This window comes from Syzygium oleosum, unplaced genomic scaffold (genome assembly GCF_021117445.2).
Source record: "Syzygium oleosum isolate NSW1041296 unplaced genomic scaffold, Sole_v2.1 Sole_v2.05, whole genome shotgun sequence".
Lineage (NCBI taxonomy): Eukaryota > Viridiplantae > Streptophyta > Magnoliopsida > Myrtales > Myrtaceae > Syzygium > Syzygium oleosum.
Window position 1 is genome coordinate 12,043,424 of NW_026607489.1, and position 106,996 is coordinate 12,150,419.

The following is a 106,996-nucleotide window of genomic DNA, read 5'->3' on the forward strand; positions in this document are numbered from 1 at the left end:
GTGTAGCGTGGATGAAGAAAAGAATACAAAGCCATTCTTCTTTGCTTCAAGAAATACTCTTCTTTTTCCTTTTTCTGGCTATGCTTTGTGGGGATCATCTCAGGTTCAGGCAGCCAAGAATTTTAAGAAGTGCGATGGAGAATTCACATCTTCGGCTGCTTGTTTAGTCCTCAATGTTCAAAACACAGATCCTACTCTTTAACAGTTTAAAGTGAATTATTCATCATACCTTGGTCCCAAGGAACAACCCAAAACAGCATATCCTTTACTTTGTCTTACTTGAACATACATACTCTTATCATATCATATCGGGAAAATACCACCAAAAATCTCAAATTATACTACTTGTGATAAATTTACCTTGAACTTCTTTTTGTAGCACAAAAAATTTCAAATTATGCCACTTGTGAGAAATTTATTTTGAACTTTTTTTTGTGACACAAAAAATCCTAAACTATGCTACCTGTAACACATTTACTCCACAATACTTTGGCCCATAGGCATTTTCGTCTTTTTCCTTTTTCTGTTTTTTTTTAATCTTTTTTTTCTCTCTTCCCTTTGTCGTGGTCGGTGGAGGGAAGCCGGCGAGGGCTGCCTTCGCCGAATCCGGCGAGGGCGACTCTTGCCTGGGCGGGCGAGGGCAGTCTCTCCCGACGCCGGCGAGGGTCACCGGATCCGGCAAAGGCAGCCCTCGCCGGGGAAAAGAGAAAAAAAAAGAAGAAAAAAAAACAGAAAAAGGAAAAAGACAAAAAATGTCCATAGGCCAAAGTATTGTGGGGTAAATGTGTCACAGGTGGTATAATTTGGGGTTTTTCGTGTAAAAAAAAAAGTTAAGGGTAAATTTGTCACAAGTGGCAAAGTTTGGGGTTTTTCGTATCACTAAAAAAAATTCAGGGTAAATTTATCACAATTTTTGTAGTATTTTCCCTTTCATATCTTGCCTTTCTACGAATCTTCTTGCTTTCCTGCCAAGGTCATTTTCAACGTATCGCCTTCCTCCTTGAATTCTTGTTTCAGCTGGAAGAAGCCCTTGTCATCTCCTCAACCATGTAATCAATATCAAACGCATGAGCGGAATGGCTTGCCCTTTTCGAAACATCGAGTTCGGCCATGTTGGGCCAACATGAATTTACCCCAACATAATTGATAAGGCAGAGTTCCACTGTTGAAAGCTGTTGGGTGTTCTATCTTGAATTTGATTGTACTGTCAAATTGAGCATATGCAAAGGTCACACCCAGCACAAGCCCAAGGCCACAAATCATGATCAGCAAAATGCAATTCATCCAAGGAATCCGCTAAAGAAATACACCCAGAAGCGAGCATGAATGAATGCACTTTCTTTTGCTCCTCATCAAAGTGAATGTATTTGAAAACCCTCTGCCACTATACTAAATTAGTGGATATACTGTCACATGATTATTAGCGCTCTCTGAATGAACTGTGTACAATCAAGGGAATGAGAATAGACATCGTCCGGTTTTAGAAGTTTACTTCGTTCTCAAGCAATGGAAGATAACCTCTGTTAATTTTAGGTACATGTGCTGTTTTAGGTACATCCGCTCCACTTTTCTCCTTCCTCTCATCCCCATCTGCTCCCTCACTGATGGGTTCTCGAGTAAAAACCGGAGGTTAAGGGCGAGAGCTTTAGCTCCTCGCCGACCAGGAGGGTGAAGAAGTCCCGTTTCATTATGCTCAACGATCTCCTTTGTCCCTCCCGCATCAGTTCCGAGCACCTGCACCATTCCAATTACGTGATGACAAAAAGTTGTACCCATTTTGATCTCTCAGACGGATGCAAAGTGGATATACGAGGGGCGCGGGGTGTATCTCTAGGGAGTGACACAGAAACTACTAAAAGTTGGCAATACGGTTAAAGAGAAAGTAGCTATTCATGGATCAGAATCATCCTATCAATATTAACAGGGAAGGGATTTAGAGATGCTACGCTTATGCAGACAAATGAAAGAGAAACCTAGCAAGAGAAAACTAATTTTCCAACTCAGAAACAAGAAACGCTAAAGAACTCACGTAGAAACGAAATAATCACTGATATGATGTTCAACGAATATCCTTGACTGAGAAAATTGTTCTTACCGGAAGCCCAAATGCCATTGCTTCTACTGTTACTCTCCCAAATGTTTCTCCTATCCCCTGCCAGCCATTCAAAAAGTCAAAAAATCAACTATTGACCAGAAAAAGAGAAAACGAGACATGATCCCTGAATATCGAGATTTGAAATTGTTTGGTTTAACGGTTCTGATAAGCATAATCTCCACTTTTTGATAGCTTTTCTACATTCCACTACAGAATTCTAATCCTTCCATATCCAAAATTAGCTGTATGGAAGCAGTTTGAGGCTAGCAGAAGACACAGTGATAACCAAGACTGAGTGCAATCATAGAGCTACAAGCGTATAGAAAGACTCGAAGGATACATTAATCACACTGCCATGTTTTCAACTAGAAGCAAGCAATGAGTGAAAAAAAAAAAGGCCTTGTGTGGTTGTTCAAATACTCAAGCAGATTCAATGCATATTCAAGTATATGCAGGATTGACTGGCCTCAATGTCGAAACTGTCCAAAATGAAATCGAAAGTTTCTCCCTCTCCGTTCGTTTGAACAAAGAGAGGTACTTCTGAAGGTTCCTCACCTGGGAGTTCATGACGTAAGCATCAGCAGCTGAGTAAAGTGGAGCAACATGTGTAGTTGCTGGAGTCCATAGCACTGACTTTGAGAAGTTTGAACGCAGGGATAAGAATCTCGACATTTCTTTGACATAAGGCAGTTTATTGCTTTTCGATCCCACTGAACCTATAAGTATCTTCAATGTGTTGCTGTTCATTCTTTCGTTCTCTGACAGTTCTTTTCTACCCCTTATTCGGCGACCGCTCTCAATCGGCACAGCAGTCTTGTCAGTCAGTGCAGTTGATAAACCAGACAACCTTAAGTTTTTCCTCTCTCTCTCGTTGGTAGGATCAGTGGGGATAGATTGTTCATTTGGCAATCCAATATTATTTGACTCCTCGAACAATGACCTTGAGTGGTTCCCAGTTATCAAATTAAAATCTCGTCGTAGTCTAATTGATTCTTGTGAGAAGTAATTTTCCATGACCAGACGTGCCGATTCAAGAAGCAAGAGCTGTCCTTTTCCCGGATTTATGCTACTCAAAGTTATCACAAGCATGTCTTCATCTGTCAGTCCCATACCCTTTCTAACAAAATTTCTCAGTTTCTGCCTTTTCTCCATCATCCTTTCGGGGGTGAAGGATGGTGTATTTAGAGAACAGGCCATCCCAGCTACAAAAGCTAGTTCATCATTAACTGATAATGGTACTATTGCTGGTGCTGATCTCAGTTTAATGTTCTCTTCTTCGCACCAGGTTAGCCATTGTCTAGACTGTGACTTGGAAAGAAAAACCAACACTTTCGCTCTGTTTAGCACCATTCTTGACCGATCAAAGTACTCACGTCGATTTTCCATGATCCACCAAACAATTTGACTCCAATTAGCGGGGTATCGATCAGTATATTGCTCTGAAAGTAAATTCACCATTAAACTGACCTTGTCTAAAGAGAAAGCACGGCAAATGATAAGCGTTCAAAGATATGCTATATGAAATTATGCCTCAGCTCCTATCTAAACTGTGCCTAGATAAGCGCCGAAAGGGAAAAAATAGTGCACCCAAAGATAAGGAAATTGTGCCTAGATCATCACCGACTCTATCATTTGCTAATGCTACAAGTTAGGTTGCATAATTCGGTGCCTCGAATGCTTAAAATTGAATGGAGTGAACATATTGAAAGCGAAAGAAAGGAAGAAAACTAAAATGTAGTCAACCATGATAATTTTCTCAATTTTGATGGGCCACATTGCTAAGAACTGCTTACCAATCCATGATGCACATACTGCCGATCCTGCAATGACAAGGTCGGCCTGGAGGGCAGCTTTGAAGCTGAGTTCCGCTCGGTCTTCAAGCACTCTGATCCTTCTCTGAGTGAGTTCCCGCAGCAAACCGCCCTTCTTGCTGAGGACCACTACTGACACAGTCGCCCGGCAGCTCAGAAGCTCAGTTGCCAACTCCATCATGGACAGTGGAGCACCCGTCATTGAGAGTTCATGAAATATCAACACGAATTTCCTCGACTTCACGGCCCGTCCGAAATCCCCCTTCAAGTCACATGTTCCTGATTGTTTCTTCGCAATGCTTCTGCGTAATTTATCCTCTATTGAGCTGAATGGACCGACAATCAAACCATACGAGGCATTCTTCATAGGAACCATTTCCTTCTCCTCTAAGTTGTGGCTTTTCATTGCCGCCATGGCCTTCTTTTTCCTCTCCACTCTGCTACGCGAATGTCGGACAGTTCTCATATACCTCTTCCTTAATAGATTTGGTGATCTACCATTCGCTCTCTGCCTGCTGGCAGTGCTCTCATGTTTAGCTGTCACAAAACTCTCATGTTTAACGGTCAAGAAACTCTCATTTATAAAGTGGCTTGGTTCATCTACAGAACCCATGACATCATCCTTCTTGCCACCATGAGCCCACCTGGGTTGCGCATAGAGCCGCAGACAAGACCACAAAGCGATCACTAGCAACCAATACAGCAACCTTTGGCTTCGGAACCACGCAAAACTACCTATGCCGGTTCTAGTAGCTCTTCCAGGATTGCGACTGGAATGCAGTCCCTCGGACGTTGGAGCATCGATAGGCATCGAAACTCCTGATAAGGTGGAGGAGGTATAAATATGACTGCTAGACTGCCTCAAGGAAGGCTGTCCGACTAATTTTACGCGTGAATATCACTCCCTTCATATCCTCCCCAGTTGCTTGTAGCTTTTCCGGCTTCTGTTATGCTTCCATATCGCATGTTTACCTGAATCGACACTGCACTGGCGCATGTTGCAGAAGAAATTTTCACGGAAACATCAGAGTTGACTATTTGAAAGCGGCATGGTCGACTCTCAAACGGGTCTCCATTTCCATAGTTACTCGACGAGAAGACTCCTAAGGAAGCGTTAAGCTTGCAGGTACACATATCGGTTCAAAAAGGGAGAAGAACGTGAAAGATTCTGCAAGCAGAAGATGAGCTATACAGCCAAAAAGGTAGAAAGAAAACTGCATAACTACTAGAAGAAGAATCGTTGAGTTTGACCAATCAACAATGAGGTTGGTGTGTGGGTGTGTGTGATAGAGAGAGATAGGGTGAGAGAGGTGGCATTTGACATGAACATGGACACGGAAGGTCGAGTTGTGACGACTTGGCTTTGAATATTTAAGAAAGAAAGATGGTGAGGAAGAGAGAGACGTTGCAGTTGGTAATGACAGATCATAAACTTGTTTTCTTTCCCCTTTTCCTTTCGGATAATATGTTGGGTAACCTACACCTTGTCAATATATTATTGTTGGGTGTTGTATATGGCCCTTAATGCGATTTTTATTTTTGTTTTTTGTTTCTTTTCGGACAAGAAAAAATTTAAGAGAAGGGGATGTACCCCGGCCCACTTCAAGGTAAAGGATGTGCCATTGGCCTGCAGTGAATATTTAGGTGGACTTACGGATCGTTTATCAAATGAGGGATCGTTGGTACCGGGAATCGAATCTGGGGACGGTCAATATGGAGTGTGCGATCCTTACCAACCGGCTCTCATGCGACTAAGAGAGATACTCCACGTACTTGTTTTACATGTAGCGAGCAATACTGCGTGCGGGACTATTCTAGTCTTTCCTTCAATTTTTTTTGCTGGAGGATTTTTTATGGAAGTTCATACTAAAAATCAGATCACAGCTCGTTCAAGGCAGATTGTTATTAATGCTTTAGGCTGATTTTTTTCGGTCACAAACTTAATTTGACAAAAAATCCGACCAAAAAAAAAATTTGAAGAAAAAAATCCACAAATCTTAGATGTGGAATTTTCGTTTGTGCGAGGCAAAATTACATGGGCTCGTTGTCCGAATTATGGGCATTATGTCATTGAGTGGTGATTTTCAAATGCTTATCAAAACGTGCAAAAATAATAATGTTCAGTAAACAGTAGTAAATTTTCAAATATATCAATAATTTGGTATTAGTAACACTATCGCGCGAGTTAAGTATATTCTAATTTCATGATATGGGCAGAATCCGCGCAGTCCTCACTTAGCCGATCGCCGCAAGTTAAGCTCCGGTAGAGGCGTCGCAAGGGTCTCCATCCTCGCACTAGGTAATTCCGCACCGAACATACTTGGAGGATTTTTTAGTTGCTGGTTTAGAAAAGGGAGAAAATACATTGCTGAAACAAGCTAGTGAATGTTAAAAACATTGCTGGTTTTTACATTGCTGGTCTAGAAAAGGGGGAATAGACGTTGCTGGTTTTGGAAGTTTTCGGTTGGCTTTCCAAATGCAGATAAGTACAGATTTTCGCTAACCATCTGCTGATTTATATGCTAGCGAATGTTAAAAACTATAAGCAACTCTTACGAGACCCTTGAAAAAGCTAAAACAAGCTTCAAAGATTTTGATCATCGTCTATTATTTTATGGTAGGGTTTTCTGTTTGACCCATCGACTTAGTTGTCCCGCACAAAAAAAAATATAATCACGTTTTATCTAAGTCAACCCACATTTTCTATAGAGTGATTCCAGCAGATACTAACAACAATAAAAGAAAATTTTGTCAAATAGCTCTTGGATAGTGATGAGAACGTGCCGTGACACCAATTATTGAGCTTCCAGAACATCCTAACTGAACCTTGGGATGACAGACGAACTCGGCTATTCATAATTTCAATCCACCCAATCCCCGCTCGAAACCTAATCCGCAAGCATGCCGCGAGTTTCCTCTATTTTACAAAAGAGGAGTACAATGATAAGACAGGAACTGGCTCAGCATGGAGAAGAACATGGCCCGCACAAGAACTTCCATTCTCATCAAAATTCCATTAACCCATAGAAAAAGAGCTAGAAAGATTCAAGTATTTTCTGGGTAGATTTAAAGGACGACAGACACTAACCTCTAAGGAGAAATTATGTGCAATACTGTTGCCTTGTGTGTGCGTGAGACCACAAATATAAACAGTAGGTATAGGTATAACAGACATGCTTCCAATAACTATTAAAGTTTGAAAGTAGATGATACAGATGGTTTATGGAAAAGAATCATTGACCCACTCAATTAAGTCATAATACTTGGATCATGGCACTAGAGCCAAGTCATGTCCCGGAAGAATGTTCTCGAGAATATAAGTGAAAACCATGCATTAACCAAACCGGAAAACCGGGCATCAGAAAGATGCAAATGTCGCGGACACAGAACGTAACCACACGATACTATCAACTTCATGTCTCATAACAGCTGCTGCTGCACATTGATTCTTCTTTTTTCATTTTCTTATTAGCTCTCTGAAAAAGCCTGTCACCATATCTCTCTCACAAGCTTCTTTTAGAAACCAAACCACAGGTAAATCCGACGAGTAACAGAACACCTAGCAGACAGATTAAGGGCAAAAAATCACTTTCCATCCACTTCTGCAGAAGAAAATTAAGGTTTAAAAAAGAGAGAAGCATCCAGGTCAATTCCCATACCTTACATTAAACAAGAAACTACCACCCGTCAAGCTACAGTACGGTTCTCAACTTGACTGCAGCATGACCAGGTATTTGCCACTTAACCTACAACACACAGAGTTTAACAAAAACCATAAGACAATTTAATTCAATCCAAGCCCATGAGAATGCATAGTAACTACTCAATAAACCTGACTGTGACACCACTCCGCTCAAGTTACACCATCTGATCATATCCTCACGTCTTTAATCGAACTATTTGGTCAACTAGCACAAAGCTTCCAGTACGATGATCAAAAACCAACTTTTAACATACATCTTAAAAAGTGTAGGCGCGAGAACATGGCTCAGGTTTAAATCATACTTTAAGTAATCTAGTATTCCGTATGCACCCATCAGACTCGGTATAACAGAACCCCCAAACAACCGGCCAATCCATATTTGTTGACACTTTTATTTTTTGAATGATAAAAATATTTCATCAAGAAAGTACCAAGGTAAAGCTCCTATGTAAAATGGCTTCATGTTGAAGCCACCCATATACAAAATTATGAAAAAAAGACTAATTCTAAGATTTCCCACGAACTATATGTATGAAATTGAACTTTCCTGCACATTTTTGCTGAGACTCAATGGATAATCCACAAAATTTTTAGCAATAACAAAATAATTTATAAAATAATAGTCTCATATACACATGCAAGCAAGGAAAAAAGAAAAAAGAAAAAAAAAAAAAGGCCATACCTAACCTATCTTGGAACATATGTTGGCCCAAAGTGCACCAGACCAAGAGCTGGAAATCACAAGGGCCTAAGAGGCGGCCTGCAGGAGCAGACAATCATTGTTCAGATTCATAGAGCACACCAATCAGCCAAAAAAACAATTGGGAAAATCTCGACCTTAAACTTGCTAATTCAGTCTCCACGATATTGAAGCTTCACTGGCCGAAATTCATCTCTGAGTATCTGCACATGCAAAGATATCATCTGGATTGAGGCATATTGTGTGTGCATGGATAGAGAGAGACAGGGAGAGAGAGAGAGAGAGAGAGAGAGATTTAAAAAATTGCTTCATGGTCTAAATAAATAGAGATTTGCAGCAGAAACTGAGCAACTTGCCTACGAGGTTTATTTTGTCGCTGTCCATGTTCCTCACTAACAAGTTCTGCACACAAAATTCGGTATTTTCAATTTCATATCCTAAAAGGTAATAGTTTACAAACTTCAATTTCAACCAAGCTCAAGCCAACATAGACAGAGTGCAACTGCAAATGTGTATGCTCATCTCTTACCAGGTTTCTGAGAGGGCTTCCATTCAGAGTTTGGTTTGTTTGACTGACCTTCCTTGCTGCATATGAAAACACAGAGGCCAATAAGTCTCAGCGTCAAATTTTCCCAGCACTCCCACAATATATAAAAAGAATGGATAGATACTTTCCAACATCATGTCAAATAACATGATCGTATATATGACTGTAAAATAAGCCAGCCAGGACTTCAACATGTAAAATTGTAAAAGTCAACTTTTGTTGATGTACTTGATAGACTCCATTTTCCTTTTGGATATGCATTTGGAACAAACCAGCAATGATATATGAGCAGTATTTTTGTTTACAATGAAGTGGACTACCTTCTTATAGCGATTTTCCTCTAAAATCCCATTTAATCTGTTTCTTGTTTTCATAACCCTATTCGACCCTATTGTGATACGAATCTTGACTTCAGTCAAGTTTCTGGAAGATAGCAGTCAAAGTCAAACCATAGAAAGAATAACCACTAATTTCAATGTTTAGACAGGCACATAAGTTCTCTCAAGAGTAAACTCTAATACGTCTACTCCATCTTTCCACTTGCGAATCAAAATACCACATCTTCAAGCATGGTTAACAAAAATGTAGCTGAAACAAGTCGTAAATACCTAATGAACATCACAACAAATTCTAAAACCACCTTAGCTATCCCTAGGAGAAAAACTAACCTTGACGTGCCCATTGAAGTTGTCTGCCCCGAAGGAGCATGATAAGCACCATCAACAGCAATGTATGGTGAACAATATGTAGCCCCTAAAGCTCCTGCGGCACCCGCGAGTACAGGTAACCTGATGACAATGAAAATGATTTCCTACTTGAGTATTTCTGTAATTACAGAGCGCATCGGTCTTGGACTAAGCACTATTTACGGAAAAAAGTAAAAGTAAACACTCTGCATAAACACAATAAGGTGCTCAATGTATTCTAACATCCTCTGACCGAGTCAATGACTTTGCATTTGTGTGCTCGAGCAAGACACTTAATAAGGTGCTCAATCTAGCATAAACTTCAGAAAACAGCTCAACGCAAGCCAGCTAATCAGTCTAACTCCACACATACAGCTTTAGAAAAATGAGAAAGCGAATGGACAGAAACAGGGCAATATAAGACAAATTACCATACCATGTCATCTCAGAATTTCCCCCGAGACCAAGTTGAGGCTGGGCAACATATCCTGGAAATGCCATGCCGACAGCCGGGACTCCAGGATGCTGACCACTAAATTGCATAACTGCAGGCCATTCATCAGCATGACAAGACAAAATTTTGTAAGCTAAAAGGAATAAGGAACCAAATCTGCAAATGCATATGCTTCGTGTTAACCAACAATTCATAATTAGAATGGTCCTTGCAATAAGTCCCTAAACTAAGATGAAATTCTTACTCTAATAAAGGTTGCTGCTACAGAAACACTCTGACTATCGTAACTTTACAAATCAAACAAAAGGAAAAAAGAGTAATCACAGAAGATGAAAACTCTGTGGAGTGCTGACTGCTGATTGGATCAGATATTTCACCGAACTTCAAAATAACACAGAAATAGAAAGATGCAAGAAATTTACCAGGTAAAAATGCTGGAGTACCAGGGAAGTTTTGATCGCCATGACCAACACCCATATTCCCACCAGCCCCCACAACATGAGCACCACTATAAACAAAAGAGCCCCTCCCACCTCCTTGAACACTGCCTTTTCCCTTTCCAACCAAAGCTCCAGCTGACTTGCTTGATTCAGAAGCAGATTCCATCTCTGCAGTTTCATATGAATTTACGGAAGCAGCTGTTTTAGGAGGAGAGGAAGCTTGAGATCCACTACCAGGACGCTGTCCTGGTACTTGTGGGGAAGTTTGAACTCTATTTGGGGCAGCACTTCTCTGACCAGCATGGACCTGCACTTGTGGCGATAATCTGTTGCTTTGGCCCTGGGAAGGGTTATTTTGGTAAGGCATCTGTCCCGCAGGGGGAGCCATCGCCCTTCCTTGAGCCCTAGTCTGAAAAGACTGAGAAGTATTGACAGATGAACCACGCAAAGTGGCCAAAGGTTTCGCAGCAGAAGTAATGACAGAATCATTGATGGAGAGCTTATCTATGCCAACTGAATTAGCTATGTTCTTTCCTCGCAACAATGCATTAGGAGGAGGCCCAGAAAAATTGTCATCCACCACAGAAGCACGATTGTTCCTATTAAGATTTCCAACTTGCACACCCTTTTTCTGTGTTGATGCAATATCCTTACTAGAAGAGCTGGAAGGATAAAAAGGTGGAGAAGCAGAATTCAAACTCGATGCAAATGTTTGTTTTTTTGCAGGAGCTGGATCAGCTTCTGTATTCAAATTGGATATAAACACTTGCCCCGAGTTATCTTGCGAAGCTTCTTCAAGAGGCTTCTTGGATCTGACATTTTGGGCGACCAGAAACATATTGGAGTATTAGCTTTAGCACGAAGAAATGACTAATTAACGCATAAACATACAAAGCAGTACTCACTGTTTGTTATGATTTGGTGGTGCATGACTGCTCTTCTTGAGAGAACTTTCATATCTTCTAGGCCCTCTCCCTCTCACACCTCTAGGTACTTGGTTCTGATTGCTACTATTATTACCTGTGTCAACTGGACTATTGTTATCAAAAGCTCTTGCTCTGTTCCCTCTAACATATCCACGGTCAACACCCCGGTTTCTACCACGACCTCGATAATTACCTCTGGAAGTCCTCCTTCTCTAGATGTCATGACAATAAAGCAAAAGGTAAGCATCAGTTCACCTAAAAAAAACATGCACTTGACAACAAAGCACCACTCCTGAGCATTTATCCACCTCATCATAGCGTCTTTCTTGCATCGTCATCTCTTCAAACTTGTCATGGCCCCACTTCCTTTCATCCTTTGATTCCCACAGCTTCCTACCACCAAAAGTTCGCCTAAACAAAAAAAATGCATGGAAAAAAAATGAGAGGTCTTTTCCTGAATCTTAAAACCTATAAGACACAGAGAAACATATAATGCAGGATAGTAAAACTCATAAAAAGTGATGCCCAAAGAGATTACAAAGGGAAAACACTCATGCCTCACTACATGCACCGGCTAAACGAGCAGAAAGAACACAGGTCACTAACTTGCTCTCAACAACATCATTCTAGACCAGAAGAATGATAGTATCGGTGTAGAATCATCTTCAAAAATGCCAGCTAGAAAAATATAGTGGGGTCCATAAAGAATGATATTAGGTAAAAGATTTGCTTGTTAAGAACAAAAACAAAATGTACACAGTGAGAGGGTTCATGATGATCCAATATGTTCAATGCAATGACTTCAATCGGGTAAAAGACTGACAAACTGCTAGATGAATACATGTGGATGATCTGTTGCATAGACTACTCAGCGACATCAAACAAAATCTGCCAGCAAAGACCCACTATGTTTTCCGTACTTATCCGACAAAGTCTAGAGAACTTTAGCAGATCTGACCTTCTTTGGGGGACCATAGCAGACCCACCTGTTGAACATTGTCAAGTTACCAAAGCAAACACCACTTCACCCTTACAATGACGTGTTCTCCGTCCTCCAACAAATCGTAAAATCTTTATCCCAAAACCACACTACAAAGTCATTTAACCATAACTAATTTAACAAAATCAAATAATATCTAGAACAACAAATCTACCGCCGATGTAATAGTCTCTTCATATTTCCAACTTATCTAATGTCTACCATCATAAAGAGAAGAAATCATTCCTCCAAAGGTTCCCACATCCACGGCTGAAGTACTCATAGAGAAGAAATTAAGTCCTAGGACATCCCTCCTACTAACATTCGTACATAACCAACAAATGCACCCGGGAAAAAAACTGTCAAAGCCATAAACCTCCCTCATCCCACTAGCGTCTATCACACAGCCCATCAAATCCTACTCATGAAAGCCATAAAACCAAACATTGACGACACCCAAAAGTCCAACGGAACTCGCAACACCATTATCCCGAAAGAAATATTTAAGAGCAGTACCTGCTGCGGCCACCTACATTGTCCCGAAATCGATCATCGTGCATGTAAAAAGCCCCGGCAGTGGGCACCGCGTAAGGCTCATTCTCCTTCTTCTCCACCTGATCTTCTGCCTGATCCTCCCCCCACTCACCCAGAGACTCCTCCACGGCCATCTGACCCTCACCCTTGGCATCTCCAACCACCACCTCTTTCTCCTCCTCCTCCTCATCGTGCGCCGCGTTGACCCCGTCATTCCTCTCCACTTCCCCAGCCAGTCTCTCATTCACTCCTTCCTCGACAATCACTTCCTCCGCGTCCTCGTAATTGCCTTCCTCCTCCTCCTCCTCCTCTTCCCCATCCAGCCCTTCCTCCTCCTCCTCTAACTCGCCCTCCTCCTCCTCCTCGTAATCGGCAGCCCCGCCCTCGCTGTCGGACTCCTCGGAGCGAATCCGACCCATCAGAGATCCCTTCCCGCCTCCTCCTCCTCCTCCTCCTCCTCCCACCTCCGACGCCTCCTCTCCCTTCTCGCTCTCCTCATCGTCGCTCGCGGCCCTCCGCCTACGCATCGACAGCGACCGCTTCCCCTCCTCGGGATCGCTCTCGTAATCCACCTCATCCTCCCTCTCCGTAGCCATCAATCCGACACTTCAACCCGGAACGCCACGACTCGAACCGCCAACACCGCGACGACGAAAGGGAAGGGGAAGGAAGGAGAGCGCAAAGAAACGGACTTTCCTCGATAGATCGAACGTTTCCCCCCAGCGACCGCGCGCAGGCACGAGCCACAGTCGCCCCCCGAGAAGAGCCGAAACTTCCAGAAGACCAGAGAGGACGCAAGAGCACCGAAATGGCGGAATCTCGAACCCAATGGCGACGAACCCCTAGAGTTCGCGACGCCTGAGCGGCGAATCGCAATTGGGGGCTCCCGAATTGGGCGAATCGGGGAGGGGGTCGAGCTTGGCGCTGCAATCGGAGGAAGGAATCGCTCCGGCGAAAACCCTAGATTTCTAGAGAGAGAGAGAGAGAGGGAATTGGGGGAGGAGGGGAGAGATTTTTGTGGGTGCGCGTCATCAGATGAGCAGAGAGAGAGAGAGAGAGAGAGAGAGAGAGAGAGAAGGGGGTGTGATGGAAGTGTTCGGGATGGTTTTTGGTACTTTGGGGAGAGCCTGTCAAAAGTGTGCGAAATGTGATGTTGGGTGCGCTCCCATCCCAGGGGTGTTTTGGGGACTTCGCCCCCCCCTCTGCGTTTCCTGAGACGCTTTCTGGCCTGTTTCGCGGTTTGCTGATTGGGCTGTGCTGACACGTCGATCTAGAGTCTGTTTTTCCCCCCTTTTTTTATTTATTCTTTTTAAAAATTCTGATATTGCATTTTTATGCCGCGTCAAGATCTTTCAGTAAAAAAAAAAAAACAATTCGAAATAGCTATCTCAAAAGCAGTAAGTACATCTGAAGTTCATATGACGTAGTATTTCTTCTCGTCTCGTTTTTCTTTTTACAAATTATCAACATTTTTGTATTGCGTAAAAATCATTCGTTCGAAATAGCTATTCGAAAAGCTGTAAATACATGAAAATGCTTTTTTTTCCTTTTGGAGTTCATGCGACTCATTATCTCTTCGCATTCTATGGACTTCATTTTATGAGAACAAATCTTGACAAGAACTTTACCATTTTCATTAAAGTTCCGATACAAGACTCGAACTTCGCAGGACCCTATTGAGGCACATTTTTTTCCTCTCGTGACTTTTTAATTTTCATCCGTCGTCCGGTATAAAAAGAAATTCATGAATTCGTTAAAATCTCGCCGCTTGATATTTTTCATCTGCGCAGCGATCTTTCGAGTAAAAGTTACGTGTGCCAAAATCCACTTGAGATGGGGAACGCGAGATTACGACACTGAAGCATAAGCCTTTTTCGCCTCTGGGAAATAGCATTGAGAAGTCCATCCAACTCCAAGCAAGCGAAGTAATCCAATCACCGCTTAAGCGGGTTTAGACGATCCGGGTCAAACCGCCGACTAGGGAAACCGTTTCAGATGTCTGGTCGCATCTTGCCTGCTGCTGCTCGTCACTATTAGCACGTTGCTGGTTCTAACTTTCCAGCGTTAGCATGCGTAACAAAAGGAGCATAGGGCTTTGCGTGTTCCAAATTAGTCGCTAGATCCAAGCACCGGGACGAACACTTCCCAAATAAGCAAAGAGCTCGAAGAGTGTGTGATGTAAACGCATTTCGCCTGAAGGACCTTTCGCGGCTAAGCCGGAAACCTCGACAAAAGCTCGAATGGGAAAAAAAAATGATAATCGCGACAGAAAAGAATTTGGAACACCATTCTAAAGTGCAAGAGCTGATAGATTGGACAACTAATAACCACAATTCGGCCCTCGGAATCCGACCAATTCGCGGTGACTGGGAAAGCATTGATGAGGAAACTACTCCTCAAGCAATGTGACAAGAAAAAGAGACAGCAGCCGAAAATAAGAAACTCAACACGCCGTGCAATGCATAATTCGAGTCACTAAATTACCGTCATTGCCGGAATCTTACCAAATTTATTTCGAATTTTTTCAGTAGTAAAATCCAAGCGGAACACACTGCAGTTCCACTTCAAATTGAAGACTCACAAGCTTTGTACCCTAAGTAAGAATGCTCCAATTCCATTGCCAAGGTATGTATCTTGGGACAAACACGATCAAATAATCATCAAAATTACTCCTGATCAACATATTATACTCTACAACAAAATCCGCCACGTACACTTCCTACAAATGTATCCTGCCCTAGCTAAGCACGCTTTCCATAAATGAACTACCGCCAGAAAAAGCTCATGATTCTCAACTTCCACAGAAGAGGATTGAAATGCGCAGAGCATGTCCAAATCTCTCTTCCACCAACCCTCTCCCATCAGCCATTTGAAAGTACCTGTTCTCACCTTAAGGATAGTACGGCGGCAAGGAATTCTCTCGAAGATAGGGGAACTAATGATGTGGCGTGAGCACTGCCAAGAAAGGAAAAAGAAACATAAGAACCAACTCTAAAACCATTGATATCCACCTCACAAGGAAAAATAACCAGATGCTACAACATAAAATAGAGACAAAAAGTAACTAGATCCTGCTCTATGGTTAAAGGAAACACTAAATTCAAATAGAAAACGGAGCCACATTTTGCAAAGCAAAGCACGTCATGAACATCATAGGCAGTTGCATTAAAATGGCTCAAAGCTCAAAATTCACAAAACTACTTTAGCGACATTCACATGTATCATACCATCTAAAGTCTGAATGGCACTATATACGCCTCATACCACCAGACAGTAAACAAGTATGTTCTCCCAGATTAGTGAAAAAGGCCCGCAAAGCACATTGGTATCTCAATAGAATTAAAGCCATGCTACAGGGAATGACTGCACTCATAGTATATAGTTGATACGATGAAAATGTCTATTTATAAGACTAAGTTCCAGCTCTAATTGACCAAGATGCATCTCATGCGATAAAATAAGCCCTATTATCAAACTTCAGAGGTATCTTGAGATCCTAAGAGTTATCAGCCCCATGACGAACCGGTTCTTAAACCAGGGGTCAGTTGGGTAGTACGCAATTGCAAAAAACCTAAATTTTAGAAGAAAAAAAGAACAGAGATTCCAATCTTGAGTGAACAAAGAACAATACAGTGAGATGTTATGATTTCGTATAGCTCCTTTACCCATAGCGGGAAAGAAGAAAATGAGAATGTCTAATAATAGCCCAACTTCTTTTGCCATGAGCCCTTCATAAACAGCCTCTAAAGCATGTTCAGAATATTATAGAAGCAGAAATAGCACAAGCAGGACAAGTCCTCCATTAAAATCTACCATTATGATGAATTTCCTGGTTTCCATCTACTTAAGAATGTACCCTCTGAAATCTAAATAACGTCAAACAACTCAAAATGCAGAAATATCTTGTGTAAATGGGAGTTGGAAATGGCACTTTAGAATCAATTAATCACCAGGGACAAAATTTGGATTTTCACACTGGCCCAACCAATTGCTTTTAGGCCGACGGAGTTCCTTCATTATTCGTACCCCACTCTTCTTCAGCCTCGTTGCCATTAACGAGTACGGCACCGTCATTAGAATCGGCATCCACTACGACAGCCTCCTCTTGGCTCTCTTCTTCTGCATAATGTTCTTCAGCAATTTGTTCCTCTCCATCTACTTCAGTGACCTACACAAATCATAGATAAGTAGGCTCTTCTTCCCTCATCTTTTAACAGCTGAATCGAAAGATGTCATATTTAAGAGGAAAACAATTCACCCATGGATAATAACTTTCAACAAATGTATGTTAACTGCCATATTATAATAGAAACACAATATCCTGATCAATTTTAACCCAAATATCGGACAGGTGAATAAAAATACTCTAAAAAATAAAGGATTCTTTAATGTACCTCATGATTTGAGTCACCATTTTCGAGAGGTTCATTTTCCTCTTCCACTTGCATATTTCTGAAAGCCTCTACGAGAGTGCTGTGTGATCTATCAGAGTAATTAAGATATTCTTCCGCTGGAGGATGAACACCCCTGTTGAACAACACAAGGATAATCTTTAACCCAGAAACGAAGCATGTGACCAGAAACAACTAAATAGGTAAAATGTGTTGCCATATCATGCAAGAGAAAACGAGACAGCCAAAGAAACAGCTCAATTATAGGAGTCACATACTAAAAGGAGCTATAAAAATGGAAGTGCTTAGAGAGAAGAGGAAATAAGCAGGGTCCCAGTTAGACCTCAAAACTATAATGCATGAAGAGTATATTTGCACAAATGATAGATTCTTGGTACCTGGTCTCCGCGACTTTGGATTCAACCGAAAGTGCTACTTGCCAATCATCAAACATGTTGGGATACTCCTCAGGATCAGCCAAAGATTCAGCGGCTTTTGGATTAACCTGCCATTAGGTGTGTTGCGTATTTTAATACTAGCAACATATACTACCACAATAGCGAAAGACATTCACAATGACTCTTTGCTGAGTAAAAGAATAAATGACTTGTCAACAAGTAAGAATATAAGAGAACATCGGCTATACTATATATAAGTTATCAACTTAGTATATCTAAAACGGACAAGCAATTGAATTGGGACTCATACAAAAAACCTAGAAGGAAAGCATCTACTATTATGCTGCATCTAACAGGGCAAAATAACTATAACATGAGCAGAACTTCCACCAAATAGTCAAGATAGCTTGATAAGGGGGAGAAAACCTTAGAAAGTATCTATAGCAAACTTTGGATCTAAACATAACTCATTGAAACAGGCATTGGGGAAACTTAGGAAAAGCTTTGCTTGTTTAAGAGTAAACAGTACATGTCAAGGCAATCAATAACAAGCACCAGTTGCTGTACGATCAGGAAAAGAAAACAGAAATAAGTTACCTTATTGAGGTCTTTTCTCCAAATAGCAACTATGTCTGAAACTTTGCTAGGCAGATAAGATCGCGCCATCAGAGCAGCCTCAGGTATCCGATTGCTGCCCAAAAGAATGGTTTGATTGATATTTCGTGTTAAGTATGGCACTTGTGGCAGCACTTTTAAGTCAATAAAATAAGGATTACCTATCCACCAACAGCTGGAGGCAGTCTTCCAATTTACCCAACATAAACAGACATAAGAATGCAACATTGTTCTTTCCTTGCTCTTTAGCAAGGGATGAAAGTCTTAAAATTCCTTCCGCGTCACCCAAGGAAGAGTAGAGCAGTAGCAAACCACTCAAATCCATCGCATGATTCATACACTCTTCTGCCATATCCAACTGCGATAAATCATGACAATTAGAATAATGTAAACTTAGCCAAAATTATAAAAGCTGATAAAGGCCATATGTGTGTGTGAATCTCAGTGCAAATGTTTAGAGATAGAAAATGAAATAAATATTGAAGACTCTAATCACACATCTGAAAGACCAGCTCAGATCGAGACAGAATGTTTATTGAATCTCATCTACACATCACATTCTTTTCCTACGCAATCCTCACTACAATAAGATCACCTAATCAAACAAAAAGAAACAGCTTTAGTTCATGCAAAAACACACTTCTGTGCCCTAAAAATTATGGACAGCTTCAACAGAACTTGCAAATAAAAAAAACTCAGTTGCCAGAAATTAAACTTCCTAAAGCTCTCATCTACACATCACATTATTTTCCAATGCAATCCTCACTACAATAAAATCACCAGAATCAAGCAAAAAGAAAGAGCTTTAGCTTATGCAAAAACACACTTCTGAGCCCTAAAATTATGTACAGCTTCAACAGAACTTGCAAAAAAGAACCTCCGTTACCAGAAATTGAACTTCCTAAAGCTCTCGCCCCCCCCCCCCCCCCTCCTCCTTCCTCTTCATGTTTTCCAATTCACTAGTCTTTCACATTAACAAAAATTTCATTTACCATTTAAAGATTAGATTCATTTATAAATCCAGCTTTCAAGGCATCATCCGGATGGAATTTGATCATTCAAAAAGACTATGGGCAATATAGATCTCAAAACGGTTTTAAAAAACTTGCAGCGAATAAATCTAGAAAAAAATTGTGTTCAACATAAAAAGAACCTTTCCAGTAGACATGGCTAATTCTCCCAACTGTTTCCACTTCGACTCGCTCTGGACTTCCGCAGCAATTTCCTGTAACCAAGCAAATGAAATTGTTGTGACATAACAGCTAACACGGTAAAAGTAGGTCTTCTGTAGCAATTTCTCTGCTTTTACAACAAATTTTACTAATAAAATTCTAAGTTCTCTGGTGACACTTCAAATGACAAAAGACTTCACTCACCTTTGCAATCCCCAATCTGCCAAGTTGAATCGCCAGTTCAAATCTATAATCTGGGTCTGTGGCTACTTCAAGTGCATCTTCTACCATACCTCGTGATTCCAAGAAACGGGCCACACTGAAATGTGACATGAGTTCCAAATTGAAGTTAAAAGAGACAATGAAAATGCTTAAACCGTCATAATCAGTTTTAGAAATTGCATGTGTTCACATGAGGCCAAGGAAGGAGAGACTATTTCATTGCATTGAATTATGCATGGCCAAGGCAGCCATTAATAACGAAATGTCAATGGCATTGAATTATTATTTTTGAAATATTTACGGCGTCTTCACACAATTATACAGGGTGCAAAAAATGGTTTTCTCAATGTCAGTTATTGCTTTACCTGTTATGATGCTCTTTCGGAATGGAAGGTAAAATCTCATTTGCCCTCTCAAGATCTCCACGCATCACTAGAGTCTTGTACTCGATCAAGCTGAGAAGTAAAGTGTATCCCATGACACTGCACAAATAGTATAAGAATCCAACAAAAGCTTGGTGAGTGTTGGCCATGTGAAACTCACACTCAGAATTATGAAATACGTGCTCACTTAAATTCTTTGTCAATTAAATACACCCGGCTTTGACTTGCAAGATATCCTAGCAAGTACATGGGCCTATCCAGATGAAACATTGTCGTCACCTGACATAACAGACAGTTCAAGAAGATTATCAATCAATAATGTAATATCACGAAATGATAAGAAAGTTGCAAGGAGAGAAAGATAAGAGCAATATGGGGGAACAAGATGAATGCATTATACCTCGCCACCAACACAGTAATTAAGCCTCCAGGAAGAGTTATTGTAGATGAAGCAATCACCAACCCAAATACCAGTCCGGACACGTTCATTGGTTTCATGAAGAAGCTCAAAGGCATCTTCAACTCCTTGTTCGTCTACAGCTTTTCCACTGTCCAGAAAAGAAGAAACTACATCCCTCTGCAAAACAATATATAACCTAGATGTCAATAGACAATAAATTTAACGAATGAATAGTACAGTCTCCCAGAACTATTTAAGTATCCACGCAGAGATGATAGTGTAGAACATGAGATCCTTACATTGTACTTCAGGATATAGAAAGATGTATCACTGGCAATGGCCACCAAATCGCCACTGTCAGCCCAGTAGAGGTTCTGAAACAGCAGAGCAACATGTTAGGAAGGCAGAGAATTGTGGCTGAAACATGCATAGAAATGATAAAGGTATCTGGTGACATTACTTTCACGGTTACATCAATTCTTCTGATCAACCTGCATTCAGCCCAATCATAGAAACAGATGAAGTCATTGGAACACATTGCCAACAATGTTCCACCGTAAATATGTTCCGCTGAAAAGGTTGGCCGAACACTTCTTTTTTCCTGTAAATCGACCTCTGTTATATTCCATTGCCATCCTCCAATTCATGCAATAAATAGATAACACTAATCCATCTACAGAAAATCTCAGACAGGTACAGCACAATGAAGAGAGAAAAACAGGACATTAACTAATCAAAAATCATCCATAACCAGAAGAAACTCTGTTATATTCCATTGCCATCCTCCAATTCAAGCAATAAATAGATAGCACTAATCCATCCACAGAAAATCTCAGACAGGTTCGGCACAATGAAGAGAGAGAAGCAGGACATTAACTAATCAAAAATCACCCATAACCAGAAGAAACTTTGAGCTTTGGGAGTCATTTAATATGACACAAGTACAAACAATGGCAGACTTAGAAGCTAACAAAGAGAGAGAAAAGTTAAAGTAGAAACAGAGAAATTGGGAACTTTAAGTTTCAGCCATTGTGTTTACTAAAAGAAAAGAAAAGCTAGTAGAAAACAACTCAACGAGGACTTCCAGAATCTCCACCAATAAAGAACCATAAAAACACTATGATCTCTGACCTGGATATACAAACCTGGAAAGTTTTACTGAAAATTTTGATCTTTGAAGTACTTTCTCTAACAGCATATTCTCCATCAGATGACCAGGCAAACTCCAACGCAGAACCAAAGGACCTGTTTCTCCATGCCAATGCAGTATATATAATGTACTCCCCATCTCCACAAACAACGACAAACCTCCCATTGGGATTGTGCTTCAAGCTCTGAAAATAGCAAATATCTTTAAGATAGATGGAATGCATTACAAAACCTTGTTTGCTGTTCATACTTCAAAAATAAAGAAGCCATTTAGACAAATGATTTGACATGTTCTTGACAGTAAGCACACAACATTCTGGTAAATAGCCAATTCAAAATTCATTAATCTCTGCATTTCCCACATTGTCAGAATAGTTCCTACTTTGGAAAGTGAAACATAGTTCAAAACTTTGCCGAAAACTGCATGCCAGGCAATGCAATAATTAATCGCAAATCTTTCCAAAGGATAAAGTTCAAATGCTGCAGAAACGCGTTCCACTCACAGCTGAGTTAAAAACAGGACATGAAGGAATGAAAAGTCATGATGTTAAAAAAAATTCCAAAGTAACAGTTGAAAGAACTTCCATACGAATTATTTTCTCAATGAAAATACACTATGTTGCTATCAGAGCCCACATTTTTGAGAAGTGTGAGGGAACCCATGTCATAATGGAGTCTCTCTCTCATTGACAAAGTACCTTAGAGTATAGGAACTTACTTGAGGGTAAAGATCACAGGTTCCCAACTCTTTAACAGCCAAAGGCAGTCTTTCTCCATCAGTAATCTAAAAGGAAAAAAACTTGTGAAAATCTAATCAAAACACATCAACCACGACAATGCATTATTTTAGGTGCCTCAAACCTCATAATCTGCTCCCACAGTCTTAATATTCACTGTCTGAATTTCATTATGTTTTGCCCATATAATCTTCCCACTGTTGTCCATACTGGCAACAGGAACCTCCCGACCAAGTTTAACCATGATAGTTCCTTCGTCATAACCAATCACAACCCTGTAAGGAGAGCACTAGTTACTCTATTTGCATGCAACTTATTCAAAGCAATATAAAGATGAGAGACAGCATGCAATAACTTGAAAGAAAGTGACATGTGTACTACAGACAAAAGAATCTAAAATATGCTAAAACACTATGCGGGAGAATTACGGAGGTATGGCTGTTGACCTGTGCCTTTATATTGTTTTTGTATTCTCTAAGCAAATAGCAAAGTTAAAGACAATTCCAGATGAAATTGCAAATTCAACTGCCAAATCTTCCAAAAAGAAGTGAATGGCTTAGACAGCAAAAATACTACAGTGATCAAGCTAACTAAGTAGCAAATTCAATGTTAAAACTTACCGGCGCGATCCCTTCATGTACCCAATAGCCCAAACTCTTTCCAGACCATAATTCAATGTGTTTTCAAGCCTGCCAAAAAAAAGGTTGCGTAAAGTAGGATTGCGCGAACTCAATTCTTCACTACAAAACTTCAGATAGAAAAACATGAGAATGACAAGTGCTGATAATTACAGTCAAAAAAAAGAAGTGCAGATAATGGACATAGTTCCATGCCAATGTTGTTTAGCAGGATGAACAGAGAAAGGCTACATGAATCATGCATTGAAAATAATAGTTCTATACCAAAATTGACGGATTTCGCATTTACTAGAATTTGAGCACTTAAGCTCCATATTTCAAATTGTAAATTTGAGAATTCCACTACTTACAGCACACTATGAGAGACTTGTGTTCGGACCACATAGGATTCAAGCGATTGATAGTATGCTCATATTTTACGCATACATTGGGCTATGGACCACAAGCAGTCCAATACAGATAATGGGAAAAGGAAAAACAATTCAAATTTAACATGACATCTTATGCCCTCAAATGGACTCACCTATAAGTAGTTGAATGCCATATGCGAACTGTACCATCCTCAGAACCAGTAATTATTATAGGTAGGTCAGGGTGAAAACACACGGCTGAGACATTATGTGTATGGCCCTCCAGTGTCTGGACACAACTTTTGGTCTGATAATCCCAGACCTGCTCATTACAACCAAACAGTGAATAACAGCAGTATGGATGCAGAACTACTGCATAGCTCAGAGAGAGTATGTGCCACACCTTTGCAGTATGGTCATCAGAACCAGTAATAAGATACGGTTTATCACCGCCAGTAAAGTAATCCACACAATTGACTCCTTTCTGATGAGCATCTAGAGTAAAATTTGGGTCAGGTGAGCCAAGATTCCAGATCTGCAAAAGATAATATAGTAGAATCAGCATTACTACCAATAAAAGCAGAAACCACGAGCAGGAAATAATGAAAAGTCAAAGTTCTTACTTTTATTGTGCGATCAAGTGATGCACTAGCAAAAGTATTGGTGTCTTTTGGGTTAAATGTCACTTGCATGACATAATGGGAATGTCCTTCGAATATTTGAGTACACACCCATCCCTTCTCCCAGTCCCAAAGTTTAATCAGCATGTCATCAGATGATGAGAGCACATATGGGAGAGTGGGATGGACAGCCACACACCTAATGTAATCTGTGTGTGCCTCAAATACTTTCATCTTGTCCATGGTGTTGTAATTGTAAACGCGAATAAACATGTCATCAGCTCCGGCAACAACCCACTGCTTCCGTGCAATAAATTTGGCTGATCTAACTGTATACAAATGGTGAGGACTTCAGAAAGCATGGATAACAAAAATGCTGGTAACAGAATGTCCAATGCAACAGCAATCCCTCTCGGGAAAGTGCAAATGCAATTAAATCATGTACTAAGTACCTGGAAGCTCAGTGACTTCGAAAGACTTCACCATGGTCTAATAGCATTAAGAAAGTTTAAGTTAGCAAAATTGCTCATAAAACATCAAGATAAGCTAATATATTCCACATCATTGACGCATGTTTAAACTTCATTCAAAAGTACATTACCAATACATCTTAGCATCACTCCTCCAAGAAGAGCTTCTACATGAGTTTAACATATCGTCGAAAGCACGGATAAAAGATCAATGACAGTTTTTCAAAATATATAGAGTTTTCAGAGAAGTTGCGTAGAACATATTAAACAAAGAAGACAACTGAAAAATGCTAATCAAATGAAGATTTCTTAGTGACACACTGGCCATGATCAACAAATTCTATCCTATTTGTGGAGAGACTGCCAACTAACCAAATTTCTTGCATAAAAAACATGGATCAAACTTCAGGGGAAGTTTATATGCAGAAGCATAAAATATTGTCATCTCATCTTATGTTGGAGAAAAGTTCATGTTTCATACAGGTTAGCGTTAGTCATTAGGAGACATCAATTATAAAGGCCCGTGATATGAATAAAATAATGTGAGCTGTCTTTAATTATCTGCTGCTCTTATATTCCTTGAAGTCCTTGAAGTCCATTCGACTTGCTGGGACTCTATCAAGTTTAGTTTCGTTTAAGCCATGCTCAAGCAGCTTAGACAATTTTCTTCAAGTTGCTCATTAAAAGCAGACAAGGAACTTTTTAACTTGATTCAGTGTTTAAAATGCAAGAGCAAACTGAATTCACCATAAGAGTACCATAGGGAACTTACATGCTTACGTACATTCTAAATTCAAAAAGGCTTGAACATCAACTTGTTTCTAGTCATTTATTCATATCGAGTAAGTAGCCATCGCATTCAAGCCAAAAGAATTAACTTAAACCGAGAGTCTAATACAAGGATCTTGGATCGATTTAAGTATTCGTAATGTGCACACTCCGCACAATTTTATCTCAAGTGACTTTCTTTTACTGACTGAATAGATGGCAGAAATGCATCAAAAACCCCGACAAGAATGCTTTAAATTCGACCAATCATTTGACTTTTTCCTTCAACTGACAAGTGAACTCACAACTCTCTAAGCGCAAAAAGAATCATCTCTAAGAAAGGTAAACTTCAATTCCCTACCTGTGTCTGGTAGTTCCAGATACAAACAGTCCCCGAGTACAAACTCGCAAGGATCCTGCGATTGAAAATAATGCATCAGACACGATGGCGACATACATGTAACTATACTGTTCAAATAAATGCACACAGGGCACAACTAAATCTTCTTGGGGAAGAGAAAAAAGGGTACAAAAGCTCAAGTTCAGAGACTGCGCTATACCATGGTTCCGTAGGATGTAGATCGACAGACTTTACCCTCTCCGATCTTTGCGCGAGCTTCCTCTGATAACAGGCGATTGGAAGAAAAACTGTTACTCCCACATAAAAGAACAACGCATCGAGAACAACGAACACGAATCTTAGACAGCAGTACCTTGATTTCGAGTCTGAGAGGCTGTCGACACCAAAAACGAACACAAAAGGGAGAGAAACAATTAGTCCAAACAATCAATCAAACGAACACCCCACAAATCCAGTCCAACAACCCATCATCCCACCGGGGAAGGCCAAAAAGCGAAAGAAAAAAAACGGGAGAAAAACGCGAAAATTCGAATCGCACGCATTTCATGCCGACCGATGCATTCCCCAAAAACAAGAAACAGCAGCAGTCCACGTAGCATTCGATGGCATCAAACGCCAACGCGGTCGGCTCCGATCAACGCCGAGGATTGTCGAATCGCCCCGTTCGGGGCACGGCTTGCTACCGCACAAAACGGCCACTGATCCGCGCGCCAGCGCCCGGCCCGGGCCGTCCTGGGGCCCGACACCGGGACCGTTTCGCGCGGGGCGATCCGGGAACGCCGCATCGGAGCGGAATCCCGCCAGATCTAAGCGGTACCGATGGGGGCGAAAGGAGAGACCGAGGGATTCCGAGAGGGAGAGCTCACCATTGTCGATCGGGATCGCTAGGTCGATCTGGAATTTGGCGGAATCTGGAGATCCAGCTATCTCCCGGAGAGAGTGATCCAGAGAGAGAGAGAGAGGGAGGAGGCTTCGAAGTGCAGAGGGAAGGAGGGGCTCTCTCTGTCAATACGACGAAGAGAGAGCTTTTGCGTTTTTTTCTTCTCTTCCAATTTTGTGTTTTTTCTTTTTCCAGATCGATTGACGCTTTGAAGTGAAGGGAAGTGGAATTTGCGGGAGGATTTGACCGATTTGCCCCTCTCGGAGACTTTTGAGGGCTCTCTCTCTCTCTCTCTCTCTCTCTCTACAGTCGTGCGCAGCAGCGCAGTGCCGTTTCGTCCCCCCGGTTTTCGGTTTTGATTCGTCGAGCGTCGAAACGACAGCGGCCCGCAGATACGACGTTCGAGCCGAGGGAAGGAAGGATCAGGACCAGGCCCATGAAGAGTGGCCAAGTTCATCCCACTTCCCTACAAAACAATTGAAAAAGGAAATTGATTTTTTAAAAAAAATTCAAATTAATATCGTATCAAATACGACGACCGTTTGGAACGGAGATGAGATAAAACGCAGTTTCAAAATTATTTTTTGGGGGGTCGGAAGAAAACATCGTGGAGGTGAAGTTAAATAGAAAAACTAATTCTTGGTAATTGGAATCTTTCGAGTTGCATTGCTGATTTATAATGTATACTATTGTTCATTTAAATTTAGATTTATTGTGGTACAATATGATTCTGACAAAATTATAAGGAGTCAACTTAACGCTAAAATCGTCCATTCTCGATTTGAATGGACAAAGTTCCTTGTCATGCATATTCATAGTATTAGATTTTTTTTCCCTTTTCGATTGTAACAGTGATCGACAGAAGCAGAATCACGATAGCTTCCAAGCTCAAGAGAAGGCGCGACCAATGATCCCTCCAAGGAAGTCTTGATTCTACATGCCAAAAAGTTGGTTAGGGCTAACAACGACAACAAATGCGGAAGTTCGATAGAGAACATGAAAGAAATTCAAAAATTTACAATTGAATCGAAAACAAGATAATGCATACCACTTGTTTATCATCAAAACAATTTTTGCGAAGTAATCGATGTTGTGTTGATTGTAGCTCATGTAGGCGAATCCAGTTGGAATCACGATGGAAAAGTTGCACCAGTCAAAGGTGTTGGAGTCATTGGTCGGGATCAATCGGGCTCTACTTGATAATTTCATAAGCATTCATGCATGTTTCTTCTATGTTTAAAAATCAGACTTGAATTTGTTTGATGAATGTTGTCTTATTCATTGAGGACAAAAGAGGGTCCATTATTTTTCTGACCTTTACCTCCATTAATTCGAAAAACAAACGAAGGGAAAAGGAAGTAAACCATCACTCCAATGGGGTTTAACGAAAGCACTACCAAGTTCTGTAAGTAACCTTTATATATCTTTTTAGTGCAGTGACTTGCAAAGCGAGGACCGCATAGCGCAGTGGATTAGCGCGTTTGACTTCGGATCAAAAGGTCGTGGGTTCGACTCCCACTGTGGTCGGTGCGCGCTTACTGTTTTTCTCTTGCGCGAGCCTTTTCTTTTTTGTCGGTTTACACAATATAGTTAATTATATATTTAGTACTAAATGTTTTATATGTCATTTAATAGACTTTAGATATAAAGATGAGAAACGTGAAAATGGTGCGAACAATTTTTGCCTTTCAACTTTAAATTATGAAACTATCAAAAGCGGTAGAACAAATGTAATTAATATAATGTCGACCGTGCCCCTCAATTTTCACACTGTTTAGATTGCTTGCAGGAATATATTTGGAAAAAAAGGGTTAATATCACGAAAAACTCTAAATTGGTACACATGTGACAAATTTACCCAAAATTAATGTTTTTACCACAAAAAACTTCAAACTGATACACGTATGACAAAAATACCCAAAACTAATTTTTTAACTATCAAAAACCCCAAATTGGTACACCTGTGACAAATTTACCTTCCGTTAAGTTAAATTAATACCACGACAAATCACAAACCAGTAAATATGTGACAAACAAAGGAGTAAAACCCTAAACCGGTACACCCGTCAAATGACACGTGTAATCCAATTCAGCAATTTGTTAGTAAAATTTAACGGAAACTAACGGAGAGTAAATTTGTCGCAGATGTACCAGTTTTGGGTTTTTTGTAGTAAAAAAATTAATTTAAGGTAAATTTGCCATAAATGTACAAATTTGGAATTTTTCGTGATATAAATCTGGAAAAAAAATAGCCAGATATTTGGAAATGGTCTATAAACTTTCCTCAAGGCTACAGTTTAACCCTCTGATTAATAAGAGCTAGAAAGGATGGAGAAAACGGCTGAGCTTAGGCAGAATTCTGAGCCCAAAAAGAGCAATAGAGAAATGAGTCTCCAAGGACAATTTACATATTTACGAACTTACGATAAAGTGACATTCACAAAATGTACAGTGGAGTAGGGTAAAATTCCCACTGAAGGAAGGTGCGCATGCAACTATATTGCCCCCAGAAATATCAGCAAAACCATCGGAAAGAATCTTCAGCAAAATTAGTCTATCATCTGCCGTCGGTCCCATGATCTAATTGAGAAGCACCTCTTCTTCTCCTGACACTTCTCTTTGCACTAGCAGTGACTTTGCCCTCAGCTTCATCTTTCCTGGGTTGCTGATCGTTCACAACAACTTTCGTCGAATTCATTTCATTCCTCAACCGCAGTATCTCGCCCTTGGCCGATGCCAAATCTTCCTCGAGCTTCTTAGATCTCTTGTCCAAGCTCTCTCTCTCCTTTCCGAGCCTCATTACGAGGTTATGAGCATCTTCCAGGTTTTCCTGGGCCTCTTTGGATGCTTTCTTTTGTTCAGTTAGGGATCTGTACAGCACCTCCCTCTCATTCTCAAGCGTAGAAATCTGAGAATTGGCCGTGTTTAGATCCCCCGAGAGAGTTAATGCGTTTCGGTTCAGGTCATCGAGTGATTTTATGGCTTCCTCCAATTCAGTCTTGAGGGACTCCTGTGCTTCCTTGTCCTTCAGAAGTTGCTTCTCCAAAACTTGTAGTTCTTTCTTCAAAGATGCGACCGTCTTTTTTTCTTCTTTTAAATCATTTGCTGAAGATTCCGCCATTTTATAGGCATCGACCAATTCTTTCTTCAGGCCATTGTGATTTTCAACCAAAGACGCCAGTTCCTCAGACAGTGTTTGAAGCTCCGCCATTGATTGGCTCAAGCTTTCCTTTGCGGAAGCAAGCTCAGTCGATACCGCTTCTTTCCTTTGTTCGGTTTCATTGAGGCTCCTCTGCAGTGAATTTTTTTCCTCGGCATATTCAGCTTTAGTCCGAGATATTTCAGCCCGAAGTTCTGAAGATAAATTCTTTGAAGACTCTAGTTCATTCGACAAATTAGAAGCTTCTTTTCTCGACTTATCCAGCATATCCTGAACAGTACTGAGTTCATGTTTCAGATTCTCTACGGTGCTAACCTCTACATCCAGTTTTTTCTCCAGATCATTCCTTTCATTTGTCAAATTGGAAATCATCTTCTGCTTTTCAGTTACTTGACTGTGAGAAAGCTCAAGTTGTTCATTAAGCCGGTGAATTTCATTTTGTCTCTCTTCCAAAAGCTTAGCATCCACGGCTGACTTTTGTTCAGATGAAGACTTCAGATCATTGTGTTCCTCTTGTATCAAATCCAGCTTTCTCCCAAGATTATCCTTCTCCGATGCTATAGAATTTATTCTTGCATTCAGTTCGCCAATTGCAGAGTTCTTCGAATCTAGCTCTTTCTGATTCTCCAGAAGAGCGTCTTTCAACGCTTTGATCTCCAACTGTGCTTTGGCTAAATCATCCTTAGTTTTACTGGAAATAGAAGAAACATCTTCCAACTCTGATTCCTTTGCAGCAAGAGAGGACCTGAGACCTTGAAGGCGGTCTTCCTTTTCCTTCAGCTCTAAGCTCAGCGAGTTTATTCTTTCTTCTAAAAGTTTAATTGAGTCAAGCTTCTCTTTTAAACTTTCTTCAAGTGATCTTTTATCCTCCTCACTCTTTGAAAGCCTTGTCTGAAGACTATCTTTTTGAATGTTCAGATTTTCGATCAATCTTTTCTCACCCTTTAGCTCCTTTCCTAACCCTGCAATTGTTGAGTTCGCAGAGTTTAACTGATTCGTCAAAGACTGCTGTTCTTCCTTGACCTTTTTCATGGTGTTGGTCCGTTCTTCTCGTTCATTCATTAGCTTTGCTTCAAAGTTTTTCTCCAAGGAAACAATTGCAGCTTCTTTATCTCTCAACATGGTCCTCATCTGCAGTCAAATAGCCAGCCCATGTATTTATTACGACAGATTCCAATGGCTAAGCAAAAGATCAAAATGATAATAATTAAAAGAACAAAGACGAAAAGGCCAATATTTTGATTCTTCTGTTTACAGGGATAATGTTTCTATAGGATTGGTCAAGCAACTTTATGTTTATGATTTCTCATCGAAGGGTTACATTTCCCGCTTGCATAAACTCGTAGGAGGAGCTTAACTTTGTAAAATGCTAGCGGCTTACCGACTCTATTGTGGCATCAGCAGCCGCCTTATCTTTCCTAGCCAGTGCATAGAGAGAACCAAGCACGCCTGAACCGAATATTCCTACTCCATTCAGAAGAGAGAAAGGATTTGTTTCCTGGCCATGAGAACTGAATTAGAGAAGCTCATGCTTCATAATTTCAAATGGATAGTGCAACATCGACAAGGACAAAGGACGTGCAAATCAGGCATAAAATCCAACCTCTGCTTTCTGATTATCTGGAGTAGTCCTTACCTCGATTTTATCTGAAATAAAAAGAAAAGCTGACCACTTCAAAACAAGGAAAATTGATACAGAGAAAAGCCATTTTTAAGCATACAGAGCAGTTGTCTTCAATATTCAAGGCTAAAGTTTTGAAGCTAATTTAGAGATAGCCAAAGCTCCACCGATGCAACGACGATGACTGTCCCACCTTGTTCAATATCAGTCACGAAAGAACAACAGCAGCACAAATTTCATAATTTTAAGGTTGTGTGAGATATAAAATGTTTAATGGTTTAAGGGTTACAATAGGCCTTCTGACTAAAAGTCCTCACACTTAAACCAGTTTAAAATTGAACAGCGAAGCGTTGCCCCTAGGCTGACAAGTCACAATTCAGACAAGGTAAAAAGAATTTCACCAAGCTTCACATCAGATATTCATATAACAAATTGCAGCAATGTCTAACTGTTGGCTAAGCTACTCCATTACAGTGGCTATTTTGAAGTACTTGTTCAAAAGTCTACAGAAGAATTCAGAAGACAGCACTGGGCAAGTATCAACATGGAAATCAAATAAATGTTTTGGAACAACCTGAGGACAAAACAATAATAAACTAAGAAAAGGAAGAATCTTAGGATTACTTGTTCGCCTAGCCAAGGGAATAATCTTAAAAGGAAAAGGCTCGGTCATCCCCAAAAGAAAACAAGCCCAAAGGTCCAGAAACTCTATTCAGTCAGTCAGATACCTGAGGGAAACGGATTTTTCATCTATAAATTTGAAGTATATCATTCGCAAATGTTGAAGTTCAACAGAACGGGTGACGGTGCCACTCCCCCCCCCAAAAAAAAGATGATAACAATTAATACCCATTTTCACCTAATTAATCTACACTGCCAAATTTCTACTTCTGTATTAACATCAATGTCGAAGCCTATTCGGTGTGCAATGAAAGCAGATACGATCGGCCCAAACCAAATCCAGGACCGTTAAAACGAAACCGTATTCTCCCCTAATCTCGCCGATTCCTCGCACGTTCACACACCATATCCCACAGCAGCACGAAAACGAAAAAGAATTACCAAATCGCCACCTCACCGGTTTCCTCGGCTTCGACAGCCTTGGCGGCGCCCCGGCGCAGGAGCGGGAGCACCGAGATGCCGACCAAGAGGACCGCCCTCCGGCCGCGAGACGCGGCGTCCTCGCTCGGGCTCCCCTCGCGCGAGGAGCACCGCGTTGCCGCGCTCCCCCTCCCCCTCCACCTCCGCGTGCCGGGGTTCCTCGAGCACGAGAAGAGGGGCTGGCCACGGCGAGACGGGGAAGGGGCGAGGAACGGAGGCCGACGGAGAGAAGAATGCGGGGAGCACGAGCTCCCGATCGCCAAGCCCATGCCTGAGCTTCGCCTGCTTCTTCTTCTTCGCTCGATTGAGTTGGAGGATGAGATGAGAGGAGATGGTGAAGGAAGAAGATAAAGCGCTTTGCTTCAGCAGAATCAGACTCGGTACACTTTTTCTAGCTCGACTCGAGTTCGTTACCATAATATCCCCAGTCAAACAGTGTAAATTACGGAAAATGAGATTCACGGGCGCTTTTTTTATGGGGTCGTAGATTCAAGGGCACTTTGGCTGATGGGAAAATGGCACAAATAATTTTTATGTGATCTTTTGAACTTTTAATTTGTATAGTATGGTCCCTCAATTTTAATTTAATATGTAATATCGTTTCTAAATTTTTAATGTGTTTGGTGATCCATGAATTTTTTGTATATGTTCAATTTAGTCCATAAATTATATGAAAATATTTAACATTGTCCCTAAACTTGAGTGAATTAAAGGATGATATTGGACATTTTCATATAGTTTGAGAACTAGATTGAACAATTACCAAAAGTTCAGGAACAATATTGAACAAATCAAAAGTTTAAGGACCACATTTTACATTAGGTTAAAGTTCATGGACCGTATTGAATAAATTGAAAGTTCATGGATGACATTGAACATTGGGCCAAAGTTTATGGCCAATTTGTGTAATTATCCCTTAGTTTTTCGATGCTAAAATCGGGAAGTTAAAGCGACGGTATTGTAAAATGTTTTACACGAGCGATGTTATACACTCTTAATTTGAGAACATCGATTGTTATTATTTTTAAATTAATGGTTAATTAGTTCGCCGGTATCACATTTCCTATACATTGACGATACATGGTCTATTGTTCCACGGAGTAGATTGTATAATGTAGAGACTAAATTGAACTTGTTGATGTGATCAAGTTGAACGGTGGAAAAAAAGTTACGCGTGGCATCTAAATTTAGCATATAATAATTTACGTCATCAAATAAAAATAGACATGTTAACACCCTAATTATTATTATTTTTGTGACATCTCGAAATTTCGTATAACTGATTAGTGGTGTTATGTGAATTGAAATTGGTGATAGCCAATGTTTGATTATACAATTGTGGAGACATTTAAGGAATTTCGGTGATATACGCTCGGCATATATTTGATTTGAAAATTTTAGAGAATTCATTGAACAATTGAGGGGCCCTATTTCAATCATATGTAAATATTTATGGTGATTATTTAATGATGATCAAGGACAATGACCATTACTGTATGTCTTATGTGGACATTTTGTGCACTTGAAATAATCATTATAATACACAATTTGTGCCCCTATTACCCCACGTATGGCCGGCAATTTAGTTCCCATATTTACATGCATAATTAGAGAAATTAAGGCCAATTAATTATGAAGGGTTGCTTATGTCTACCAATGAAGCTTGCATGAGAAAATTAATAATGAAAGCTTGCACGAGAAGGATTAATGATGAAGCTTGTTGTGCAAGGTGGGAGGCTTGTTGTCCAAAATGAGAGGGGACATACCATCCCGGGGCTTATGATGAAGAATTATCCTTATACTCTCTCTACTTCTCTTTTCCCTTAACCCTCACGGCAGCTCACTCTCTCTTTCTTTCATTTGAACTCTCGGCAGCACCCTCTCCGTCACTCTTGTCTCCCTCTTTCTTAGCTGCTTCTCACCGTTAGACCACCTTCATACTAGGGGTGTCAAAAATCGAACCGAAACTGAAATCGAAACCGAACTGAATCGAATTGATCCGAAAATTCATGTATTTTCGATTCGGTTCGGATGTCAGTTCAGATAATAAGTAAAAAAATTCAGTTAGTTTATTATTCGGTTTGGTTCGGATCGGATCGAATTTCGATTTCTTTTTTATTTTCTTCCCTTCACATACACCCTCTCTCCTCACTCACTGTTCATGATTCTGAACCACAACTCTCTCTCCCTTTTCTCTCTCTTCCCACTCACTTTTCTCTCTTCGCGTCTCTTTCTGATAGCGACGCCACAGACCATCTCTCTCTCCCTCTACGATAATTCAGCATCCTAAGGAGAGAGAAAGAGCAAAACGCACTGTTTCGCTCTCTTCTTCTGCTGCAGCAAGCTTCTTGGCTTAGATCTTTTAAATAGATGTTTCGCCCCCATCGCTTCACATGATCCCTCCTATTTCTACCACCACGTCTCTGTGATCTCTCTCCTCAAACCCTTTAACTTGAAGAAGAAGGGTGGTCGGGAGCTTTAACGAGTGGTTGACCGAGTACGGCAAGAGGAAGTGCAGGAGCTTCTTGCAGAGAGCCAGAGCTGCGCTGAAGAAGAAGAAGAGGAGGAGCGTCGACTGTTATATTTATAATGTGATCCCACATTTAGGGATATAGTTTTTTGAAATAAAAACTTATCCATTGGGTTTGACCCATGTTTTCTCTTTTAAGTGGCGGTTATCCACATACAGTTTTTCCACGCTTCGTACCCCTTCGGTGACAACCACCCTCTTCGGTAACCGCCTTGATGGGAAGCGGTTTATAAAGACAAACGTTCATTCCATAAGGGCAGACACAAGGTCTAACGCAAACCCTCTCATTCGGTAATACATCATCAGTACGCGAGGGGATTGGGTTAATAGAGTGTGCCCGTAATCGCTGTCAAATTAACGTCGAACTACCGTGGATTTCCGACGAACGTAAAGTTGAACAATGGCTGGAGGTCAGTTTATTTTCGATCCTGTTTTTCCGCATTTGATTCTAATTGTGCCTAAAATTTGTTCTTCTACGCATGATTAGAATCCTTCAGTTTTAATCTTTTCATTTGGTATCAGAGCATGTTTAGTGCCTCTGCCTTGTTTTTGTTGAATTTTGGGTGCATTTTTCGGGGCTTTTGAGATGAACAGTAATTCGGCATTTTGGGGCTAAGAGGAAAATTGCCGATTCCAGCCAAATTCTGGCGACCCATCGCTCGACTTCGGACCGGCACGGTCGCACCGCCATGGAGAAGAATAGCCCTAAGTTAATCTGGCATATCGGTGATCGTCGGAGGCTGTTTGAACGGCGGAAGTTGCGGGTTAGGGTTTGTGCGTTTAGACGGAATTTTGCTTGATTCGAGTCAATTTCTTGGTTGTTTTCGCCGATTTTTGGGTCCATGTGGTCGCACCAACGTGGTCTCCGAAACCCATAAATTATTTTGGTGTGAGATGGGCTGCCGGAGGAGACCCATTCGGTCGAAAGCGCGGCGGAACGGCGAAAAATGGCGAGAAAAAGCTTCTGTTTGCGAGGAGGAAGAAGGCGCGTGGCCCCACGCGCGCACAACTGCTGGCGCGTGGTCGCCATGCGCGTGCGCAACCGCTGGGGCGTGGTCTCCACACGTACGCGTAACCGCAGGCGCGTGCGGCCCACGCGCACGGCAGTTGTAGGCGCGTGCGCCGCACGCGCCCGCGCGGTAAAGAAGGCTCGTGCGCGCCACGCGCCCGTGCATAGGGCAGGCACGTGCCGCTCACGCGCCCTGGAACCGGCATCCCTTCATTTTACTCTTTTGCCCCTGCTTTTGCCAGTAATTACCATTCTGCCCCTTGCCGAATTAAATTTATTGTTTTGTCCTTCATGCATTTTATGAATATTTTTATGCATGAAATTAAATGTCCAGCGATCTATATATTTTAATTAATTGAGGAGTAGCCACAGCATCTTTAATTAATTAAATTATATATTAAGAGCATTCGGATCACATTTGGAAATGGACATTAATTGTAATTAATCTTATTAATATGATAAATTTTATCCCACATGAATTTTCATTATTAATTTGATTAATTAGGTTGAAATATCATATTATTTTTCTTAATTTACCCACAGGGATTAAGGAAAGGGATATAATATGATAGTTTCTTCATGAAGTATTTATGAATCTATTTAAATTAAAAACTTAGCCCACGGGCAGTTTTTATGTTATGTGATTCATATTTTGTGACATGTCTTACATAAGTAGAACATGATATATGTTGATTTTGCCTCAAATTTTGTGACATAAGCATGATTATTTGATATGCAATTTTGCAATCTGTGAATTTCTCTGAATTTAAGAGTGATGTTCCCATACTGAATGGTGAAAACTATAAAGTTTGGAAGGAGTCAATTCTTCTTCAATTGGGGTGCATGGACATTGACTATGCTATAAGGAAAGACGAACCACCTGCTCCTACTGATACGAGCAATGCAGCTGAGATAGCCCTTTATGAACAGTGGGAGCGGTCCAACCGCCTTAGTGTGATGTTCATAAGGACTAAAGTATCTCCTAGTATCCGTGGTTCAGTCGCTCAGCATAGCAATGCTAAGACTTTATTGGAGGCCATTGATGCGCAGTTTGAGACTTCAGAAAAGGCACATGCCATGACCCTGATAATGAAGTTTTCATCTCTAAAGCTCACAAGTGTTAGAGGTGTGCGTGAGCACATCATGAAGATGAGGGACAGCAGGCTCATTGAAAAACCTTGAGGTTGAGATATCGAATCATTTCTTGTGTACTACATTCTGAACACTCTCCCACAACAGTATGCACCTTTCAAGATCTCCTACAACACACATAAGAATAAATGGTCAATTAATGAACTAATGACCATGTGTGTTCAAGAGGAAGAGAGGCTGATTATGAAATTGGGAGAAAGTGCTCATTTGGCAACACAAGAAAGGAATAAGGGTCACGGCAAGCAGAAGGGGAAAGGTAAAATACCTCCCCAAGCTGACATTAAGAAGGAATCCAAATGTTTCTTCTGTAGAAAGAAGGGCATATGAAGAAGGATTGCGTCAGATTTAAGGCCTGGCTCGAGAAGAAAGGTAATCCAACCTCTTGTGCTTGTTATGAATCTAATATGGCTGATGTGAGTCACAATACTTGGTGGATTGATTCTGGTTCTATAATCCATATTTCAAATTCCTTGCAGGGTTTTCAAAACCATAGGAAGTCAGTGGGAAGAACAAAGCATCTATTCGGGAAACAAGATGCGTTCGCATGTAGAAGCTATTGGGACATGTAGATTAGTTCTCAATAGTGGCTTTGTTTTGAATTTGGAAAGGACCTTTTACGTTCCAAGTTTCTCTAGAAACTTAATTTCAGTTTCAAGACTTGTACCTTTGGGTTACTCTTTTAACTTTTCAGATTCAAATTTCAGTTTATTGTTTAAATCTGAAATTGTTGGGAGTGGTATTTTGTCTGATGGTCTTTTTCGAATTAATTTACAAGACAATGCCTATTATAATGCGACGCATGTTCATGATAATGCTGGTATAAAACGGTGTGTTGTGAATAAAGATTCCTCTATGTTGTGGCACCGGAGATTGGGACATATCTCCATAGATAGAATTAAGCGATTAGTAAATGATGGAGTACTCGGTACTTTGGATTTTACTGATTATGATATTTGCGTGGACTGCATAAAGGGAAAGCAGACCAACAAGACAAAGAAAGGTGCCAAGAGGAGTACAGACATATTAGAAATCATACATACGGACATTTGTAGTCCTGATATGGACTCGTATGGTCAGAAATACTTCATCTCCTTCATTGATGATTACTCACGTTACATGTATCTCTACTTGCTTCATAATAAGCATGAGGTGTTGGATGCCTTTAAGGTTTTTAAGGCGGAAGTAGAGAAACAATGCGGCAAGCAAATTAAGATCGTGAGATCAGATAGAGGTGGAGAATTTTATGGTAGATACACTGAAGATGGACAAGCACCTGGTCCGTTTGCAAAGTTTCTTCAAGAGAATGGGATAGTTGCCCAATACACTATGCCAGGTTCTCCGGACCAAAATGGCGTAGCAGAAAGAAGAAACCGAACTTTATTGGACATGGTGCGAAGTATGCTTAGTAGCTCCAAACTTCCTAAGTCCTTGTGGACTGAAGCTCTTAAGACGGCAGTGTACATATTAAATCGAGTTCCAACCAAGGCTGTCCCAAAGACGCCTTTTGAGTTATTCAAAGGTTGGAAACCAAGTTTGCGACATTTACGCGTTTGGGGATGTCCGTCTGAAGTAAGAGTCTATAATCCACAGGAAAAGAAGTTGGACCCAAGGACTGTAAGTAGGTATTTTATTGGATATGCCGAAAAGTCCAAGGGATACATCTTTTATTGTCCATCTCACACTACTAGGATTGTGGAATCAAGAAATGCTAAGTTTCTTGAAAGTGACTTGATTAGTAGGAGTGATCGATTGAAGGACATTGTTCCTGAGAAATATCATTCAGATACTCAACCTTCCACTTCAAGTATTAGGTTGGTTGTTGTTCATAACGCCCCTTCAGTTCAGCCGACTATTGAACAACCAACTATTGAAGTTCCACAACTTGCTGATAATGATCCGGTAGATCCAGTTGTTCAACAATTACCAGAAGCTGTTGAACAACCAGTTGAACAACACGCTCCTCCAGAGAATGTTGATACAACATTAAGAAGATCTACTAGAATGAGGAAATCAAGCAATTCCTAGTGATTATATTGTGTATCTACAAGAGTCCGACTATAATATTGGAGCTGAGAATGATCCTGAAACGTTTTCACAAGCCATGAGTAGTGATGAATCCAATTTGTGGTACAATGCCATGAAGGATGAGATGAGTTCTATGGCATCAAACGAAGTCTGGGATTTGGTTGAGTTGCCTAATGGTGCAAAGGCCATTGGTTGTAAGTGAGTCTTCAAAATTAAGAAGGACTCATTGGGCAACATTGAGAGATATAAAGCTAGACTTGTTGCCAAAGGATTCACTCAAAAGGAAGGAATCGATTACACAGAGACCTTTTCTCCTGTATCTAAGAAAGATTCTCTTCGTATTGTTTTGGTCTTGGTTGCCCATTTTGATATGGAATTACATCAAATGGATGTGAAAACGGCGTTCCTCAATGGGGAACTAGAGGAAGAGGTTTACATGAAACAACCTGAAGGATTCTCCTCTAGTAAAGGTGAGCATTTGGTGTGCAAGCTTAAGAAATCTATATATGGCTTGAAACAAGCATCCCGCCAATGGTACTTAAGATTCCATGATGTCGTCTCTTCATTCGGCTTTGTAGAGAATATCATGGATCAATGCGTATACCAAAAGGTCAGTGGGAGCAAAATTTGTTTTCTTGTGCTATATGTGGATGATATTCTACTTGCAACCAATGATCAGGGGTTGTTGCATGAGGTGAAACAATTCCTCTCTAAGAGTTTTGACATGAAGGATATGGGTGACGCATCTTATGTCATTGGCATTAAGATCCATAGAGATAGAACTCGAGGAATTTTATGACTATCTCAAGAAACCTATATCAATAAGGTCTTGGAGAGATTTCGGATGAAAGATTGTTCACCAAGTATAGCACCTATTGTGAAGGGTGATAGGTTCAATTTGAACCAAGGCTCGAAGAACGATCTAGAAAGGGAACAAATGAAGAACATCCCATATGCTTCTGTGTCTAAGCTTGATGTATGCTCAGGTTTGCACTCGACCTGACATCGCTTTTGCTGTGGGAATGTTGGGAAGATATCAGAGTAATCCAGGGATAGACCACTGGAAGCTGCAAAGAAAGTGATGAGATATCTTCAAGGTACTAAAGGCTACATGCTTATGTATAGACGGACTGACAACTTGGAAGTAGTTGGTTATTCGGATGCGGATTACGCTGGTTGCGTTGATTCTCTAAAATCAACATCAGGATACATTTTTATGTTAGCTGGCGGAGCCGTGTCATGGAGGAGTGCAAAGCAAACTTTGACTGCTACTTCCACTATGGAGGCTGAGTTCGTTTCTTGTTTTGAGGCTACCTCGCATGGTGTATGGTTGAAGAGTTTCATTTCAGGGCTTAGAATTGTTGATTCTATTTCTAGGCCATTAAGAATATATTGTGACAATTCAGCTGCGGTTTTTACGGCTACAAATGCTAGAAGTGGCAGTCGAAGTAAGCACATCGACATTAAGTATTTAGCCATAAAGGAACATGTTAAGGAGAATAAAGTGGTCATTGAACACGTTCGCACTGAATTGATGATAGCTGATCCTTTAACTAAAGGCATGCCCTCAATGAAGTATAAGGATCATGTGGCTAGTATGGGAATAGTTCCCATAATGTGATTTATTGTCGTACGGACGACTTTTGTTGTTTGAAACTCTTATTCAATTGTAATGTTATTCTCAATTTCTGGTGTACACATTCAGTTGTTTATGAGAATAACAATTATCCTTGGTTTTGGAATAAACATAGGGTTTATTCATTAAGATGTGTTGTCACATATGGGCTAACATTAAAGGAATAAGATAGATTGTGATACATGGAAGATATTACTCGCTCTTAGAGGACATGTCGCCATGATTCATGTGTCTTGTTTCTTTTCTTAAGGCAAAAGTACACCACAAGTGCCATAACTTGTGTACAGCGATCACTTTGGTGCCCTAACTTTTTTTCGGATCACTTTGGTGCGAAGTCGGAGGAAAAGAGAACACTTTAGTGCCAATTTGGCCGGAAATCCAACGTGGCATTTTTTATTAATTTTTTACGCCGACGTGACTCGCCGGAGGCTGAGTCAGCGTGTACAGTCAGCATTTTTTTTATTTTAAATAATTTTTTTCAGCGTGTACAGTCAACATTTTTAATTTTAAATATTTTTTTTCCTTTTTTTTTTCTTCTTTCCTTTTTCTTTTCTTTTCTTTTTTTTCTTTTCTCCCCTCGCAGGCCGGTTGCCGGTGGCCGGCCGGCCACCGGCGAAGCCCGGGAAGGGCCGGGCGAGGGCGGCCTTGCCCATGGCCGGCGAGGGCGGCCGACCCTCGCCGGCGATTGGCGAGGCCGGCCCTCGCCGGCCCGGGCGAGGGTCGCCCACGCCGACTCGGGCGAGGGTGACCCTCGCCCGCCCGGGCGAGGCTTCCTCGCCGGCGTCGGGCGAGGGAAGCCCTCGCTCGGGCGGGCGAGGGTCGCCCTCGCTGAGTCGGGCGTGGCGACCTCGCCCTCGCCGGCGTCGGGCGATGGTCGCCCTCGCTCGAGTCGGGCGTGGGCGACCCACACCCGACGCCGGCGAGGGAAGCCCTCGCTGGGTGGGCGAGGGTCGCCCTCGCTCGGGTGGGCGAGGTCGCCCTCGCCGGATCTCGGCGAGGGCGACCCTCGCCGGCGTCGGCGAGGGTCGCCTACGCCCGACTCCCGAGGCGAGGCGACCTCGCCCGACGCCGGCGAGGGTTGCCCAACGCCGGCGAGGGTTGCCCAACGCCGGCGAGGGTCGCCTCGCGATCCGGCGACGGCAACCCTCGCCGGCGTTGTAACAGTTTGAATTTTCGATCCTTTTCCCGGGATTTATGAAATGAATATTATGACCAATGCACTTATAGTGAGATCTCACCCAGAACTGCGCATTCTCGGGATGCTAACCTTAGGGGTAAGGCCATTACGGGATTGAGTTCGCACGACCAAAGAACTCGACCTTGGTTCAACCTTCGACCATAATGATTAACGAGGGAATGTTTTGGGCCAACAGAGAGCGATCTATTTGATTGATCGTGTCTACAGGGAACTAGTGACAAACCTTCGCAGTTACATGACAATCGAGGTCGCATTGGTTCGAGCAAACTTAAACGTGATTTGACTTAGTGTCGGTCACGGGTCGAGAGCGTGTAATTCCAGTGAGCCACCTGTTAGCGAGAGATAAGCTAAAGTCGCAATTGTTCGATTTTAGTCATTTCTTGGAATTCGGGTCCGGGAATCGAGAATTTTGAAAGTGACAATTTTGAGCGGCCGATGACGGTTTTGGCTTGGCCAACCTTGGGGCCACCCATTTTTGCAAAAAAAAATGGATTTCGGTTCGGGACCGAAAAAATGACCATTTTGCCCCTGGGACCGCGAACGAATTTTTGAGAACTAGATTAAGTCGAGGGACTGAGTATGACCCTGTGTGGCCGAAAATAAGAGGACAGGAATGCCCCTCTCCCTTTTTGAGTAATTACCATTTCGCCCCTTGAATTATTGGATAAGGTTAATCGTGGGCCGTTGGATTCGGATAAGATTAAATCGTGGCCATTTGATCGGAGGGTAGTTAGAGGGGTGTTTTGGTAATTTTCGGGGTGCAATTATTGGGGGTTAGATTATTTATATTCTATTTCTTTCTCTCTCTCTCTCTTTCTCATTTTCACTCTCTCTTTCTCTCTCCTCACCCCCCACTGATCGGTTCTCTTTCTCCCTCTCCCCTTGCGCGTGAACCCCCCTTGGCCGGCCACCAGCTCGCCGCCGCTGGTCGCCGCCCAGCCCAGCCGTCCGCGCCGCCGCTTCTTCTCCTTCCGGCCGCCTTACCGTCCGTCCGCCTCTCTCTCTCTCTCCCTGTTTCGCTGTCCCGCTCGGCCTGGCCATCACCGAGCCACCCTTGGCCGTACTCCCCTGCCCTGTACGACCAGACCGCCACCCTCAGCCGCCCGTTCGCCGCCCTCCAGCCATCTGCCTAAGGCAGCTCAACCGCTCGCCTGCTGGCCGCCAGCGCTGCTGCTGCTGCTGTTCCGCCCGTTCCAGCCCCTTGTCTAGCTTGTTTGCCCCGCTTTTCTAGGGTAAGTGACTTCCCCAAACTCTCCCTAGGACCTCGGATATTGTAGGACGTATTTAGGGCTTGGTTTGGATAGTTTAGTGGCTGTTTTGGAATGCAAATTAAGGCTGGATATTTGGCCGTTATGGACTGATTTGGCGACGAAATTTCGAGGTTTAGGAGGCTTGGTTAGGGCTGTGATGTTGTGGATCGATCAGGATTAAATTGTGTGATTGATTGGAATTGTTATGGCTTGATTTGGCCTATTATGATAATTGTATTGTTTGTGATCGTTGGCTGGTTTGGAAATGCGTTTCGGACTGATTGTGGTTTGGCCGTATGCCATGTGTGTGTAGCCGTGAGGTGTGGTGGCGTGTTTGCGCATTGAGTTCGCGTGCTAAATATGTGTGATCGAGTAGTGTGTTCATGTGACGAGAACGTGTGTTTGTGAAGTGTATGTGAGGTGTGAGATTGTGTGTGACAGTGTGTTGTGTAGTGGTGTGGTACATGTGGAATGAGTGGAACGAAGGTACTGGAATGTAGGATTGGTTGGAAAAGATCTGTCCTGAGGCGTGTTCGTTTATGCGGGACGATGCCGTCCCTGACGAGGTGACGATGCCCGGCCCGACGGGGTGGCGATGCCTGACGAGGTTAGAAGACCGTTGGCCTGATACGTTTTACGCGGGCGCGGTAGAAGACAAGTTGAGCGTAGGATTCCGTCCTGAGGCGTGTTCGTTTATGCGGGACGATGCCGTCCCTGACGAGGTGACGATGCCCGGCCCAACGAGGTGACGATGCCTGACGAGGTCAGAAGACCGTTGGCCTGATGCGTTTTACGCGGGCGCGGTAGTGGTGAAAAGGTTGAGAATGAGTGGGATTTGGCAAGACGAGTGAGGATTGTGAAAGTTGACGCGTGGCGTGAGTTCGTGTGCGAGTGTGGTTGGTATCGTGTATTGTAGTGCTCAATTATGGGGTAAAATCTGCTAGGCATGGTATGGGACGTGCCCAAGTGGGTTTTGCATTATAATCGAGGTACACGCGAGACTGTGATGCATTGCTGTGGAATGTTGATTGTACTATGGTCTAACGTTTAGGTATGCGCATGATGAGTTCCAGGTAGGTTCGTATGTGTTTGTTAGTTTGGCTGATCGTTGTGTGTTATGCATGTTTCGTCTGGCGGTACGTGAGTGCCTACGTGGGTTTGGGGTTGTACACTTATTGAGATTCGTCTCATAGTTGTATAATCCACAATTTCAGACCCCCAGCCGTAAACCCGGGAAGTCCGCCTCCTCTTTTTGGAGTTTGAAGAGCTGTCCATGGTACCCCAGTGGAGTTGCAGGTGATCCTCCGGAGGCTCAAGCCAGAGATTTAGGAGCAGGTTGGAAGAGGGCGACTAGTAGGTTTCCCCTAGGGTATTTTAGAGGTTGCGTAGATTAGGTCTGACCAATCACCTTTTGTCAGTTAGGTCGACCTATAGTGAAGTTAAGTTAACTAAGCCATCTGAGCCTTTTGTTATGTCGATGATTTCAGAGGCTAGTCTGCTACGTACGTTTGTATTATGATGTTTGTATGCTGGATGCTTTGGCTTGGTATGTAAATGAATGTGGCTGTTCTTTGACTGTCCCGTTGAGCTACCCCATCGTCGTCTTTTTAGTCAAGGGTTTTTATATTCGTTTTCGCATGTGTTTCTGATGTTTGGGTTGGGTTGGCAACGTTCCTGAGACGTCGCAACTATTCGACCGCAGAGGGATGTCGCGTGTTCGATGGGGCTCGGGGCGTGACAGGCGTCGGGCGAGGGCAGCCCTCGCCTGGGCTGGCGAGGGCCGGCCTCGCCTGTCGCCGGCGAGGGTCGGCCGTCCCTCGCCGGCCATGAGCAAGGCCGCCCTCGCCCAGCCCTTCCCGGGCTTCGCCGGGCCGGCCATCGGCCGGTGAGGGGAGAAAAGAAAAAAAAGAAAAGAAAAGAAAAAGGAAAGAAGAAAAAAAATGAAAAAAATATTTAAAATTAAAAATGCTGACTGTACACGCTGAAAAAAATTATTTAAAATAAAAAATGCTGACTGTACACGCTGACTCAGCCTCCGGCGAGCCACGTCGGCGTAAAAAATTAATAAAAAATGCCACGTCGGATTTCCGGCCAAATTGGCACTAAAGTGATCTCTTTTCCTCCGACTTGGCACCAAAGTGATCCGAAAAAAAGTTATGGCACCAAAGTGATCGCCGTACATAAGTTATGGCACTTGTGGTGTACTTTTGCCCTTTTCTTAAGCATATGATTTTCGTGGATTTGGTTGGGTAATCTGTGTGATAAAAATGTTGGGATCAAGTGGGAGAATGTTATATTTATAATGTGATCCCACATTTAGGGATATAGTTTTTGAAATAAAAACTGATCCATTGGGTTTGACCCATGTTTTCTCTTTTAAGTGACGGTTATCCACATACGGTTTTTCCACGCTTCGTACCCCTTCGGTGACAACCGCCCTCTTCGGTAACCGCCTTGATGGGAAGCGATTTATAAAGACAAACGTTCATTCCATAAGGGTAGACACAAGGTCTAACGCAAACCCTCTCATTCAGTAATACACCATCAGTACGTGATGGGATTGGGTTAGTAGAGTGCTCCCGTAATCGCTATCAAATTAACGTCGAACTACCGTAGATTTCCGACGAACGTAAAGTTGAACAATGGCTGGAGGTCAGTTTATTTTCGATCCTATTTTTCCGCATTTGATTCTAATTGTGCCTAAAATTTGTTCTTCTATGCATGATTAGAATCCTTCAGTTTTAATCTTTTCATCGACAAGTCGCATCGAACTTCTCGGCCACCGTCGCCTCCTTGTACTCGGGGAAGCTCGCGGCTGCGGCGGAGTGCGACGGCGAGCTCGGGGACGACGTGGCCATGTCACCGAGCTGGGTCGGGAAGGGGAGGGTGCGAAGGGAAGCAGCGCAAAAAAAAAGAAAGGAAAACTGAACCGATCCGAATCGAAAAAAACCAAACTGAATCGCGTTTTCGGTTCGGATCATATCCGGTTCGTGCGGCCTTTTGGTTTGGAGCAAGCACACATCTAAACGGTTCGGTTCGATTTTCGTAAAAATCTGAACCGAACTGAACCATTGACACCACTACTTCATACTAGCTTGTTTCTTATGCTTTGGGCGTGATCAACAACCAAGGGAATGTGTTACCAGTCTTAGACAACCCAAGGCAAGGAGATGAGACTCATTTTTAAGCCTTCTAATCTTCTTATATCCTTGATTTTGCAAGAATTGAGTTGTAGATGCAATTCGGTGGCTTGCATGTGTGGTTCTCGATGTTTATTGTGCATGAATGGGTATGACCAGACCTGGAAATGAAGTGCATATGTGTTCTTGAGTTCTAAATAGGTGTTGCATGTCCATTCAAGTTACTGGGTATGAGTTTTGTTGAATCAAATTTGGTGATTTTCCATTCGGACTCAATTCTTGTTCTTGTTCTGGAAAACCCAGATTCAGGTCCTCTGTACCTCATCATTTTGTTATTTTTATGGAGAATTTTGTGGGCCGAATTTCTATAAATTTCCCTCTTCAAAGTTGTTCCAAATATCTTGAAGTTTAACATATTTTGATTTCAAAATTTTTGGACTTGATATGAGTAGTACGATAACCTAGTTTTCGGACCGGGTAAAACTGCCCAAATTTACCTAATTTCAAAGATGCACAAATCACATGAAACCTTGGGAATTTGGACTTGATATCTTCTAGAGACAAAATCTATACATTATGAGCTTTCTAATGAGATATGATTGACCTTGATGTGATGTCAAATGATGGGACAAATGTGATTATGCGTGAGAAATGGCAAATGATGAAATGTACGTGACGATTGTTATGCTATTATGAAATGTATGTGAATGATGCCACGTGATTAAGACTTTTGCCATGACCTATTCGTCACCGAGCGAATTCCTTGTATGAGTATATGGATGATACTCTGGAGTCAACCAGATGTTTTATTGTATAAAACAGTTCTATATAAGGTTGAGATGATATGAAATCCTATGATGACATGTTTCGTGTAGTCGTGGCATAACATGGCTCTTGTAGTCATGATATGATATGGCTTTGCCATGGTATAATGTTAAGAAATGACCATAATCACGCGAATGTATAGTGGTGTATTTATCCTTATTAATGAAGGGGACACCCGTGATGAATGGGCCGAGGCGTGGCAAAGGGTATGAATGATTCCGTCCCTCATGAGTTGGTGGTAACGATACCTCGTTAGTCAATATACCTCGTGAATCGAGATGGTCTTGGCCAGTGACGAATGTGAACTCATGTGTGTAAATGGATGAAATACAATGTGGTATTATGAGATAATATGCTATCTACTTGCATTTGAGTGAATGATCTTATTCAAAATTGCTTGATACTTATGGTGGTCAAATATGTTATTAATCATACTTGTTGCTTAAAATGCATATCACGTAGGTGTGTCCCAAGAATCGAGAGTCAGTAAGATTGGTCGGTTTATAAATTGATTTTATTTCTTGTTGAGCGTTAGCTCACTCCTATTGATTTACTTTTTTTTTTTTCAGATAACTAGAATGAATATCCCTTTGTTGGAAAATTGTTACGAAACTAGGATCGACCTTGCTTATTACTCACTTTTTGGTATGAGAGTAAGGCTAGGTGATTGGAGATTGGTGGGAAACCGTGAGTTTCACTTGGATGATATAGGGGAAGTAAGATACCTTTATGATCTCCCAGATGTTGTCTTTTGTTTAGTGATTGATGATAATGTAATCTAAATCATCCTTGTATACAAATAAAAAGTGGGAAATGAAGATGTGGTATTTTTGCATCGGATGTGTCCACTGAGCGAGAGATGTTTAATTTGATTATGTTTTGCCTTTCGCTTATGCTACAAGTGAAAAGACTAAGAACGCTTTAGTAAGTGGTAATTTTATGGCGTTACAATTTTTCCTTTTCTAAAATAGGTGGACAACTAGATGAACATGTTGACTTGTTATTTTTAAAAATCCAATTCGTAATATAATAATACACGTCACCTAATAACGTTTGATTTATTGTTTGAGCAAACAAAAGGACCATGTTGAACAATTACAAATAGTTTATAGATAACATTAAATAAATTAAAAATTAAGGAACCAAATTGGTTATTGGGCCAAAATTCAAGGATTATTTGTTCTTATTTTTCCTTTTCAAAACTTATTATAATTATGGACTTTGAAAAAGAGAAAATTTTATTTGTTGTATGTTTTGTTTCAACGTCTACACTTTCAAATGTTTAGTTATTGAGTTAAAAGTAACTTAAAAATGATCAGAAGTTAGCAATTTGAAAGAAGAGCCAGTAATTCAAATAAAAATCAGAAATTCATTAGATGAGATGGTAATTTGGAATTGATCAAATAGAACATTGACACGTGGCTTAGATAAGCATTGTTAACCTAAAATTAAATTGATAACTTCATTGGAGGAAAGTTGGTAACTTACTCCCATCAATGTTGGTAATTTTGTGTTGAAGTTATAAACTACGTCCATAAAAAGGTAATTTGTTAAAGTCATTGGTAATTTGTAAAAAATCTACTAAATGTTTTACCCAAATCTAACGCTAAAAATTCAGTAATCAACACATGTATGTGCAGAGAACTCAGATCGAAATCTCTCTCGTCTGAAGAGCCTCTCTCTATCACTTGGATAGCTTTGCACTAACTCCCCTTTTTCCTTCAAAACCCAAGAATCCATCTTCACATCACAGCAAATGCTTTCTCGTTTTCCACTTCCTTTACATCATCCCCAAACCCTCCCATAAACCGAAAATCGCTCACAATGTCGAGGCTCAAGAGTCCAACAAACGACAATGAAGAAGAACGACACTACTGCAGCTAAATACCCACATTCTGACCTCGGCGCCGGTGGAAGGAAGACCTGTCCCCCCCTCTTGCGACACGCCACTCCACACTTATAAGGAGACCGTCACTTTCCTTCCGGAGGTCGCAAGCAGCAAAAACAACTCTGTAGAAGGAAATCATGATCGCAGCAAAAGGTTTGTCGAGCAGGGTCCAAAAGGCGATTCTAGTAGGATCCCCAGTCCCCTTGGTGATGTAATGCTTTGGGGTACCTACGTAAGTAACATAGATATAAGGAAAGCGCCTGACACTTATGTTAGGTCATCTTAGACTTACAAGTTCAGCATTATGGAAGAAAACAGAGAACGGGACCTCAGGATGGCAGCATTATGTAGAAGGTTAGGACATCTATGGACAGGCAGGAAGATTGTTGCCTTAGACAATGTTGTGACCGAAGCAAAACTGCAAGAGTGTGAACGTACTGTCTTTGGCAAAATCCATGGAAGTCCTTCTGTCAACTTCCAAGCTTTCCAAGCCACTATGAAGAAAGCCTGAAAAACAAACATAGTCATCTGTAAGCATCTACAACCTAGTTTGTTTTCCTTTGAGTTTGAATCTATTCAGGAAAGAAATAAAATACTGAATTCTGGACCATGGTCGTTCTCAAGCCATTTGTTGGTGATTAAACCATGGGAGCCAAGCATGCCACCACAATGTATTAGATTCGACTCATGTACCTTTTGGGTTCAAATTCATGGCCTACCTATTGAAGGAACAACTGAAGAAGGAATTAGAGAAATTGCTGAAAATATAGGGGAAGTTTCAGAAGTGCGAATAGAAACAAAAGGATATGCATCAATTGTGGTGGGGAGAGCTCGAGTTGTGTTAAAATTATCAACTCCCCTCTCATCGGGCATGCTATCCAGCTTTAGAGATAAGGAGCATTGGCTAGATTTTAAATATGAAAGACTTCCCCACTTTTGCTACTCCTGTGGGATAATAGGGCATTATGCAAAAAATTATGAACTAGTGCCTTATGTTGAAGACTTCATTTCCACATATCAAAAACTATTTTATGGACCCTGGCTCAAAGCTGAAGAGGCCTCTATCAGCCCCTTTTGGAAGGCCTTTTATGGGGATATTCTGGAAGGGGAAGAAGGGCAGGGGATGGAGTAGGAGATGGTGCCGGAAACCCCACAAAATGCTGGACAAATTACTTTGGTTCAGAATGTTGCAAGTAGCTCACATACCAGACTGAACAACAGACAAGAGGATAGGGGAAAGAGGAAACTTACTAAAAAGGAACTTATCGCCATAGCATGCAATCAGGAATTAGAAGAAGATGCTCATCCTGATTCAGCTATCCCACTGCAAATCGAACTAGCATCATCACAGACAATGAGTGCTGGATTGCAAAGCAAAAACAGAAAGCTAAAGGTAAGAAATTACAAGAAAGGCAAAAGATATGAACCGTATGATCAGAAGAGTCCCAAAGGACAAATGCTAGATGAAGCACGGCTCTTAGAAACTCCAGTGCACTTTGCAAAAGAACCTGAACAATGGGCTATGGTGGCTAGCCCTAATAAGCCACCGGGTTACAAGTGAAGCTTTTCTGTTGGAACTGTCAGGGGTTGGGTCCACCCTTGACGGTTCAAGCCTTAAGGGCCATTATGGCCCAAGAAAGACCCGATGTGGTATTTCTTATGGAGACCAAGAATCAAGAACATCTAGTACGTCGTTTAAGCAGAAATTTAAACTTTCAGAACTGTTTTACTGTTAATCCAGTAGGGATTGGGGTGGGGGGGGGAGGGGGGCGGTTTGGCTCTGCTGTGGAAGAGTGGGATTTCATTAACTGTCAATTCAGCCACAAATGAGTTCATCGATATTACCCTTTTAGGATAATGAGATGGCCCAACAATTCAGGGCTATTTTTGTGCATGCACCAACAATGTTTCAAGACAAAATACAATTATGGGAAGAGTTGAAACAACTGAGTATACAGAACAACTTGCCTTGGGTGTGTATTAGGGACTTTAATGAAATCTTGAATTATTGGGAAAAACTGGGGAAGCGGCCTCCGCAACAATATAGAATGAATGCATTTAGAGATTTCCTCAATACCTGTGGATTAATGGATTTAGAAAGCAAAGGTTGCGCATTTACTTGGGCTAGCAATCGAGAAGCCCAGGATTATGTTCAAGAAAGACTGGACAGAGCAGTTTGCAATATTGAATGGAGAATATGTTTCCCTCAAGCTGAAGTTTTCGCTTTACCGGCTATCGGATCTGATCATAGCCCCATTGTACTAGCCTTATCAGCAGAACCAACTAGAAGAAACAAGATGTTTAGATTTGAAGCATTTTGGATGGAAAATGAGGATTGTGGGAGGTTAATCAGCCAAAGCTGGAATCAGAATAGGTTACAACAATCTAATCTAGTGCAAAAAATACAAGCAGTCTCAATCGAATTGACCAGATGGAGTAGGAAAAATTTCCACAACAACCACAAGCAAATCAATGCATTGCAACAACAGTTAATGGCCTTGACCAATGATCAGACTTTGTATGACAATCAGAATAGAAATAGGGTTATAACTGAACAGATTGAAACATTGTGGAGACAGGAGGAAATGTACTGGGGCATAAGGTCTCGAATCAATTGGCTGAAATGGGGAGACAAAAACACAAAATACTTCCATGCGACGACCATTCAGAGAAGACAGAGGAACAGAATATCTATGCTAAAAAACGCTGACAATATGTGGATTCGTGATACCCAGACACTAAAAGAGATAACAATGGAATTTTTCCAACAGCTATATAGTTCAGAGGGCCCCCAAGAATTTCAACCTGTTTTGCAACAATGTCCAACTCTTGTCATGGCTGAAATGAACCAAGAACTGATGGCTCAAGTCACAATGGAGGAGATCCATACAGCAGCTTTTCAATTGGGCTCTTTGAAGGCACCGGGACCGGATGGTTTGAATGGCCAATTTTATCAAAGAAACTGGGATGCTGTAAAAAGTGGTGTTTATGATGAAGTGAAGAAATTTTTCTATTCTGGAAATCTGAATCCAGAATTAAACAGAACTCATATCACCTTGATCCCGAAAGTTCCTAACCCAGAAAGCTTGGATCAGTTCAGACCAATAAGCCTATGCAATTTTGCATACAAAATTATTTCGAAAGTCTTGACAAATAGATTGAAAGAGTGGCTACCGGTTATAATAGGAGGAGAACAGAGTGCATTTGTGGCCAGAAGACAAATCTAAGACAATATTCTGATTGTTCAAGAAGTCCTCCATTAATTGAGAATCAGAAAAAGAAAAAAAAAATTTCAGGCGGTGTTGAAACTTGATATGAAAAAAGCCTATAACAGGGTAGAGTGGGATTTTCTTGAAGCAAGCATGTTCAAAATGGGTTTCAGCAAATGGTGGGTAAAGAGAATAATGCAATGTGTAACTTCTGTCTCCTTCGGTGTAAAAATGAATGGGGAACCATTGCCCTATTTTAAGCCAACATGTGGAATATGACAAGGGGACCCCATATCTCCCTATTTGTTCATAATGATAGCAAACACACTCTCGGCTTTGATGAGAAAGGCAATACAAGATGGCACAATCTCTGGAATTAAACTAAACAGGTACTGCCCAACTCTATCTCATCTCCTCTTTGCTGATGATTCCATCTTCTTCTTAGATGGCAAGCTTACTGAATGTCAAAATCTTGCATTGATCCTAAATCAATATTGCTATGCATCTGGCCAAGCAATCAACTTAAACAAATCTGGTATATTCTTTAGCTCCTGCTGTCCACAGAACTTAAGAGACAATATGGCTGCTGAACTTAGGGTTCCAGAGAACAAGAAGACTGGCAAATACTTAGGGATTCCTTCGGATTGGGGAGAATCAAAGAAACAAATGTTTAGTTGGATTTTAGCAAGAGTCAATATAAAACTAGAAGGTTGGAAGGAAAAACTTATTTCAAAGGCAGGAAAAGAAACACTGATTAAAACTGTTGTTTAAGCTCTTCCTCAATATGCTATGTCAATATTCAAAATTCCAGTTTCAATTTGTCGGTCCATAGAAAGAAGGGTTGCAGCATTCTGGTGGAAAAATTCTGAAGCAAGGAAAGGTCTTCACTGGAAGAGGTGGGAAGTTCTAAAAACCAGAAAAGATAGAGGGGGTTTGGGATTTAGAGATCTAACATCTTTCAATAGAGCAACGCTTGGTAAACAAGCATGGAGACTATCTCAAAACCAGTCATCATTATGGAGCCAAATTCTAAAATGAGTTTATTTCCCTACAAGATCATTCTGGCAGTCTGGGAAGGGGACTTGACCCTCTTGGGGATGGCAGAGCATACTGATGGGCAGGGAGAAAATATCAAGTTCAGTCATGTGGTCAGTTCACACAGGGGACAAAATCAGTATTCGGGAAGATAGGTGACTCAAAAGAGGAATAATAGGAGGACCAGCAACCAGTCAAGAACCGGCTAAAGTTGCAGACCTAATTAATCACGAGGACAGATCATGGGATGTAGATAAGTTGACAATAATATTTGAAGATCAGATTGTCCATGAGGTGCTAGCAATACCACTTTGCAGCAGAGCAACAGAAGATAAACTAGTATGGACAGCCACAAAGTCGGGAGAATTTACGGTGAAGAGCGCATACAACCAAATCCGTGACAGAGAATTCCCACAGAAAGAAAGGCAAGCATCATCATCTTTCCAGCCGTCCCCCAAACTGTGGTGCCGAATATGGAAATTAACAATTCCCCCCAAGGTAAGACATTTTCTATGGAGTGCATGCCAAAAACGCCCTCCCCACGACAGAAAACATCTACAAGAGGAAAATATTACCTCATCCAGCTTGCCGTTTCTGTAATCAAGAGGCTGAATCAGTGGAGCACCTCTTTTTAATTTGCCCTTGGACAGCAGCAATTTGGACAGACCCATCAGTTCACATCAAAATCGCATGCAAGGAAATCACATGAATTGAGGTATGGATTCAAAAATATCAACAATAGCCTCACAAATTGCTATCACTAGATGAGATTGCTATTATCCTGTGGTTGATATGGAAGGCCAGAAATGAGTTTGTCTTTCAAAGAAAACCCCCAAATCCGAGAACCTTAATTGAGTCGGCAAGGATTATGACTCAAAACAATAGCAGGTGGAATCAACAAAGCTCAAATTTGTATACTGAACAGAGACTGTTACCTCAGCACTGGAACCCACAGACGAAGAACTCCTTCAAAATCAATATTGATGGATCTTTCCTTGAACATGCAACAGAAGGAGCAGTAGCCGGGATCCTCAGAGACGCGATTGGAACTTTGCTCGACGGCTTCACCGGGATAGTTCCGGCTACTTCATCGCTACACACAGAACTGCAAGCGCTACTGCAAGCGCTCCAAGCTTTCGTCGCCTGGAGAAACGAGCACATAGTGCTGGAGACGGACAGTCTTTTGATTGTCAAGATGTTGAATGAGCAAGGTCAAGTTGGCTGGGAAGATGAAGCTGCTGTCCACGAAGCCCAAATCCGTTTGGCCCACTATAGCAAGATAACTGTGGCCCATTGCAACCGAACCGCCAACCAAGCTGCTGATTGGATCGCTAAGGCACAACGTCAAAAATCTCTTTTTTCGTCTTGGCTCATGCGTCTCCCCCAACCTTTATGGGAGTTATTATGTTTTGATGCTCCCCTGTCGGGCTGTAGATCCAAGAACTCTTAAGTTTCAATCGAAGTGTTTCTTTTTTTACCAAAAAAAAACACATGTATGTGCATACATAGAAACATAGACGACGAGGAAAGGAAGAAGGATCATCATACTACCTGAACTAGATTCCTATGAGCCGACCAAACTTAAATTAAACCCGTCAAAATCACGGTTGCCTTCTTCTAAATAGATAATTTTGATTTTCGGACAAAAATAAAAGGACTATACCGGTGGTGTTACCCTTATTTAGAATTGCTAAGGTAAAAGCTATTTCGTATGGAAAATAGCGCAAGTGAGAATTTTCATCCATTTTCCTTTTTTCTCCCTTTCATAACCTGAAATGAGTAAAATACTTTCTTGGTAATTATTTTTAGGAAAAATGATTTAAATGGTTCCTCAACTCACATTCAACATGTAATGTCGTATATGAACTTTTAATTTATTCAACGTGATCTTTAAACTTTAGTCCATTTTGTAATGTCACCCATTGATATTTAATTTGTTTAAAATGATCCCTAAACTTTTGGTATGGGCTCGATTTAGTCTCTAGATTATATGAAAATGTCCGATATTATCTTTCTATCAATTCAAGTTAACGGAATTTGCTGATTTGGCTTCCAATCCAGTAAGTTTGAATGGTGGACAAAAAAAAAACATTACACGTGAATTATCTATGTAAGATATTCAACTCAAATTAGAATTTAATAATCATTTTAATTTGTTTAGTTTGTTCGGTTTAAAGAAAATGATTATCCATGTTATATGATGACGTGATTACTATATTTTGATTTGAGTTGAATATCTTACATGGATAATCCATGTGTAATGCTATTTTTTTGTCTGTAGTTCAAACTTATCGGATTATAAGTTAAATCAGCAAATTCTGATAACTTGAATTAATAGAAGGGTAACTTTAGACATTTTCATACAGTGCAGGGATTATGTTGAACATTTACACAAAGTTCAATGACCACATCGAATAATTAAAAGTTAAGGGACGACACTGCATATTAGACTAAACTTTAAGGATCACATTAAAAAAATTAAAAATTTAGGAACGACGTTGCAAATTGGGCCAAAGTTTAGAGACCATTTAGTTAATTAAGGCCAATGCGTTCATGGGTGCTAGTAAGAATTTGACATGATTTTTCTTTTTCGATCGTGGACTATCAATATATATTTTTTGGTCAAATGGATTATCAATATTTGTAACACCAAAATCTCGACAAGAAAAACCACAATTAGTCTTATAGCAATAAAATTTTTCAACGTGGACATTGCATTTAAGCTTTTCACGTCAAGCTCTTGCCAACTTCGATTGACATGCCGACTCCAGTTAATCGAATTTGGAGTCGGATGGATTCGATTATAAAAGTTAATGCGAGTTCCAGAGATTCGATAGATAGATCAAAATTTAAGGATTGGATTGCAAAAAAATGCACAAATTCAGGGTTCAGAAGTGGAATTTTACCCATTTTCTATTAAGCCCACGAGCAGGACACAGCTCAACACTTCAATAGCCCAATGGTACAGGCCCAAGCCCAATCGAGCTCGGATGTGGCGGGAAAATCTCCCATTCGCAATCGTCCTCCTCGTTTCGCCACCATTTTCGCAGTTTCTTTTCTTCTAGGGTTTCCTTCATTCATCGCTCCGAATCGATCGGAAAGATCAAAGTCCACCGGAACTCCGACGGAGATCGAGCTCCTGAAGGAATCAAAGCCGCAATGCCGACGTACGAGATAAGGGGGATCGATGTGGATTTCCCCTTCGATGCCTACGATTGCCAGCTCGTTTACATGGAGAAAGTCATCCAATCTCTCCAAGAAGTGAGCTGTGGAAATTGTTGCTTTCGTCGCGTACCGCATAGCTTGTTTTTACTAAGTGCATGCTTACATAGCTTTGTTTGGTTGCATATCGTTCATTCGAATCGACACTGGCTTTGTTATCTGGAGCTATGTCGTATGGTAATTTTGTCGCTCCGTTGTGTAGTAAGTGGACATTGTCGATGATGTTACATCACATATGAAATATGATCAGTTGATGTTGTGATTTCTATCAGACTAGAGAAGTTTTCGGTGTCTCTTCGAATTTGGTTTTCAAAATTCGTAGATGGACATGTTTTAGAACGAGAAAATATTTTGGTATGACAGATCATTCTGGCCAAGGAGGGAGTATTGCGCCCCACAATCTTTTAGTTCGGATGTATATGTTTCATGGTGATTTTGATGGTATAATTGCACTTCGTATGTTTCGTCCCTTAAGAAATCTGTAAAAAGGTGGGAAGAATTCTCTTTTTGTTCTCTCATATTGAACAACTCAAATGAACTCTTCTCTGACCACCGCAAATATCCACGCTCTTGCATCTTTAGCTGAATATATGAGAATATACCTTGAGTATCAGTAATGCCTTGGGGTGACATCGGGGGATTTAGAAAAATTGAATGCAGTTCACTTAATTTTGTAGTACCTGCTTATTCTATTGTGAAAGGGTATTCCCTTCTTCAATCTTTCATTATGAAATAAACTCAGCTTATTCATCATGATCTGTGGATTTTATGATCTTATAGAGGTGTAATGCTTTATTGGAGAGTCCTACTGGAACTGGAAAGACATTATGCCTTCTTTGTGCTACTTTGGCGTGGAGGAAGAGCTTGGGAGGCTTCTCGACTGGTTCTGCTAAAAAGGAAATAAGTAGTCAGCCAGACTCACTGTCTAATTCTAATGTAAATAATCTTCCGACCATAGTGTACACTTCGCGCACTCATAGTCAGCTGCGTCAAGTGATTCAAGAACTGAAAAGAAGCAACTACAGGTCAGAATTTTTTTTTTCGCCTCTGCACTTTTTCCCTTATACAGTCCGTATTTTGTTTGCATATCAGTTCCGCTCTGAGACTGTTATCTTGTTTAAATAGCTCCTGAAATTGGTAAATCTACCGCCTTGTCATAATTGGTCTCAATTTGGCCCGCAGGCATCTATGCAGTATGCTAGTATGTGCCATATATCAATATTTCCTGTTGTACTGCAGTAGAAGCAGCCATGAGTGTTAGATTTTTTCCTAGCAAATACATACAGCCAAAATTGTATCTGGCTTCTTAGTAATATATCTATGTCTTGTGTTTAGTCAACTTGTTGATTTAGAAGTTTGTCCAATTTGCAGGCCTAAGATGGTGGTCTTAGGTTCTCGAGAGCAATTATGCATCGATGATGAGGTTAGTTTGCTTCGAGGAAGAGCACAAAATAATGCCTGCCATTATGTTTGCAGAAAGGGTGCAAAGCGTCGCTGCAAGCATTATTCTCTCGTCACTGGTAATTGGAGTGTTTTTCTAGTCCTCCATAAGTGTGGCTACTTAGCAGATGCATTTCAATAGGTGGCAATATATCAATTCACAATATATATGTTTTGCAGTTTTTCAACTATAAAAACGTGAAGTAAGTTTTTTATTTCACGATCAGAGGGTGTTGGTAGTTTCTCCTTTATAAACTTTTAGTATCTTGACATGTATTACATGTTATCAGAACTAACGAGGAAAACATTTTTGATTTTTCTTTGACATATCAAAATAGAGAATATTTAGCATTAGTTTGTTATTATACTTCGGTTTAACTCATTAGTAGCTGTCTCCTTTACTTTAATACATTACCAACTGCCCACGCTGTTATGCTGGCAATTTTATTGGTTTCTATCTTTTAACACACTTGAGTAATCTGGCTTCATACAATTATATCTAACTTTTGTGCATCTCCATGCTTTCTATAAGACTATGTGAAGAACAATCCATGTCTTGGAGATGATCCTATCGACATAGAGGACTTGATTTCTATTGGAAGAAAATCTGGGCCGTAGGTTCTCTTCTGTCGATCATTCTGATTTTGATAATTTTTCCTGGTTTTGGAATGCTATTATTTTGGCTGCACTATGGACCTTTTTGCTTGTTCAATCCTTTATTGAAAATTTCTGTAGGTGTCCTTACTATATATCAAGAGAGCTCCACAAGGCTGTTGATATTCTTTTCGCTCCCTACAATTATCTGATTGATCAAAGCTACAGGAAGTCGTTGTCCCTTGACTGGAACAATAGTATACTCATTTTTGATGAAGCACACAACTTGGTGAGTAAACAAACTTGAAATTTGTACCTGCGAAGCTTGATTATTTTGCCATCAAACTACGATAGATGTACTTCCAGTTTTTTTTTTTTTTTTGATTCTCTCCTTTCCTGTTTCAGAGCTTAAATATTTGGGGAAAATAAAACAATCTGCTCTTATTGCTGCTTTATATCTTCATGTTAGCTTATTTACATCCATAAGACCAACAAAATGCAGGAAAGCTTATGTGCAGATGCTGCCTCATTTGATCTGCCTTCTGGACTTCTGACAGCTTGCATTTCTGAAGCCAAAAGTTGCGTTGATCTCTCCGTTGATAGAAGAGATAAATCAAATGATAAATCTCGTAACCCGGACAATTTTGCTATTCTTAGAGGTGCAATATCTTGGTAAACTTCAGATACTAATACTTTAGTATATTATCTATGCTTGATGGAGGGCTGCTGTGGTAGCTTTCGTTTGCAAACATATTGTAAAAGAAGGTGTGAGCATTATAGCGCACTCAAGCTGTATTACTGTATTCTTCTTTCTGAAGCAAGCTTACGTTATAATTCTCATCCTGCAGCATTACTTCTGAAGCTTGAAAAGAGAATTGCTGAAGTACCTGTTGAATCCAAGGAATTTGGTTTTACCAAACCTGGACCTTACATCTATGAATTATTTTCTGAACTAAACATCACTCATGAAACTGCCTCTATGCTCACTGGAATAATTGAGGAGGCTTCTGTGCTTCTTGAGGAATCCAAGGAACTGGAAGCAAAGGGTGGCATTTGCAGGCTTGAAACTATGGGTGAAATTCTTAAGCTGATCTTCAAAGAAAGGGAAAATGCTCATTCGAATTTTTATCGTGTAAGAAGCTTACGAGTTTTAAGCTTATCATTCGACAGTTGAATGTGCATCCCTGCCAAGATCAACATTAGCTGTTAGTTTTATATTTTTATAACAATTTGACCATTTTCTAATTTCAACACTTTTACTTCTTGTTTTTAGCTTCATGTGCAGGAACTTGACGCTCATCCTTCATATGGTTTAAAAGGTAACTTAAGAAAGTTTTGATGCTGGAGTGAATTAATTATTCTTTTGTGTTTGTTCATATATTGGATACCCATCCAACAACCACCCACTTAGCGGTATGTGTATAGACGCCAATAGTATGATGAAATCCATTTACACCAGAAGAATCTGTCCTTATATGTCTATTTCTTTTGGTTGTGCAGGCAAGGCATCAAGGACTCTCAGCTGGTGGTGTTTCAATCCTGGATTAGCAATGAAAGAGTTTTCAAAGATGGGAGTTGGTTCTATTATATTGACCTCTGGCACATTGTCTCCCATGGATTCATTTGCTCAAGAACTTAATCTGTGAGTAACTTAATGGTGAATTTTATTTTCTTGTTTCTGACTGTCAATATTGCTGAAAAGTGAATACTGTTGGATGACTTAGAGATTTTCCTGTGCGGCTGGAAAATCCTCATGTCATATCTTCGAATCAGATATGGGCTGGAGTGGTAGCAGCTGGTCCATCTGGCTGCTTATTTAATTCCTCTTATCGAAATCGGGATTCCTTAGAATACAAGCAAGAGCTTGGCAATGCTATTGGTAAGTCTGATTACTGCTGTTAAGCACTCATTCTCAAGTTAATTAGTTTATGGTGCGATTGTTCTTTGGTACTGATGACTTTGCCACTCAATTTCATTGATGGAAACTCTGATGATTTCCTTTAGTTTAGTCTCTTATTATTGTTTAAAGGCAATTGCCGAGCCTAGCACTTGATAGTTTTTTTTATAATGTGGTTATTTTAGTTCTCAAAGCCCTTATTCCTGTTCTGATTCGTCAAGATAGAAATTTAGCAACAAAGTTGAACTTAATATAGTTATTATTTCACCTGTTTGTCCTAAAGATATAAAATCCAATTTATAAAATTGTGTTATGACATTTTATTTTCCGCTATGCAATCCATGTCTATCCACGTTTTTGCTGATGCCTTTGCTTATATGGAACTTTAAAATTGATTTTGTGGTCCAATTGAAAATTTGGTAAACCATCATTGTGGTTGTTTATTGTAAAATTCATATGTTTCATTCATTAGGTTGTCATGTCACTTTGATATAGAAGTCTCATATTATAAAATTATGGTTTGAGACCCATTGTAATACTTGATCTTTTTTTTTTGGGTTGAATTAATACTTTAGCTTTATGTTGCAGTCAATTTCGCTCGAATAGTGCCGGATGGACTGCTTGTATTTTTCCCTTCTTACTACATTTTGGATCAATGTATTCAGTGCTGGAAGAATATGGTGAGACATTCATCATGACTGGTAAATAATTGAGATTTTTATACTGTTTACTCCAATAAATTCTCTTTGTTTGTAATAGGCTCATCCCAATTCAGTGGACTCTAACACCATATGGGAAAGGATTTGTAAATATAAAAAGCCCGTTGTGGAACCTCGACAGTCGTCACTCTTTCCTTTAGCCATTGAGGTCATCATTATTGCAAGTTCAATAAAAAAATTCCACTATTCCTGCAGATGTGCGAGATTATAGCATGGCCTCATTTCATTCTTTTGACAGGACTACATGTCTAAGCTCAATGATACCTCAAACTCAGGTGCAATATTCTTTTCAGTTTGTCGTGGCAAGGTATAGCTTCTTTCATGGACACGATGGTCACAAGTTTACAAAGACATTGCATCATGTATTGACTTTTTACAAGGGTTTGGTAAATTGCCATACAATTTTCACAGAACAACACTGGTTATCTGGAGATTCTCAGCCTGTAATATTCTAAACTTGTCATGTCATCGATCTATCTTAATTTATCAATCCTATCCTTTCAATATCTATTCCTTTGAGCTTTCAGATGGGGTATGTTTGGGATAAGCAATAGGGCTTTCTTTGGTTGAACAAAAAGTATTGACCCTTAAGAGGAGTTTTCTTTGTATGTGAAATCAAATTTACTGCGTGGCATCAGCAAGTAGCATACTTAGAAGCGCATAAGGTGAATTATGATTCCATATCTAATCAATCCTAAACTAGTTGTCTTGTTTCTAGTGTCTTTGCCTTCCAAAATATTCTCCCAAGAATAAAAAACAAATTGCAGACATTCTCCTTGCAAATGCTATCCTTTGTTTTTGCTTGCTTCAAATGTTAATTTTTCATTTTTGAGCCAAAGCACTTAATTTTGCTTGCTTCAAATGTTCATTGATGTACACTGTCTAGTCGTTACACATTGTGTTTGAAGGTCTCGGATTCTGTCAATCTTGTTAAGTTAGAACTTGAAATATTATGCATTAATCTGACTTCTTTACAGCATTGGTTCACTGATTATCTTTGGATAACATATGGTTCGGGAATGGAACTGTGCCATGTATTATACATGATTTCGACTTCAATATTTTTAAAATTCTTTTATACATGATTATCTTTAATATGTTTTACTCTTAGACTTTCATAAGTATGTTTAGCAGATGTTATTAACCTAATATCATACATGTGATCCTATTTTTAATAGATATTTATACAGCCAAACATGTTATATGTCAAGAAATTCTCATTTTATTTTATATGATACAACGATTTAGTCACCGCATATCAGTTGAAAATAGCGATACTCTTCATGTAACCGTCTACAGTGAGGGCAAGTGTCAACAGGGTGACATGAATTCATCCTTTTAGTTGGATAACCTCTTTTGAGTGTATCTATGAAAGGAGAATCCGGAAAAATTAACTGACAATAATTATGTTCTTGCATAGACATGATAAGGGTGGTTAACGGCTAAAAGTTTTGAATTGCCCTTCGGTGGCAAAAGTAGTGTCCACAGGTACTTATTGAGCTACAGAAGTTGGATGCTCATCCAGTTCAACATCTCTATCCTCTTCAATTTCAGATGGTTAAAACTAAAATTGATATTGTTTCCCTGGAAAAGGTCAGATAGGAGAACTTTACCTTAAGTTTATGTAAAATATTCCTTACATGTGACTAACTTCCAATTCCTATTTTGTTTTTTTCGAAAGTGACGAATTAGCAGGGACAAAAACTGTTGGTCTCTTAATATCTTGTCATCCTCAATTGCAACATTATGCTTTCAGTTGTTTGCATTGGCATTTCTATTTTTATTTCTGAAGTTTTCTCCTGCTCTGCTGTACATCCTGGTTACTGTTTGATACTTTATACGATTTGATTTAGATAGAATGTTGACATTACATCTTAGACTCTCCTGAATATAGACTAGTATGGCACTTCCATATATTTTTCAGGTAAGTGAAGGATTAGATTTTGCAGACAATGCTGGCAGAGCTGTTGTAGTCACAGGCTTGCCATTTGCCACTAGGACTGATCCAAAGGTATCATTGTGCTGGCCTCTTGTTTAACTTCTTACATGAAGATTTGCTATGAGTACTTATTTGCACCAAAAAAATAAAGAAAGTGATTGGCTATCTTTCTTAAATAAATGGACCACAAGGACCTTATGAACCATACTGCGGTAATTTTTTCTCTTGTCTCTCCATTCCTTGCATGTAATCTATTTAGTGGTTGTTAAAATTTTAGGAAGATGTGATTGTCCCAGTTCATGACAGTAATGAGGAACAAAATTGATGTTTACCGCTTTGTAGTCCACATATTTTCATTAGGAGCATCATAATATGCATATGCATCCAAAAATTGTGGAAAATGGACAACGTTGATGAGCAAGATAAATAAATGGCCTGTTGGCCCTATGTGGGCATAAGATATTGGTTTGTGGAGAGGGCTCTCTTGGTTCCAACTTATTAAAACAAATAATATTAAGGGTTAATTTGTAGTTTGTCAGGTGTTACTCGGTTGTGTTTGAAAGTATTCCTAGAAGCCATCGTCAATGGTTCTATGAACTTTTTTTGCATAATTGAAATTTGAGGTCCCACTTTCTCATCTGATAGACCAGTTTGACAGGTTCGTCTGAAACGAGAGTACTTGGATGAGTTGGCACGCTTGCAGAAGGAAAGGAGGGTAGCGTCCTTGATGCTGGATTAAAATTTTGCTGTTGACATATGTTTGCTTTCTTTAATAAAATTTGGACCTTTACTTGCACTTGCAGATTCTTACTTACTTGCACTTGCAGATTCTTACTGGAGATGAATGGTATAACCAACAAGCATTGCGAGCTGTTAACCAGGCTGTAGGACGTGTTATTCGTCATCGTGATGATTATGGAGCAATAATCATGTTGGATGAAAGGTTATCATTTGTTCTTGTCTCATGAATCTCATCTAAAACCGTGAGAAGATGTCCTTATCTGCATTTACTAAAGCATGTCTTGAATAGAGCATATTTACATGCCTATAACTTCATTTTCTTCGATAGTTTCAATTTTGCATATTGCAAGCATGTTATGAAGATCGGGAAGTTCTAGCATTTAAAGCTTTCCAAGCTTGCTTGTTGATGGCCTGGCACAAACTTCTGCATATTGGGCATACAAGTTATGTACCTAGGGAGTTCTCCCCTTTATGTGCCCTTTGTTGTCGTTCTGACAAACAAATTTGTTCTTTCAGTATGGGCATGGATGAAAATCAGGTACTTAAAGGGAGGAGGGTAGCAGATGAAATATTCCAAGATAAATAAATAAATGAAACTGTCCACATAGTTTTGAGTAGATAGCATAATAAATCATAGTGTTTCTCACTGTCAGAAGTTCAAACACCACTTATGGACTTATATTTTCATACTATCACTGTCCCTGTTCTCCTTAAGCATGCTGGTACTTTAATAACCACTTGTAACCAGTTCAACATGGATCCTTTCATAGTTTTATCTTTTCATCTTGCAACTTGTACAGATTTGCACAGCCGAATCGTCAGTCCCAAATATCACGTTGGATACAGCCTCATATTAAGGTAAATCTAGTGCCTCACAGCTTCTTACAGTTCTCTCTCTCCATGACTAATCGCTGTCATTGCAGTGTTACTCTAAGTTTGGAGAAGTAGTTTATCATTTGACCCGTTTTTTCCGAGATGGAGGGAACCGTGTCCCTGCAAAGCCAAAGATATTGCAACATAAAAACAGTGGTAAGCTCTATGAGCTTTCTCCATTTCTATAAAATTTATGTTCAGACATTGATCAATTTCTCTAGCTGCATTTTTCTGAGCTATTTATCCATCAAATGCTGATAAGTTTGGATCCTTCTCTGTGCTTGATGTTCTGAAATTACAACATGATAAATAACTTTTCTCATATCCACTTGATGTGAACCTACCATTGTTCTTTACTATGTCCATCTATCTACCCTCTTTATAACATCCTTTTATCCAACTGGAGAGACCATAGATTTACCTTATTATGAGGCTGATAAAGAATCCTTTCAATGTTGCTGATATGAACTTGTGTAACAATAATAGTGTACCCTGCCTGATAAATTTGCTTTACGTTGATGTTACAGTAAATGGGTAAATGATACTGTATGCAGGAGATACAAAAACTGCGGAACCTATACCCATTTGTCAAACTCCTCCGGTAAACCTTTTGTTCTTTTTCTCTAGATTTGGATTGCACTTCCCTGTGAACTTCTGCCCTTGCCATTTTTATTTATTGGTTGCTTGTTAATGGTTGTCATTACAGGCTTTGCCAACAGATGATGATGGCAATGTACATCCGGTATCTTTAGCTTGTGAAATGAAAAGAACCACCAACTCAAGCCAGTTGAGAGAAGTTATTCCTGCCAATCGCTCTTCTTTTACTCTGTCGAAAAAGTTCCTGGGATCAATAGGGAGTTCTTCAGGGAATTATACCGGTGATGGACAGAAGTTACTAATGTCGGGGAGGGGTAATATGCAGCAGAAAAGTGAAATAGTAGATTTAACTGCTGATTCCCTAGTTGATGAGAAACCATATAAAGGACTAACAGCACCGTGCTTTACAAAGAAGCGCAAAATATCTCCCCTAATGGACTGTGTTATGCTTGATGCTGGAAATAGCAGTCAGTTTGCCAGTGGTGCCAAATGTTCGCAATCAGAGTGCCGCTCTTCATGCGTAAATTTAGTGGAATTGGACAATTCATCTACTTCTGATAGTAGCAGCAGAAAACAAGGCCAAGCTGGTTCGATTTCTCTTCCTCAAGATGATGAGACTATTCCAAGAATCGATGCTAATTCTCTCTCAGAGGGATACAAAGGTGTCCAAAATGCTACTGCACCTGGCAAAGATGAGGAAGATAAAGGATCTGCTTTTCTGTTGCAGGTACAGAACTCAAAAGCACGAGAAATGGAGTGGGTGTATATTTGTTTTGTTTCCTTATCAGGTCAACTCAATTATAAAGGATCATGACAGCTTTGTCAATTTCCTAAACGGCCGCCATAAATGTCTGCGTGTTCAATTAAAATCTATAGATGGTAGTTTTGGTTTACTGTGTACAAGTATCCAGTAAGAATGCCTACAACGTTCAAACTAGAGTACTGCATCCAGTGCTTTCTTTTCCCTGTCAAATAGGAAATTCATCATGGCTCTACGAAGTGGCTTTTCATGAAGGTTTTGTGAAATGGTATGCAAAATCTGATTAATTGCAAGATGCTGCTGCAGCATAAATCTGAAGTTCGAGTTTTTCTCTGTGACCAAAAACAGAAGTCGTTCTATTCGTGTTATAGTCATCAATCCTTTCAGAGCTCTTTAAAATAGTTACTAATCCAGGGGAAAAAATTCCTGTAAGTACAAGTAAGTTTTGTTAGATAGTATGCCGAGAACGAATGCTTAGTGCTATTGTCAAATTCATTCAATGGATGGGTCACCTTGATGGTCCGGTTTTATAAATGATGGTACAGGAAAAAATGTCCTTGATGTATCAATTTTGCTACCACAAGATCTTGGGGTGGATTCACTCTTTGAGAATGACTTCTTGGTGATTTGCTTCTCTGATCTTTATGAATGGACTGTCAAGATGATGTGTGGGGCTTGTCAATGCATTGCAGTCTCTTCAGATATCCTGAGCTTCTTGGTGTTCCTTTTTCAAATTTTTTTTAATTGTAATGCATGACTCCAACCTTTTGCAATTGTTGCCATTAAAATCTCTTTTACCCAGGTTCAGGAGAAACTTAGTGCTTCAGAATATAAAGAATTCGTTGGGTTTATGAAGGCACTGAAGTCTAAAGCAATGAAAATAAGTTACGTTCTTCAGTCGATTGCAAGACTGTTCTCTGGACCAGAAAGGCTTCAGGTTTCTAAAAGGTAATGATTTGTGTGCAGTGTTGGGTTTTCATACTATAGCTCAAATCATCATGTTACACTTGTCCATGAAAGCAGATTGACCCGGTTGGTCGAACTAGTCACCTATGAAGGTCAACTGTCAAGTGTCAACTAATCTAAACGTTCAAGTTATTAGATGAATGCGTGGTCTGTTATATTAGTACTCCTATCCTCTCCCTCACGTGTTGACTGAGATTTGATCTAATAATAAACGTGAAAAATTGATGAGAAACGGGAGGCAAATGAGGAACCTAGAGAGATTTGACTACTAGACCTCCTATTTTGATACCGTGTAAAATTTTTAGACCATTGTTAATTCCCAATAACTTAAACTGTTAAATGATGGCTTGGTTTAATATGTAGATGCTCTAACACATTTAGGTGTCTCCTCAAACCCCTTTTTAAATTGTCTCATGCTTAATGCTTAATTAGTATTCATTGGTTTTTCTATCTGTCCTGTTAGACGGATAGCAAATAGTTACATTTGGGTATTTCTGTGTGAGCATTTCAGTCGTGTTGATGGGCAGTTAATTTTTTTTCAAAAATTTCGAAGTGTCCATGTGGATTTCCACTCGCTTATAGGAACTTCCTCAGAGAATGGAGGATTATAGTTTTGTGAGGAGCAGCCAGCCACAAAGATCCTTATTGTTTAAAGCTTTAAGTCAATGCTTTTGTACTTGTCTTTTTTTTTCATTAAGTAATTTAATATTTGTTTATTATAATAATGCTAGTCATAGCTGAACTACTGTATTATGATCAGGCTTTCATTTATCATTGGGATACTTAACATGTGAAATACTATTGATGTGTCATAAATCTGTTTCATTTTTGTACCCTAGTGTCCCTCCACATCTATTTCGAGGACATGTCATCAAGCTACTGTACACTAGGCCGTTTCTAGTCTGCCAGTGTAATTTTTTTCCCCCATGGATGAAGATACGAGTTTCAGCATTACTCTAGTATACTCTATACTTGCTGTGTAGTTCCTTTTCTTTACTGCATTAAAATTTTTAACTGACATCTAGTAGGGAAAAAAGGGTCAGTTGCTGTTGCTAATAATAGCTAGAATGTTCTGTTTCTTATTAGAAAATGTATGTTTCATGTCAGAACCTCATTGTCGCTTTTGACAGATTTAAGGATTTTATCCCCATGAAGTATCACTCTCTGTATGAGAAGTATCTTGGAGCAAATGATGGCATCACAGATGGTTGAAGTAAGGATTTGTTGAACTTTCTTATTTAATATGTCTATTTTAGCATTCTCTTCAGTAATTTTCATTAAGCTTTTCGTTCTTTATCCACGACAAAAATGAGATGGTGTTCTAAGCCTACAAATATACTGGATATGGGTTTTAGAAACCAAGCATTATATGTGGACTAAGTGGGATTATGGCAACTAAGTTTTTAATCCACTTGAATCACATCTATTTTTACTGAGTCTTATGATGTCAAATGCAAATGAAGCATGGTGGAAGATACTCACATGGTCCCCTACTTATCACAGTCGTGAAGAGTCAAATTGAACTATTCATCTTCTCTCTTTTTTCCCTATCATTCCTTTGAAGTGGAAAAGATAGGATATGACATGCTTGTGACTCTTTTTCCTTACAATTACACATCCTGTCTGGGAAATATGCACACTAGTCGTCTTTGCTGAAGTTTCAGGCAAAGTTGATGGTTCGTTGCTGGGGACAATGAGTTTTCACTTGATGAACCTTGGACTGTACTTAACAACCGAGTCATAATACTATTCTTTTGATGGAAGACACAAGCAAAGGCAATCTTACAATTTTCCAGCCCCCCCGTGCCACATGTTTTGGTTCAATACAGATGGCGTAACCCAAGGATGATGGAGATTTAAGCAGAGGGCTGCATGTCAATCGGCTCTGCAGTTTCGTATCAGTAGCGTTTGTGTTGAAATCGTTTGGATGCTGAAGCTATCAGGCACTGCTATAACTTGACCACTGAAAGAGTTCATTCTCTTCCCAGATCAAATGAAACCCTGTCTTCCATCGTCCTTGTAATTTAACATGCTGCGAGTTTATCGGGAGTAGTCCCTTGTTTTCATGGTCTTGTATAGATGGAAATTTTATAAGTCTAGTGGAAATAGATGCTCCCTCTGAGTAGCTGTCATAATTTTCTCCTGAAAGTTCATTGGTATTAGCACGTGTTTGGGAGTTGTTCCTGGTGAAAATAATTGAATGCGGTATTGTTAACTGATGGTTTCAACGGTCAAGATTTGTGTTCTGGACAGGGGTGAGCGGTTTCAGGGTGGTTGGAATCTACTTTGTCGGAACCGATTCCCAATTTTTTATTCATTGAAATGACAAACTTTAGTAAACTAGTTTTTTTTTATAAGAGTAAAGGCGGTAACAACAAGAATATGAGATGCAAGATATAATTTAAAGGAGATAATGAAAGTTTCTCAATCCAGATCGATCTGGTTTTGTATCTAGAATCGGGAATCGGACCGATGGTAGTCAGTTCCAAAAATTTGGAACCGGGCCAGAACCGGCCTGGTAATTTCTGTCAGGTCAAGTTTCCGGATTAATCCTTAGACCGGTGCTCATCCCTACTATCCGGGTCTTTTTCTTTTCTTTTCGTTTTTCTATTAAACGCGGGGTCGCTACGGTTCAATGCAAATCAGAGTAGAAAGCACCATTCGTGCACTTTTGCTCAGGAAAAAAAAAACTGAAAAACGCAGAAACAATTTATCTCTACCTTCCATCCAAATCATAATACCGAAATTCAAGGGAATCTGCCCAATACCTCTAAATAAATCACCTTCTTCAAAACACTCCTTTCCCGTCATTGTAAGGCTGGTAAGGTCTCTAAGATACAATAATAAATAGCGGATTAAACTAGATCCAGGAGGGCCACTGTGGAACGTGCCAAGGCAAGTTCCTGCACAACATCGGGGAACAACCCCCGGACAAAGATCATCGTAACCACCTCCTAAACCTTACCGAAAGCAAGAAACAAACAAAGCTCAAGGATAACCAAAACACGTAATTTAGCATGAGACCCTTCTCCATTATGAACAACATCGCATGTGATGGAGCCATGGAATTCAACACCTAGGGGCGGTCCACCTGGTACACCCCCTTTAATTTAATTCGAATTCGACCTAGATTGACGTTTACACATCTCTCTCCTAGTTTTCTTCCTTCCCTCCTTGTTCCGTGACCTTGCCGGAGCCGGAGCCGGAGCCCTGCTGCCGCCGCGGTTCCGGCGCAGGACCACTATCAGATCCACGAAGGCGCTCAGTATGTACTTGTAGGACTTCTTCTCGTTCAGGTTCAGGTAGCAGAACAGAAGCTCCTCCATGAACTCCCAATCGACCTTTGCATTGCCGTCGAGCCTGGCCTCCACCATGTCTTGCATGGAGCGCTTGAAATCGTCGTACGGGCTCGTGGAATGCGTCACCATGGCGATGCAGTCATCGGGGAGCGAGACCTTCGTCTCGTTCTCGTGGGGATTGTCTGAACTCCCCGTGGTGATGGTCGTGGTGGTGGTTGAGGTAGTCGCGGTGGTCGCGGTCGACGTGGAGCTGGAGGCCACGTCCTCCGACATGGTCAAGCTGCTCCGGGCTTCCTCCATCAGGGAGCTCGACGAGCCGGGGGCCACGAAGAACCGGTTCGACCCGCAGAGGTTCAACGGCGGGTCGATGAACCTCGGCGACTCGAACAAAACCGGATCGCACCCGCCGCGTTCCTTCTCGTCGTTCCCCTTGCCCTTCTTGCACGCTCCTCCCCCGTCGTCGTCTCGGAGATACAGCGACTTGAAATTCTCGAAGAGGAAGCGGTCAACGTCGTCAAGAGTCGCCGCCTCGCCGCCGCCCCCGCCGCCGTTCCTGCCCCGGTCGACGGCGAACGACTGCGTCTTCGGGTGCTTGCACCCGGCGAGAATCCAGTTCTTGGAGGCTGAGACGGAGTCGTGAACTGGAGGAGGTGTGCGATTAGCCTTCTTGATCTTGGAAAGGTAATCCTGGAGAGATCTTTGGAGTTTCTTAGGCATTTCTCTTCTTTCAGCATTTGGGTGGAGCCTCAAACTGAATATCAAGAACGGCAGGTCGGTCCATATAAATAAGCGGAACGCCAAAAATGTAACTTGTGCATATACATTATAAAAATGTAAATGCTGCTTGAAACATACGTCTTGAATTCGCTATTAAACAAGGGCGTTAAGGATATTGAAATAACTGCGAAATAAAAATTAAGATTAAATAGGCATTAATGTGTAATTATTTCGATGCAATTGGAGTAAATTTGAGAGGGACATTGGATTTTAGAAAAAAATTTAGATGAATTATAAGTAACGTAAATGCTCATTACTGAAGTTTCGGTTGAGGGTTGAGATTGGGACTTGACGGTATTTAATAAAAACAGCTAACTCCCGTCGAAGGACTCTATCTCCATTTCGACTAATCAAAGCAGTTAAGTTTTTCACCCCCCCCATGGAAAATTTACTCAAATCGATGCGAGTTTGAAATGATTTTGCTCCCTCGAGAAAACGTACTCTTTTTATGATGACACTGTTGATGCTCTCGATCACTACCAAAAAAACAAATACTAATGCCCACAGTCGACAATCGGATCCATATTTTTAAAGGGTTAATATTACGAAAAACTCCAAACTGATATATCTGTAATAAATTTATTCTAAACTAGTACACATGTGGTAAATTTACCCTATGTTAATTTTCGTTAAATTTTATCGTCAAATTGCTGAATCGGATGACATGTGGCAGCTAACCGGTGTACCGGTTTGGGATTTTTAGGGTAGTAAGCACTAGATGAAGTATGAAATCTATGAACATCAAATTCAATAGTGAATTTGTCAACCATTTAGGAAGTTGCCACTCTGGAAACAAGATCTTACCGGTGGAATTAAGAACTCACTAGTGACAAATAGTTACCATCGTAGGCCCGCTTTTATCCCGGTAAGTTACCAACGTAGCCCGGAATTTACCTACTTCGAGTAGAATAGTAAGTGATCCAACTTCTTCAGAAATTTGCCACTTAGCAGATGACCCACTTGTAAAATTTTAAAGCACTCGGTAATCTACTGCATGCTTAATCGATTCGAGGATAGTAAAATCGCGATTTCTTCGGTAAGTTACCAGTTATTTAACGGGTCCATTTGTAAAAATCTAAAGCACTCGAAAATCTATTGTCCAATGGGGGTGTGGTAAAATCGTTATTTCAACAGCACGTTATGAATTACTTGACGGGACTAATCATAGAATATTAAAGCACTCGGATAGTTTGATTATTATTCTTGACTTGATTTATCATTACAAAAAGTACAAAAATCAACTATCGACAACTAGATTTTGAAGACGGTAAATTGCTTATTTTGTAAAATCAAAGCAATTGGTAATCTATTGTAGAATGTGAGTGCGGTAAAAACTTAATGTTATTAGCAAGTTCCCGACTAATCGATGGGCCCGCTTATTTAATGTAAAAGCATTCAATAATCTACTATTAGATCCTATACACGACAATAACAAAAATCGTTGCCCGTTTGTAAGTTACCAATAGTTGATCGAAAATTGCTAGCCAAATTAACGATAATGGAGATTTACTAGCGCATTTTGAAATTTACTGTCACAGAAAATCGGATTCGTTTTCAAACAAACGGAATTGTAAGCTCGTCCCACATGCAATAAGATACAAAAGGGCTCTCTAGACTAGAAGGATTGTCGATGAATTAGACCAAGGCCATGCACATAATCTAAACTATATGCGTAGAGGCCTGCACATTGTCATGCTTAGATGTTATTTTTTAAATTGCTCCAAAGCCCGAGAGTCATGAAGGACTTGTCGGTCCTCCTCGTATCCTGTCTAGTCTAATTCTCCTTTTGTTTTTCTCGTAGGGGCTAATGACGTGGAAAAATGACACAAAAGACCCCTAAACGTTGGCCTAATATACAATGCGGTCCTTAAATTGTATAAAAATATTCAATATTATTCTCGATCTTGAATTAATGGAATTTTTATACAGTTCAAGGACTAAGCTGAACATGCGTTGAAAATTCATGGATCACATTGCAAATTGAGCTAAAGTTCATGGATCATATTGAACATATTAAAAGTTCTGGGATCACGTTATATATCGGACCAAAGTTCAGGGACCATATGTGCCATTATTTCTAATGACACAAATGGTCCATGAACTATATGAACACCTTCGGATAGTGCAGGGACTAAGTTAAACATGTACAAAAACTCCAGGGATCACATCGAACAATTTAAAAGTTTAGGGACGACATTGCATATTGGGCTAAAGTTTGTGAATCGCATTGAACAAATTAAAAATTTAGGTAGACCATTTTGTGTCATTTCCTCTTCTCATAGGCAAGGGCAAAAGCCGAAGCCCGCTTGCAGATATGACGTTGTTTCTTGAGGCGGTCACGTCTCGTTGACTTTTGTTCGAGCCCCCCTCTCTAGGGGTATGCAATTGGACTGGGTTTACCCGAAAACCGAATCGGTCCACCCGAAAAACAAGTCTAGGAACCGGTTCTTGTTTGAACCGGTCCGAGAACCGGTTCCATTTTTTGGGAACCGGTTAGAACATGTCCGATTTCCGGTTCCAAGTAAAAACTCACCCCGATCAGTTTTAGAACCGATTTTATATGGAGGTTCACTTGCAATTTTATATGGCCAGAATTCAAAACATTATATTAGGAAAGGTGAGGGAGGTAATCATTATTTGCGGATAGTTTAACTCAAGGGCTTGTAAGCATTATATGGAGCAATTTCCTTTTTCTTAAAATTTTTGTTCTGTAACGAAGAAACTAAATATCCAACTGAAACCTATGCTGTTTTATCACGTCCATTAAATTATTGGGATTAAAATAATATGCTTATGTATGAATACTTAAGATTGTTTGCACAATCAAACTTATAACCTTTGATTTAAGTTATAAGTTTTCCTATTTGCTACCGGGAAAAAATGAAACCAAAAAGAGGAAAAAAAAAAATAGGTTCTTGGGTATACCCTGAAACTGGACCGAAAAAATAGGATCGATTTTAAAACACGATCCAGGGCAAAAAGGGTGAGTTTTAAGTTTCAAAAATTAGAAATCGATTATAACAGGGTCGATTTCAGGTTTCAGATCTAGAATCGACCCACCTCGAAATCGATTACCTTACCCCTCTCTCTCTCTCTCCCTCTCACGCACACAAAAAGAGAGAATCTTTACGGTTATTCAGTTGGGCAAAAGCTATTGCCGAGGGAGAAACCTTCCCGTCATCGTCCCGCGAGAAATGGCGACGGAGAAGAGCAGGGAGGAGCGGCGGCGGAAGATCGTCGACCGGGGATCCGATCGCTTGGCCCTCATCACCGGCCGGGCCCCATCTCTTCCCCCCGATCAATTCCGCGGTAATTTCTCCGATCGACTCCATTCTTCTTCCCTCTTCTGCTCCTCGTCTCCACGCCGATCGCGCGAAACCTTTCCGACGCGCTCGTCGATGTCCGCCCCCCGCGCGCGGTCGGCGCGAGCTCAAGCTCGATTGTGGGCCGCGGCGTTTTCCGGCGCCCGTTCGTCGTCCGGGGGGAGGGAAGGCATGCTCCTCCGCGGCTTCGTTCGCTGGTCATGCGTTGGCGTTTCTCGAGGAGGGGATTTGTCGCGACGAGAATGCCTGATTGCTCCTTTGCTTAGATTTTCAGATGTCCTGCTGGGCACGTGCTGTACTGTAGTATATGTTTGCCCCGTGTTTCCTATTTTGCCTCAGTTGATTGGTCGTGGTGTCAAAGCCCCCTCTTTGCTTACGAATGATTCGTTCGATGTTGTTAACGTTGTTCTCGTCCTGTGTTGCAAGTGAACGTCTCGGTTGATATGATTGTTGCGGTTCAGATGCTTTGCGACTCCTTTGTTGATAATCCAAAGTTTCTGAGATATTAGTTGCGATGTATCCAACCGGACTAGCCTATTTGATTCTAAACAAAGAAACCGGCAGTTGCTCGTTTTCTTTCCCTTTTGAGATGACTGTCTCTTCTCCAGTGAAACCCATCATGAAAAGTTCTCTCTTTTTGTTCACCCATTTTCTTCATTTCTAATGCTGGAAATGCGTGCAGACTCGAATCAAGAGTTCGTCAAAGCTAGTGTAGTCGTTTTCTATTGCCTGTCGCGTAAATTCTGATTTGTCTCTTTATTTTCTATAGGTGGCATTGTGGGTGACGATCATGCTGGCAGTTCTAGATCCTCCAAAGAAAATGTTGATGCTGAGGCTTCAGCTAAAGAGATTTCTCATGTTGGAGAATCCGTTGCTGAGACCAACTTGCGCGAGTCCGAGATCGGTGGGCATCACATACAAGCACCATCGACGCAAAGAATGTCTGCGGGTTCACAATCTTCGTCCGGTTCCAAGCAGAGGCACCAGCCTCGTTTTTTCAGTTCGAAGAGGCTGAACTCATGCGTTCTAGAATCAGAGAACACGCGCGCTTGCTGTGCTCTTATCATTGCGGTCTCGGTAGTTCTATCTTGCAGTGGCTATCCATTTGTAGCAAAGTCAGACAGTGTGATATCCTCGAGGCCTTTGTACATACTGCTGGTGACAGATGCGACAATTGTGCTCGTCCGGATGTACCTTGACATGCAAAGAAATGCCGAGGAGAGCGTGGATGAAAGCGGGGAATCTCAGGAGGATAGTGATAACTGGGGAGGAGCAGTTAAGGTTTTGGAGAGAGGGTTGGCGGTGTACCAGACTGTGCGTGGAGTTTTTATAGATTGCAGCGTTTACGTGGTGATAGTTATTTGCTGCCTCTCCGTAGTGTAGTCTTCTCAAGCAATATCAAGTTGAAACCATGGTTGTAGGCTAGCATTCTAGTGCTTCTTGTAGTAAGTGTTTCTTTTGCTCCAGGCATTTGTGTAATCTTTCACTGTCCCGTCTTGTGTATGGGATGAGCTTGACTATCTTGATGAGGTGATAATCATGAGTTGCTTCGTGATTACTTGGATTTATTTTGAAGGAAAAAGCTGGCACAACTTCTCTAATTTTGTAGATTTTCTGTCGACTGTTCTTACTTCTGTTAATCACCATTTCGACATTCTCTGACTCTAAATTGTTAAAATTTGTGCGCATCAATTAGTGAGATGTCAAGAGGTATCCCATTGGTATTCAGCTTTTACGGGGGTCACTCTTGAGTTCATAAAAATCAAAGGTTTTTGCTGTTCAGTCACCTGAAGTTCCATGTTTTCGTAATTTAACACCAAATTGACCTGTTCACAAAGAATATTTTTAAGTTAGTAACCATGACTTTGACTAGTCATGGTTTTCACTCTTCTGGTTGGATTTCTTTTACTCGTGATGAGTTCTCAAAGGTATCTTCGAGTTTCACCAAGATCACCTGAAATTCCTGCGAAATTGTTTGGTAAGATGTTGGAGTTGAATCTTTGTCTTTGACTGGACAATGATGAATTTATTAAATTTGAAAGGCAGATCCTGATAATCTCTGGCTCTATAACATTCAGACGATGAACAAGAATCCGAAACATTTGTACGACTGATAGACTAAACTCGACTAAGAAAATGGTATTGTTCTAGGTGCTCTTGAAGAGTTGTTAGAAATGTCATGAAGGGGAAACGGAATGGAGATCCGGTGAGATTTATTGGTCCGGAGTTACTTCCAAAAGAATGACCTTTAAGTTCTCAGCAGGACTCGGATTCTGAGGTACAGTTTTTCGATTGGCCTACCAATTTGACCCGTTTACATCACATTGAAGCAGCTTGGTCCTTTTTTGTTGAGAGAAGATGGGGTTGTACTGTGATTTAATGCTGGTAAGTAGCTGCAGAGTAATTGCTTTGTGGCACATGTGAAACAGCCAGAACTGTGGCCCAGCATGCCTACAGATTTTGGCGTTTGGACCATCTAACCACGTTTTCAAGGGTCTCAATGCAAACATGAAGAAAGCTGTAACATTTTCATTGATAACATTTGTTTTTGCTTTATCAAGGAGAGGACAATTTATCTAGAAGGAACACTGCTAACAGTTCTCTTCCGGGGTTAATCACTCAAACCCCTACTACTAATACACAGATATAAGTTAGTACTAAAGCTGTAAATATATTCTTTCCGAGGGTAGATTTGAATCGTATTATTTCGTATTGCACAAATGATTCTGATTATCTGAAGAAAACATACTGTTGAGTGGACCCAAGAAGAATGCTTTTGGTTCTAAGAGTTATAGTTGATTGCCTCATGGTTGAATAAATAAAGCCATTACTAGGCCAGGCAAATTGTAAAAGCCTTCCCATGAAAATACGTCGTGACCCGACGGATAACGAGGGACAGAGAGGATGGAGATTTACGAGGAGGGAAAATCTTGTCGTAGGCTACAGTACTCAATTGACAAACATCAAAAGGCCTGTTCTAGTTTCCCTCAAGTAAATATGCAGCAAGCATGAAGTAAAAACCACATCAACCTCATAATTTGCATCAACCCATCAAATCAGTCTCCTCAAGAATCCTCGATGGAACAGCGAACCGAGCAGAGAACGTCCTTGAGAGGTTATCTGGATCGGCCCATGTCTGTCCCTGATCGAAGTTCTGGGCGTACGTGAAGGGATCATATGGGGCACACGCCGGAGCAGAGAAATGGAAGATCCTCCTCTGTTCCTTCTTGATCTTCCTCCACCAAATCCTCCACACCGACAATTTCGATCCAGCAGTCAACAGCACATTGAACGGAACAAGCATGTTAAACCCACACTTTGGGCGGTGTCTTTGGCTTTGGTTGGTGCATAGATCGATTGACTTCCAGCGCTTGCTCGAGCTCATGCTAGAATGCACAAAGCCAAGACAGGAGGCTTTAGAGAGACAGCAGTTACTAACTTCACTAGACTATTTATTCAAATGCCGTAACTCTGAAGGCTTTGGACTCTCTGAGGAGGGGGGGAAGGCTATTTAAAGGATGACCCAAAAACTGACGCAAATTCTGGGGAAGTTTGTCTCCTAGTGGGTTTCTCGTGCATGAGTAGTTGTGGAAGATAGAGAACCATGATCCACATTAAATTTCACCTTATGTAGAGTGAAACATATGCTGCAAGTATCCTTACCAAAAAAAAAACGTATGCTGCAAGCTGTAAACTCTTTGTCCCTCTGTGATGATGTAGTAACTTCTGAACACGAGGATGGGCTTGAGTACCATAATGGAGCAGGATGGTATTATTGTGTGGGGCTAGATTGAGGACCACGAAGGTCTCACTCCAAGGGTTTTTTCTTCAGATTTACATGTCAACTCATTGATGCTCAGTATTCAGTATGAGCAATCTTTATATATGGGATTTGGGGCTGGGTTGTGTTGTGTTGGTGACGAGCGTTTCAATTCCTCAAAACAAGCAAACATGCTTTCACATTCTCCTCTTTCTTGAGGGGCCCCCTTGAACTTGGCGACGATGGTTCCTTGTCATTGAAGTTAGCAGGATTTGAGGCACTGCATAGTTAATCTAAAGCATGAATTCCAAGCACCTTTTCTCGTTTCTTTTGTCATTTTCTCTCCACCGCATTTTGCGCACACCTTGGTGATATTGGCTTTTTCAGACCACTTGAATTGGAGAAATCGCTGTACTTGTCATGGCTTGCCCAGTCATTCTTACTCTAAATAGGAAGGTTGTCTTTGCATTTTAGCTAAAATTCAAGGAATGTCAGAATAACTTGTCCGAAAGAAACAAAAAGAGAGAGAATAAGGTTAAGACCAATAACATGACCCTTTGGGTTGAAGTATGTGTAGGAATGAAAATTTGTTTATGTTATGACTTAGATCGTATTAATATTATAGGGAAAAAGCTACAAAAAATTTCAAACTAGGCACATTGTGACGCATTTACCCGGAACTTTTTTTTTTGATATAAAAAACCCTAAACATGTACCAATGTATCACATTAACCCTTCGTCAAAGTTCCGTCAAATGATTTTTCAGTCAAAATAATATCATTTTTATTTAACTGAAGTCACGTGGGTGCCATGTAAACACCGTTTGCTTTCCGGTGTCCATATAGATAGAGTTTTAACCGTGCTCATTGACAAAACCTTGACGGATGGTAAATATATCACACAGGTATAAGTTTGAGAATTTTGGTGCCACAGGGGTAAAAAAAAATGTTACAGTGAGCACAGTTTGGATTTTTTTTTTGCTTTTTCCCTAATATAAAGGTAGGTAGAAATAATAATTGTTGTGCTTGTAGACAGTAGAAAGTTAATTCTTTTATCAGGATGGGCTTGAATACGGAGAAAGGCATGTTCTGACTGGGCCCATCAACTATTGACAAAGCCCAACTGTCTCCTCGCAATTTTCAAATTCCAACCCGTTAATTCTCTTCCAATATTGTATTTATACAGATCCATTTCACAAAACACTGTGACTCAAATTTGGCTAAAAAGAGAGGAAAAAGCAGACGAGGATTTTGAACTATTCAATCAGATTTCTATTTTTTTTTGCTATTGAGTACTAAATTATATACTTTTTTGTTCGAGTAGGTCCTTCCATCAAAATTATTGAGGAAAATGCCAACGTGACGTTACGTGGCGTTTCACATTACAATTCAGAATTTAGAAAATCAAGAGTATGGAAAAAGGGGAAAATCCAACAAGGACCGAAATACACAAACCATCGAATAGTAGTGATGGGGTAGCTGCAGCAATTTGAGAAAAAGGAAGTTGGAGCTGAGGCGGCGCCGGTGCCCCCACCGCTCATGCACTGGTGACGGGCATCAAGCGAAGCTGACCCGACGACGGCCGCTACCTTTGCCCTCGAAAATAGAACAAATGACCGTGTGTACGTGTGATAAGTGAGCTAGGCGAGGTTGCAGCCATTGCCAGCATCCTTACTTGCCGTATCTTCGCCAGTTGCAGGTGCCAGTTCGGCGGCAAGGGTCGTTGCTTTCCCCACAGATTTTAGTGATGGTACGCCAAGATCAGATCTGCAGCGAGGGCGCGGCTGCCGGCCGTCCTCGAGGGCCTAGCTCTATATCCATAGATGTCCGAAGAATCCGAGCAAAACATAAAAAAAGTCGAAAATGAATGCGACTGCCGGAATAAAATTGCCGTTGAGTTAATGAAACATGGTATTGTAATTGAAGGGTTTGAAACCGAGTAGATAAAAGAAATGCTCAATAACATAGCTTTGTTGCACCTCCACCAGCAGCATTCTACACCGATTCCTTTACAAATTATGCAAGATTCATAAACGTAGCTCAACGGTGGGTAAGTAAATGGTGTCGATAGGCTTAGATTGAGTTACAATGTGACCTAAAGAAATACTTTTCTAGATTCGAATCTATCAGGCCTATTTATGTAAAATCTACATGATCAGTGACTGTGATTGTACACGGTCTTTATATTAAAATCCACACGATAATTCGCCAGAATTCTTGACTACATTGGTTGAGTCTCACTAACTTTAACAAAGATACATCAAAGAATTCCTCCTAAATAATCACTTATAATAATAAAAAAGGACTCATCTATAAGATGAAAAGAGAAAGAAAAAAACTACCCCTCCATTCAAAAAAGTAGCTTTTGCACCTCACATTACTTGATTCCAAAACTTCTTTAGCACCTCCCTTCCCTTAGCCCCCTCAAAGTCCCTGCCTTTTCACTACTTCCTCCATAAGAATCAGATTCTCCTCCACAGGAAACTCGCTCCTCACCTGTCATGTTAACAGTTTCCAAACATCAGTTCACGTGTCACCCTAGTTTTCCTTCGACCGTCCTTGCCGGTCACTCTGCAAACCGTCGGAATCAGCACGTGTTGCTTAGTTTGATGGCTGCTCGAGAAGTTCCTAGTCGGCATTCATCAGCTGCCGTGACCACTGGAGATGCGAAAGGCGCGAGAAAGTGGTGCTTGTGCTTGCCCACCGTCCATCTGAGTTCATTCGCGTGTAGATTTCATCGATCTAAGTACGTGTTTGTTCGAAAAATATGATTCTGTTAGTGATTGTTCAAGCTGAAGGTATTGATGCACAATACTGCACAAGTTTTTATATCTTCTAGCGGACCATACAGTGAATATACGTGAATTTAGCATCATATGGCCTTCAAGATCATATCATCTGAGGCCCACTCTAAGTTAATATTTCACTTTGATTGGTAAACATTTGTCAAGACCCAGTTAGATCTTAGAAAGATTAAAAGCATGTTCATCAAACCAAAGCCAGCATCGATAATTATCCCTGTAGCGCACTGACCGCGATCCATAACAAACTTGTATTCTGGTTGATTCTTCAGCGAAAGTCGGTTCTCTTACAATCCCTATATAACAAACTAAAGTATTGCAGACCCTTATATCATTATCAGTGCAACCAGATGCACGATTGCGTTTGAAAAGTAGGCATATACCAGTACAAGCTAACGTGCTTCGTACGCATATGGTTCATTCGACGTCTATGTATATATCGCGGTTACGAGCTGTTGCGAAATCTAAGTACATATTGAAGCTAGATATAATATGGAGCCTTCCGATTCCGATTCATTGTGGCAATGCGATCCGTCACTGAAAGGATAGAACAGTATAAATAGTTAGAAACTGGCTAATTCTTTCACTCAGCAAAAAAGAGAAGAAACAACAAAAATTGATCAAGCAAAATGAACGCTTCGATCTCACCTCAGGGTAACAACTTTGACGCCCAATGGTTTGGTTGTTGGTGTTCACTGAGACCTCGCATGATACTTTGGCCTGTAAATGATGTCCAAACCCCCCAAAAAGAAATTAAAAGAAGAGTAATCTCAAGTTTTGCTTAAGTGAGAGACGAACAACTAAGATGGCTATACTCATGTTGATCAATAAAAGATTATATCAAGTTTATATTGCGTGCACATACTGTGTAGAGAATGAATTGCATATAATTCGATTCAGGCAACTGTCTCATGCACACATACCATCAGCTTGTATACTACCATTTGAATAAGTTGTGCATCGTATGAAAACTCCAATATTATCGTACCGACGGCGCGAGTTTAGATACACGTTAAACCTTATATTTGATGTGATTTTTATGGATAAGTACGCAATTCTTGTAGACACCTATTGTATGTTAAATCGAGAAAGGGAGACCTAATCTAAGTAAGAATGAAGTTTTTACTTTCAAAGGGAAGCCAAAGAAGAACAACCCGACTTGCCCTTCGACCGTCGTAACCGTGTCAAGTGGAACCGTGCCCTTGGCCAAGTCCTCGAGCAAGAACAAGACATCGCTAAACACCTCGACCCCGTCGAACTCCAGCTCCGCATCCACATAGGACGACCCAAGCGCCATTATGTGGCTGTGCTCCGACTTCACATGCCCCAGCATCTTCCCCCGGTACCCGACCGCCACGTCGAGCGTGCTATAGTCAATGGAGTAGACGTCGGGGTTACGGACTTTGATAGTGAGGAGCAGGGATATGTCGACGAGCACGTGTGGGGTGGTGCGGAATTGGACCCGGTCCAGCCGGAGCCTCACAACATCGACGTCCGGCTCGGACGGGTAAAGTATATAGGCTACAGTGGCTAAAAGAATTAGCGACGCGGCGCAAATTGTACGGAGCCGCCGTGGGGAAGCTGTCTCGGGGCGGTGGAGGACGGGTAAAAGGATGTAGTTTGGGGCATCAGCTTGGGGTGGCAAGGCAGTGTAGTAGATGGGAAGGGGCGGCGGCGGCGGTGGATTGGCTTTGGAGGAGGCCATGATACATCAAGAAAAAGAGAGTGATGACTTTGAGCTTATAGTTCCAAAACATAATGTGCATGCGGGATTTCTGGGTATGATATTTGGTAAGGTGGAAGGAAGGTTCCTAGTTTGTTTGCTTCCAACGTGTTGATGTTTTCCCCGCCTTTTCATTTCTTCTTTTTGACCCCACTTGGGACAGCTTGGAAGATAGTATAGAGTGGGAGTTGGATACACATGCACGGAAGACTGTTCAAATTCACCCGAATTGAGTAATGAAATGAGACCCGGTTGATATCCACACAGTAATGGTGAACGCATTCTGTACTCTAGAAATCAGGGAGTCGACGACGATGTGTCAAATCTCGTCACGGCTTATGAGCTGGTGGTGAGATTGCTTTGGTACTTTTCCTTTTTCTCCAAGTCATTTAACCTGTCTAATGCACGGATACTTAAGACATCGAGACTCGTTTCTTCGGAGTTTTTCATGAGATTTCTCTACCAAGAGAAAAGTGTCTTATGCAATGGAGACAACTTATATCGCTACTCAGAATTGATATAGTTCCGAATTAACCGATCGATTACTTTAACTTGTATAACATAGTTGCTTCTCCATAGGTAAATAAAAAAAGAAACTTGTACCTTAAAGTCAGTAAGGCGTGCGTGCAATCATTTTATTCACTGAAGCAGTTCGCTCGAAATGATTCTTTTTATTCCGTGCCGGAACAATTTCTAAGCATTTGAAGGCATTTGGTAATTGCCCAAAATTTCTATTCTTAGAATAGAAAAAGAACAGAAATGCGTTTGGTAATTACACAAAATTTATTTTTATTAATAATATTTTAATAAGAGTTTGAATTTTTTAATATTTCTTTCTTTCTTTTTCCCTTTTTTTCTTTTTTTTTTTTCCTTTCCTTCCCTGGCCTGTGGCCAGTTGCCAATAATATTTTGAATTTTTTAATATTTCTTTCTTTTTTTTTCCCTTTTTTTTTTCTTTTTTTTCCTTTCCTTCCTTGGTTATGGCCGATCGCCGGCGCAGGCAACTGGCCACAGGCCAGGGCCGGCGAGGGCGTCACGGGCCTCGCCGCCAACCTCGTCGGTCGCGACGGCGAGGTTGGCCTCGCCAGATTTGGGCGAGGTCGAGCCTCGCCCAGCCATGGCGAGGCCTCGTCATCGCGGCCGCGCTCGCCCAGGCGGCGAGGGGGACCCTCTCCGGCCACCGGTGAGGGCCGCGACGCCCTGGCCGGTGGCAGCGGCAGGCCGGAAAGAAGAAGAACAACAAACCAAGAAAAAAGAAGAAAATCAAGAAGAATTAGAAATGGAAAAATTGTTTCAGAATCAAGAAGTTACTTTTTTTTGCTTCTTGATTTTGTTCCAAAACTGATTCTGGGAATAATTTTTTGCAAAATTGTGTCTAGGCACAAAAAATTTAACAAACAGAATTCTGTTCCCAAACTGAAATACAAATTTTCACTGTTTGGCAAGTTACCAAATAGGCCCTAAGTGTTTCTGGTCCAATCCCAGATGCAGGCGCCTGCTTTTTGGAGGGAAAAGGCCCAACCAGCTAACTTCCAGCCCGCGTGCCAACCTTGACTTTTCTATTCATTGCAACTGGTAAAATTATTGGGCCGATTCAATTGATTCAACTGGTAAGATTAAAGAAGACATACTGCAAACTTAAAGAGGGCAAAAATGTGATCTTCTCATATTAGTTAGATCAACTCCGGTGATTACTAGACTTGGCATTCTCACGTGATAAGTTAATCCCGTGCTAATACGTTTATCAACGAAAATTCATTTTACATGGATAAAAATTATTGTTGTTTTTGTAATTTGGGGACGTGGACGCGGTCTCTCTTGCAAACTCTTTTCTAAACCTGAGAGTAGATGTTTCTGCTCAGGGGTGATTGGTTCCCGGATGGTCCGGTTGCCACCTAGGAAGGAACCAAACCAGAGGGATTGGTTCATCGTTTTTAGAATCGGGAATCAGACTGGTGTCCCCCGGAACCGGTGACATATTCAGTTTTTTTTAATTTGTTGTTAATGTTCAAGATGAAATTGAGATAATCAAGACGTTTCTACTATCAATGAGTTATGTGTAATACTGCGGGTTTCATAAAGATTTTTCCAATTTGTGGCAAAATATGGTTGGAATGAGCAACTGAAGTTGTGTTTTGATTTGTTCATGTCATCTTACTCACTTGCATAAGTAAAAGTAGCCGCTCCAGCCTTGAAAAGCATTCCTTTGTGAAACGGGAGATAGATTATACTTTCTTTTTTTAGATTTTTAAAAGATAAAAAAATTTAAAAAAATCGATCGAGTCTAGGTAATCCAGGTGGGTTGTTCCACACCTGAAAACAGAAACCGAACCGCAATTTACCGGTTCCAATTTTATGTACCGGTGCTCCCGAGAACTCAGATTCGAACAGTTCTTTTTGCTCACCCGTGTTTCCGCCGTGCTTTTTTACATCACACATGGAGAAAACTCAATTGTTCATTGAATGCCTTTTGCAAGTACTTACATGATCTGCACAGAGATGACAGCAGAATATACATCGTCCAACAGGAAGGACCGGGGGGATCCGAAGATTCTACGTCACAGGTAAAACAAGCCGACACTGAAACTGGGGACTAAAAACCACCCGTCAACGACACATGTTCATCCATCATTTGTCGCGACACGACGTTTTTTCTCTCGTTCACGTCAATTGAGACAAACGAGCTTTCATTCGTGGTGATGACGATGGTCTCGGGTCCGGCAACAGAAACCTACCGGTCAAACGAACTACCATTCCTTGCGAAGCAACCAAAAAGATTCGTCTTCGTCACGCCCTTTTAGCTTCTCCAGTTCGTCAAGTCATTCTTCGTGACTTGCCGTGCTTGGAGTCGACACAGGCCCACAGGCTCACCGTTTCGTCCCAACGCGTAACCTCATCTCTCTGTCTCGCTGCGAAACAAGAAGAGGGGGGAGAGTTTCTGGGAGTCGTCAATCGATCCCAAGGATTACAATGGCGAGGCCTGCGAACAGGATTATTAATGCCAAGCTGGTGGGTACGTCTCGCCCCTCCGTTCTTGTCTTCGCCTTCTTTCATACTGGGCAGTTTCTTGGTGATCTGAGAAATGGGTACAGGATCCACTAATCCAGCTAAAATTAGAAACTTTCATTGAGTTCAGTTGCTTCTGTGCTCGAGGATGTTCTTTTGCTCTTGTTCCTTTTATGTGCCTAATATCCTCTGTTGGGTTTGCAGCGACATTCGGATGATGTATTCTCGTGTCGTGGATGAGATCCGATTGTGATGAATGAGGGGACTATATATAACACTGTGTCCATTGACCTTCTCATTGTTATGAGGACGGATCCATGCAACTGGGTCGAAATCCTCATAAATGCTTTGTCTATGGAATCACAACGCATCGCCTGGATAAGTAGTTTGGTGGATGAGTTGCATTTGCAGGGGATGCGTTCTTAGAACTGAATTGGGAGGGTTCCAACTTCGATTGTATTTTCTTTCTAGGCAGCTCCGCAGCCTTATAGCACCGGAGTTCTTTCTTGGTTCCTTTTTTATTTGAGTGGGGGTTTTCGTTATAGTTGCTAATTAGAATTGCAATACGGCAATCCAAAATTCTGTGGTTTTTAATCAAAATTGCCGTGAGCACTCTGTTTTGTGCATTTACTTGTGCCTACCATTGTTAATCCGTTGGCAGCAAAATCCTGACTGTAGGCCTTTAACTTAATACAAGCAAGAGGAATCGACGATCACATCCACATGAAGTTACTCTCTTTTGCCATGTTTTTTGTTTGAGCTTATTTAACATTTCAATTTTCAAGACTAAGCTCATCAATTGAAAATCCAATGCTCGGACAAAATCTTTTCTGCCATGTTTCCATTCAATTCTCTGTGCTTCTGTTTTTTGCAATGGCAAGTTGCGATCTGGTCCTGCAGCTTTTTTGTTGGTCTTGTGTTGATTTTTCAGAAATATATCTACGAGTCAAGAGTTCATAGTAAGTTAGTAACTAATAGTGTTGCTTAGATATTGGGCCTAACTGCCTGCAAAATTATGATCTGAATACCATCTGCTCCCAAGGTTATGGTCGAGTTACATTATTTCACGCTCGTCTATTTTAGGTGCTCCTGGGGGACATGGGAACTGGGAAAACAAGTTTGGTGCTGAGATTCATAAAAGGCCAATTCTTTGATAGCCAGGTCAGGTTCCTTTCGTCTCTTTACATAGAATTTGGTCTCGCTTGTCTTATCAGATCTTACAGCTCATCAAAACCCAACTGCAGGAACCAACAATTGGAGCTGCATTTTTCACCCAGATATTGTCATTAGCCGAAGCAACGGTTAAGTTTGACATATGGGACACAGCAGGACAAGAACGATATCACAGCTTGGCCCCTATGTATTATCGAGGAGCGGCAGCTGCAGTTGTTGTATATGACATATCAAGCGTGGTATAAATTAGTTATAGCCCTGTTATTGCACAGAGTTAACTAGATGTTCTTAGCACTACTGATTTCATGCAACTAAAAGCGAGTCATAAACCCGCCATCATTGAACTATAGGAGTGCCTTGAGCTTTGTGACAATCTGCTATGCATTAGCAGTTACATTGAGGGTTCTGCTTTTAGCCCTCCAGGTCATCGAAGGATATATGAGATGCAATCAGGTCATTCAAGCGATGCATTTAGCAGTACATAGGTATAGATTTGATTGTCTCAAAAGCTGGCCCTCTACAATAATCAGGGGTTGCTCTCTCAGGCTACGTCATTAACCTTCATGCCATCTCTTTCTCATTTGTGACTGATTCTAGATGAGCAATTGGTGCCGTGAGGAAGTATAAAGCATATTACATTCTTTTCCTTGACTTGTAAATTGTTTTCCCATACAGCCCTTGAATCACAGTCTAAATATGCCTTAAATTTGTCAGTTATGCTTGGAAACAAAGAAACATCTGTTCGGGCAACTTTAGTTGTAAACTTTGTAAATACGCAACTTCTGCTGTTTGAGTTAATATGGGAAGTTGCACTTTTGTGTTTGTTGATGGATGTGCATGCACCCATTGCACCAGGACACATTTGTTCGAGCCAAAAAATGGGTTGAAGAACTGCAAAAACAAGGTAAGGCCATGACGCTTATTCTTGATGAAGTTATTGATTCATGTATACTATTTAGGTTCACAAGACCGAACTGTAGGTCCTTCATTGCCAATTGATCTTGTTTAGTGCAAAGGTGTATTAATGTTACGATAGTGACCTTCACCTTTCATTCTTCCTTTTCTGTTGGGCTGTTATAGAACTTGACGGTTCACAAAATCCAGAACACAAGTTACGATCCTATGAGTCATTCTTGTTAGCATTTTAATCTCTAACCAGTATAGAATTTACTTATTGTTGTCACGGTACAGCTTTCAACTTGGCCCTGTTATATCGTTTTGCTTTTCCTCAGAGCAAAATATGAGTAACTAGTGGCATTAGTAATCAACTTTTACTTCTGATCGTTGTATTGTGATTGATTTGTTGTTTCTCAATCATGTCAAATGCTTGTTTCTCTCATAGGAAACACGAATCTAGTGATGGCGCTGGTGGCGAACAAATCTGACCTGGATCCGAAGCGCGAAGTGCAAAATGAGGTACTCGCAGAATCTGTGTTTACCATGCTTGAGTAGAATAATATAAGAGGATGCTTAAATAGCCTAGATTTGGCAAGACGTCTATCATTGATCTCCCTTCTTACACAATGCTCACTACATTATTCGGTGTTTTATGCAAGATAGTTCAGCAGAGACAACATCTTCATAAAACCTTATGAAATGTACATGTATATACATCCATAACCATGCCTGTCCAAAAGTATAGTGGTCCATTGTTCTTAAAGATAAAACCTACTTGGAAATCAACAAATTTTTTTTGAGAGAAACAGTGCAGAGCTGTCTCTTTTACCAAATTTTTTAGGGCATCATGAAATGGTCTTTGCACTATGACCATCTTATGAAGACAAGTCGCGAAGCAAACCTCCTGTGGTGTTGCATTTGATATCAGTGCACTTCAAATGGGTTTGCAGTTCCTTCAGATATGATTGAGTTTATACTCATCTGTATTCACTGCAGGACGCAGAGCAATTTGCTCAAGAAAATGGGATGTTCTTCATAGAGACTTCAGCCAAAACTGCACAAAATATCAACAACCTTTTTTTTGAAATTGGTGAGCTTTACCTTGTGATCACATAATGCACATTGCAACCACTAGACTCCTATAACTGCGTCAATATTTATCTTGCTAACAGTGCTCGCCCATCTATCTTCTTTTTCCGTCTCCAATTCACTTAATTTTCAGCTCAAGTTACATCTCTTTACTGTTTCATGATTCGTTCCTTCTTTTGCTATTTTTTGCAGCAAAGAGATTGGCAAGAGCCTTACCACTAAGGACTAACGGGATAAACTTGAGCAGTGAAAAAGAAGAGAAGCGAAGAAAACGTTTCTGTTGCATTGGGTGACCTGACAGCTGCGCCGGGAGTGATAGGATCACCAAGGTTCATGTATATATCACGTGTGTGCTTTTTCTTCGGACACCGTTCTTGTAGTGTCCTGCTCTCTTGTACTTTTCAAATCCGTGTAAATTATTTGCACTTCGGTCGCTCACTTGCTTTATAAGGATCTGTCAGCAGTTGTACAAGAAGCCACACCAACACGAAATTGTCACTAATGGAGAGAGTTAGGAAAGAAATGATCTCTCTCTGTTCGATTAGGATGTCATATTCATGAAGTCTCTTTGAAACAAGTACAAGTAAACAAAGTAAAAGATGCATCCCACGCAGCAACTGTGCAATGTGAGGCTGAAATCATCTGATGATGAGCTTACTGGTAAAACTCTGAAAAAAAAGAAAAGAGAAGACGACGACCTACATAGAAAGGTACTGCACCTCGTAAATGCCCCGGTAATGTTACATTGCTTTGATATTTATAAGAAGCATTCAATAATATATTGAAAAGAACCCTTTGAGAGCAGCAATACACGCTGCCAAATCGTCATAGTCCGGAAGATTAGGATGAACATGTCCGGCTGTAGCGAAGTGGACCGGCAGTGCCCTTTTGCCAACTCAGTGCCCTCGGCTGGAGTGGTCGGCTCCAGCGGAAGAGATGCCATTTTCCTGGTACATTCGTAGCTTTGGCGGTGGTTTTAGAGACCCCTTTGGTTCGCTCAGGTCGTAACGAGAGTGCTTTTTACCGTAGTGCAGCAAGAGCCTGTCTAACCTCCTTTCTTCTTCATCAATGATTTGTGTGGCTCGGGAGGAGGTCAGCTCAAATTCACGACCTGAGGGCAGTGGTATTAGGGGTGTGCAAAATGGACCGCCCGGTTTGGTCCGGTTCCCGGGAGTGTCGGTCCGGTTCCCGGTTCCAAGGGGGAACTGGACCGGACAGGATCGGATCGACCGGACCGGACCGACTATGTATATATATATTATTTTATTTTCTTCAAAAAAATTAGTAAAATATGAACTAAACCTTAAGTGAACTTCATTGACAAAAATTAGTAAAATGTGAACTAAATCCTAAGTGTTTGACCAAAAAAAAAAAAAAAACTAATCCCTACATGACCTGTTCCATTGGACCGGACCGGACTGGTGGTCCGGTACCGGTCCGGTCCAGTTCCTGGTCCTAGGACCAACCGGTGCGGTCCCCAGTTCCCAATTTTGGGAACCGGTTCTCCCGGTCCGATTTCCGATTCCACCTTGGAATCGGACTGGACCGGGAACCGATCACCCGTAGGTGGTATCGGGCGCTACTTGATTGACATTGGCTTCGGCTTGGCTTCACCTAACGGGTTCTTAGCTTCGCAGTTCTTATCAACAATCTCAGAATCAGTATTTTTCAGAGGTTCATCGGTAATGCTTCTGTTTCTTTCTGTCTAGGCTTTGACATAAGGAGGAGGGATGTCTCTATAGCTTAATGGCTTCTTATGAGATAGCATGCAGGATCCCATCAACAGAGCCGTGATGAGATATCTGCTTTGGCACGGCCCTGGCCCTACCCCCACCGGGGTCTCTGAGCCCTCGTCTTCCTCCCATCCCTTTTTGCCTTGATTTTTTCTTTCGAGTCTCTCTCGCCTCGCTTTTTGTACATCTTAAAAGTGATCCATCTATCCGCAGCCATCTTTCTCACTTTCTCGGTTATCTCTACTGCAATTTGTTGGTTATACAGCTTCCTAAGACCCTGCATGAGCTTAGCAAATGTACCTGGCTGCGGCATTACATCTGCATCTATCATGTCCAAGCAATATGAACATGCCTCTTTAACATGCCCATTTGAGAAGAGCGCATGAATCCAGATTGTCCAGGTGTAAACATTGAGATCACATCCTATAGTCACAGTGCAGTTCCAAATGTCTTTAGGCATTTCAAGTTTTTCAGCTCTTAAAAGAGAATTTAGCATGTCTTTCAATGTGCCATAACTATGAGCTGATAGAAGACCTCTTCCCACCATCTCTTTAAAATAATCGCATGCTTCAACTAGATGACCGTGTGCAATGAGTCCATGAATCATGATAACAAAACTGTCCAGACCTGGACGAAGCCCACTTGCTTCCATTTGATTCCAAAGCTTAACACCTTCCTTAATCTCGGCCAGCTTACACACTAACCTGATCACCACATCGTAGATGCTAACGTCGGAAAGACAACCAATCTTCTTCATTTCATTGATGAGTTCTAAACACTCTTCCAGCTCCTCCTCCTTCTCATGAGCCAACATTATATGCAAATAAGTTGTTGCACATGCGGTATGACCTTGCTGTATCATCCTATCCAATAGCTCGTAAGCGCTATCAAGTTTACTGCACTTGCAAAAGCCACTAATCAGTGTAGCGTACGTCACACCATCTGCCTCGCAGTTGCTCCTGTGCATCTCAAGCAACATGCAGACAGCCTCCTCCATTTTTTCTCGGGAACAGAGAGCTTGTATTAGGGTAGTATAAGAAGCTGCGTTAGGCTCACAACCCTTTCGCTTCATCTCTTTCAACAGATTGCATGCATCCACCATTTTCTGCGCTCGTGCCTATCTGCTCAGGAGATTGTTGTAGACCACAATATCAGGTTCGAAACCAGCATCTCTCATTTGCACCAACACATGTTTTGCCTCCATAAGCTTCCCTTCTCTGCACCAGACATAGAGCAGTGATGTGAAATACCTAATACCTGGTGTGAACCGATATTTCATTTCTCCGAACAAAGCAGCTGCTTCTTTTACACTACCAATTTTACACAAAGCATCCAACAAGCAACCGAACGCATATTCATCTGGGGCAAACTCATCACGCCTTCCAGATTCTTGTAAGGCAAGCTCCATTTTGGGAGCTCTAGAGTAAAACTTCCTCAGAATCCTGTATATCTTTTCCGCATCTGCGGCAAACTCATCATGCCTTACTTCATCTGCACAATCATCATGGATGCTTTCAAGGTAGACAAGGTCAGGTCCAGTTTTTGAGTCTGCTTGAGAAGTGTTGCGGTTCCCAGGTATGGTTGGTGTGTAATTTGGATCGGGTTGTTACGGGATTTCAAAGGAACGAAACTGTTGATGAGTAGAGGGTGTAGAAGATATTCGAGAACAACTTCTGTACCAAAGAGGAAGTGTTCTCGAATTGAAATGCATTTTCACTTTCAACTTTTCTTATTGCCATTGAATATTTTGAATTATAGTATCACCTCATTGGCCTCTCATCCTTCCACTCTAGAATCTACCCAGCTCCAAACAAAATGAAATTTGCACGAGCAACAGATTAAGAATAGTGACAGAAATCAAAGTTTACCATATAGATAAATAACAAAGTTCAGTCACAAAATTCATGCGCTCAACATGGTTTCAGGAAGAAAAATAAAGAAAGATTCCTGGGTCATTTATCAAACAGGTGGCGTGCATAGCGACTGCGGCTGCATCAAGGGCCACAGGATCTGCCCGGAGCTCAAATCAGCAGAATAATACTTACCCACAATGCAAAGGTTCGCAAAACCGGTCTGTGCATCATCGACCGAAATGGTGGAAGCCCCCAGCTCCTAGACGACGATCTGCAGGTGAAACTGGAAAGTGATAGCTTATCGATCGTGGGCTGGTCGCGAGCGCTTATCAGAGCCCATGGAGTATTACGGGCTATCTGTTGACGAATGCCGGAGGAATTTGGCCCAATTCAAGAACACGACGTTGGCCCATTCTCCGCGAGAAGGAAAAAATAAAGTGGGCCGATTTGGATTGCTAAAAGCTTATCGTATGTTCCTGCTCAAATTCGTAAAAAATACAACAGAAACTCGTATCCTTCCGTATTTTGCGCAAATATTTATCTTGCTTACAGCGCTCGCCCTTCTATCTTCTTTTTCCGTCTCCTGTTCACTTAAATTTCAGGCTCGGTTTACGTTCGCTGTTTCATGATTCCTTCCTTCTTTTGCTATTTTTTTGCAGCAAAGAGATTGGCATGACAGCTGCTCCGGGAGTAACAGGATCACCAAGGTTCATGTATATATCACGTGTGTGCCCCTTTTCTTCGGACACCATTCTTTTAGTGTCCTGCTCTCTTGCACTTTTCAAATTCGTGTGAATCATTTGCACTTCGGTCGTTCGCTTGCTTGATAAGGATCCGTCAGCAGTTGTGCAAGAAGCCACACCAACACGAAATTGTCACCAATGGAGGGTGTCAAGAAGGAAATGATCTCTCTCTGTTAGATTAGGATGTCATATTCATGAAGTCTCCTTGAAACATGCACAAGAGAACAAAGTGAAAGATAGCATCCCACGCAGCAACTGGGCAACGTGACGCTGAAGTCATCTGATGATGAGCTTACAGGCGAAACTCTAAAAACAAGAAAAAGGTCAAAAACGAGAAGACGACGACCTACCTAGAAAGGTGCCACGCCTAGTAAATGCCCCAGTAGTGTTACAATGTCTTTAATATTGATAAGAAGCATTCAATTAAATATTGAATAGAATAACGGTAAAGAATCTAAACGCTCTGGCTCTGTCCTGTTTTTATCTCCCTCTGAGAGCAGCAATCCGCGATGCCAAATCGTCACAGTCGGGAAGATTAGGATGAACGTGTCCGGCCAAAATGTCCGGCTGTAGCGAAGTGGACCGGCAGTGCCCTTTTGCTAACTCGGTGGCCTCGGCCGGAGCCGTCGGCTCCGGTGGAAAAGACGCCGCTCTAGCTGGTGCAGCAAATACATCAGATTTTGTGCTCTTGCGCTGCATGGGTTCGCCATTTTCCTGGTACGTTCGTAGCTTAGGAGGCGGTTTTAGAGACACCCTTGGTTCGCGCTGGTCGTTAGGCGATTGCTTCTTACTGTAGTGCATCAAGAGCCCATCTAACTTCCTTTCATCTTCATCATCGATTTGTATGGTTCGGGAGGTCAGCTCGGATTCACGACCTGGAGGCGGTGGTAACGGGCGCTGCCTGACTGACCTCGGCTTTGGCTTGGCTTCACCTACTGGTTTCTTAGCCTTGCAGTTCTTATCAATAAGCTCAGAAGCAGTATTTCGCGGAGGTTCATCGGTCATGCTTCTGTTTCTTTCTGTCTTGGTTTTGACATAAGGAGGAGGGACGTCTCTATAGCTTAACGGCTTCTTATGACTTGCTTCTTCCTCGGACGGGCTTCCGGATGAACTTGAACTGTACTTAGGCTTGTCTCTGTGGGGAAATTCCTTTTTAGGTGGAGAAATCACTTCGGCCTCGCTGCTGCTGCTGCTGCTGCTGCTCAGCTTATCTATGTCGTCTGTGACTTCTTTTCGTCCGAAAAAGGGAAGGTTGCTTCCATTTCTTTTGGATGCAGAAGGATCAAGCATGTCCTTCTGTGGTTTGTCTTCAGCATAGTCACTCTCTCTTTTTGAGTCAGCACGGTCCTCACTTTTATGCTGCTTATACTCGTTGTCAGCGGTGTTGCCTGAAGACCTGACTTTGGATTTGTCCTGACAAAAGATGAAAGTTCCAATTTGGCTTGCATTAGTAGAATGGCTAGGATAATAATAAGAAAAAAGAAACGTGAGACTACGAACAGGCGAAGAATCAGTTTTTTTGACAGCATGAGGCCTACAACTCCAATTCGTGCTAAATTGTTTCTTTCATTTAGTCAGGTAATTATATGATTTCACAACAAAAGCAGGAAGGGCAATGCTATTCCAGTGTAAAATGGATGCTGCAAATAATTGATGAAGCGATGGGCTCACTTGATCATGTGGAGTTGGGTTAAATAGCTTCTGCTCCAATGCCTTGGAATCCCAGTCCACAGAGAACTCAAGAGCAATGTCGCGCATCAGCTGAAGCTTCATATCCTTGGTGCGCTGCGGCGACCTCATTTTCTCGACAAACTGCACCCGACAAATTAGTAAGTCACAACAATGAATAAAGTAACAAATAATGAGAAATTGACAAAGTTATTTTCAAGCTACGGAGATGATTACTCTACCTCATTATTAACAAAGGGTTCGAGAGATTTTCCGTAACGATCTGCAAATAAACTTCGCAGCTCACGTAGTTCCGGCAGATCAGCAAATCGAGCAGCAGCATACATTAGAGAGGCTATGGCCTCTCGGCATTCTTCAGGGCATTCACTGAGAAGAACAGAAAACGGCGTGTGCTAATTAGTTCACGTACAAATGTATGGGAGCGAAAACAAACTTGAATGTGTTGGAATTAGATCGTTAACATAAAGATCGGTATCCGTAGATACCTCTGCTTCTCCAATACTGGTAGTTGACCCAATATGCACACACAGAATTGCTCGACGAGATGGTAGCACGAGGTCATGTTCTGCTCGACGAGAAGACCTTCGGCCTGCTTCCACATTCACCTCATCTTATTAGTTCGGACTCATAGAATCGAAATGTTCACATACAATCACAATTATTGTATCTGACTGAAAATTGCACGACATTTCAACAAATGTCTCGGATTTCACAATCAAATGTGGCTTGCATTCATCGGATAGCAGGCGCGTTCAGAACGAGTTTTCCGGGCCCAGAGAAACAGCCTATATTGTCCAAACATGTGATCGCATGATTTGATCAAGAAGAAGACTCCAAACACAGGGTAATTCGATTTACTGTTGTGCAGGACAAATAAGCGATTGTCCGGTGACATTTGTCAACAAGAGTCCCAAAAAGGATGAAACAAAAAAGATAAAACAAAACCCATTAATATTTGATTTCAGCACTTGGAAGATCCGATGAAAGAAGGTTCTGTCAAGGATCAGATAGAAACGGTCAAAACGTCATCTTCTCCACGCAGAGCTCCAAAACATAAGGCCGATTTCACAGCTAAAACATAGCAATTGAGATCGACCGCAAATTAACACGGAATGGATAAGCCTTGGCGAGTCGGGACCCGATTTTCGACGCCGTGCGAAAAGAGCTGGCCGGATGAACGTAAAACTTCAGAAAGGAAGGAAGTCAAGAAATCAAAAATTACCCTGCCGTAGGCATTGGTGTCGAGACCATTCCTGAGGAGATCGGCAATGTCCTTTTTCAAGTACTTCTCCACAGCATTCCTCTTCTTCATTATCGTCTCCAACCGCGTCTTCGTGAGCTTTATCGCCGTCTTGCTAAAAATCCCAGAAAACAAAGAAGAAGAGGAAGAATCCCAGAGAAAATCAGATGAAGCAGAGGATCAGCAGCAAAGAATGTGCAAAGAAAAAAAAAATAGAAAGCAACAAACTCACGTGCAAAAGAGAAAAAAAGAAAGAAAGGGCGGAACAAGGAAAAGAAATTCGCCGTACCATTTGTTATGGAACTTCGATTTCAATAAACTGTCGAACATTGTGGATGGCCGCTCTTAGCTTTGAGGCCTCCGGAGGGGGAAAGGAAAGAACGGGGGAGAGAGGGAGAGAGAGAGAGCAAAAGACGAAACCTTTGGGGGGTTCAAAAGAGAGAGCGAGCGAGAGAGAGATTGATAAGGAAGGTGAGTATCGCTCAACGGGCGATTTGTTTGATGGCCAAGTTAAGGAAAGAACAAGCGCGTCGCCTGTAAAAGGCAACCCAAGATACGCCAAGAATCTGCACCCAGGAAGCTCAAAACAGAAACCATTACGGGTATTACAGTTCCTCACAGAGAGAGAGAGATGGGTGGTCAATTCAAGAATCTGAATTTGGGCAGGAAAATCAAGAAGCAGAGAGAGAGAGAGAGAGAGAGAGAGAAGTGATCAAGATTTATATGAATGGTGGGTCGATGTGCATGTATAGTACGGTGAAATGGGCAGGAAGAAGTTTAGAATTGGTCTGGTTCGTCAATGTAAAGAAACGCAGAATCTGCAGCATTTGGCAAAAAGAAGCTCAAAAGGAAGGTATCGAAAGCTGGCAGGCATGGCGCCGAACAGAGAGAGAGAGAGAGAGAGAGAGTGCGGTTTGCCACGTCGGACATGCGTCTCTCTCTCTACAACCACGACAACAGCAAAGGTTTGGCGGGTTTTATGAAGCCGGAGGGGGGGGGAGGGGCGTGGCGAAATTACGGATTTGGTGTTGGGGGGGTTTAGACGGAGAGGCCGCTCCCGCGGCGCGTGAAGTGAGGGCATTTTGGGAAGTTCGGGGCGAAGCGAGGGGTTGGAAGAAAAACCGCCGGCCGGGAAGTCCAACGGTCGGCCGTTGGCTGTACTGGCACTGGCAGATGTACCGGCTTTCCCAAAAAAGAAAAAGAAAAAGAAAGCAACTTGATTAATTTTGCATTTTCCAAAGTGATATTGACTTATTAAGTAAGAATATTAATGACTTCATTTTGTCTTTAATATCTACAAGAATAGACAATGGCCACCGACTTTTAATCGATCCCGAGATTGTTATCACACGCAAATCCACCTTATAAAGTGATGTTTAGAGGAGTTAATAACCGTAAAGATGTTTATTTTCCTCGTGCTAATCGGGGAAAAAAAGCTATTATTACCATTATCGGGGTTGATAGTTTCAGCTACGGTTGCCATATATGCTGCGATAAAATATGTCGAAACATGGGTTTTGGTTATTTCTATTCTTTTTAGTAAAATAGGATAAGACGAAAACGGAATTTCTCTATTCCAAGTGAAGAGATCAATCAACCCGGTCCAAAAAATTTGATGACGAAGGAATGAAGGAAAACGTGCGGCTGGAATTCAATGGCTCCCCTTGATTCGACGGGCTTGCATCAAACGATGATGAAAGAACATCATCGAATTATTTCATTTACTTAATTTAAGGGAGATGTTGCACGAGAATGGGCAATTGAAAAACGCTGTTGTCCCAGTAGATTATTGAGCAAGGAAATTGCGCCAACTAGTTTTCTACATTTTTCCATCCCACGAAAAAGAATTAATAAATGGAACATGTATTTTGTAATTTCGATTCTTTACTGAAACGGGATAAGATGATCTTAAAACGAAATTTCTCTATTCCAAGTTAAGAGATTAATTGACCCAGTCCAAAAAATTTGATGACGAAGGATTAAAAGAAAACGTGCAGCTGGCCTTCAATGGCTCCCCCTGATTCGACGGGCCTGTGTCGAACAATGATGAAAGAACATCATCAAATTATTTCATTTGCTTATTTTAAGGAAGATGTGTACGAGAATGGGCAATTGAAAAATGGGGTTGTTCGAGTAGATTATTGAGCAAGGAAACTGCACCAACCATTTTTCTTCCTTTTTTCCATCCCACGGAAAAGAATTAATAATTGGGTTTAGGCTCACAAATTCAAATGTTAATTATTTTCCAGCCAAGATCAAGGGTTTGGCCCCTCGTTTACCATATGATACTAGGTATTAATTAATCTATATAAAAATGGGTAGGACCAGGGAATCTGGTCATGATGAAAAAATTCCTTTTATTGAACCAATCTTAACCAAAAGGTCCTAAACAACTGTTTTTTCTTTTGTGGTGGGCGCGCATAAATTTGATCTTAGTATCTAAGGAAAGGATCAAATTAAGAGTTATACTCACAGTCATATCGAGGCTAACTTGATTGAGCTTTGTTAAAGCATCTCATGTTGCTTGCTGATGGGGTTTATATACTCTTTTTACTCATGCGATATTCTTTGATCGATTAGTTAATATCTTTATATTGAATTTATTAACATAATATGATGGTCAGGTTTTGCCTCAATTCATACCGCTTCGGTCGAATTTCGCGTGTGCTTTTCCTAACAATTTTCTATTCGAAGCCACATCGGCATGCACGTGGCATTACCCACTTTTTTAACGTAGGATGCGAGTCGACCATTTGTTTATTCATTCATAGAAGGTTCGTTGTTTTGCTTACTAGACCACAGCTGTGGAATGTTGGGCAACACCTGGCGATTGCTTGCTCGAAGTGCAAAAGATCTTCTCCTTCCATTTTCGCATTTTAATAATCGGTGCGCCGGTTATTATTATTATTCTCGAAAAATTCAGATTGCTTTTCGAGCCATTTGATTCGGCTTTTGGGTCCTAAAGGCGGTCAATCAATCACCTTTACTCAATCAACCTAGTCCCAAAACTTTCCTTTCCCTTTGTCTTTCTCTAGCGGCCGGATGGTTATATCGAGCCGCTTCCGCCAGTCCGGCCGAAGCCATCACTCGATTCACGTTAGGCTTTATCCATGCAAACCCTAATCGAATCTCGATGCTTAAATTCTCGATGCTTTTCGGGTGGAATTTAAATATCTTTCTCGAAATTTCTTGTGCTGCCTGCCTGATTTATGGCCATGAATATCTGTTGACTCAAGGGTCGTGGGCATGGTCAAGATAGAACCACTGTACAGTGAAAACTCACAATGATTACATATGGCATTACTCTGGTTGGTGCCTTGCATCTCGGAGCCCTTGATATGTTTGTTGAGAGAAAAAGCCGAGATCTTAGGATTAATTTATGGGGTTGTCCGATAAACAAAGACGAGGAAGATCAGCTCGCACATTCGAACATGGAACGTCGATTCCTTCCTTTAATTATGTATAAACTGTTGATCATCATTGCCCGCACAACATCACGGGTTCGGTGCAGAAGAATAATAGCTTTTGTTTGTCCCTACTGCTGCCGTGTGATCGATGCCTTCACGCCATCGAATCGGGGGAGTTGTTCTGGATTCCGCAAAGGATTAGTTTCTATTCGTGACGAAGGAAACGGGTCTCCGCTTGGTTATCCCGCTTCTCGTGCATGTTTTTAAGGATTGCAAGCATGTCGTACCTGTAATTTGTGTGAAGAGGGAGCTCCGTTGCGTTTTTCGCTCTCTTTTTTTTCTCGCGATGTGTCCGGACGCAAATGATGTGCCGACGGTTAGTTACGTGCCTCTTGAGGTGACAATTCGTAGGAAGGACGAGCGCGATAATGTGAGTTTTGTAAACGATCGGGGTAAAGTGATTGGATCCTATGAAATGATCGACTGATGCACGGGTCGGGTTCCTTTTTTTATTTTCCACTGACTTTGCTGACTCTATCCCTGGACCATAATGACGTCGGATTAGGACAAAGAAAATTCAATCGCTTCGTGCTTTCCTCCGATCTAGATACAAGAGTAGACCTCTAGACAAACCAATCTAGTGCGCTAAGTGAGGGATCGCATTCGAGTTCGACATTATGAAAGTGCTTCCATTAGGTCCACTATTGGGAAAGGATATTACGTGTATATACATACATGCAATCAATGTTGCACGATCAAGGAACTTTTTCCAGTTGATGAAAGACCGAAAGAAACTCCAAGAAGAAGAAGGAGGAGAAGGAGAAGGAGAAGAAGGAGAGAAAATTATCCCAAAAGTCTTAAATTTATTACACTTTTGCGAATTCAATCTTAAACGTAGGACGGCCGCATCCAAATCATTGATTTCCGGCCAAAATTAATCGGATGGACTCTATTGGCAAAATGTGAAATAGATGTATGACTGAATTGGCAAAAATATAATAATTTTAGTACTTTTTGGACAACTTTCACAATAGAAGAGTTATGTTTCTCAACAAATTAAAGTATGCCAAAGCAAGCAAAGAGTCGACCAATTGGATGCTTGCAATTCTATAAGCTAAAGAGCCTATGCTAAATTGATGCATGGATAGCCAAATGCTAGAGACCAAAAGTATTGCATGAGCAGTCAAACTCTAGAGGCCAAAAGTATGCCAAATCAAAGCTAGAATCGACCAAGTGTGTGCTAATAACTATGTTTCTATTACATTGATGCATGGACAGCCAAATGCTGGAGGCCACAAGTATGCCAAACCAAGCTAAGAATCCACCAAATGTGTGCTTGCTTGCAACTCTATAAGCTAAAGCACCTATATTATGTTTGATGCATGGACAGCCAAATGCTAGCGACTGGTCTCTTTTAGACCTTTCCTTTGTATAAAGCAAAAGACAACCTACTTGAAATGGCCTTTCGTGACAAGTGGTCAAAGGACCAACAATGCTATACCAATGGAGATGGAGACCAAGAATCCCTACTTTACATACACACACTTATTATTTGCACCTAATCAACGAGGGTGATTTTAGTGGAAAGTTCAAAGCAAATTAGCTCAAAGGGAAAAAAGAGCAATGAGAGAGCAGCTAGCAATTAGGGGTAGGTCTTGCAATGATTTATAATGGTTGGTGACAATAATGAATTTTTGCTTTCATTGATGTGGGTTCTAGTGATAAGGAAAGTGCCAATGGATAGGGTCCTATGATGCCACGTGGCTTGAGACACAACAGATAACCTCAGTCAAACCTCACTCTCGACAACATTCGAAGTTGAGAATTTATCGATATCACTTGTCAATTGCGATCCGCTGATCTAAAGTAGGGAGACGCGATCCGCTGATCTAAAGTAGGGAGCATCGTCGCTGATCTAAGGTAGGGAGTATCGTCTCACCGAATTCCACGATCCATTCTAAGGTAGGGAGCATCGTCTCACCCAATTCCACAATCCATTCACGAAAGCGAAATACATCCACTGTTATGGGGCAGCCTGTATCACTATACTATCACTAATCTTTGGAATTATTCTGTATCATCAACGACTATTCCAAAAGTCCCGAAGATTAAATGGGGTTTTAATGTAATGCGGATGTTGTTGCCTTTTTATTAATTGGCTTGCTTGTGGGTGATATCAATGTCTATCCTTTGTAACCCACAAATAAAGAGCGACTGGTCGGAGGGAATTTACCCTAAATAGGGATGGAGGAGAACATAATCTTCTTCGTGAAACTTTTCTCGACACTTGATTGGAGAAACTCTTTCTCTCTCTCTCTCTCACAAGTAGGCTATGGCTTGAGCGGCCATCATGTAGTAAATCCAATGGGCTCGAAATCTTTTTCAATGGGCTTTTGGCCTATAACAATTCATGACTGCATAGCTTCTGAACCAGAAATAAGCCCATCAATTACACGAGGCACTGAATTTTTTGGACATTTGCGTATGACCGTGTTTTGACTAGCGAACAATTTCAACACCTAAGTTGAGCAACAATTCATATGCTATAAAGATTACATACACCATATGAATATTAAGTTCTTTATAAAATAAGATCATTGAACTTCTCTCTCACCTCTCACTCTTCTAGTACCCCAAAAAGAGCAGAATGAAGAGGATCTTAATTCTCTGTCCAGCTCAATACGACCGTGCGAAATCTGCTCTGATCAATCAATAGATGAAAACAAAAGAAAAGAGAAAAGGGGTTTAGCTGCAGAGAACGCCAAGCACGAGGAGGGCACAAAACCAACAAGAAAAATAAAGTAAAATACGACGGAAAGAAAGAAAAGACGAGAAAAAACAGAGAAGAAAGTCTAGCTGATATATTTTACCTAGCAGAAGCATCTGAGGACATTGATGATAAAATGGAACAAGAAATGGTGGGGATGAAGCAATTCGTGGCTGACCAGGCGGTCGAAGCGAAGGTGGCGGGGGAGGAGATCGCTGTAGTAGAGCAAGGTGGTCACAGTGGTCGCCGGCTGAGCCACCAGCCCCGTCACTAGCCTCACCAGTGAACCCATCATCAACGGCCTGAGGGACTGCATGCATGAGCGCCCATATTGAACCGGCAAGAAAGGAATCGTTTTCAAGAAAACTAGTCAGAAAATCAAGATCTAGAGATTAAAAAAAAAAAATACATGCATGCAGACCCATGAACGGACAAGGAGAGAGCCAAGAAAAAGGTGGGAAAAGAAAAAGAAGAAGAAGAAAGAATTCATGCAAGGAAATATATGAAATGATCGCCGGAAATGTACCATGATTGAGGTGGAGGAAAATCATGAGATGACGGTGGTGGTGGTGATCATCCGAACTTCAAAGGCTTTCATAACGTTGGAGAGAGTTAGTCCTTGAATCTTGACGGTTCCTGTTGAGCTTGATTTGAACTTGTCGCTCTTGAGCTGATGATCTGTATTTCTATGAGCAATTTGTGCCCAAAGGATAGGAATTTTGGAAAAAAAGATGTGAAAGCTGTAAAATTGGAAAAGAAAAGGAAAAATGGGTGATGAGAAACCCAAGGAAGAAAGAAGAAGAAGAAGAAGAAGAAAGATGGCAAAAGAGGAGAGTAGCGACAGGGAGCGGGATTGGGCCTCGTTTCTGCCTTTTCATGGGGCCTCACGCCGACCAACTCTTTCATAAATGAACGGAGAATTCAAGGTTTTAGACATTCTTGAAGCACCAACCACTCGCTCACTTCCCTTGTCCTTCTTCGTTATATATGTGCTTCTTCAAAAAGTTAAAAAGAAGATTTGAGTTTGCAAATGCTTGGCAAGATGAATCATGGATACATTACCTTCATGCAAACTTAATTCCCAAATCACCAAAGCACAAATTGAAACCCAAACACTTAGACCCTAAACATCTCTCTCCAATCTCTTCGCCTCTCGTACCCATGAACAACCAGGGGCAATTGCGCATCGTCATAGGCATATATAATTGAAACTAGTTTAATGTTATTAGCTCATGGCTCTGTCCCTCACAATATTGACACTACGCATTTGAAACGACGATCTATCTTATCAACCGTATGTCGTCCAAGGTCTCGAATCGTATCTCTCCTTTTCAAATAGTTTATAATCATCTTCCGGATTATTTCTTCTTAAAAATCTTTGGATGTCGTTGTTTTCCATATATATGCTCTTATAACGCCAATAAGATGGATTTCCGCTTGATTCCTTATATTTTCTTGTGATAACAATCCCTTTCATACATGGTACTGCTGCCTTGACCTTGTCACAAATCATTTATTTATGGCCCGACATGTTCGTTTCGATGAAACATGTTTCCCTTTGCAACTCCATCCATTCTCGATCTATCATCTAATTCATCACTTCCTACGCCTATCCCGATAACATGGGCTTCGGCCCCTATTGCCGTTCCTCCCCTACCACTATAAAGATTATATACTTCTACACCGGCTCCCACGATGTCTTCTAATACCGATCCATCCACCTCTCCTGTCCTAAGAACCAGGCCTCTTCATGACCTTTATCATTCCCCTCCTTATCGGCCTCTCCATTAACGTTGCCGCCCCCACCTCGGCCAACACACACCCACACCATGCGACTTCGCTCTTGTATCCTCAGATTAATATCGCCATCACCCCCTCACCGAACCAACCTCATTCACCAAAGCCAACAAAATCCCTGAATGGCGTGCAACTATGACTAATGAATTTAATACCTTGTTAAAAAATGGCACATGATTTTTGGTCCTCGCACTTCCTCCATAAATCTTGTTGGGTGTATGTGGGTTTACAGAGTCAAGCGCAAAGCATATGGCAATCTTGAGCGCTATAAAGCTCTCTTGGTTGCTAAGAGTTTTCAGCAGCAACAAGGCTTATATTATACAGAAACATTCAATTCAATTGTAAAAATTACCACTTTTCGCTCCATTTTATCTCTTGTTGTCTCTCAATGGTGGTATGTGCGACAATTGGATGTGCACAATGCCTTCTTACACGGGGTACATTCTGAATAGGTGTATATGGAGAAGCTCTTGGTTTAAGGATAGAACTCGTTGTGACTATGTTTGCAAGTTGCATCGTTCTCTATATGGTCTTAAGTAGGCTTCGAGAGCCTGTTATTTAACAACTTTCATAGTTTTTGCTTCATTTGGGATTCTCAGCGTCATAAATAGATCCTTCATTATTCATATATCGAAGAGGCACTAATGTCTTTTATTTGTTGACCTATGTTGATGTCATTATGGTTGCAAGTAATCATCTTCTACTATTAGTGCAATCTTACAAAATTGTTTGCAGAGTTCTCCATTAAGGATTTCGGCTCACTGCACTTCTTCCTTGGGTTAAAGGCCGTCCCTCACTTTGAAGGGGGTTGCTTCTCTCTCAAAGATGTTATATTGATGATCTTCTTCACCGAATTGGGATGTTTGAGTGCAAGCCTGTTCGAACTTCTCTAGTCATGACTACAAAACCATTTAAGAATGGGGTTGCTCAGATATTTGATTCTACTCTGCATCGGTTTATAGTTAGTGCCCTTCAATATGTGACATTGACGAGACCCGATCTCTCCTTTGTTGTTAATAAAACCTGTCAATTCATGCATACATCGACTGAAGACCATTGGAAAATGGTGAAATGCATCCTGCGTTATCTCAAAAGGTCGCTTGGTTTGCTTCTTTCCTGATCCAATGATACCAAGCCTTTTCTGAAGTGGATTGGGTTGGTAGCTCTGACGACAGGATATGCTATTTTTCTTGGTCCTAACTTGATCTCTTGGAGCTCCAAAAAATAACGAATTGTAGCGTGCTCTTCCACATAGTTCGAGTATAAAGCCCTTGCCGATGCTGTAGCTGAACTCATTTGGCTTGAGTCACTCTTTCAAGAGCTTGGGTTCTCTCTTCGAGGTCCACTCATCCTTTGGTGCAATAATATTGGTGCCACCTATATGTTTGCAAATCCGATTTTCCATGCTTGTAATAAACATGTTGAATTGACTTCCACTTTATCTGTGATTGTGTCGCCAAACGACAGCTCAGTGTGCAATTTAACTCCATAGCTGACCAACTAACTAATGTACTCACCAAAGCTCTTCCTGTAGCAATGTTTGAATTTTTACAAGACAAGTTGAAATCTCGTGGTCTCAACTCTTACACTTAGAGAGGTGTATCAACCAATTATAGGGTTATTGGTTTTGGAAGTTTTGGAACCCTATCTTTTGAAGTTGGAAAGTTTTCTATTTATGTATTTCTTTTCGTGCAAGGCAAATCTTCTCAAATCTTCCAAAATGTACTATTGGGTATATAAATATCCACCTAAGCACGCGGGTACTGTTCACTTTCTCTTCCGTTTTCTGATTTTCGCGATACTGTTCACTCGCCCAGAAGGTGCGCCTCCTGGGGTGTTCCAGCCACCGTTTGTGGCTGTAACTTGGTGGCTAGACTCGCAAGGTTAGCCTTTCACTTTCTCCCGCTTGAATCTAGAGATCTTTGTGTCTGCTACTCGGGAGAACAGATCTGGAAATTTGGGTTTCTGGTTTTCTGGCTTTCTATCGGTTTTGGGTGATTATCTGGGCGATTCTTCCTGGTTCTTGGTTCAATCCTCTGCATTGTGCTAGTCTGGGGGTGGGTTGAATCTTTAAGACGGGGGTAGAATCCTTACTTGACTCTACCCAGAATCTGAGCTGGGTGCTGCTCGACTGGGTTTGAATCGTACCATCTGCTATATGGCTCCCCTCCTCCAAAGCTGACCATGACTGAAAAGCAAAGTTCTGGGGATCCCTTACCGCGTCTGAAGGGAAACATGGAGCAGGTTGTCCCGCTGAAGGGACCTTCTAAGCCTCCCACACACAATGCTGGCCCGTCTAGAGTCAGTGCCCAATCTGACCATTCTGGGAAAACAGAGCAACCTACTGTTCAACCAAAGAAAAAGTCTGTATATGTGGCTCATCATGAGCAACGAAATTCTCGGGGTCGAAGTAGGGGCCGTTCTAGGTCCAACAGACGCCCTTCTGATGCTGGGATCGCCTTAGTCCCTCCAAGTGACCGATCTCATCGAAGCCGAAGCAAAGGGGCAGCATCTTCCAAGGACCCCCCTCAGGGAATGAAGCAGCAAATAACCCAGAAATCATGGGCGATGGTTGCTAGAACGATGGAAAAGGGGTATGGCCTCTCCTTTATACCTCCAACTATTGTTGATGGCAAACATGTTGTTAGAATATCTGATCATATATTGGAAGAAGCTAATCCGAAATGGAAAGAATGTATCGTTGGATACTTTGTGGGGAAAAAACTCCCCTTCAAGTTGACAGAATCAGCAATCAAAAATGTCTGGGGGTCAAATGTTCTTGAAGTCTTAGCTAATGCTGATGGTTTCTTTTTTTTCCACATTTTGGACGAATTCTATCGTCGGAAAATTCTGGATGGGGGGCCTATAACCATTCTCAGAGTCCCCATGATGTTACAGCAATGGCATCCTACTCTGAAACTAGTGAAAGACCAAGCATAAGTCTCTTCCGGTTTGGGTGAAGTT

The 106,996-nt window shown here is 41.2% G+C and overlaps 13 protein-coding genes, 1 non-coding gene and 1 pseudogene across 19 annotated transcripts; 6 read left to right on the forward strand and 9 right to left on the reverse strand.

Annotated features, from left to right (window-relative positions):
- Nucleotides 1-1,319: 1,319 nt before the first annotated feature.
- Nucleotides 1,320-5,351, reverse strand: LOC115678286 (uncharacterized). The gene is made up of 4 exons (XM_030601632.2): nt 3,889-5,351; nt 2,651-3,534; nt 2,096-2,152; nt 1,320-1,734 (listed from the first exon to the last, which is right to left on the reverse strand). Exons 1-4 carry the CDS (start codon nt 4,715-4,717, stop codon nt 1,489-1,491), a joined length of 2,016 nt encoding a protein of 671 aa, XP_030457492.1. The 5' UTR covers nt 4,718-5,351; the 3' UTR covers nt 1,320-1,488.
- Nucleotides 5,352-7,065: 1,714 nt separating this feature from the next.
- Nucleotides 7,066-13,964, reverse strand: LOC115678407 (protein MLN51 homolog). The gene is made up of 12 exons (XM_056311532.1): nt 12,858-13,964; nt 11,671-11,773; nt 11,342-11,574; nt 10,419-11,248; nt 9,979-10,087; nt 9,525-9,644; nt 8,839-8,894; nt 8,666-8,711; nt 8,447-8,512; nt 8,292-8,369; nt 7,566-7,652; nt 7,066-7,465 (listed from the first exon to the last, which is right to left on the reverse strand). The coding sequence occupies exons 1-9, from the start codon at nt 13,469-13,471 to the stop codon at nt 8,485-8,487; spliced, it is 2,139 nt and encodes a 712-aa protein (XP_056167507.1). The 5' UTR covers nt 13,472-13,964; the 3' UTR covers nt 7,066-7,465; nt 7,566-7,652; nt 8,292-8,369; nt 8,447-8,484.
- A 1,400-nt stretch (nt 13,965-15,364) lies between these two features.
- Nucleotides 15,365-26,566, reverse strand: LOC115678405 (coatomer subunit beta'-1). 3 transcript variants are annotated; one of them, XM_030601794.2, is made up of 25 exons: nt 26,416-26,566; nt 25,902-25,922; nt 25,749-25,810; nt 25,550-25,604; nt 24,403-24,439; nt 23,954-24,279; nt 23,734-23,865; nt 23,504-23,652; nt 22,963-23,031; nt 22,467-22,617; nt 22,324-22,389; nt 21,602-21,790; nt 20,917-21,057; nt 20,756-20,830; nt 20,457-20,633; nt 20,244-20,335; nt 20,039-20,155; nt 19,656-19,770; nt 19,433-19,504; nt 18,441-18,637; nt 18,262-18,355; nt 17,665-17,771; nt 17,270-17,402; nt 16,902-17,043; nt 15,365-15,830 (listed from the first exon to the last, which is right to left on the reverse strand). In XM_030601794.2, exons 1-25 carry the CDS (start codon nt 26,416-26,418, stop codon nt 15,811-15,813), a joined length of 2,742 nt encoding a protein of 913 aa, XP_030457654.1. In that variant the 5' UTR covers nt 26,419-26,566; the 3' UTR covers nt 15,365-15,810. The 3 variants fall into 3 exon arrangements, with proteins under 3 accessions (XP_030457654.1, XP_030457653.1, XP_030457652.1); XM_030601793.2 differs by having other exon boundaries at nt 16,861-17,043; XM_030601792.2 differs by having other exon boundaries at nt 16,826-17,043; nt 26,416-26,565.
- A 1,316-nt stretch (nt 26,567-27,882) lies between these two features.
- Nucleotides 27,883-27,956, forward strand: TRNAR-UCG (transfer RNA arginine (anticodon UCG)). The gene has a single exon. It is a non-coding gene; the product is annotated as a tRNA-Arg (tRNA).
- Nucleotides 27,957-28,758: 802 nt separating this feature from the next.
- LOC115678388 (MAR-binding filament-like protein 1-1) lies at nt 28,759-32,684 on the reverse strand. Of its 2 annotated transcripts, XM_030601771.2 has the most exons (4): nt 32,289-32,683; nt 31,193-31,236; nt 30,971-31,087; nt 28,759-30,720 (listed from the first exon to the last, which is right to left on the reverse strand). In XM_030601771.2, the coding sequence occupies exons 1-4, from the start codon at nt 32,578-32,580 to the stop codon at nt 28,987-28,989; spliced, it is 2,187 nt and encodes a 728-aa protein (XP_030457631.1). In that variant the 5' UTR covers nt 32,581-32,683; the 3' UTR covers nt 28,759-28,986. The 2 variants fall into 2 exon arrangements, with proteins under 2 accessions (XP_030457631.1, XP_056167670.1); XM_056311695.1 differs by lacking the exon at nt 31,193-31,236 and having other exon boundaries at nt 32,284-32,684.
- A 4,009-nt stretch (nt 32,685-36,693) lies between these two features.
- LOC115678495 (uncharacterized) lies at nt 36,694-37,032 on the forward strand. Its single transcript, XM_030601893.2, has one exon. The coding sequence runs from the start codon at nt 36,694-36,696 to the stop codon at nt 37,030-37,032; it is 339 nt and encodes a 112-aa protein (XP_030457753.2).
- Nucleotides 37,033-54,076: 17,044 nt separating this feature from the next.
- On the forward strand, nt 54,077-54,658 carry LOC115678494 (uncharacterized). The gene has a single exon (XM_030601892.1). The coding sequence runs from the start codon at nt 54,077-54,079 to the stop codon at nt 54,656-54,658; it is 582 nt and encodes a 193-aa protein (XP_030457752.1).
- Nucleotides 54,659-56,244: 1,586 nt separating this feature from the next.
- On the forward strand, nt 56,245-69,078 carry LOC115678409 (regulator of telomere elongation helicase 1 homolog). Of its 2 annotated transcripts, none has more exons than XM_030601803.2 (23): nt 56,245-56,469; nt 57,211-57,455; nt 57,802-57,950; nt 58,403-58,484; nt 58,606-58,753; nt 58,967-59,123; nt 59,313-59,596; nt 59,738-59,783; nt 59,965-60,106; nt 60,189-60,343; nt 60,950-61,041; nt 61,121-61,228; nt 61,319-61,387; nt 63,005-63,091; nt 63,678-63,734; nt 63,847-63,962; nt 64,561-64,618; nt 64,684-64,789; nt 65,188-65,234; nt 65,340-65,957; nt 66,793-66,938; nt 68,087-68,169; nt 68,615-69,078. In XM_030601803.2, the coding sequence occupies exons 1-22, from the start codon at nt 56,368-56,370 to the stop codon at nt 68,166-68,168; spliced, it is 3,096 nt and encodes a 1,031-aa protein (XP_030457663.1). In that variant the 5' UTR covers nt 56,245-56,367; the 3' UTR covers nt 68,169; nt 68,615-69,078. The 2 variants fall into 2 exon arrangements, with proteins under 2 accessions (XP_030457663.1, XP_056167563.1); XM_056311588.1 differs by lacking the exon at nt 56,245-56,469 and adding an exon at nt 56,484-56,607.
- Nucleotides 69,079-69,740: 662 nt separating this feature from the next.
- LOC115678413 (transcription repressor OFP14) lies at nt 69,741-71,003 on the reverse strand. Its single transcript, XM_030601810.2, has one exon. The coding sequence runs from the start codon at nt 70,970-70,972 to the stop codon at nt 70,067-70,069; it is 906 nt and encodes a 301-aa protein (XP_030457670.1). The 5' UTR covers nt 70,973-71,003; the 3' UTR covers nt 69,741-70,066.
- Nucleotides 71,004-74,201: 3,198 nt separating this feature from the next.
- On the forward strand, nt 74,202-75,956 carry LOC115678414 (uncharacterized). The gene is made up of 2 exons (XM_030601811.2): nt 74,202-74,341; nt 75,125-75,956. The coding sequence occupies exons 1-2, from the start codon at nt 74,227-74,229 to the stop codon at nt 75,736-75,738; spliced, it is 729 nt and encodes a 242-aa protein (XP_030457671.1). The 5' UTR covers nt 74,202-74,226; the 3' UTR covers nt 75,739-75,956.
- Nucleotides 75,957-77,398: 1,442 nt separating this feature from the next.
- On the reverse strand, nt 77,399-77,740 carry LOC115678492 (uncharacterized). The gene has a single exon (XM_030601891.1). The coding sequence runs from the start codon at nt 77,738-77,740 to the stop codon at nt 77,399-77,401; it is 342 nt and encodes a 113-aa protein (XP_030457751.1).
- A 3,416-nt stretch (nt 77,741-81,156) lies between these two features.
- On the reverse strand, nt 81,157-82,679 carry LOC115678415 (uncharacterized). The gene is made up of 3 exons (XM_030601812.2): nt 82,042-82,679; nt 81,564-81,635; nt 81,157-81,452 (listed from the first exon to the last, which is right to left on the reverse strand). Exons 1-3 carry the CDS (start codon nt 82,618-82,620, stop codon nt 81,450-81,452), a joined length of 654 nt encoding a protein of 217 aa, XP_030457672.1. The 5' UTR covers nt 82,621-82,679; the 3' UTR covers nt 81,157-81,449.
- A 2,641-nt stretch (nt 82,680-85,320) lies between these two features.
- On the forward strand, nt 85,321-89,253 carry LOC115678416 (ras-related protein RHN1-like). 2 transcript variants are annotated; one of them, XM_030601813.2, is made up of 7 exons: nt 85,321-85,647; nt 86,728-86,805; nt 86,889-87,056; nt 87,673-87,721; nt 88,160-88,233; nt 88,711-88,804; nt 88,996-89,253. In XM_030601813.2, exons 1-7 carry the CDS (start codon nt 85,609-85,611, stop codon nt 89,094-89,096), a joined length of 603 nt encoding a protein of 200 aa, XP_030457673.1. In that variant the 5' UTR covers nt 85,321-85,608; the 3' UTR covers nt 89,097-89,253. The 2 variants fall into 2 exon arrangements, with proteins under 2 accessions (XP_030457673.1, XP_030457674.1); XM_030601814.2 differs by having other exon boundaries at nt 85,324-85,651.
- Nucleotides 89,254-90,582: 1,329 nt separating this feature from the next.
- On the reverse strand, nt 90,583-92,684 carry LOC115678491 (pentatricopeptide repeat-containing protein At3g49730-like; annotated as a pseudogene).
- Nucleotides 92,685-93,354: 670 nt separating this feature from the next.
- On the reverse strand, nt 93,355-96,694 carry LOC115678410 (uncharacterized). The gene is made up of 6 exons (XM_030601804.2): nt 96,351-96,694; nt 96,044-96,176; nt 95,307-95,410; nt 95,043-95,187; nt 94,804-94,944; nt 93,355-94,545 (listed from the first exon to the last, which is right to left on the reverse strand). The coding sequence occupies exons 1-6, from the start codon at nt 96,389-96,391 to the stop codon at nt 93,613-93,615; spliced, it is 1,497 nt and encodes a 498-aa protein (XP_030457664.1). The 5' UTR covers nt 96,392-96,694; the 3' UTR covers nt 93,355-93,612.
- Between the last annotated feature and the right edge of the window lie 10,302 nt (nt 96,695-106,996).

Excerpts from the sequence above, each read along its gene's own strand:
- LOC115678409 (XM_030601803.2), top strand. The coding sequence starts at position 56,368 with ATGCCGACGTACGAGATAAGGGGGATCGATGTGGATTTCCCCTTCGAT. Across the intron at positions 57,951-58,402 it reads GCATTATTCTCTCGTCACTG|ACTATGTGAAGAACAATCCA; the intron begins GTAATTGGAGTG and ends GCTTTCTATAAG. Across the intron at positions 66,939-68,086 it reads AGGCTTCAGGTTTCTAAAAG|ATTTAAGGATTTTATCCCCA; the intron begins GTAATGATTTGT and ends CGCTTTTGACAG.
- LOC115678414 (XM_030601811.2), top strand. The coding sequence starts at position 74,227 with ATGGCGACGGAGAAGAGCAGGGAGGAGCGGCGGCGGAAGATCGTCGAC. Across the intron at positions 74,342-75,124 it reads TCCCCCCGATCAATTCCGCG|GTGGCATTGTGGGTGACGAT; the intron begins GTAATTTCTCCG and ends TATTTTCTATAG.
- LOC115678416 (XM_030601813.2), top strand. The coding sequence starts at position 85,609 with ATGGCGAGGCCTGCGAACAGGATTATTAATGCCAAGCTG. Across the intron at positions 85,648-86,727 it reads GGATTATTAATGCCAAGCTG|GTGCTCCTGGGGGACATGGG; the intron begins GTGGGTACGTCT and ends CGTCTATTTTAG. Across the intron at positions 87,722-88,159 it reads TGAAGAACTGCAAAAACAAG|GAAACACGAATCTAGTGATG; the intron begins GTAAGGCCATGA and ends TTTCTCTCATAG.
- LOC115678495 (XM_030601893.2), top strand. The coding sequence starts at position 36,694 with ATGGACATTGACTATGCTATAAGGAAAGACGAACCACCTGCTCCTACT.
- LOC115678286 (XM_030601632.2), bottom strand. The coding sequence starts at position 4,717 with ATGCCTATCGATGCTCCAACGTCCGAGGGACTGCATTCCAGTCGCAAT. Across the intron at positions 3,535-3,888 it reads AGTATGTGCATCATGGATTG|AGCAATATACTGATCGATAC; the intron begins GTAAGCAGTTCT and ends ATTTACTTTCAG. Across the intron at positions 1,735-2,095 it reads CAATGGCATTTGGGCTTCCG|GTGCTCGGAACTGATGCGGG; the intron begins GTAAGAACAATT and ends GGAATGGTGCAG.
- LOC115678492 (XM_030601891.1), bottom strand. The coding sequence starts at position 77,740 with ATGAGCTCGAGCAAGCGCTGGAAGTCAATCGATCTATGCACCAACCAA.
- LOC115678494 (XM_030601892.1), top strand. The coding sequence starts at position 54,077 with ATGACTCAAAACAATAGCAGGTGGAATCAACAAAGCTCAAATTTGTAT.
- LOC115678410 (XM_030601804.2), bottom strand. The coding sequence starts at position 96,391 with ATGTTCGACAGTTTATTGAAATCGAAGTTCCATAACAAATG. Across the intron at positions 96,177-96,350 it reads TCGAAGTTCCATAACAAATG|CAAGACGGCGATAAAGCTCA; the intron begins GTACGGCGAATT and ends TGGGATTTTTAG. Across the intron at positions 95,411-96,043 it reads ACACCAATGCCTACGGCAGG|GCCGAAGGTCTTCTCGTCGA; the intron begins GTAATTTTTGAT and ends ATGTGGAAGCAG.
- LOC115678415 (XM_030601812.2), bottom strand. The coding sequence starts at position 82,620 with ATGGCCTCCTCCAAAGCCAATCCACCGCCGCCGCCGCCCCTTCCCATC. Across the intron at positions 81,636-82,041 it reads TCTTTGGCTTCCCTTTGAAA|GCCAAAGTATCATGCGAGGT; the intron begins GTAAAAACTTCA and ends CATCATTTACAG.
- LOC115678407 (XM_056311532.1), bottom strand. The coding sequence starts at position 13,471 with ATGGCTACGGAGAGGGAGGATGAGGTGGATTACGAGAGCGATCCCGAG. Across the intron at positions 11,575-11,670 it reads AAGAAAGACGCTATGATGAG|AGAAGGAGGACTTCCAGAGG; the intron begins GTGGATAAATGC and ends CATGACATCTAG. Across the intron at positions 8,513-8,665 it reads CGACAAAATAAACCTCGTAG|ATACTCAGAGATGAATTTCG; the intron begins GCAAGTTGCTCA and ends TTGCATGTGCAG.
- LOC115678388 (XM_030601771.2), bottom strand. The coding sequence starts at position 32,580 with ATGGGCTTGGCGATCGGGAGCTCGTGCTCCCCGCATTCTTCTCTCCGT. Across the intron at positions 31,237-32,288 it reads TGTCGAAGCCGAGGAAACCG|ATAAAATCGAGGTAAGGACT; the intron begins GTGAGGTGGCGA and ends TTTTTATTTCAG. Across the intron at positions 31,088-31,192 it reads CAGATAATCAGAAAGCAGAG|GAAACAAATCCTTTCTCTCT; the intron begins GTTGGATTTTAT and ends TCTCATGGCCAG.
- LOC115678405 (XM_030601793.2), bottom strand. Across the intron at positions 22,390-22,466 it reads CTGTGGGAGCAGATTATGAG|ATTACTGATGGAGAAAGACT; the intron begins GTTTGAGGCACC and ends TTTTCCTTTTAG. Across the intron at positions 20,156-20,243 it reads TTAATTGACAAAGAATTTAA|TGTCATGGGATACACTTTAC; the intron begins GTGAGCACGTAT and ends CTATTTGTGCAG.
- LOC115678413 (XM_030601810.2), bottom strand. The coding sequence starts at position 70,972 with ATGCCTAAGAAACTCCAAAGATCTCTCCAGGATTACCTTTCCAAGATC.